Source organism: Myripristis murdjan, chromosome 23, assembly GCF_902150065.1.
Source record: "Myripristis murdjan chromosome 23, fMyrMur1.1, whole genome shotgun sequence".
In the NCBI taxonomy this organism is placed as follows: domain Eukaryota; kingdom Metazoa; phylum Chordata; class Actinopteri; order Holocentriformes; family Holocentridae; genus Myripristis; species Myripristis murdjan.
In genome coordinates this window covers 13,278,469-13,422,647 of record NC_044002.1, presented here as the reverse complement: position 1 = coordinate 13,422,647, position 144,179 = coordinate 13,278,469, and the positions used below count along the sequence as shown (strand labels likewise).

The 144,179-nt window shown below is 41.4% G+C and overlaps 5 protein-coding genes across 6 annotated transcripts; 2 read left to right on the top strand and 3 right to left on the bottom strand.

Annotated features, from left to right (window-relative positions):
- The first annotated feature begins 53,694 nt into the window (after positions 1-53,694).
- On the top strand, positions 53,695-58,893 carry tmem229a (transmembrane protein 229A). Its single transcript, XM_030045329.1, has 2 exons — positions 53,695-54,763; positions 55,716-58,893. Exons 1-2 carry the CDS (start codon positions 53,760-53,762, stop codon positions 55,720-55,722), a joined length of 1,011 nt encoding a protein of 336 aa, XP_029901189.1. The 5' UTR covers positions 53,695-53,759; the 3' UTR covers positions 55,723-58,893.
- Positions 58,894-65,598: 6,705 nt separating this feature from the next.
- LOC115355576 (hyaluronidase PH-20-like) lies at positions 65,599-72,044 on the bottom strand. The gene is made up of 9 exons (XM_030046434.1): positions 72,006-72,044; positions 70,897-71,042; positions 70,133-70,217; positions 69,736-69,902; positions 69,403-69,571; positions 68,814-69,032; positions 68,400-68,558; positions 67,287-67,376; positions 65,599-66,027 (listed from the first exon to the last, which is right to left on the bottom strand). The coding sequence occupies exons 1-9, from the start codon at positions 72,042-72,044 to the stop codon at positions 65,599-65,601; spliced, it is 1,503 nt and encodes a 500-aa protein (XP_029902294.1).
- A 10,687-nt stretch (positions 72,045-82,731) lies between these two features.
- On the top strand, positions 82,732-118,777 carry waslb (WASP like actin nucleation promoting factor b). 2 transcript variants are annotated; one of them, XM_030045685.1, is made up of 11 exons: positions 82,732-83,351; positions 97,648-97,782; positions 98,089-98,175; positions 99,027-99,123; positions 101,161-101,184; positions 108,372-108,555; positions 111,280-111,322; positions 113,064-113,217; positions 114,352-114,899; positions 115,278-115,386; positions 115,632-118,777. In XM_030045685.1, exons 1-11 carry the CDS (start codon positions 83,247-83,249, stop codon positions 115,691-115,693), a joined length of 1,548 nt encoding a protein of 515 aa, XP_029901545.1. In that variant the 5' UTR covers positions 82,732-83,246; the 3' UTR covers positions 115,694-118,777. The 2 variants fall into 2 exon arrangements, with proteins under 2 accessions (XP_029901545.1, XP_029901546.1); XM_030045686.1 differs by lacking the exon at positions 101,161-101,184 and having other exon boundaries at positions 82,733-83,351.
- Positions 118,778-125,218: 6,441 nt separating this feature from the next.
- On the bottom strand, positions 125,219-133,680 carry lmod2b (leiomodin 2 (cardiac) b). The gene is made up of 6 exons (XM_030045752.1): positions 133,405-133,680; positions 132,566-133,027; positions 131,524-131,784; positions 130,941-131,156; positions 129,377-129,838; positions 125,219-125,371 (listed from the first exon to the last, which is right to left on the bottom strand). Exons 1-6 carry the CDS (start codon positions 133,678-133,680, stop codon positions 125,345-125,347), a joined length of 1,704 nt encoding a protein of 567 aa, XP_029901612.1. The 3' UTR covers positions 125,219-125,344.
- Positions 133,681-135,478: 1,798 nt separating this feature from the next.
- Positions 135,479-143,842, bottom strand: LOC115355093 (ankyrin repeat and SOCS box protein 15). The gene is given in 13 exon segments (XM_074933706.1): positions 135,479-136,370; positions 137,287-137,440; positions 137,691-137,820; positions 137,897-138,115; positions 138,387-138,531; positions 139,079-139,239; positions 139,797-139,968; positions 140,139-140,277; positions 140,477-140,583; positions 140,703-140,867; positions 143,098-143,229; positions 143,577-143,629; positions 143,736-143,842. Coding segments are annotated over 13 exon segments (1,854 nt in total). The 3' UTR covers positions 135,479-136,200.
- Positions 143,843-144,179: the final 337 nt, after the last annotated feature.

Sequence of the window (144,179 nt, the reverse complement as noted above, 5' to 3'; positions counted from 1 at the left end):
CTGCAGACTTTCAGCTACAAGATAAGCTGCTCCGAATAAACTTTTTTCTGTCACTGCAGTGCTGATTGCTGTGAGAGTCAATGATGTGGCTGATCTGATATTTTGATACGTTTATCTGCAGAATGTACGATTTCAGAGGTGCTTTGAATGATGTTGGCAAGGGGGTGAAGTGGAGGGTGGAAGTGGAGCTTATTTGGGCTGATGTAGACATTTAGAAAGCTAAAACCAGAAATGTACAGCAGCTTCTGCTCTTAAAATATATAAGCATGGAGAGAGTGGAACTTTTACAGGGTTAAATCTGTCTGAGAGCAGGGATGTGGAAAAAGGATGTTTGTGCCTAAAATCTAGTCTCAGGCTGCAGTATGTTCTTTTTTTCCTCTTTCTTTCTCCTCTGATGCTCCCAGGCTTCTGTCTCATGCAACTGCCTTCATGTGCACACACACAGACACACACACGCACACACACTTGCACACACGCACACACACACCCTCCCTGAGCACAAATGTCAGCCAATATTTCACATTCTCTTCCCCAAAATGTCAGTGCCTTGGACAAAGCTTGTCTGCCTTGCTGGCTGTCTGCCTGCCTGCGTCCCACCTACATTTGCTGTCATTGTCTGGTATTTCAGACGCCCTGGGTCAAGGGCCAAACTTACATAATGAGGGCTCTTAAGGTGTATCATACATGCAAGCACACAAGTAAAACAAACACTGAGGGACAAATTCACAGAAGGACTGTGTGGCTTTTGCAGCTACTGAACCTGCACGGGTGACGTGCACCCCTAACAGCGCTGTCAAAGAAATCGCATCACAGAGAGCCGTCGCTATTTGCATGTATTTAAATGAGGTAATATGCATACGTTTGGCACAAAAATTGGCCCCTTTCTATGCAAATGAGCCTCCTTGCAAAAAAACAGACCAGTTCACAAAGACCAGCGCTAATAGCCACGTGTAGTTATTAGCATCTTCAGAGGGCTGGTGGTGATTGAAGTTAATTTATAAGGGGTGTCATGCCCAGACCTTCCAGTGATCACGGCAGCAGTGATTGTAGCCAGGTGATGGCATCATCATGCCAGGCGTGCTCGAGAGAAGATGTTTCGAAGGAGAGTATCGCTTTTTGATTTGACTGAGACCGACATTACTAGCAGGAACAGGATGCCAGGTCAAACAATTTTTGCCATAATTGATGAGGATCAAGGATGACATTGAGCCTTCCACCCATGCAGTACCTGATATTGTCCTGCCTAGTGTGTTCCTGGCACAAAGGCAACATTTATACTTTGCCACATGGATAATTACAGTCAGAGGCAAAACAAGGGCAAATTGTACTCAGCTGCAAAACATTGTGGGAGTGTTTGTGCTGTAATTTCATTAGCACAGTATCTTTTGTGAATTGGACCTTGAGATGGTGCAGAAAGTGATGTACAATTTGCGGTGCTATCAGTGGCTACAATCCATTCTTTGCAAATTCGCCCCTGAATGTACAAAATGTAAGGGTTATTTCCTCTTGTCATTAAGTCCACTGATGAGGTGAATCCAGCTAAAAGCCATTATCTTTTGTTGATTTCCCTTAGTAAGTCTTTGACACAGATCACAGAGGAGATGTACATAGGGAGGAGCGGAAGACTGGGGAAGGATTTTTAAGCTTTGAGACAAATTAGATATGGATTTTACAAAGGGGGCTGCAACTCAATGGCAGAAATATGTCCGCATTATTTTATACAGTCAGCTCATTTGCATGAGTCACTTTGCATTTTCACCACTGAATACAATATTGTGTGCAATGTAAAAATTCCACAAAGCAAAAAACTATCTTCTTGACTTTGGTGATACAAATTTATGTTTCTTTCATGGTGGTATGCTTCAATGTTCATTTCATTTTTTTTTTTTACATAAATACAAGTTAAATTCATACATAACAGAAAATACCTTCAAATTCATTGACAAAGCTGATGCAGAGTATCAACATTCTAATAATAATAATAAAAAAAAGACAGCATCCTTTTCTGAAGCATTCAAGAAGCATTTTGTATTTTATTGCATCAAGTCTAAAGGCAAACCTCAACGTGGCAGAACACAACCTAATTCTGCCAACACGTTTATCTGGGCCACAAACTGCCTGAGTCTGCAGTACATTACACTTGGCTCCGTCTACACTGCCACACACTGTAGGTTTTACGTCATGGGATGCTACTGCAGGACAGTTAAAGAGGACTTGTTTTATTCTGCTGCCTGCAAATGGTGAGAGATTATGTTTCCCTTCTTTACTGAAAGCTTCTGCAGCTCCACAAATGTCTGCAATCAGCCAATCAGCTGCTTGTCTCCATCTCACCCAATCAGCTGATCCTCATTTCCTCATTAGTGGATATATAGGATCTGTCCATGGAGATAAAAACCTTTAGTGAGCACTGCCATTATACACGTCACCTCCAAAGCCACATCATCACAGCTATGGTGCTATTAGAGGAAAATATAGTCCACCTATTTTTTATTTATTTATTTTTTTTTTTACCAAGAAGAAAACACTACTACTTCACTCTGAGATTAAATTGTGGCTAGATGACTGACCTCTACCATTACTACCGCAAAGAGGCGAGATTGATTGGTTGATTTATAATAGTAACTCAGGAGCCACGAGGATGCAATACAGTAGGCTATGTGCAAGAGAGCAGTCAACCATTGCCATAATCTATAGAAGAAGAGTAACTTTCAAATAGTAAAGTGCGCAGAGGAATGGGAAATTTCTTAAGTGCACAGGGCAACACGTTCTAGACAGGTATCATGTATTGGAACTATGGCACTGTGGCTGTGTTCATTTTGACCTGGGACTTCTAAAAAAAAAAAAAAAAGCTCAGACTTGTGAAAAAACTAAATTAACAGTTGTTCAAATTGGAATTACAAGTTTGAGTTCCAGTTTATTCATTTTCAGTTTGAATAAGAGCACACAAATGTATGAAAACAAGTTGCGTTTTGTAGTGGTCGACTGAAATCGACTGAAAGCAAGCTGTAAGGTAGTTTGTGTTACATTTTTGACACCACGCTGTGTGGAATTCTTAACAACTCTTGCCACTTTTTTAGGTTATCAAAATTCAGGCAACCTTTTGCACAAAATAGCCTCCTACTAAGGAACATTCCTACTTCAGATTCCAAGGTGACAGGAAGCACTACAGATCCATAGTCTGTTTCTCTGCAGTGATTTGTCAGATGATCTGAGTTTCACTTGGTGGTGTAGTCGGCCTGTCTCGTGTTACGCCTCATGGCAGCACAGAGCTGGGCAAATCCGCTTTCACATATTATTCCCCAATGGAAATTGAATGATTTTCCAAACACTGGAAAACCTTTTGTTTGTGGCTGTTTTTTTTTCACTGTCTGTAACTGTTTCCTTTAATTCTGGCTGTCTAAGGTTCATAACGTGATTACATTGTGACATTTATATTTCCTTTTTTTGTGCATGTTCTTGTTGTGCACAGGCCTCTCCTGAAAAATGAGATCTCGATCTCAGCGAGACCACCCGATTAAATAAAGGAAACTTAGTTATGTCATATTCCATTGCCCGCCTGCTGGTTTGAATTGTTTGCCTGTTTTGATAACCTGTTGCTAAATTTTTGTTTGCCTGCTGATTTGGACTGTTATTTGTGTCTCGCTACCCACCAAGAGTAAAGAATTATTTAACTTTCAAGGTGCACCTTCTAGTGGATTCATACCCTTACAGTCAACTGTGGTGAATTCAGGCGTTATGAAACAGACCCTCTTTATATTCTTTAATGCTGTAGTATATTCTGACTTTTCAATCCAAGTCAAACACACTGATGCTTCAGCTGAAATGCTTTGACCGCCGATGTTTTCTGTTATCTGGAGTTAAGGTTACGATCATTCACATTTTGAGTTGAAACTCATGAAACGAAAATAGCTGCTTTCTACCGTTACCCTTTTTCAAAGTTATTTGTGAGCGATTGTTGATGTCTCTCTTGTTTTATGTATTTTCCCTCACATGGTGATGAATAGTTATTTTTGTTCTGAGCACAGTCATAGGATTTCTTACATCTAGAGGAGTCCAAACTGTTGTGACAGAAGGAGGTGACGTCTCTAATTTTTATGGGTCCCTCTGTGCCTCTCTCTTTCTCTCTCTCTGTCGTTCTCCCCCCATTCTCTGTTTCTCATTTTCTTCCTGTCTGAACCTCTCTCTCTCTCTCTCTCTCTCTCTCTCTCCCTCTCGCCCACATCCTTTTGGTGCAGTGTGTGATGCAAATTCCCGCTCTGATTTGGACAGTGATTTCCACTCAAATATATCTCTGTTTGATTTAAATTTAGCTGAGAGGTGCACGACCCTGCCGCCGTGCCTGCAGACGCTTTTGGCTAGACGACTGGGTGCTGTCTCCCTCTTTCTCTGTATTTTGCTCTTTATTTTTTTATTTCTCTTCCACTTTCATTTCTGTATCCCCACCTGTCATTATTTGGCTCTTTAGATATTTTTTTAAAGACCTTTCTGCCCTGTTAGACAGGCAGGATGACAGAGGGTGGGACAAGGACATGCAAATGAAGGTGTAAACGGGATTCAAACCCACAATGAAACCAGTGGCACAGTGTGTGTGTGTGCGTGCGTGTCTGCTGATGCACCAATATGAACTTGTTTTCACTTCTGACCCAGTAAAATGCACTCTATATTCTCCTCTCATCCTCATCCTACCTCTCTCCTATGGAAACTCCCTCCTGAGCTGATGCCACCGCTCATCCTCTGTTTCCTCTTTCTTTGTATCTTTTGGTTTCTCTCTCTGACTCTCTTTCTCCCTGTTCATGCCAAATCGAATCTCTCACCTCTTCATCTATCATATTTTTCTTCCTATCTCCCTCTCACTCTGTTTCAGTCTCATCTTTTTTCCGCGTGCTCTCTGTCCTACTCTCTCTCTTTCTCTCTCTCTCTCTCTGTCTTTTTCATTCTCTCTGTATCTCCCTCACTCTCTGTTGAAACAGTGCTATCTAAATAGAGCCAGTTTCCCCTCCACCTCTACCTTTTACCTCTCCGTTTGAACGGATTAGTTTAATCCACACACACACACACACACACACACACACACACACACACACAGACACACACACACACACACACACGTACTTACCAAACCAGCACCACACACTCGCCCTCTCACAAACACACTGTCATGCACACACATACTGTACAGTACAGAAACACACACACACACACACACACGTTCACTCACACCCACACATTAGTCTAATCTCTTGTTCATACCTCCCAATGATTCACTCAAAATGGATCGGGATGGATCAGGGAATGAGGGACTTTCTTATTTCCTCAGTGGCAGGCCATTACAGAGAGAAACCACCTCATAGAAACACACACACACACACACACACACACACACACACACACACACACACACACACACACACACATACACACACATCAGCTCAGCAAGTCAAATGGATATCCATTTTTAATGAGGCACAGACAGCTTGACCTAGTATTGCTGGGCTCTGTGTGTGGTAGTGACGGTGTGTGTGTGTGTGTGTGTGTGTGTGTGTGTGTGTATGTGTGTGTGTCTGTCTGTGATGTGGGAGGAAGAGTCTGAGGATAAACGAGTGAATATGAATTTGCGGTCGTGCACAAGTTGCGTGTGTGTGTGTGTGTGTGTGTGTGTGTGTGTGTGTGTGTGTGTGCACGTGTGGATGTATGGAGAAGCACATTCTGAATAGCATGTGTGATCTCCAAAGCCACATTAAATTGAGTCAAGTCAACTCAAGCTTTATTTGTACTACACATTTCATACTCACAGCATTACAAAGTGGTTTATATTAGGATAGAAAAAGAACTACAACCAACAAAATATACATCTATATAAACTATATTAAAATGTAAAAATAGACACATGCATACTCACATGTATACATCATACAGCTCACACAGAAACAGGCAACAGAAAATACACACTAGTAGACACAAACATGCAGGCTGTTAACACTCCACAGTGTGAAGTCCCCTCCACTCTGTCTATACCTCCTGTCTATCTGTCTAGCTAGTTAGCCATTTAACTATCATCAGCATGCCCGTGCATACTTACACACACACACACACACACACACACACACACACACACACACACACACACAAACCCTTTCTCTGTTTCTGTGCCCTCTCTTCGACCTCAGTCAGCCTCCTCCCTCTGGGCCAAGGTCCGGTTGCTCCCCTCTCTCTGTGTCGCCCACATCCACACCAGCTGTTGAAGTGGCAGAGGAGGTCTGTCATCATCATTGGGCTGCTTCCAAAATCTAATTATGATGATTGCTTACCTATTTTAAATTCTAATCAGCATTGAAATCAGGGATCAAGATGACTCCAGTACTGATGGAAAGTGATGTGAAATCCATAATGTGGCCACCAACCCTGCCCATCATGTATGTAGCATGCATGTGTGCTGCAGCGGCCACTGCAGTACAAATGCATGCCAGGATGAACTGCAGCCTCCTGTGACCTTAAAAATGATAGGTGGAAAGAAAAAACTATATTAAAACAATGTGTATTTTTTTGTGAAGAAAATGCTTCACATCCACTGTTTAAGAATGAAATAGTTGAATATTGTCCAGATGCTTTCATGCACACGCTCATACACACATGCACTGCCATATGCGTGCGTGTGCACACATGCAACGAGTACAATCCATCCAGCTCCTACATCTATGTATGAGAAACAATGTGTTGCATTTAGATTGTGTGTCATAGCACAAGGTTATGTTGTTGTTCAGCCTCCCACACCGTGAACAAAAAAAGTGTGTGTGTGTGTGTGTGTGTGTGTGTGTGTGTGTGTGTGAGCTATGTCCCCATAGACCGCAGGAAAAATTGTGACTCACTGTTGTCATGGGGAAAAGCAGAGCAGTGACACTGGGGAGAATTACTCAAGCATGTAAAACACACACACAAACATGAACAGGTACACACTCGCACACAATTGGAACTTGCTTTATTTAAATCCACTAATTAAACTATCGCAACGACAAAGTAACCTACTTTAGAAAGCAGATAAATGTGCATATGAAGTGTAAAAAAAGTATAAAAACTTGGACCTCCCTACTGTGTAGAGGCGCACACAACACTGAAGTGAACAAGAAGGAAATATGTCGACACAAAGATAAATGAGATAAAGTGTGTGGAAAGAATGAATAATCAAAATTCTTGGTGAAAACAACATGTTATTATACTACTGCAAAAGCTGTAAAGCTACAGTGATGCAGTGTGGAGGAACCAAGCTCCTGATTAGATGTGAACTGTCAGGCAGAAACACCGCTGCATGCATGTTCAGTGTCATCGGTAGAAACCTGTTATGTTCACCTTGCCATTGGTGCCATGTGGTGGCTTACATGTTTTACAGTAACTGAAGATCTGTGGTGTTCCTCGAATTAAGTTTTATCAACTTTAGGCCAGTGAAACCCCAAAATACATTTTAGTTATTAATCTGTGAAAGGGTTATCCTATAAAGTGAAATGCTGCCAATACTCAGCTTACTAGTAAGTGGTTATAATAAGTCATTAAAGCTCTGAGAAGTTTCAAGTTATATAGTCGTGTGAAAAGTTGTCTATCAGTAGTCTGTGTCAGCATTAGGGTTCATCTAACAGTTAGCGTTTCAGTTTAAAATGGGATCAGGGTTAAGGTCTGGTTAAATTCAGGATTGGAGTTTTAATTTTCTACAGGGATGCAGCAAACATCTACTTTTTGTCAGCCGATAATTCATCCAAATGAAGTGCTACCGCATAATTTGTAGTAAAATGGCCCAAAAGTAGTCAAATTACTCAAAATGAAATGCAACTTGGCATTAGTTAGCCCTGTCACCCAAAATTTACGTTCTCAGACAGCTAAACTGCATTCTCAATTACGTTTTGAGGGAAACATATTTCGTTGTGGATTATGTTTGTTTGCAATGTGTCACAAGAACATTTGCAGTCACTTAAACCCCTCTATAACCTTAACCAAGTGGTTTCGGCAGCTATAGTAATGAAATGAAACAAACATAGTCCACAACAAAATATGTTTAGCTTTTTCAGATGACTAAGAATACAGTTAAATTGTATGGTAATGTTGCTTTTAGGAGACAGAGTTGCCGTTCAGTGAGTACTGCTAGGCTCCAGCACCCCCATGACTGTAATTAGGGTAAACGTCTTGGAAAATGATTTATGATTGATGACTGAGTTGCATCAGTAGAGAAAAGGACTCTTTATTCCTGAGATAATAAGTCACACAGTTTCCGTAGGACTCTGGTGATGCTTGGCTTATCATGTTGAGGGTTCAGAGAGGATCTCAAATAGAGGTTTTCATGAGCCATTCAGACTGTGAGAGGGTGCACATTATGTTTATACCCCAGTCTGAAGTGAGCACAGATAATAGGACCACCAACTGATAATGTAATATCTGAGAAATGATGTAATACCTTGTCAAAATAAGTCCCTCTCTGAGGACCAACAGGTAATGAAACCTGTTAATGTAATCGCATTAACCTTCCAGACGTAACATAAAACATGTTGAACCAATGTAATTAAAATATTCACTATTAGTGCAATAACTCATCAAAATTATAATGTAATATGTAAGGAATAATAACAGCATGATTGCAAAGCATTTCATTATAACTTAGCTGTTATGTATTCAGACATGATAGAGTTCAGAGTTCATCTTCTGGCGAATCATAACTGAGCATTCATTGACGTCACTTGAGTTTTTACAGTAATAAGCAATGCTATTATTGTTATTACATCATCAGGTAAATGTTACACTCTTTTTTGCAGGTTACTGTAATATGCTATTCCACTGGCCAGCAATAACAGGTTTCATTACACTCTTGAGTCTGTTTTTATTACATTTTGACGTGTTATCACATTATGGATCAGCAATTACAGTATCAGTTGCTACAAGGAAAGAGACAGAGAGAGATAGAAAGGGAGAAGGGGGACTGATGGGAGACAGAAAGCCTGCTTAGTCTGACATGAGCACAGAGAGAAAGAGCAGCAGATAAAAGAGATGCACAGAGGAGAGAGGGAGAAATAATAGCGGGAGGGAAAAGGGAGTTCATTGTCTGCTGTTTTGATGCAAATGTAGATATGAGAAGGAGAGGTGGATTGACTGAGAGAGATATGGGAAAACAGAGAGCGGGGCAGAGACGGCGCTCATGGTCAGCTGTTTTGATGTGAACATAGATAAATCCGTGTGAGGGCCGCGCCGAAAATATGCAGACAACAAAAACATTTTTCAAAAGTTTTTCTGCATTTTTGTCTATTTTGGTAAGTGCGGAATGTCCTAATTCCCAGTCCAGCGGTAACAACTCGATACTCACTTTTTCACAATTTCAGCAAAATTACCTCCACGCTTGTGTCAGCGTTGTAACTCTTTGTATATGGGACTGTGGGGACTGACCCCGCTTGCCAGCCTAGAGCCAAGTGTGAAGCATAGTGCCACACGGACATATACTGCGGGTGGGGTGTGAGGAGGGGGGTATGTGTGATGATCGTCAGAGACAAAGCACTGCAGTACAATGCAGACATAGGCTTCCCTCCATCACAGAGCTCTCATTGTGCAGCTTTGTGTGAAGTGTTTGTACTGAAAGACTAACTGCGAGCACAACGAGGGACATGGGGGTGAATGAAGGGATGAAGGGGGTCATCAGTTTGGATAGTGTATGTGTTACTTTATGCCCTGTATGTTTACCGTCTTAATATTATAACCTTATATACAGCTGAGATCCCACAGTTTCCTCTGCAGCAACTGGTGCACCTGAATTGCTTTCCTGCTGATAAACTAGCAGGTTACATGTGGTCAGGGCCATGGAGTTTTCAGCTGGGAGCTCTTCTGTGGATTTTTATTCCCTCACACAACAGCTCGATTTGTGTTATAGTGTCGCTAAAAGACACGAGGAAATAAAAGATTGGACAGAGGGGTGGGAATTGGATGTTAAAAATGAATAGAATGAATTATGGATGGAAGATGAGCTGAAAAAATGACAGCAGGTATATAAAAAAATAAATAATGTGGAACAGGGAATTGATTGTTGGCTTAATTAATGACAAGTTCACACAGAATCTGGGAATATGGACCACTTTGCAATACAAAATTATATCAAATATTAATAATGGAAAATGTCAGGGCAACACAATAGGCCCTGAGACGTAGGAGTTTCAAAAGTAATCAGCAGTATCAAGCTATATTTGATAAAATAGATATTGGAAATGCAAAATACAATGTGGGAGTAATGTGGGAGAAATATCTGATGCAGAGACACTGTGATTGATCAGTTCTGGAGGCACATTGTGATCCTTGTCTGATGCTGGGCTGAGCAATGCATGGGAGTACACTGACAGATGGAGAACAGAAATTGGAAGACAAGGAACATCAGATGCCATCATATTAATAGACAAATATCACATTTCTGCCTTCATTATGCCAGAAATACAAGTCATTGTTGCAGGTCCAAGTTAAGTCTCAAGTCTTTGCGTTAAGAGTCCAAGTTGAGTCCAAGACAAGTCTCAAGTCTCTTATGGTTGTAATGAGTGTTATATCATCTGCTGCATGCCTTTTATAATCTACTGCATGGCCATAGGAATTCAAAGCATGCACTGTGTTATCATCACTCCTTTATTTGCAAAAAGTATCAGCTCTGATTTGTTGTTTTGTATATTTAAACTTATCCGGATGTGTTTTCAGGTGCCTGATAAAGTTTCTTGTGGTCGATTCAGCAATCTTTTATTTTGATACCAACAACATTGCATTTAGTGATGCTTTTGTTTGGGCCTTGTGTGAAGCTATGATACCCAAAAGGTTATGACAAATGGCACTGCAGCTGCAGGTGAGCTTGCTGTGGTGCTGCTGCAGCTTACAGTCATCTGTGGCCGCGTGCACCGCATGCATAACGTTATGCAAGATAATAAGGGAGGGAAAAACACTCAGGCTGTGAGATATTTCCTTAATGTTAGTGCGGCAAAAAATCTTAAAAAATAAACTAAATATTGTCCAACTTCCCATCTCTGCATTATGCACTCACATTATCCTGCAGCATGTGATTCTGACACCCATACAAAATGACTCGTTTAAGTCAGACTCTGAAAGGTCTGATAATCTCATAAAAGGTATGAGCAGTTTTCAAAACTCTCCTGGCTCCTATGCAGCCCTACAGATAATACATGTAACACTGATGCCAATTATTTACATATGTGAAATCATCACATATGTAACATCATCAGGGCTCGCATGTCAACAGAAACACTACCTGAGCTCCTGTGGAATGAGTGAAAAATTTACATGGACATCCTATAGTGCTAACCCCTCAGCATGTAGCCTGAGGGGTTGAATGAGGCTGATGTCTATCGCCTCTTCTGATACATGGCAAAAAAAAAAAAAAAAAAAAAAAAGAGTTTTCCATAAGTGTTTGCTACATTTTCAACCACAAGTCAATTTTGCAGTTGCATTATGAACGTTCACGATTGCAGTTTTAGTCATCTCCCCATTCACTCCAATGAGTTTCACAAACTGAGGCTCAAAAACAAACTTCCTTGTAAAACATGAGGGCTGAATCACACAAACGATAACCTTTGGTTTGTCTCTGTACGAACATATAACCAGTTTTATCCCTAATGTAAGACAATAAGTGAGTTCAGCACAGGCAACATAGTCATCCACTAGTATGACGCAATCCCACCGGTCCAAATGACTCTGCAGTGAGATTTTAAACACAGCACGGCAGATTGTTTGCTCGAAACTCTTCAGCTCAGTATACAGTGTTTTGTAAATGCTACATTTACAAAAACTTTAATGGCGGTATTTATATCCCTACTTTCACTATTTACTGTGTAAAACATAACGAAAAGCTGAATGTGAAGGTGATGTCTTACACATTATGTGAGCGTGCACTGGATGTCTATATGTGGCTGTACAGGATGTCTGAGATGAGGAGGCTCCCAGTGAGAATTCACACTCCTCTGTAGCTGTTTCTTTAATGGTGGCGAGAAAAAAGGCGTTGATTTACGTCATCGCCAGAGTCACACGGGCAAGTTGGAACAATACTTGCAGTGTATGTGTGTGTGTTTGTGTGTTTTTGTGTTGCCTCAGTGGTGTGATTGCATGTGGGAGTGATCCAAATGGACCGGCATCCCGTGTCCCGGCATTCACACAGCCGGCAGTCCAACATACTCACCCACCTACTCAGACACACATTCACACACACACACACATGCACACACACGTGCATGCACATACACTGACACTGAAATTCAGAGAAATGTTGTGCAAGTGCAATCAACACACACACACACACACACACAACATAGAGGAAAGGAGAAAAAAAAAATACACCAACTCACATTATGTAAATTAAAGTCTCTTGTTCCTGTCCTGGTAGTACACACACACACACACACACACACACACACACACACACATGCACCAAAACAGGAAGGAAGTGAGGAGAGTTGGCACATTCAATTTAAGCTTGGCCAACCCACAACAGTTTTTCTTAAGTGACCTTCAGTCATTGCATGCATTCTCTCTCTCTCTCTCCTGTTCACTCTCTTTCTGTGTGTGTGTGTGTGTGTGTGTGTGTGTGTACTGCCTTGTGTCTGGTGAGTGTCTCAGTGTGAATGGATGAATGGAGGAGGTGGCCAGGGTCAAAGTAGGCGGAGTCTAACACACTACAGCCTTGCTCTCTCTCTCACTGCGGATCACAATGTCTCTATTTTAGATTGTATCCCTCTTCCTCTCCTTTAGCTCGCTCTTTTATATATTTGTGCATTCGTCCTTTCTTTCCTTTATTCTTATGATCTCATGTTGGCTGTCTCCCTCTCCCTGTCTCTCTCTTTCTCTCCGCATGTGTGCACGGTGGCCACTCTATTTTGGTCGGGCTTTTTACTCCCATCGGGACTACAAATGGCTCCAGTCTGCTCCAGCAGCCGTCGGCCACACAAAGAAGCGCCTGGAGCATACAAGCTCCACCAGCAGGCACACAAAAGCTTGGTTACTGTGTCAAGTGTAGTGCAGTGCATCGACTCATACAGCAATGTATAAATATCCAAATATATTTATATACCTGTTGGTTTTCTTGGACTAAGAGTGCGTGGAGGTGACTAATTCTGATCTGAACTGGAGGCGCCATGAGACAATGAGAGCAGCCCACATTATCATTCATTATATAATCACTATTCTCATATAAATTCTGTGCGTGTGCCTCTTGCCTAAGGTGTATTACAAAGTGTATCATAAATCCTGCTCTTATATGCATCCTAATTTCACTGGAGTAATCATTTTTAAGTAGAGATGAGATGAGAAAAGAATTGTGAAATATGTAGTGTAGTTTTCTATTTACTATCATTGTTGCTGCTTTTTAGGCTCAGCATTTAGTTTTGATTTAAATTTCCTGTTCTTGTTATGATAAATTGGATTATGATGACAAATGGTTGTATGCTTTTCAAGTATGGATCACAGGAAGACCAGCGGCCGACATCCGGAAACTAAGCGGGATCTAAATAAAGAATAAAGAATAGTTATTTTTGACAAAGTGCCTCGGCCAAGTGAAAAACTGGCTTTCAGAAATCTGTTACTGAATTAGAAAACTCTGTACAAAGGACCCGCCGAGCCACAAGTCCCTGCAGCTTGTGTAAGAGACATTGTTAGTGGTTTGGCTCCCTGCTACAGCGCCTGCTACATACTAGACATTTGCAGTGTGTTCACGCTAACTTAGTTTTGCTTTGGTGAGCGTAATCAATGACTTTTCAAATTTGTGTGTGGATGTGTCAGAAATCCCTAACCCTGTCTAGTGTCGACACATTTACCACCAGATTGTTTTCAGCCGGAGTAAAAGATGAAAGCAACACAGCATTTTGATGGTTTTCAAAAGAGGTTATTTTTCTATGGAGAGTCTGGAGAGGCTTTTTCGCCCGCTTCTTTTTAAGACAGAAGCTAAATATACATGTGTGAAGGACGGCAAATTGAGGAGGCATTTGATCACTAGCATACACAGGAAATCTTTCTTCAGCAAAGTTGTTGGCTAAAAAAAGAAAACAATTCATAAAAGTTTCATAATGACCTTACAGTAAGCACAAGCAAACACGGCTCTTAATTATTTTTATAAATACACATAAGCCTTTCGAAAAACATCTCAGTAATCACAATAACCTGAATTAATGCTTGCACTTGTGACTATTTTCTAAAGTCACTAATTTTACTTAAATTTACTTAACTTAAATTTGCTTGAATGTTGTACTTCACTACATTTTAAATCACAAATGATCAATGACACATTGTGGAACCTTTCACAATAAAAGCTCAGCTCTGCCTCTACTGTTCTGTTTGTCATCTTGAAATTTCCATTAAAAGGTGGTACAATGAAAATCTGCAGAAGGATGGAGGAAGCAGGGGTCATTTAGACGACAGGGTCCTCACGTCAATTAACCCTAAATTTTGCGTAATGCACCTTTTAAAAGAAACTAGTTTGAACCGCGTTGTCATCTTTCCTAACTGCACAGAAAAGATTGCACGCAACAGTTACGGTTTTGAAAAAGTAATTTTTTTTCCGAATGAACTACTTTTTACTTTTACTTAAGCAGGTATTTGCAGCAGTACTTCAACTTCTACTATTAGCACTAATGATACACTATATTACCAAAAGTATTCGCTCACCTGCCTTTACTCATACTATGAACTGAAGTGCTATCCCATTCCTAACCCATAGAGTTCAATATGATGTCGGTCCACCTTTTGCAGCTATTACAGCTTCAACTCTTCTGGGAAGACTGTCCACAAGGTTGAGGAGAGTATTTTTGACCATTCTTCCAAAAGCGCATTGGTGAGGTCACACACTGATGTTGGTCGAGAAGGCCTGGCTCTCAGTCTCCGCTCTAATTCATCCCAAAGGTGTTCTATCGGGTTCAGGTCAGGACTCTGTGCAGGCCAGTCAAGTTCATCCACACCAGACTCTGTCATCCATGTCTTTATGGACCTTGCTTTGTGCACTGGTGCACAGTCATGTTGGAAGAGGAAGGGGCCCGCTCCAAACTGTTCCCACAAGGTTGGGAGCATGGAATTGTCCAAAATGTTTTGGTATCCTGAAGCATTCAAAGTTCCTTTCACTGGAACTAAGGGGCCAAGCCCAGCTCCTGAAAAACAACCCCACACCATAATTCCTCCTCCACCAAATTTCACAGTCGGCACAATGCAGTCTGAAATGTACCGTTCTCCTGGCAACCTCCAAACCCAGACTCGTCCATCAGATTGCCAGATGGAAAAGCGTGATTCATCACTCCAGAGAACGCGTCTCCACTGCTCTAGAGGCCAGTGGTGGCGTGCTTTACACCATTGCATCCGACGCTTTGCATTGCACTTGGTGATGTGTGGCTTGGCTGCAGCTGCTCGGCCATGGAAACCCATTCCATGAAGCTCTCTGCGTACTGTACTTGGGCTAATCTGAAGGTCACATGAAGTTTGTAGCTCTGTAGCAATTGACTGTGCAGAAAGTCAGCGACCTCTTTGCACTATGCGCTTCAGCATCCGCTGACCCCTCTCCGTCACTTTACGTGGCCTACCACTTCGTGGCTGAGTTGCTGTTGTTCCCAAATGCTTCCATTTTGTTATAATAGAGCTGACAGTTGACTGTGGAATATTTAGGAGCGAGGAAATTTCACGACTGGATTTGTTGCACAGGTGGCATCCTATGACAGTTCCACGCTGGAATTCACTGAGCTCCTGAGAGCGGCCCATTCTTTCACAAATGTCTTGTTTCACAGTCTGCATGCCTGAGTGCTTGATTTTATACACCTGTGGCCAGGCCAAGTGATTAGGACACCTGATTCTGATCATTTGAATGGGTGAGCGAATACTTTTGGTAATATAGTGTACTTCTACCTGAGTGGCAGTTCGCAGTACTCTTCCCACCACTGGTTAGCATCTACCAAAAAACATCAGTTTCTTGTTGTATGTTACTGGTGACAGAAAACTGCAAAAAAAAAAAAAAAAAAAAAAAAAAATCAGCAGATACAGACGTAGCCAGATGTAGCCACACATGCCTGTGCACTTGAAACTCAACAGTGCATGCACAAAACCAGACATAAACACACACACACACACACACACACACACACTAAGACACACTCCTTACCTTGTGCATCACCTAGTAGTGTTAATTTGACTACAGTCCATTTCTCTCTCATTAGGCTCATGGAAGTATGAAGGCATATGGTGCTCCCAGATGTTCCCCAGCCTACTGTAACTCTTCAAGGTTAAAGGAAGTTGTTGTTTTTTCTTCTTTTAAAGGACTAGTTCTCCCAAATTACAAAATTAAAAAATAAATTTTCCCTCTTACTGCTCATGCAACCTATCCATCCAGATAGTTTTCATTCATTGGAACTACTTTCTGCCAAAGAAACTCAATCTGTGCACCCCAAATAAAGTTTCCATTTTCATAATGCCACATTGCATATCCCTTTTGCACAACCCATGTCTCGGTAATTTAAATGGCTTAAAAGCATTCCTTTTACTTGCCCTCCCTCCTCGTAAGAAATGAAGTTAATTTAATGGGTAAAATTAATTAAGGATGCGCAGCTGACTACTGGATTTCCCTGGTCAGTCTAATTCATGGAAAGAGTGCAGGATCCTCAGTGTTTTGCACACATAAGGGTATTTGAACAAAGGGATGTTGAAAAGAAAAAGTGTTGTTTTGCCGCGGGTTCATCTCAATTCTACAGTTAATTAGAGGAATGCTTTTCAAGATGGATGTCATCCTATTTCAAGCGTCCTCCAATCAGCCCCTGGGCTCCACTGGGTTTGTGCCAGCTTATCTTTCCGCAGAGTAGCTCTTCAAGGTAAATGCAAGTTCTTCAGACATGAAGCACTTAAAAATATTGATGCCCTGGTCTTAGTTTAATTAATGCTGGCACGAAAGCAAAGCGCATTATGGTTTTAATTGAAGCTAAGAGTGACCTTAGGACAGTTGAGTGCAAAATATTTTCTGAGGGAAGGTTTTTTTTTTTTTTTTTTTTTTTGATCCATCAACAGGAATTCCAAGAAACAGAGTTTTGAAATTAAACCTCTCAATCACAGATACACAGCTGTGACAATGAAGGCTGTAATGAGGATTTAAGGTGGCTGTGATTTTATTGAGCGTGTGTAATTGAAAGGATTTCTCCAGATTCATAAAACTACATCATATGAATGTCTAATCAAGCCAAGTTTTTGTGTCTTAGAAATTGGCACCAACCTCCCATGAGCACTTAGGTGTTAGGTATCTGTGAAACCATGACCCTCAATAATAAATGTCTTGAATTGCTCCTCCTCTGCGTATTCCTGTCATCACTACAGCTCTGTGGAATATGGAGCGGCTGCCTGCTGTTCGGCTGGCTTGTGATCAATTCCAGAATGCGCCTGACAAGCCCGGCCATGTATTTTCCTGACCCAACATCTTGGGATGAAAGACGATATTTATCATTTAGGTTATGGGCTGGAAATGTCTTGTGGAGTTTCCACACGTCTGATATGTGCATGGGCATCGGATAAACATAATTTCATATTCATATAGAGTGTGTGAGTAAGGGAGGGAGAGCAAGTATAATTCAACTTATTAAAATTAAAGGTCACTAGTCCTCTATGTCAGAGCAGCCTCCGTTGCACTTACAATATTTACTTATAGGAACATTTCAGAGATGGTTTGGTATTTACAAAGGTGATGAGGTGTGTGTGTGTGTGTGTGAGAGAGAGAGAGAGAGAGAGAGAGAGAGAGAGAGAGAGAGAGAGGAAGAGAGAGAGAGAGAGAGAGAGAGAGGAAGAGAGAGAGAGAGAGAGAGAGAGAGAGAGACTGTATTTGTCTCTTGTTAAGGTCTCTGCCTAGGAGTGAGAATGACACAAAGACACAGTGAGCAAGTGTGTTTGCGTGTGTGTGTGTGTGTGTGTGTGTGTGTGTGTGTGTGTGTGTGTGTGAAAAGGTGAAGAGAGTACAAAGAGAGAGAATGAGAGAGCATGCAGAAGTGTTTGCATTTGTGCATAGATTTAAAGTACTCTCTCAACCTCGCCATAATTACATGGAGATGTGCTCAGTCTGACTGCATTTATGAGCAACCTGTCACATTCATATCGCTGTCATTGCCATAGTAACCAAAAGGTCTCTTTTTGAATTTCATTCCTCAGAAGCTTTCACAGAGCCGTATCCAACGTCATCAGATCTGTTTAAAGACCACTAACAGAGCAGGGGAGTGTGTGTGTGCGTGTGTGTGTGTGTGTGTGTGTGTGTGTGTGTGTGTGTGAGTGAGTGTGTGCACGCGTGTATGTGTGTGTTTGTGTGTGTGCCAGTATACCTGCATGTGCGAGCATGTAAATTCATCTCCATTATTCCCTGTCACAGCAGGATAGAGAGATGAGAGGGTGAGGGAGACGGAACAAGAGAGAGAGAAGGGAGAGGGAGCAGAAAGACGGAGAAAAGAGAGAGCTGAGAGTGAGAGGAAGAAAGAGAGTCTGCACTATGGCAGAGCGCAAGCTGTTGCTAGGTGGAGCAGGCTGAGATGCTTTGAAGCAGAGATGTTTGCAACTCTGCCAGTAACACTGCAAATGTCTCTCTTTCTTGCAAAATGCATAGAGAAACAAATATAGAAAACACACGTGCAAATATGCGAACATATACAGTATAGATAAAAATGTGCTTAAATGTGCACCACACACACATACACACACACACACACACACACACACACACACACATACACATTGGCCCAGTGACTCAAACACAAATGTTGAGGTTGGAGCCCACGCAGAAGAGATGCAAGGAAACAGAAAACGATGTGAGGACATGGAAACAGGAGGAAGTCAAGGATAGAAGTAGAGCAGGCAAATAAAGGCCAGGAGGTGGTAAATTAGGTGAAATGAAAGCACAAAAGACAAAAATAAAGGCTTTGAGGGAATGAAGTCAGGAGAGTGATGGAGTGGAGAGGAGAGGAGAAAAAATGAGGCGCAATAGAAAAACAGACACAGGGAAGAGTGGAACAGAGGAGGGAGTGGAGAGCAGGATAATCACAGACAATCAGGAGAGCGGAGATGAGCGGAAGAGGAGGCGGGAAGAGAGAGAGAGATAACAACAGACAGAGGAAAGTGCTAGAAAGAGAGGAGAGAGTTATAATCAGACAACAAGAACAGAGAAGAAGAGCTAGAGAGCTCATTCTGCTCCCAACGAGAGCTGGAGGCACAGCAGCACTGCAGCACCGCCACTACTGCATCGAAGTAATTGTGGAGCAATAAGAGAAACCCATTACCCTTAAATTAATGTCACCACAAAAAAAAAAAAAAAAAAAAATAGTATGCTGTAGGAACAACTGAGTGTGCCACACACTGTAGCAGCCTGAATTATGGAAGAGTAGTTACCTTGCAGAAATGGTTTATATCCTTATTGGAGAGACATAAGGCAAAGAAGATTTAAAAAAAAAAAATAAAATAAATGCAATTGTTTTTCTTTTTTTTTTTTTCCACATGTTGCTCTTTTATTCTGTTCTGTTGTGAAATACTGACTTGTTTTGGTTTGGTTTGTTTTAAGGGGTCACAATCCAAACAGATTGAGAACCACTATTTTGGATCAGTTTTCCAGCTTGCTTTGCTCTCCAGCCACACTGACAGCCAAACAGGAGGGCAAAGCATCTCAACATTATATATCAAACGTCACTTTACATTTGAAATTTTTGCTATGGCTCACTGAGGTTGCAGCGGATAAAGATTTTTACTGTTCACAGAAACCTCTGCTGTGTGAGCAGCCGGTTTGACCTGTCACAACTGGGCCACCTCATGTTACCTCTACAATCCTGATGCACACACCTTGACTGTGTGACTTGGCAGAGTGCTCTGCTGGGAAACTGGAACAGATGATAAACCCAGCACCACGGGAAAGGAGACTACTTTGCCCTCCCTGTCCAGCTGTCCATGAGTACATTGAAACTTTGACGCTGAGAAACAAAACTTTATCCTCAGTGTCAGCCATGGAGTCATCAAAAACTATGTTGATCTCATCTAGGTATGTAATATCTTTAAGCTCTATCACTGTGCAGTTTGAGCACATTTGGTGTCATTTGTTAGCCCAGGCCTCTCTATCCCAGCAGAGTTTCTCCTGTAGTTGTAGCTGCAGCACCCAGAACATACTAACTTTGGACTCCACTAAAATGTGGCTGAAATCAACAAATCAACTGATTTACACCAAGCAAGCAGGGCTTGCACTGCTATTAGGACTACCCACTAAGCAACCTGTGACACCGTTTCCATCAGCAGAACTCGCAGAATGCATATTTCTCCTCCAGGTTAAGTGGTATCTTTGAACCCTCCTGAAATGCGGTGTTTTCTCTGACACTCTGCACCGTCTCTCATTACAGCTACACCATGAGCATAAGTCACAATCCAAAAGATGGTTATTTATTGGTAATTTACCACGCTGCATAGGTTGAAGCTACACCAAGATTAGGACTGGCCTATATCATCAAGCCTGTGTGGGTCTCAAATTAGCAGGTGACCTGTTTGCACCTCTGCTGATCGGAGCTGAAGCCGATAATTACTCAGGAGTGTTGCAGGGTTCAGAACACACGACTGAAATGCCAGTTAACCCGTTTACTCTGTGCTCAAGTCCTGGGAGGCAGTGGGCTTTCAGGTCAGTGTGACAGAGGTATGATTTGTACACTCCCATCATAAAAGAGCTACTTCTTCTGAGACAGAAGGAGGCGTGGAGCCACCATCTCCTAACAGCTGTGCCCAATAATTATGCCCAAGGATTTATGTAAATAAGTAAATTGGATGTAACAGCTCCTGAAATCCAGTAGAGTTGGTATTTTGGAATTGGATACTCATTTTGTTTAAGACATTAGATGTATGTTGTTTTGCAGTCCCGTTTGTGTGTCTGTGTCTGTGTCTGTGTCTGTGTGTGTGTGTGTGTGTGTGTGTGTGTGTGTGTGTGTGTGTGTGTGGAGGGTTGTTGTTGTGCAGTATTCAGCACAATTATTTCTAGGACAGCATATAGCAAATTTGTCTAATAGTTTAGTGATTATAATTCAGTCACTTGATAATTAAAGCCCATGTTGCTGACACTGCCACATTTTCATATTTGTTATCTGAAGCTGCTTATAATCTAGTGTTTGTTGTTTTTGCTTTGGCAATAACTGCTTTAATATTTCAGGTCTATGTAGTGAAAAGAGAGAGACAGAAGTGATACAGGGAGCGATGAAAAGAAGAAAGGATAAAGAGACTGAGACAGGCATCCAGACAGAGGCATCTGGACAACAAACAGCCTCACTAAAGGAGGACAAGGACCTCTTCCTCCCACCATCTCTGTGAGTCATCACACCCCCCCTCCCACATCTGTTTGCTGCCTGCTCCCAGAGGACACGTGCACCCTATAAAACACAGGCAGGCATACACACGCTGTTCACAGGCACACATGCAAATGCATAATGTACATGAGCACTTTCATACAAACACACAGAAGTGCATATACATGCATGGGCGTCCACCTGCGTCAACACATGAGCACACACACACAAGAGTGGGCGGACACACCTGCATGCAAATACATGTGTACACATATATGCATGTACACAGACACACAAACACACACACACACAGACAGACATATACACACACACCTACGCACTTGCTGTAGGCCAAAAGGAGTTCACCATGGCAACAGGAGAGTGGGGCAGCGGGATGTGGTCTCCGGCTGACACAGGTGTGTGAACAGATAACACTCGCATAAACACACACTCACTCAAAATCACACACACATGCAACATTCACACACGTATAGACACAGATTTGGAAGAGATAGTGTCGACTGTGACTCCAAAAAAAGTATCAGGCAGCAACATCTGAACAGTAAAAAGCCTGTGTCTCCTTTTCTTTGTTGCTGTTTGTCCTCTGTGTATTGACGAGGGTGCAAGCATGTTTGGATCTTTTTTCTCTGTCTTTAAAGGTGCATTAAGCAAGATTTCCCCATAACACAAAATGGCTATACTCCATCTGCAGGGATCTGTCTGTTGAGCTCAATGTGTGGCGAAAACATTACTGTTAAATGTTCACTACAGGCTACCATAAGCTGCGCCAGAGACCTGTTGATGTTGCAGTTCCTTTGCCAACAGAATTTAGTTTACGACTCATGTAAGAGCCATGCACACTGCGGACATGTTTACATGAAAAAATAAAAGTGAGACATGACACTGGCTGTACTTTTGGACCCGATGTCATTTAAAAGCAAGGAGAAAAAGGCCATTTTTCACCATCACTATTTCAAAATAGATATAATCACATCATCCACATAGCTGGATAGCTGGAAATGACTAATATTTATCACCAGTGTTTTTTAACTAGATTATAGTAGCTTTTGAATCTTTCAAAAGCTATATGATCATACACCACTGTCATTATACTCTCCTCTGACATTTTTGGCCATTTGTTTACCAGACCTTCAGACTGATTGCTCAAAAGCTGGCAGTGATGACTCCAACCTTGGACACCATTCAAACCAGCAAGAAAAAGGCTGCATTCTCTTAGAAATATGCCAATACCAACAGCATTCCAGGTTTAAAACAGTGAGACACCGTGCAATGTAAGAAGAAATTCATCTCACGCATGTTGACATAGTTGCTGATCTGACATTTGCTGCTGATTTGTTATTGCTGAATTTTCATTAGAACTCTTGGAACACAGATCTACCTAAACGTCCAGTGCCGGGAGGCGGTTGCATTTTTAGTTTATATTTTTTCCAAAGGATCTGTTGTAACTGTCAGCATTCCCATTGCAAAACACTCCCCCCATTTGTCAACAGAATCGAACAGATTCTGGATTCTTGTCTCCTTCCTGGTATGAATGATGTCACACACAATCAGGTTTAGATTAACGTTTTAACTGGATGTTTTGAGTTAATGACGTTCCCGATAGGCTGTCAGACAACACCCAGCCAGCAGCTTTCCAAACTAGCCCAACCGCCTGTGTCTCCATGGCTGCTGAGTGCTGAGCAAAGAATATTTATTCCCCACAACACATTGGTATGCAGTGGATCGCACAATTATTGGAGATGTAAGGCTTTAAATCCTACAAGCTTTGTACCGCTATTCATTTATTAATTTTTATTTATTAATTTAATTTATTTTGCTCTTTGTGTTGGAAATCCATATCAGTCTTCAATCACTGTACTGTGTTTTTAATAATTCCTTTATGCTCTTCTTCAGTTTGTCTTCCTGTTGCTCTGTCTCTCAATATGCAGGTATATGTATGTCCCTTTGTGTTTGCATTGTACAAGAGTTTAGGCATATGTAAGCTATTATTCAGACATTAATACCGATAAAGCGCTTATTCCAGGGGCTATGAATGTAATGAATTGCTGAGTTTCTGTAGTTCTCAGTTTCACTCAGATCACACCATCACATGTGGATGATTGAGAAAACTAAAATGCGTCCAAAATGGAAAAGAAATGCCCGTCTGTAAGAATGTGAAACTGCAGTTTTGCAGAGTTTGAAAGGCTGTTAGAGTGATAAAGGTTCTGGGCTAGAATTGCAAAAAAAAAAAAAAAAGAAAAGAAAAGAAAAGAAAGAAAAAAAGCAAGATTTAGGTGAGCTTCATCACATCATCACATCACATCCTGAGCAAAATTATATCTTTGATTCCTGACCAGCAGTCAAAAGGAGAGACCTATAGTTTGGATGTCTAACCAATGATGCAGGTACATAATTACTATGTTCCTGTGACATATATGGGTCATATTGGTTTTTCCTCAAAAAAAAAAAAAAGTGGTTTGCTCCTTGCAAGCAGACACAAAGGAAAATAATGGTCAGCAATGTGGTATGCATATAATCTGAAATTATACAATTACATTTCTTCCTGTGTGATAAGGAAATAATATTGAAAAATAAATGTTCACTGCAGTGTTCGACATCTAACCATCACTTTCCAGCCTTGCTGTTTTGCTCCAATCCGGCTTAAAGCGGAATAGCACTAAATGTTAGCACTGCAATATATTTTCCTGCACCCTAGGACAATTCAGTTTCTATTAGTGAACATTCGCAGCTGTCGCCAATAGCCAGAGAGGAGAGAGAATAGTTTGTTTCACCCCTGGATTCATAAGGTAACACTGACATAGAGCTCAGCTGAAAATGTATTAGAAAAGATAGCAAAGGTGACTAGTAGAGCACTGGGGGGGAGTCACTGTAAAAGCAGGTACATTGTCATGGTGCATTGGTTATCGCTGCCATAAAATGAAGCTCATCTGGACACTGAAGCTGCTCTTTGTGGTTTTGGATAGAAAACTGAACCTACAAAATGCCAAATGTGTGATAGCTCTAGATAAATAAAGTCGTATAAAGGGAAACTGGGCTGAAAGTAATTGTTTGCCTGGGTTGATCTTAACCCATCTTCCACATTTACAACACAGGGATTTCTTGCTGGAGCATTTTCATTCAAGGTTATATTGTTTGCTGTTTTTGATGGGATTTTAGATATGTTGAGGATAAATTTGCAAGTTACACCTAGCTGAAAAGTAGGAGTCATTTTGTGTTGATAAAAGCACCTTAACAGCTACGACAATCATTATTCATTGTCAGTGGAATGGCTCAAAGTTGTAAATCCTGATAGCATCACCGATTTGATTCTCGTACACTATCAGCTTTGGGAGAGAGGCGGTCATATTCACAAATATTGATTGAACTGTCCTTGGTAAGTGGAACGGCATCTGCGAGTTAAATTGAGTGGTGTTCCAGTGTAATGCAGACAGGGAGATTGGATATGATGATAAAGTGAATCCATTACAACCACAGAATGACTCTGAGACAGCGAGATAGAGAATTGGGTCACTGGCTAATTGGACAGAAATACATCAGCCCAGCCCACACATACACAGACACACACACACACGTACACACACACACACAAACAGGACAAATGCATGAGCAATTGCAGGCACGCTCGCACGTGCAGACTTACATAAACACGCATGCATTGAACTGACCTATGTACACTTGAATATCCGTCATTATATATGCACAAACACACATACACACACCCAAATGCAAAGCAGTTAAGCATGCAACACACCAATAACACATCGACATGCATGCACAACCCATGTCCTGCTTTGCCAGTAAAAGCATTACTCTCGTTTATCGTCCTACTGAACGCCACTGTAAAACTGCAGATTAGCATAACTGTTTAATCAATTACTTCATCACAGTGGGGTAGCCCAGACAAGGCCCAGGGATTTTCATTATGCATGACCAAGTCTGACACACACACACACACATCCAGCCCCCACGCCCATCCACCCACAAGCACACACAAGCATACATACAGTTGCTCACATGCCCAAATACATGCATGTAATATTTCTACACTCCCACACTTTGATGCACTGGCACAAGTACAGTAAGTGGATGTGGCTATAAATAGAGTTTAGCAGACATAATGATGATTCAGAATAAATTGGAGAACTGTTCACCCCTGAGCTCCTCTGTTGCAGGGTAGAGAGGAGAGGAGAAGAGAGGAGAGGAGTGGAGTGGAAGGAAGTAGGAGACGGAAGCAGGAGAGGAGAGCGGAGCATATAGGGGTGTGAGGAATTGGGGGTGGAAGATGAAAAGATACGAGGAGCCGAGAACAGAGGAAAGGGGGTAAGGAGTTGTTAATTATTTTCTCTGACGTCAGCGTGTGTCTGAGCTCCACAGACAGAAGGAGATTTGAAAGACAATTACAGCTGCGGCAAGGCAAACAATAACTCGTCGTTTTAATAATTCAAAGTGCTTTGCATTTTGCTGCATCATGCCACACAATCAGGCAGCCCAGGAAGGATGGAAAGATAGAAAGAGGAAGGGGGATGTATAGGGAAGGAAGGAAGGAAGGAAGGAAGGGAGGGAAGGAGGGAAGGAAGGAGACACACAAACACATAAACAGACACTTGTGCCTTGATGAAGGCTACATTTTCTCAGAGCGCAGAATAACACAGAGGTTTGGAGAAGAGATACTTTGATCCATCAGATTTCAGAGGATTTGAAGATTATAAGGATTGTTAGCTGGAGATGGATCGCTAAAAATGACTGCAGCGTTTGTGTGTACTCCCCTAATGTGGGCCTCTCTCTCTCTGTATCTCTCTCTCTCTCTGTCTCGTTCTCTTTCTCTATCTCTCTGTCTCTTTGCCGCTCTTTTTTCAATTCCCTTTCTCCCTCCTCACATTTTCTCCACCTGTCTCCCACTCACTCCTCCATCCCTCACTCCCTCTGTCCTCTTGCTCGAGCTCCCTTTTTCCCTCCTTCCCTCTTCACCCCTTTCCATTTAGATATAGCCTATTGATTAATCAATTCGGCAAAGAATAATATACTTTGAAGTACCAGCATTGCAGCAGCAAAATATTGATGTTTACTTCAGAGTTAAATAATGCACAATTTAATGATTGGGTGAATGAATGAAGGATGAAAAAGGGTAAGATATAAATCCCACCGGGGCACGCCCGTATAATAATGAAGTGCTCTCATGCCACTGTAAGGTGCTTTAGACAAAATCATACACCAAAAATGATGCTGTTCTGATAGTGAATCTATCTCATTAGTACAAACGATTTGAGTAAAGCTTTTATTCCAGCATGACCTACTTTAAAAAGGCGGCATATAAATGAAAAGTGGGAATCAGAGGTAAAAATAATCACTCTTTTCCCAACCCAAAATACTCTCAGGTATGAGAGTGGCCCTTCTGTGTAGAAAATCCTGACCATTAAGCAAAAATGTGCAAATTTATGTGTATATATGTGCATTCTTGCTTTTTTTTTTTGCCAGGAGAAGGGCTTTGCTGTGTAAGCACGCATTTTATTTTCTAGAAACTTACACACATTCACTGCTGGCAGCATGCCAGTACAGCCTCAGTCCTGCCTCTACAACTGGCCAAGGATAAGCTCCACCAGAGCAGATGGGGCTTAAGTGCCTTGCTCAAAGGTACATAAGTGATAGCGGGTAAGGGGATATGACATCATTATTGCTCACTTATTTTTCACCTCACCAGCAAAGGTCACAGGGAGCTGGAAATGAAATGTCTGCCCCGCTTTATTCTTCCTTTTCTCACTTTCCAGACTCGTCAATTATGCATCCTTAAAAGCTCAGAGGCAGAAGTTCAGGAATAGTAAGAATAACGTTGCTGCACCTCATTTACTTATGTATGAGAGAGAGAGGGAGAGAGAGGGAGAGAGAGAGAGAGAGAGAGAGAGGGAGAGAGAGAGGTTAGTATGAAAAGGTGAGTGATGAGAATGGAAAAGAAGCAGAGACAGCAGAGATGGGGAGTGAGAGTGAGATTTGAAAGGAAGGAGTGTTTAAAGGAGGTAAGAGGAACAGCAGATGGGGTCAGAGAGAGAGACAGAGAGAGAGGGGGAGAGAGAGAGAGAGAGAGGAAGAGAGCGAGAGAGAGAGAGAGAGGGAGAGGGAGGGAGGATGAGAGATCATAAAAGGGAAAAAGAGAATGTGTACAAAGAGTTTTTTTTTTTTTCCTCCTACCTGCTACAAACAGTAGGGGTTGACAGCACACCCTCGATGCCACTGGGATGACAAAGTGTGTGTGGATGCTTGTGTGTGTGTGTGTGTGTGTGTGCGTGTGCATCAATGAGCATCAGTAATATTCAGAGACAAGCTGGGACTGAGTGAATATCAAGTCAACATACAGATGCATTCTCTCACTCTCTCTTTTGCACTCTCCCTCTCTCTCTCTCTCTCTCTCTCTCTCTCACACACACACATACACACACACACACACACACACACACACATGCTGTGCTCCCTGTGCTCAGGGAGTCTCTGGCCTCCTCTGGGTCCCACAGACAGATGGGGCAGGAAATGTGTCACTGGGTCAAACACAGGCAGCAGCCATCTTGGCACCACCGAGCCAACTGTCACCTTCATTAACCCTGGAGGAAAACGAGCGGCTTTTTATCTGTACTTGGACAATGTTAACCGTTACCAAGGCAACCCCTTGTTTTCCTGTATTCCTGCTGGGCTGAGTATTATCAGACTGACTGACTCTCCAGCAGTAGCCAGGCAGAGTTCACCAGTTGCCATCTACACGGACAAATTATATTTCACACTCGCCCTGGCATGAAAAATGAACGATCAAAACTGATATTCAAAAGTATCCAACCTCAATATTTAATGCACTACAGAAGAATGCAATTTCGCTTGTTTTAGGATTTTTTTTTTTCTTTTTTTTTTTTCTGGGAACAAGTATAAATATGTTGAAACAAGGCACATCAGCCCCCTACTATATAGAATACACTTAATTCATGAAAATTAAGTGTATTCTATATAGTAGGGGGCTAACTGAAAAAAAAAAACTGAAAAAAAAAAAAAAGACTTGGTAGGATGACAGTTTCTGCAGTATGTAAGTTAGTTGGCCGGCCAGTGAGAGAACTCAGCTGGTGGCATAATTTTTTTGTGTTAGGATCTGACATCAGACAGTCCTGGCGGTCTCATTATGCTGATTAGATGCACAATATCTCCTGCATAGCATTTCTTGGTATATTACCTTTTGAATATCACAAGGTACGGTAGGAAATGTTGAAGTGAGCTGCACAGCGTCGCGTTACGTGGGTGGCACTTTTGAACCCTTGTTTGATTCACACTTGTCATTCTTTCATCCTTTTTATTCTTCGTTCACTCAGTATGAATACATTTTTGGCACAATTTAGCTCAGGCATTAATTATGATAAAAGAAACATCACAGTGTTCAAGTTAGTTAAAAATGGATGATTTTATTATCTTGTTGATGCCCTGGACAAAAGGATATTGTGTATGCAAGCCAGTCCAGCAGCAATCTCTCTTTTTCTCTTCAAATTTATTTTTTTTTTTATCTGTGTTTTAGTAATCCATCAGACATTTCTCCTCATACCATCCTTTGTTGTTATTTTTTTCATTTTTCCCCTCATAGTTTTAATTAAATCAATTCCTTTCCATCTCCAGTCTTCCGTCAAATGGGCTTTTCTTGTTTGACAGTACGAATAGAGTGCCAGCTCCTCTTTATCCCGTGCTATTTGCATTCTTCTTCTTCTGCATGTTTGTTTGCTGCGGTCTGCTGCTGGAGCAGTGGAACATGGGATAGCTGTCTAACCCCTGTCATCTGTGGAGATAGGCTGGATGGATGCACCCTGTGGAAATTAACGCCAGGATTATGCAAATCCAAATTGAACTGTGAAGTAAGAGGCTCGGCCCAGTGACCTCGTCATCTCACACAGGCAGCGGATGTATGCATACACACACACACACACACACCCACTCTGACAGGCATGCATGCATGCACACACACTCTCGGTCGTCCACATGCACAGGGATACACAGAAATGTATACACATGAATGTATATACACATGCACAGGCATAACCACATGGTGACACACACAAATAATGGCTTTCTTTTTGAGTGTGTGGGTGTGTGTGTGTGCATGTGTCTTTGTGAGTGTGTGTGTGTGTGTGTGTGTGTGTGTGTGTGTGTGTGTACCTTTTTGCATTTTTGTGTCCATGTGCCTCTCCTGCCGGTGTATGTGTGTGAGCTGCATTACAATTTGGTCATTAGTACTGTGGCCCAAATTAACACACACACACACACACACACACACACACACACACACACACACACACACACTCACACAGACCACTTTCTTCTTGACTACTGAGTCTTTGTGATCTGTTACCAAAAAATGCAAATATTTATCAAGTAGATTAATTCACACCAAAATAATTTAACACTGTAGACTTTAAAAAAGCCTTAAATCCTGTGGCTTTAAATCGATTTGCTTTACTTCAAACAAGTTCAGTTTGTTCATTTTAGTGTGAAATGTTTAGTGTTGTGCCCAGGAACAGTGTCACGTCTTTGTGTGACAGATTGTTCATTTGAGTGAGAGAAACGGTGAAAGAATTAGAAAGAGATTGAGAGAATGAGCAAGAAAAAAGGGAGAAAATAAGAGAATGTGATAGAGCAAAGGGGGGAAGAGGGAGGGAGAGAAATCAAAGCAACAAAAGAAAGGGAAAGCAACAGACAGCAAGGAGAGAGATGGAGGGGGAGATACAGAAGAAAGAAAGAAAGAAAGAAAGAAAGAAAGAAAGAAAGAAAGAAAGAAAGAAAGAAAGATGAGTTAAAGGACTGAAACAATCTTTTTTTCAGTTTCTCCTCTTTTTCCTCTCTCCATCCTGTCCTTCAGCACTGCGCCTGACCTCTGTGACAGATGTGTGGTGGGTAGTACACACACACACAAACACACACACATGCACGCACAAACACAGATTCGTGCTCATGGAAACGCACGCATACACACCCAAACGTGCACTAGCTCAAGCACACGCGCAGACACAGTCACACTTGAACATGCGCACAAAGATGCACATTTGTACACGTACGCACATGCACACACATCCTCATCACGTCACGCACGCACACACACTCATACACACAGTCTGCCAGATTTTAGACGCTCGTAGACTCTAATGTTTGGCATTAGCTTGGCGTTCCCCTGACATTTCACTGGAAAAGGCAACAAGGCGTGTGTGTACGTGCGTGTGTGTGTGTGTGCATCTTTGTATGTGTGTGTGTGTGTGTGTGTGTGTCAGAAACGCTTGAAAAGCATCAGGCTCAGTAGGCCTTAACAGACAGGCAGCAGCAGTGGCTGTGGGTGGTGTGTGTTGGAGAGAGAGAGAGAGAGAGAGAGAGAGCTGATAGATGTAGACTCTGAAGGGAAGAAAAGAAATAGAGAGGAAGAGAGAGACACAAATGCAAAGAGGAAAAATAAAGAGAGCGAGGGTGAATTGAAAAAAAGAAGGAAAGTGAAACCGAGATGATGTGTCGAACAGAGAGAGAGAGCTAGAGAAAGAGAGAGAAAGAGAGAGAGAGAGAGAGAGAAGTCCCTCCATGATCCCTCAGTAACAGCTTGCCACCATCACTGGATAAACCAAAAGCCTCGTCAGCCAACAAACTAACATCATGCAAATGCCATTTAATGTCGTACATATCCACCGATTTTCGACCGTGCCTGTGCCGTATAGATCTCACGAGAGCCTCACTTCCAATTTTTGGCTTTGTTGTAGTCTTATTTATTTGTGTCATACCGTGTTCGGTGTGAAACTTTGCCTCTTTCACACCTATAATGCGTTCGCTTTGGCTCAGATCAGTGGAATTGTTGATGTATTGTTGCTGAATTGTTCATTTGGTTTGGTTTCACGTAGCATTCTCTTTATTTACAAAGCACTCTTTGGCAAACTTTCTGGGTGTCTTCCATGTCTATACATAACTGTAGTTCGATCTCACATGATATCCTAAGACTTTGGGTCCTCAAAAAGCACATCACCCCCTAAAAATCAAATATCCCTCTCTATTTGTTATTGCTGGAAAGTGGCCACAGAACATGTGGGATAATGCACTCCGAAATGCACGTTTTTAGTGCTCGAGGAAAAACATTTTAAAAAGTTGCCATTCTCCTTCATCTTGCCTCATCTTGTCCCCTCTGTATATCATCTAATATATTCCTTCACTTCTCTTTTGATGAACTGCTCCCCCATCTGACTATTTTCTTCTTATTGTCAACTTTTCAGTGCAGTTTCCCTGTCAAGATGTCTCCACAGGGATTTCACTTGTGGTGGCTTGGCTCTCCGCATGTGCATCGTTCTTTCTCTGCAGTCTTCTGTAGGATTTATTCAAGAGCGTTGCTGCACACATGCACACACATGCACACACACTCTCCTCCTCTCCTGCACTCCACTCCTCTCTATCAAACCATCCTTCCTTTTCCAGTGACAGAAGGGATCATATCCTCACTCTTGGGAACATATGTAACTTAATGCGGGTCAGTGATACACAGTGAAATGTGCTACCCTACCCCCAGTCAGTCAGTCATCCTTACATGGGATGTAGTGTGTGTGTGTGTGTGTGTGTGTGTGTGTGTGTGAGAGAGAGAGAGCTAGGGAGAGAGAGAAAGATAACAAGTGAGGTAGCTTACAATTTCTATGCTTGTGTATGTTTATAGTATATGCATGCCTATGCAAGTGTCCGTGTGTGTACAGCTGTGTGTGTGCATGTGCATGCGTGCGTGCGTGCATGCATGCATGTGTGTGTGTGCGTGTGTAACCCCCACCACCCCCCATCATTAGTCATGGACACTGGATAGCCTTATTCTGCTCGTATCCCTGTCCCTTCCTTGCCCGCAGCCTGCTAACAGGGTCCTGACCTCTGCAACATTTCCTCAAACACTCACAGGCTGACAGGCATGATAATGATGATGAGGAGGATAATGATGATGAGGATGATGATGGAGGCTTCCCAGCTCACTGGCGGGTGATGCATGCAATGAGATGCAATGTCTGTATTCCTCATAATTTGATTGGGTTTCATGCCTGTTTGACATTTAGTTTGAAAACATTTAACCTTTTTTTTTTTTTTTAAATCATCCATTTCATATTGGGCCAAAAATCTTCAGTTAAAAGAAACAAAAGCAACACCTATAGCCAGTATATAAAAAAATACGCAGCCTCTGTTGTTCCTGAAGCCTGCGAGAGGTGAGTTAGGTCAGATGAAACTTTAATGAACCTCGTGGTGACCTTGGGTGTGTTTTTGTTCCTGCTAAATCACTGGTATTTTGGATTATTGTGACTTCTGTAGTTAGCTCCACCAATCAGCAGTCACAAAATACTAATGTCACGCATCAATTTTATTTCATTTTCATTTGCTTGAATGTTTAAAATTACAACTGACATTAGAAACTCATTGGTTTGTGTTTTCGGTCGCTTTCACCCCTAATTGTCCATTTGCATGGTCCGGACTCATTTTACTTTTTTAACATTACTTTTTTTTCATTTGGTTTAGTTGGCTTTCACATGCTTCTAATAACCAAGGAATATAAACCAAAGCGATGTGCTTTCTTCTTGTTGGTCAGGAAACACTTAAAAATAAAAGATTCAACATATGAGCAATCTTTAAATAAGAATAACATAACAAAACAATGAAAGCCCACTCCTCTTCTTTTTCAATACTAGGATCTGAATCCAGCGGAAAACCAGCAGCCGGTAAATATGCTAACTGAGGGCACAGGAACACGTGTAACAGTATGATACGCATTTTAAAGTTAATTACAGTAATTTTCCATTTGTCTGTGCAGCAAAGGAAAATCAAACAGTATGGGAAACTTAACAAAACAAAACATGACAGACTGATTGATTCTGATCGGTGACGATACTGGCAGAGTTGGTTAGTCTGTCAAGCTGCCATCAGGTAACTTACTGATGTTGAAGACTGGAGGTCCTACAGCAGAGTCACGATGTCAGAACTTCATTACAAGGCAAACCAACCAGGTCCAGCTATAAACCTCTTTCTGAGCCCACAGTTGTCAGTGTTGGTAAGGGGACCTTTCTCACGTCAAATGAGTGAGTTTGCTTGGAACCGACCTGAGACACCTCTTTCAAGTGGTTCGAAAATTTTGGTGCACACCATGGTTCAGATAGTGTGTCCTCACCAATCCAAACAAACCACACCAATGAGTTCAATTCAACTGGCCTGAAGATGACTGGTGTGAAAGCGCCTTTACTCACAATAGATTTCCTTTGGGGTGTGCTGAGTTTCATCATTCTATCAAAGCTTCCTGATGCTGGTTTTGGAGAACAAGACAAGCTTGGTTACTTAGCCTTGAGAGAGCCTCTACCAAAAGCTATGATGATCTCAAGCAATTTTTAATGTTTAGTTCACTAGCAAAAGACCACAGCAACAGGATACAAATTCAGAATAGTTTATTGCAAGGTGGAGAACCTGAGATGATATACTGAGGGTCCAGATGGAAGGATGAGGGATGATGGGATGAGAGGTAATGGTCGAGGGATGTCGGGATGAAGGTCGAGGCCTGAGGGGATGGAGAAGGACAATTAAAAGCATGAGGGAAGGAAAAAGGGAATGAGAGAATGGATGGATGGAGGAGTAGGATGACTGGCTGATGTAGACCGGCGGCTGGAAAACAGGAGGAACTGGTGGAAGAGAGTCTGTGCCAGGCTGATCTCACAAGATTGAGCCCCAGTGGTTCCTGAATTCAACACTGGAGAGAGGAGAAAAAAAAGAGGTTTTGGGGTTGAGAGATGCAAAAACTAAGACAAAGGGACACAGATTCAGGTGTGCTTTTTGTGCAGAAAGCATGTTCAAGACATGGTCTTTCTTCTCGAACTTAGCTAAACTTCACTTTGTCTAACACATGTAATCCAAAGTTACACTTTACATTACACTGCTGACAGGATCCCATTCAGTTTGAAACTACTCTACATATCCTGCTGACAGACATCCTGCAAACTGTAATCAAACTTTCTCACATTTTCTGTCTTAGAACCTGATTTCAACTTTTGACCCATGATGTCAGCAACAAATTAAGCTTCAATTCAAAGGACCCTGCCTCATGTAACAGCAACCTTGCCCATCTGATGGTAAACGGCTTATTAACAATGTAAAATAGATGCAGTGAAGTAAATTAAATGAAAAATGGCTACCTCTATGCAAACAGCATGCAAATACAGGCAGAGTTTACAGCCACTGCATCCTTTTAAACATTCAGCAGGACTGCTCAGCGAAGAAAGCTGATTTTCATAGTTGAACCTGGGAATAAAATACTGAGGGACATGTTCAGAGGAGATGGAGAGAGCTTGGTAGATGAAAGGAATGAAAGGAAGGGAGAGTTTGAGGAAAAGAATAAGAGGGAGAGGTAAAGACAGAAAGAAAGAGAAAGAGCAACATGGAAATAAGTAAACTGAAAGAGGCAGGAATGAATGGAGGGAGATGGCAACAAAAAGGAAGAGAGAACAAGAGAAATGATTTTAACTAGGAAACACAAGGCATAAACACTCATTCCTTAGGGATAGTAACGTTGGAGATGTGATATGCTGGTTATTTATAGAGCGAGAGACGTCCTCAGCAAATTACCTGTAAGGAAATGCATTAGGGTGCAACTCATGAACTAGTCGTTCATGTTGAACCAATCATTTTAATGGCAATCGTCCTATGGAACCAGAAGTGATGACTGGCCCCACTGGCTAAAGTATGACACATTAAAAAAGGCATTTTGTCATTTGTGAATAATGGCTTGTCAGGCAGTCATTGCATTAAAGTCAGACAACTAGTCAATTTTAATAAATGGGAACCTTCTGGGAAAAAAATACTCTTGATTTTCTTTTTTAGGTCACATGATTTTGCGCTGCTCTTCCAGCACATGAAATTAATATCTGCTAAAAGATCATATGCGCTGACAAACCCAATTTTATATACACTTAAAACGAATCCCATTCATTCATTTTGATCAAACAGGTGGTATAGGCTACATTACAGGAAGTGAGTTGCACTTCTAAACAAGGATAACCTCTCCCTGACCCAACATGTTCCATTTCCTGCAAAAACAAACACAAGGTGAATCAAACATTCAAGAAAATCCACTGGAGAGCTTCTTTTGTACCCCGGTGTTGTCAAACCGTCATGGGACCTCATTAGGAGAGAGGATTCCCCCTTTTGCAAAAAGAGCAGAGACACATCTCAATCTTCATCCCTCCATTTAAGTTTGGCATCAATATTTTAAGGTTGCTAGGTTGCTCAGTATTGTAGTTGAACACTTTACCTGATTTACATATCCAAGCCGTTGTAATGTTCATCAAAGACACTCGCTCTGCTTCATAGAGCAGTATGGAGTAAAGGTAGGTTTTCTCTTCTCTCTTGGAAAGTGGTACTGAATCACAAAGATGGATTCATCTTCAATAGGACTGAGGATTTGTTTCTGCTTAGAAGCACATCAATATACTGTGGTATTTACATGATTAGAAATTGTATGGGACATTAGGAGATTTTAATGGGGAATTAGTAGCCAGGAATTCAGCTCAACTAAGCGCTGATTGATAATGAATAAGCCTCAATAATATTCAGTAATTATCATTCCTTCACCTAAGAATATGGCTTTTGAACACTTTCTAAATAAACTGGTTGTTAAGCAACACATAACTACCAGCATGTGTGATTTTTGTTTGTGCATCGATTTTCATCTTTGAATGTGAGACAAGACAATCACAGCTGAAGAACAGATTAATCCACCTTATAATCAAGGGCATCCATGATTGGGGTGTAAATATGTATATAACACCTGGTCCTGAATGTGAATGTTTGTATGTAAATGTCTTCATCTTGACTTCTGCCACTGGGTTGAGATAATTCCACCTGTTTCCACTGTAATTTCACTTGTCTCATTTGCCATCACCTTGAAACAAGAAAAGGAGAGAGAATCCTTAAAAAATATATAATAATAATAATAATAATAACAGCTAATTTTCACTGGGGGCAGGGATTATTTCTTAACCACTTCTGTTTTCAACAACATGAAATTTGAAGACCCAACAGTGGAGCAAACTAGAGGGCATTTGGAAAGTGCAAACCTTCACCAACACACAACTTTAACTTGCCGTTACACCCAAAGACATCAATCCTATCTCTTACATGTTAAGTAAGTCTGATTTCTTGACCCTGCAGACATATAGTTTTTGGAATCAAGTCCATGTCTCTGTTAGTTTCATAGTTATGGCAAACCCAGGTCTGATTTACCACCAACTGTTTCTTGGCATGAGGCCTCATCTGTCCATCCAACTTCATGGAAACTTGTTCCTAAGTTTTGTTGATATCCTGCTGGCAGACAGACAAACTAACAGGGGAGAGTAAATATTGACCTTGGCAAAGAAAATTGCTTGCTTGTGCATGTTTTTTTTCAAGTAAATATGTAAGCATGTCATACTTGATACTTTGGTGCACAGGATATGAATATGCATGCAACCACCTGTTGCAGGCGGTGTTGATTTGACCTGCACTTCCCAGAGATCACCTGGTAATCTGGCAATACTGGCAGTGTTTTGACATGTTTTTTTTTCCTGTTTTCTGTTGATAAAGTGTTAATGTCACACACACACACCAAATCCAGCTCTATTTGCCAGTTGGACACATTCTATTCATTGTCTATGGAGAGCTGGGGATACAGCCATGCACTGCATCTTGGCTAGTTTGCAATGATTGTATGGATCTTGACTCAAATGTTTTCAGAACCATTTTGGTGAACTGTTTAGCTGGAAAATGTTATCATGTATGACCGAGCCACCATTTTTCTTGAAAATTAAGAAGCGGCCACCCTCTTGCAGTGCATCTATCCAATCAGCTGCAATCTTTACACTGGAGTAAATTGTCAAGTTGGAGAATAGAGAAGCTTGCTGTAATTGTGGACAAAGCAATCTGACCATCAACTTTGTTCTTCTCGTGCATCTTCACATTTGTTTGCCAGATTTGGTGTACGGGGGTAGACTCTGGATGTATTAATGTCTGAGTCCTGGCTGGTGTGACCTGGGGCCTATTCCATCAAGCTGGCTAACGGGATAGCCTGGCTTATTTCGATGAGTCTCGCTAATTTAAGTGGGAGTTCCGTTCCATCAAAGTGGCTTATATGAGTTGCAGCTCAATAACCATGGCAACTTAGTCAGCAGAACTAGCCTGCTCCGTGGCAGGCTTACAGCCAAGCTTAGCTCAGCTGCTGTCAGAGAATGTCCGACGGACGCAAACAGACCCCCAAATGACGGCTCCGTCACGTCTATATTGTTGCCCCGGCATCACATATTCAATTTAATTAAGTTCAAATTTAATTATGTAGCACCATGTCCGTGTTCGGAAATATAAATTCAGACTTAGCCTATTTCCCACAATGTGACCAAGCATGAATGTACGTGTTTACTTAATAAAAATAAACCTAATGAAAATCATGTGTTATCACTGTCAGTCTCCGAAATCAACCGAATAAACAATCAATTACTCAATCAAATTTTATTCATATAGCACAAGTCATACATCAAATGCAACAACAAGCGTTGAACATAAAAGGGTTGAAAAGAACATGAGGTTAAATAAAAAAAGACGTCTTATTTTATTTCCCACCCGCAATTTGCGATGACCCGCCTCTATTCTGCCCGAAGCCAATAGATTAGTTGACACAGGTGAGGGACGTTTACAAGAACACACATTTCAGTTAATCCCAATTGGATTCATGGTCATCCCACTTTTTGAATGATCCCTTTATATTTGGATTTTTACATGTAGCCTACCTATAATTTCATATGTAATGTAAATTCCTAAGTTTTGAAATCATTTAGCCTATTAACCATTAAAAAAACAACAACAAAACAAACTCAATAATCATCATTTTGTTCAAGCTGTGAAGACAAAGAATGAAAGCATTAAATACAGTCCAAACCATGGCTTTCTGTTGTGTTTAAATTTATAGGCTACTTAGCCTACTTCCTTCTCCAGTTTTTTGATTTCCATATCCCGACGGTGTCGCGCCAGTCAACAATTCTGCTTCCGGCGCCCCCCTGGCCACTAGCGGCGCCCCTCCAGCAGATGGCGCCCTAGGCAATTGCCTATACCGCCTATGCCAAAAACCGGCCCTGTTTGTGATGATTTCTCTATATTCTTCATATAGTTCCATCAGCAGTGTCTGCTCCGCCGCTGAAAATGTCGAGGCTCTCCTTTTCCCCTCCTTTTGAGACATTTGTATCTTCGTTTTGATACTCGACTGTTCTGGGCTGCTTATGTGCCCCGTGAACGCGCGCACTTGAGGCTTGTTCACACGTGGCTAGAATTAGCGCTGACTTGACGCGGCTGAATCGCGTTAGTGGAACGGGTTGAGGCTTTAGTGAAAGTTGACGCTAATTCAAGCCAGGCTATATCACGTAAGCGCAGCTTTCTTTAGCTGCTTTCATGGAATAGCCCCCTGGAGAGAAGACAGAGGGAGACACAGAACAACTGAGGCTTGGTTCTGGTAGTATATATAAATATATCTATATCTATATACAGTACAGGCCAAAAGTTTGGACACACCTTCTCATTCAATGCGTTTTCTTTATTTTCATGACTATTTACATTGTAGATTCTAACTGAAGGAATCAAAACTATGAATGAACACATGTGGAGTTATGTACTTAACAAAAAAAGGTGAAATAACTGAAAACATGTTTTATATTCTAGTTTCTTCAAAATAGCCACCCTTTGCTCTGATTACTGCTTTGCACACTCTTGGCATTCTCTCCATGAGCTTCAAGAGGTAGTCATCTGAAATGGTTTTCCAACAGTCTTGAAGGAGTTCCCAGAGGTGTTTAGCAGTTGTTGGCCCCTTTGCCTTCACTCTGCGGTCCAGCTCACCCCAAACCATCTCGATTGGGTTCAGGTCCGGTGACTGTGGAGGCCAGGTCATCTGGTGCAGCACTCCATCACTCTCCTTCTTGGCTAAATAGCCCTTACACAGCCTGGAGGTGTGTTTGGGGTCATTGTCCTGTTGAAAAATAAATGATGGTCCAACTAAACGCAAACCGGATGGGATGGCATGTCGCTGCAGGATGCTGTGGTAGCCATGCTGGTTCAGTGTGCCTTCAATTTTGAATAAATCCCCAACAGTGTCACCAGCAAAACACCCCCACACCATCCCACCTCCTCCTCCATGCTTCACAGTGGGAACCAGGCATGTGGAATCCATCCGTTCACCTTTTCTGCATCTCACAAAGACACGGCGGTTGGAACCAAAGATCTCAAATTTGGACTCATCAGACCAAAGCACAGATTTCCACTGGTCTAATGTCCATTCCTTGTGTTTCTTGGCCCAAACAAATCTCTTCTGCTTGTTGCCTCTCCTTAGCAGTGGTTTCCTAGCAGCTATTTGACCATGAAGGCCTGATTGGCGCAGTCTCCTCTTAACAGTTGTTCTAGAGATGGGTCTGCTGCTAGAACTCTGTGTGGCATTTATCTGGTCTCTGATCTGAGCTGCTGTTAACTTGCGATTTCTGAGGCTGGTGACTCGGATGAACTTGTCCTCAGAAGCAGAGGTGACTCTTGGTCTTCCTTTCCTGGGTCGGTCCTCATGTGAGCCAGTTTCGTTGTAGCGCTTGATGGTTTTTGCGACTCCACTTGGGGACACATTTAAAGTTTTAGCAATTTTCCGGACTGACTGACCTTCATTTCTTAAAGTAATGATGGCCACTCGTTTTTCTTTAGTTAGCTGATTGGTTCTTGCCATAATATGAATTTTAACAGTTGTCCAATAGGGCTGTCGGCTGTGTAGTAACCTGACTTCTGCACAACACAACTGATGGTCCCAACCCCATTGATAAAGCAAGAAATTCCACTAATTAACCCTGATAAGGCACACCTGTGAAGTGAAAACCATTTCAGGTGACTACCTCTTGAAGCTCATCGAGAGAATGCCAAGAGTGTGCAAAGCAGTAATCGGAGCAAAGGGTGGCTATTTTGAAGAAACTAGAATATAAAACATGTTTTCAGTTATTTCACCTTTTTTTGTTCAGTACATAACTCCACATGTGTTCATTCATAGTTTTGATTACTTCAGTTAGAATCTACAATGTAAACAGTCATGAAAATAAAGAAAACGCATTGAATGAGAAGGTGTGTCCAAACTTTTGGCCTGTACTGTATATCAAGATAGATAGATATACGGGTCCAGGATGTAATTGATGGGAGGAGTTGTCAAGTATGGTCCCTCTCCTGAATCTCATTAACATCCATTTTTCCTCCATTTTTCCCCAAACAAACCGCTGTGGCTGCTGGCAAAACTGTAACAACCATTACTTAATGTGCACCAGAGGATTTTTTTCCTGGGAAACAACCACCAGGCACCAATTAAGAGCAGCAAAATGTGAAATCTCTCACGAACTGGCCAGTTTGAATCACAACTATGTTATATTAGACTAATTGGCAATAGAAATAGCACAGCAGAAATATGAAAAGTCAATGAAAATAAGAATGCCCGCATTGCCACAGGACTTTTAGTCCTGCTTTTTATGAGTTCAGCTCTCCTGATGAAGTGTCAAGGTCAGAGGTCAGGTCAAGCTGAGCTCCAACAGCCAAACCACCTGCTGCTATTTCCTGCTTCCCTCCTGGCGCCACAGCTAATGGAGAACAACGTCCTACGCTGCGCTCCGCTCTCCCTGGACGCCCACACGTCCAGACACAGAGATGAACCTTCACCCATCCCACTCGTGATCTCTCGCCTATCTATCTCCCGCTCCCTTGTTCTCTTATCCTCTCACACTCTCCATTTTTCCTCTCTATTGTCTCTCCGGCTGTCACTCTCTCCCTGCCTATCTGTCTGTGCCTTTCTCTGGCTGTCTGTGTGTGACAAAGGAAAGAGACAGACAGGGTTTGTGTACACAACAGAGAGACAGACAGGCTGAAGGGAATGCGGAGACAAAAGAGATACCAAGGGCAGGAACAGAGAGAGAGAGAGAGAAGATGCCTCATCAATGATCCATATCCATATCACTACAGGGCTGATACGTAGCCCAGCTGGAGGCAGGCTGAACCAATCAGAGCATGACACACGTTTTATGGACTGTCTGTATCCCATGGCTACCACCTCCCACACCCCCCGGGACACACCGAGGATGATAAACAATGTGGATGGGACGCACACAGGCTTACAGTATACAGCATCTATGTATCTATCTCCCGATTTTATCTTCTTTCCCTCCTTCCCTCCCATGTTGGTCAACTTCTTCTTTGGTCCTTACTTTCCTGTACCTTAAAGGAGCAGTTCACCAAAAACACACACACAAAAAAATAAAGAAAGAAAGAAAAAGAAAAGAAAAAAAATGTCCCCACATACCCTGAAGTAATACATCCATCCAGGTATTTTCTGGGGCCGGATGGATATTGATGTTTATGGAGCTCAAACCATTAAAAATGTACAAAAACAATGACACGGATACCTGACATACCCTCGGGGCTGAATCTATTTCCTGCCAAAGAGCACCAGCAAAGTGTATCCGTGCACCTCCAGTTCGTATTCATCGGGGACAGACAGGTACAGTTTGTGGGTGGTATTTTGAGTGAACTATTCCTGTAAACCTGTCCTTCTGCTCTCTCTCTATCTCTCTCTGCCCCTCCCTCTCTTACCTCCGTCTCCCCCCTCTTGCACCCTAATGCTCCAGTGTAGAATAGGCTTGAGAGCCACACACTAAGATATTCACTCCACGAAACAGAAGCTTATCCTGGCCAGTGCTCTGACCCTAGGCGTGCGGAATTAAATAATGCCATCCACTGCTGCTCAGACTGTCTAGACCTGCAAGAGAGACAGGGTGATAAAGTGAGAGATAGAGAGAGAGAGGGAAAGGTCCAAACACAAACCCCGAGGCAAACGAAAGGCAGAGGCTGGCTACAGGTACGCAGAGGGCCGCTGGGATACTGGACAGTTATCTAACTCGATCCGATTTGAGCTGATTAAACATGCAGAGGGGAGGAGAGGCATATGAGCGATGACAGAGGCGAGGGAAAGATGGTGTTACAGGTGTGGACGAGGGCAAGGGAGGAAGCATGAGATATGAGAGAAAATAATTGGGTTGAACAAAGAGACATGTAATTGTGCCAGTGAGTTGACAGGAGGCAAAGACGGGAGGGGTGGAAGGGTAAAAGGAGGGGTGGAAAAAGGGAGGTAAGCGGTTATACAGGTGTGGAGGATTTGGGTAGGAGGAATTTGCAACTGTGTGACAGAGGAGGAAGACATGAGTCGAAATTTAAAACGAGGTGAAGGACGAGAGGTTATGAGAGGTGTGGCAAGCATTTCTCTCTCTCTCTCTGCTGTACCTGTGATGGAGAGATTGCTCAGTTACCGCTCCCCTCAGGGCTGAGAGGCAATTATCATAAGTTTAGCATGTTTTTAGTGCAGAAGGCACCAAGCGCACGCGGTAGAAAATGTTATTTTTCCATCCATCTGTCGAGCAAATCTTCGGGGGAACTCGTGAAATGTCACACAACATAAATTGTGAATTTCATGTGTTTCTATCAGCCGGGTTGACACAAACATGTAGGCTTCCCACATCACAAAATGCTGAGAATCCCTGCTTCACTCAATTATGTTGATAATTGCATTTCCATTTCCATTTATGACACAATTTCTAACCTTTTCTCCTCACACAAGCATTAAAAACTTTTTACAATACAATGAAAACACCATTTAGTGAATATCAGTGAAAATTCCCATTCAGCTTTTCTAATTCAACCATCAAAATTTACATAATAGTGCTGGTGGGAAACTCTCGAGTTAGTAAAATGTATTTAGTAAAAGAGCTCTGCATGTCAATGGTCACATTGCATTAGCCATCAACCAGAAATACTTAAGTATGGTATGAGGAGGGTTAAAGCAGGAGAAAAAAGAAGCTACACAGAATTTGAGAGAGGGCAGAGAAGCATGAGATGTTATGGGGCATGTGTAATTATATGAAGAAAGTGAAAGGCTGTGCAGAAAAGGGGTAAAGGATTTTTTTTTTCCTCTAGACATTACACAGGTTTTAGGAGGGTGTCAAATGGGGTAAAAGTGGAGAGAAGGTAAAATGAAGGTTAGGAAGAGGTTTAAAAGATGCTAAATGGAGAAGTTAGTGGCGGGGAGGTGATTTAAGATGACAAGGTCAAAAGGAAGGTCACCGAGGTTACTGAGGAGAGGAGAGGAGGAGATGAGAGGGGATGAGATGAAACAAGAGAGGAGGTGGAGAAGCAGGAGGGGGAGATAGGTGGGAGGGTTAGGTTGATTCAAGCACAGATTAATTATACTAGTAGATCCACTGGGGCTTAAACAGAAGAGAGTGTGAGAGAATCGGAAATGAGATGAAGCAAGATTGGGAGAGGAGAGAGGAGGACAGAAGAGAAGAGAGGAGAAGAGAAGATGAGAGAAGAGAAGAAGAGAGGAGAGAAGAGGAGAGGAAAGAAGAGAAGAGGAGAGAAGAGAAGAGGAGAGAAGAGATGAGAACAGGACAGAACAGAACAGAGCAGGAGAGAAAAGATGAGAAGAGAACAGAAGAGAGGAGATTAGAGAGGATAGGTGAAAGAGTATGATGCAAACACATGAGAACAGGGGACAGGGGTGAGGAAGGTTGAGAGCGGTTAAGTCCAACAAAGGTATTATGTTAGCAGTATTACATGAATATATTATATAATGTATTAAAAAATGTTGCTGTCAGAGTTGGAGAAGAGTTGATAAAATTATAGGGGAGGAGAGCGAGAGATGAGTGAATAAGGGATGGGAGGAAGCGAATTACAATATCAGCATGGGTCAGGAGAAGGGCAGGAAGGATTGTGAGGACAGGAGAGGGGAGGGATGATGATTGGAGAAAAGTTGTGCAAGGAATGGGGTGAGCAAGGAGAGAGAGAAAGAGGAGAGAGGAGAGAGTTTGGAAAATTATAGCAAAGACAAGACAGGAAAGGATGGAGACAGACAGATAAGTCGGGGTGTTGTGTTACCATGTGACCTGACGAGCCCTGGAGAGTTTCAGGGTGGAACAGAATTCCTAATGAAGAAAGATACTGCAAACAAGAGGCAGGACTTACACCTGGGAATACTACAAACATCCTATCGGGAAGACTGATCTTTATCCCCCCTCATCCTCCTCCTTTCACTGGCAGAGCGCAAATTACACACACATAGACACATAGACCTGGACAAAAGCATTCACACACATACACTCTCATAGGCTCAGTTTCTTATTCCTGTATTTACTGTGTGATATTTTTATAGGATTAATGTACATATTTAAACTTAATGCACATAATGAACCTTCTATTTTACAACTAGGATTAACTAGGATTTTACAAATTTCTAATGCACATATTTTTCTGTCTCCCATTTGTTTTTCTCTTTCTTATGATTTCACTTATGCTTATTTATATTCTTCACTTGAGAATTTGACCAACTGCAACTGACCTAATTTCCCCTCGGGGGTCAATAAAGTATTTCTGATTCTGATGTGTACTGAACACTGTAGCAAGCAGTCTGACATTGTGAAAAATGTATTTAAAAAAAAAAAAAAAAAAAAAGTACAAGCCAAAAACAAATAAGCATGCATAAATGTAAAGGCTTATGCACACACATACAAAAAGGAAGCCTAGACACACACACACACAGACTAGACACACAAACACATTAACCAACCCAACCCTACCATATGAGACAATACGAGAACCTAGGGCCAGCGGTCCATTCAATAATGGCTCAAATTGGAGGAAATGGATTCTGAAATTACATTTTCAGAGCTTCTCATTTTAAGTGCATGACTGGAGATTCAGATTCATTTCCTCTGGGACTCAGTCAAGCATCACATCAATCAAACATCACATAGCTTCATCTTGCAGCCATTCACAACCTGTAATGAGCCTAACAGGACAAAACTGATGAGAAAATGTTTTTTCTGTGCTATTGAGATTACACTGTCAAGCACCTAATAGGATATATCTGTATTTGTACATCTGCAGGGTGGAGCATGCACCACCCTGCAGAAGCTAAATGGTCATATTCACATTTCAGGCTTTTGGGTGGACAGTGACATACGATGAGAGCAACAGGAGGATGAGATTGGATTCTCTCTTTGCTTACATTAAAGCAACCAAAGTAACAAGTGCAAAGTCACGTTACCTACACAATAATATAAGCTCTCTTGTATGATTGGGAAATGAATAGTGTTCAAATTCCTCTTAATTTCTGTCTTGTTGAAGTCTTTTCCACTTTGGCTGGTGATCAACCATCATTCTGCGATCATTTTTTTGTTCCAACAGTATTTTACAACAAAATGTTAGATTCTGTAAATTCTGATAGTTAGGACTGCTGGCCTCTATATTATACATATGCACAGACTATGCACTAACCACTATGCACCATTATAAATGAATGTCACCCCATGCAACAATACTGTTATCATGCTTCTGTGATTAAAAAAAAAAAAGCAGCAGGTACCAAAGGGCCCGCCCAAGCCAGAGGAAACTATGCCACAGGACTGCCATCTACTGTTTAGGGTGGGAAACACAATATTGCTCATGATAGCTCATTTTGTTATCCTCTTAGATTTTGTTTCAGTGGTGAATCACCATCCCCTGTTCCCGGCAATATCACTTTTGATACTCTTACCTCTTTTTGACGTGTTCCTCTTCTCTGCGTGTGCCACCTTGTGCATCTTTGTGCAACTTTGTACTTTCCATGTGGCACAAGCTTGATTTTGTTCCTTATTTTAACATATGTGTATGATATATCAGTGTTGTGCTGCTGGTGACTGTTAAATTGCTTTATTAGGCATTAATGATGGAATTTGTTTTCCTTTAATTATTGTTATGGTTTACTGTAGAATGATTAACAACAAGTCACATGGAATCCTTATTGGTATAATAGGTGCAGTGAGGTCTTAGACTAGCAATATATGTGAAGTTCTAGTTTTCTGGAGTAAGAAGTCATTGGTTCTGTTCCAATTTTTATTGTGCCCAAGTTATACAGTTATATATCTACATATTTGGGGTAAAATCCCCAAAACACATTAAAATGTACAGAACATTCTTGGGGAGATAGACAGAGCAAGATGGCTGACTGTATGATATAAACTCAAGGTCTAACCAGATGTTTCAGTGAAGGTCATGTTCACGTGCCAAAATTTCCAAGGTCCTCTGCAGAGGGAAAAAAAGAGATGAACAGCAGGGAGGAAATATAGATGAAGAAATGTAAGACAAAAGCAAGTTTAGTAATAATTATAACGCATGGCGTGATCCAAATCAATTTCCTCACAACGCATAATAAATCTACAGGGATTTGTCTCGTTAGCACTGAATGAATGCAAATCTCATACCTGAAAACACAGACACCATGGCTTAGGTGATTAATGCTCATGTCCTGGGAGATTTGTGGTCCTCAGTAGCAGGTAGAGCCTGAAACTAATGTGACCAGAACTTCTATATACATGTTTAGTTCTCTTAAGGTGCTTAGAGCATCAACATTTCTCTTGTACAGTTTATTTAAAAAACGTATTTTATGAGAAGATTGCAAGGCTGATCAACTCGGCGAGACAACAGAGACTGACTTCACTTCTTTTCATTTCATTTCACTTCTTTGAAGATTTGCCTCAGCACTAAGTGCTCCAGTGGAGCACTCATCACTGAGACGAATCTTAGCACAAATTTGTATAATTTTAACATTGGTTTCATCAGTTACACGGTATAATTACAAAAGTGATAGCACATAATTCAAAACAGCCAATCTATGAGTCAATGTTGAGTTCCTCTGTGTCTATCGCTGACTCAGATTTGACTCAGTGCTGAGTGGGGTTATACAGCGCAGCCTGTGGGTATTTCTGAAGGCTTTACTGGGCAGAAACATAGCGAATGATGCCAAAGTCAAAGATTATCTTCGAGGAGACGCATTCTTCTGTCTGATTCAGCTCTGCTGGGTCTGTCTTAGTGCTGAGTGGGCCCAAACACATCCAGTGTATGTGGCAGTTCAAAAAAATACAGAATTTTCTGCATGAAACCAAAATAAACTGTTTAGACTGTTTAGATTTCTTATAAAACCATAGACTTCTGTACCAACAATTAAGACAAGGGGATTTATAATGTCATATAATACTAGTAAAATAATGCTTGTGCTCAAAACTGCATTTTTTGCCAGGAACTACAGTATTTTCTCTCTTATTTTATAGATTTTTCTCCTGCAGTTCTGATGCATTTGACAGTATCCAGCGAAAAGAGGTGGAGAGACAGGAAACACAGGAGATGACTACATGCAGCAAAGGTTGTGGCCCAGAATTAAACCCATGTGGGTGCAATATGTGAGCCTCAGTCCATTTACCACACACTCTTCACTTCCTGTTCCTTCTTATTCAGTCTTTCTCATGGCTGACTGAGTTGAGTTTAGGGAACACACATTGGTTGTTCATACAGACCCGGAGAGGTGAACCGCGGTGACTGACCTCAAACCCTGAAGTCAAGCCTAAAATGCACCATCTTCACCAACTTTGTGTCTAAAGCATGAAAGCGATCAATATTTAAATGTGTTAGTCATGCAATGTGTAGCATTTACTAAACAGAATAAACATGTTGTGATGTACCTCCAGTGAAGGGTTGCAACCAGATGACACAGAATATTAAAAACCATGGAAAAAAGAGAGGAAATTTTAAGGACAATAACTGTTTAACGGGTTAAGGAGGCATTCAGGGGCCTCCAAGCAAGAGAGGTGAGGTGAAACTAAATCAGGTTCCGGGGGCTCAGTCTCACATCTGGACAGCAGGCCCAGAATTCCCAGACTATTCAGCCACGACCGTTCAACAACTGTGCTGGTTATGGGTCAGTGCTGAGTGGGTTTAAGCAGTGGCCCATTCTGTGCTGTGGCGATTCTGATGGTTTTAAACCTTGCAGAGACACTGTTATCTCTGTGGCCCAGACAGACCACTGATATTTCTGTTTCTGCACACACACACACACACACACACACACACACACAAACACACACACACACACACACACACACACACACACGCACACACACACACCGACACACAGATACATAGAAACACACATATTCTAAAAGTGCCACAGTTCACACACTTGCAGTACAAATTCACACCAGTGGCGCATCTGGGGGCTGGCATGGGCTGACACTTACCACCTTAAAAAAGGTCTTGCCACCTCAGCTGCCACCCCACTTTTAGGCAATTAAAAAAAAGCAGCAATAACAGAATTGTTGATGGTTTCTGCAGTAATCACACATGCACTGACATCAGAACTGAAACATGTGATTGGAATGGAATTTACAACTTCCGTGTGTTGCTTAAGTGCTCATAAAGTGCTAACAGGTAAGTGAGTACCATTAAGAATGGATATGGCATGTACAGAGAGTAACACAAAGAGCATGTTGTGGTACACACAGAGAAATGATGTTTCTAAAATGGTTCTTCAAAAGACTGTGTGATTCCATGAAAAACCATAATGGAACTTAATGGGTATCTGAAGCACGTCTTGGAATCTTTGGATAACCATTTAAAAACGTTTCTTTAAACAACTGTGGTCTAAAATGTTGTTTGTGAAATGAGAAATGGTTCTCTTAAAGTACCACCATGAAGAAGTATTTTGGTTCCAGTTGACAGCTTGTTTTTTTTTTTTTTTTTTTTTTTTTTTTATGTTCAAGAAATAAGAATTAGCTGCTATTTCCATGTACCCTCTCTATTTTCTCCTTTTTGAAGTAACGGTTGCTGGCCCACTAATAATTTTTCTATGGCTCTGTGAGACACCTTTGAACCATTTAAAGAAACGGTTCTTTATCAAACTGTGGTCTGAAAGGTTCTTTGTGGATCAACTGCACCACCACTGATAGGAGATCACTGCAACTAGAGGTAAAACCCGTCCAATGACTCTCCAATGCCAGCCAACCCACCATGGAGAAAATCTACACAGACCGGTGCTGGAAGAAGGCCAGGAGCATCATGAGGGATCCCACCCATCCCGCTCACAGACTGTCTGTCCCTGTCCCATCAGGAGGAAGCCTACTCAGCATCCAGGCCGAGACCAGACCTGACTCAAAAACAGTTATTTCCCTGAAACCATCAGGCTGATCAATTCTGCCACAAGATAAATCACATCCATGAAGTGTCTTGTACTGCACTCTGCACTTGAGCCACCTCACTGTAATTGATGTCATTGCACCATGGTCACTTTAGTTATCGTCCACCAAGAGACACTTACCACTGTTTCTGCTGTTACTGTGTACATTTAAAATTCTTTGTTTTATATTTTGTACATTTAACAACCTTTTGGCTTTTAAAGTTGTTTGCCTTATATGGTTGTTTTTGATCTAGTCTTGATTTTATATTTATTGTTATTTTTACCTGGACTTCTTCTATGTTGTCTTATTTATTTGGTTTTCTTAACTGTGCTGTGTCTGGAGTTACCGTAATTTAGTTCCCCCTTACACCTGTGTACTGACGAATGACAATAAAGAATTTTGAACAAGAACACTGAGAGCTTCGGCAACACAAATAATCTTGTCATATCGTCAGTTCATGTCAGTCCCATTTTAATGATACAACGAATCCTTTCATGTCTGCTCTGTCTGTCTGCTCTGCTCATTCTAAAATGATTTAGTCATTCAGTCAATTCAGTTTCTATGGATTCAGTGTATCAGATGTCTGTTCCGTTTGACTGATTTCAGGGCCAAATTAAAGACTTCCTTGCACTACCAGACAAAGACAAGATGAAAACTGCTTTCAAAAGACAGAGCCACACCATAGATGCTGTTGTAAAATTAATATATCAGTGTCACAAACTCTGGGACAAAAGTACATGAAACAGAAGACACACATTAGAGGCAAACCCTAGTAATCCCTTATCTGCATCAAATCTGTGTTATATTCTGCCTTGGCATAATAACAATAACACTTAAAAGAATTATGTGGGTACACTTTAGTGATTCTATTGCTATTTAAGACATTTAAGGTATAGTAGCAGCTCTTGGTCCTGGTCTGACTCATTGGACCTCTAATCTAAGTAAACTAATTTACATCCAAGCTGTCCCCCTCACCCTTCCCTTTCCACTTTTGCTCCAGTCTCATCAGCACCGCTCTGTGGTTGTCTAGGCACATTGTAAGCCTCTTTTGCCCCAGCACGTGAAGTCCTGTTGTCCTTGTACCAGTCTGACAGCACGTAATGTAAGCTTTCAGTATGCCTGACCCTTTGTAGTAAAGTAAGCAAGACAAATGGCATTCAGTGTTGAATCTATATTATACTAAGAGTGATGTGTATCTACTCTGTTGTATGTCTCACTGTATGACACCCTGTTGTTTTTGTATCTAAAGTCCAAATGTAGGTATGTAAAGCCTGTTTAATCTTTTCCATTTTAAGAGACTTTATATCTTTAATTCCTTACTACACTTCAGTGCTTTGTGGTCCATGCATCTTTTTACTCAGCAGTAGGGGAGAGTGGGGTAATTTGTGCCAAGGGGCAAGAAGTTCCACCCCTGTTATCTAGAAAACCATAGAAGAAGTTGGTCATGTGACCACATATTTTTGAAGAGGCATCCATTTCACTCATCCTGCAAAGAAGGGAGACACATGGCTTGAGAGGAAAGCACATTTCAGTTCAAAAAACATTTTTTTGCCCTCCAAAGTAAAATTTCCATGATCAAGATTTTTTGATTGCTGTGTTTGAACAATTATAGAAAACTTTGAAAACAGGTCACACAGGTTTTAGTACTTTAGTAAGCTACACCATGAGTCTATACAGTTAGCATGATGTTAGCTCAAAACAGCTGGGCGATGCATTTTTTTCCAAAATGGTGGGCTTGGGGTAAGTTGTGCCAAAGGGCCTTGGGGTAAATTGTGCCAGTAGCACAACTTGTGATTATATACTATATATTACTTTATTGTATTTTACTGTTATTGTACATTGTCTTCTTACCTTTGATCATTAAAACTATTCAGATTCAGATGAAGATAATTTTCAGGTGCTCCTTTTGGACTTTTTATTTTGTTCTGGGTATGTGTTCATGTGGCGCTATGCCCTGTTATAGAAAAGTGGCCTGTGATCTTGTTAAAATAATAAATAAATGTTAAATAAATAATTTTGAATTGAATTTGTATTGCTTTTATATAGCATTACCATTTGTAAGATTAAAATGATCTGTTTTACTTCAATTATCAATGGCACAATTTACCCCAGTGTATTTTCTCTAATGGCACAATTTACCCCGCACCGGGGGCAAGTTGTGCCACAAAACCACTTTTTTTTCGAAAGCTATATTTCTCAAACAGTTTATATAAGATCCAAAGTGATTGTTCCCAGGGATGCACAACAACCTAAACTATATGTGCATATTTTAGTTGGAGGCATTACTGTAACCCCCTCGCTTTAAAGGCACTTAAAGTAAAAATTGGCACTATTTACCCCACTCTTCCCTATGCGTAGTACTAGTTGCTCTCAAGACAAAAAAAAAAAAAAAATGCTACAGTTGCAGAGTGGAAGCCAGTCATCTGCAAGAGCAAACAGTCAGCAATTATGGCATAATGACCCACCATGATTGGCCCAGCAACTGCTTCAGCAAAACCATACAATCCATCAAGGACTAAATGTCCCAGGATCTGGAAGAGTAAAATGTCCAACAGAATGTGTGAATTGATATAAAAGAGTTACACTTAGATCTATGCAATATTCACTTTCTAGATAAACTTTCAGTCTAACAGACCTTCACCAGAGCACACATAATTCAATGAATGGACAAACAGGTAGAGAAAACCGATCCCATTCTAATCATCGGCAGTATGCAATACAGAATGAATGGCAATTAATGTTAAAACTAAACATTCAGGTACTTACTTTAGGAGTATTTTATATGTTATACTAAAGCCAAAGAGAGACATTACTGAAAAAAGTCAGCTGTTCACATTGTGGGGCATAGGAAATATTGCTGTTACCTTGGAAACAATAAGGGAAAGCCTAAGTTGAAACTACACAGGAGGGAGGGTAGCCCCAAGACTGGTGCTTTGTGATAGACTGGTAGGGAGCAAGCAGTTTGAAAAACAAGGGATGAAAATCTATCAGTTTATCTACCTATCTATCTATCAAGGCTTCTAGGGTTTAATTATGATGTACTGATATAGCACTGATGGGGTAGCCTATTAGACATACAATTTTAAGGTGTCTTGTAAACGTGCTGTGTTGATTATACATTAATGCTAAGAAAGATGACTGACTCTTATCTGTGTAAATCTTCAGTCAACTTGGTTTGCTTGTGCTCCAGGCTGTGATGCCCAGGAGCATCAATGACCTGGATAAGGACCCCACAGGGGGTTAAATAGCCTACGTGGGACTGAAGAAGCCTCTTGGATGAGGTGAAACATTTTCAAGGATCTACAACCAAGTCCAGTTGCCCTTGATACAACCCTCTGGATGTCTGGTTACTTCACTACAAATCTTCTATATGAGTCTAATCAAGACTTAAATGGGCCTATTATGAAAAGCAGGATAGTGTGCTGTAATTACCATTAATAGTTCTTAATTAAACTAACGTCAGGACGTCATAAGGGGGCGGGAGCTCAATTAATAAATACGTCAGAGCTGAAACGTCCTGTCTCCTCCACCGCTATCCCGCCTCCTCTTTCATGTCTGTCCATGCTGCCTTCAAGTGCTGTTGGAAACATTGTAAATGTAACAGCATTCAGTCGTCAAGTGCATTTTACCTTTAAAAGCAGAGTATGGAGAATGCTGTGAACTAACAAGAATAAACTGCTGAAGGCTATTTAAGATTGCATAAAGGAAATGGCATTTGTAAGTGCATGTTATTAAAATGCATCTTACATGTTAACATTGTATTTACACTGAGATCAAGTGAGGCGACAGCCTGGCTTACTGGTGCTGCATTAAAATGCTGCCACAATTATGACAAATTGCCTAGGGATGTGGTATGTGGCTAGGAAAATTAAAAATGAGTACTGTCATGCTGTTCTGTTGGTAGTGTTGTTGGCATGTTCCTTTAATTTACGTTTAATGCCATGCAGGCCTATACAAGCCTACACAAGGCAATTTTGTTAAAACACGTCTGCACATTTCTCCTGCATATTTCTCCTCTCCTCCACAACCGCTCTATGAAAAAAAGTAGATCTGTCTGCTACTTGGCTCTTACACAGCAAATGAAATAGAATCAATTTCTGCCGTTATTTTGAATTAAGGCAATTGAACACGACAAATCATATTTGGATTTCGAAAATTGGAGCTTTTGAGGAGCTCTTGAAGGCAGCAGCGTTCGCGCTGCCAGGTGCAGGAGGATACAGAGATCACTGCAGCCGCAGCCTGCTTCTCTGCGCGGCCGCGGTGGAAAGCTGCCAACAGCATGTATAAAACGGACTTGGCAGCTGAATCTCTCCAGACAGAGTGACCGATCATGGCCAGCCGGTGGAGAGACGGCTCTCACATCCACACGGGAGATCACGCCAGCGGGCTAAAGACTCCGGGAATGCACCGGCAACAAAAACCGTCCAGAGAGACCGAGGACACGGCGGAATCGGCGCGGGAGCTACCGCGATGGATGCGGCTTTATTTCTACGGGATGCACGGAGTGACGCTGGATGTCCTGCTCTCAGCGGTGCAGGGGGTTCTGCATGACCGGGACCCCAAACTGGTGGGCTTTTCCTCTCCGTACCTTTGCATCATGCATTCACTAACCCACTTCGCGTTGGAGAAGATCTACTCACAGAAGAGGTGTTTCCGAGGTCGGCCTGTGGTTTTTCATCTCGTTTTCTATCCGTCCGTCTACATTGGGCTGCAGATCCTGATCGGGAACGTCAACACTTTGACCGAGCAGGTGAGAGTGGTTTCAGGGACGCAGCTTGCGGTGCACTATATCCTAGCTCTCTATTTCGCCCAGGTGTTTCACAGGGGGCTGTCGCGGCTGCAGTACCATCCCTCCGGGCCCGCTGACCCCCAAATCAACCCCCTGCAGGAGGACAGCGATCCCCGGGGGCGTCCTTGCGGTCTCCCCGGCCTGGTGCGGTTCCTGTTTTTCGGCATGCACGGCTTTCTCGACGAGGTGGTTTTCACGTCGTTATTCAACCTGGTGGAGAAGTCAGACCGGACACTCAGTGGCCACACGTCCCTGTGGTCTTTCCTGATGTATGGGAGCTGCAGTTTCGTGGTGGAGAAGCTCTACCTCCACTTGCACTTCAGGAGAGGCTGGGGGACGTGGCGGCGGCTCCCCATCTACATCTGCTTCATTTACGCGTGGGAGCTGTGCTGGGGCCTGGGCCTCCGGCAGTTCAACGCCTGCTCCTGGGACTATTCCCACTATCCCCACAACTTCATGGGACTCATCACCCTCCTCTACCTGCCCGGATGGATGTGCTTGAGTCTGTATCAGGACGTGCTGTCCAATGTCCTGCTGAAAATCAAGTGCGCCAAAGATGAAAATGATTTGACTGGGGAGACTGGAGATCACCGGGGCGCTGAGGTCAATGGACAGCCGGAGTCCAGAAAAAAGCAGATTTAATTTTTTTTTTTTTTTTTTTTTTTTTTTAAGTCAAATTTGTTGAATTATTTAGCAAAAAAAAAAAAAAAAATAGCAACAGTTATTTACAAAACACGCAACAGGCATATGATTATTATTTTTGTGGAGAATTATGGAGAGGACACAATAAATAATTTAGATCAAGTTAATAACACAAAAGGCAAGGGTTGTTTCTAGCATTACACCAGAACAAGAAGTGAAATCATAAGAGGGCTTTTATTGTGACTATCAAAAGTGTGTTTTTTGATTCACACTGTCACATAGTAAAGTGTCTTCCTCTGGAACATTGGGTAGCTGTATGAACAGCTTTTTATCAACAATTCTCTATCTTTTTGCTAATCTGAAGCCTATTAGGCTGGACCTGGTCTACCAAATGTGACTTACATTGTCTTTGTTTATTGCCTGATTAGGTCCCAAAATGAATTAATGGTTTAGGATTCAATAGTCAGTGGCTTAGGCCTTCTGTTTGTCAGTGGAGTCAATTTAAAGACGTTTAAGACCCCCTTATATGGAAGCAAAGCTGTTTTAGAGAGAAGATGATTTGGGGAAATCAAGCTCTGGTATTTACCAGGCTAATGAGAAGTGCAAATCCTGGTTCAGGTTAGCCTTGCAAATCGAATAATGGTTCATTAGGCACTAGGGGTCTGTTTCAGTTGCCCTAGCTCAAGATAGTGTTAGTGTTTTTCCAAAGAGATCGAAGTATTCACAGCAGCTCTGACTTGAGGAGAGCACAGTGTTGTCAGGAGATATTGAGTAAGGGGCTATAACACATGCACAGTTAAAATTCTCTGCACTCCAGTTTGGGCTCTGGTGTCAACACTGTCCTCTCTTTTACAGTTTGTAGGTTATAAACTTTCCCATGCCCAGGTGACTTGAATGCAGTGAATGACCCTCATCTGAGTCTCCAGCTCTACAAAGCCTGATAGTTATGGGTCCAGGACTACAAAGAGACAAACAGAACTAACACAGACCCTGATTCTATACCTAACCTGCCTGGTTTTTAGGTCATATCAGTTATCCTACTGCCATTTTTATATGTCTGGTGTAAAATATCATATTGTGATTTTAGAAGTGTGAACATGATTCACATTTTTAATGAACTCCGTGGCAGGCTAATCATTATATATGTTACATGCATTGTGGCACGTCTAGTTTGTCTTTTACATATGCATTGGCATGCTTTTACCGTAGCTCATATCTGCATGTTAATCAAAGAGAGAAAATACCAAAAAGGAAGGTTTTTGTTCCAAAAGGTGATATATCCATTTCCAAAAAATGTTGCTGCCTGAAATGCAGAAGTCAGTATTTTTAAGGTAACTAATCTTATTTTGTGGGCTTTTTCCATGCTGGCAATTAATGTGTCAGAGTAAAACTTTTTTTTTTCTTCTAATGGTTGATTACATTTTGGAGCAAACTCCCCATTTTCACTCAAGCACTTATTTATATTATTATAATGACATTTGAATATTGCATGGTCACTATGAAGAGCAGACAATAACCCAGTAACATGTGTAGCAAGAGACAGCCTCTAGCAGAATGGATATGACAAGCCAAGTGAGATTTTACTGTGAATCTTTTATGAACCAAACTTTACTGTGCTGGAGTGCCTTCCTGTTCAAACTGAGGCAGCTGGACTCAAAGAAACCAAGGCTCTGTGTCCACCAGGTTCCTCTATTTATTTAGTGCTGCTGATATGCTTGTGGGAAGTGGTCAGCAAGCCTGCCTTTGTTACATCTGACTATTAAAACAAATGTGAACCTGTGAAGCACAGCAGTCTTTTGCTAAAAGTGATTTCATCAGCATCAGACATCGGCATTATAAACAAGGAGACTGGGAATCCAACACTGTAGGTACCTGGTGGACACACCGCCTAGCTGATGTGGTTGTTCTTATGAACGGATTTGCCTAGTGCTAGACTAAAAACACTGTCATAAAATAACCTATGTTTGTAGAAATTCAAAACAGTTTGCAAAATATTACATTTAAAGTGTTTATCAAAGGCTTATAATATACACAAACTGCTGCGTCCAACGCCAACAAACCTAAAATGTGTTTAGATATGATAAAATAGTCGGATACCGCTCCTGTCCCATCTGCAAGAGGGTTTCAAGTTTCTTCAGTGGTAGAGAATAGATGGGCTTCCAGCATCTGGTTTCTGAACGTTTAAGAGAGAGTAGAGAAACTAAATTCACCACAAAACACCAAATCCTAGAAACTGTCCTGGCTGTTTTACTCCTAATACGCAATGAAGAGGTTTGGTGTAGGATGGTAATCTGGGGAGGAGGGAGGGCAGGCGTTAGTCACATTTTGTGGATATAAAGCACTGAGATTCAGGAGAAAGCACTTTTGTCATTACTGTCTTTATCTTACTGTGAGGGTGTGAAGTCCCGTGTTTCAAGTCTAGTTCCGTCATATTCATTTCTAAAGCACTTTCCTCTGAGCAGGTGTATCATAAAGTGCTGGGGCCTATCTTGTTAAAAGTGTACTATAAATAAATAATGGACAGGCATCCTTCCCAGAGTGTGCTGTGCATCAAGCCTCTCAGAAGTGTCTACAGAAACAGCAGGGAAGCTCTTGCCCACTGGGCCGTTCTGGCTGAAAGAAAGCTTAATTAAACTTAATCCCTGAATCAAGTCCCTGATAATGCTTAATTTGAAGTGCGTTGCTGGGTATCAAAAGTGCATTACAAGCGCATTACAGCGGCAGAGGGAATAGCTATTAGCAAGACATTGCCCTAGAAAATGTACAACCCCTAAAAATTTTTACATACTATGTGTATAGCATAATATTTCATGCTGGAACACTCTGATCGGGCTCATAATGTGTTTTTAATATGTTTCCTACTTGTGTTCATCTCTACGGGGCCAAAGCATGGCAACCAATTTGAATACCTTTCACTGTGACTATATGAATTCTTGTAAAGTTTGTCTGCTCTGCTAGCCTCTCTGAAAGGTAACAAACTGTCATTTGGAGTGAGGTTGTAAAAGAGACAACTAAGGGACAAAAAATAGCATCCTACCCAGGGTAACTGGCGTCACTGTTGAAGTTGGATTTTAATTATTACGTAGGATCTACAGGTCATCAGTGATGTAATCAGGTGAGCTCAGCACTTAGAACTTATGTGAATGCCACTAAAACGGTAAATGTTGTGCTTTATTTCTGATTTGCTTAACACACAGTCGAGTGTATTTGAATGACCTTGAAATGCATGTTCTGCTATTGTGAGACGTGAGGATACGTTGTAAGGGTTAAAAAAAAAATGCTGCACTTTTAGTGCAGGGCAAAGTAATTTTTTTTTTTTTTTTTTTTTTTTATCCAAGTTGACATAATAAATCTACTGTTATGTACAGTAGGCACAGCATTTACTGATTGAGTTTCATAAATTGCTTGATAGTTTGTGGACATCATATTGGTACCATACTGATCTCTGTTACACATTGATTTTAAGATATCAAAAGATAACAGAAACATTAAAAAAAAAAAAAAATGGATGCTTGTTTTGAGAATTCACATTTTTTCTTAGTCTATGGTGTGATTGTCTTTAGAAAACACATTTGGCACAAATGTTACAAAGAAACTCATTCTCCTTAATGAACTCCATGCACTGTATTTTTATTAGACAAAGCAAAGAATCAAGAAATTGTTTCAAAATGTCAGAATCATAAATATCCAACCTCCCTAATCCTACCTGTAGTAGGTGTATTTTATTTCCAGCTGGTTCTACAAACTTGGCAGCTAATATTGAGGTATGTCTCAGTCAGCACTTGAATTCTGAACCATGTCTACATGTCCAACTTTGAACTTTTTACAACCTGAGGATTTTCAATGCCTGCATAACTGTGATTTAATCATACTTCACTTTTGTGCTGTGCTACTCACCAACAAAAAGACAGAACTGCTTCTCACAGGGTATGAAAGAACTAATTCTAATTTAAGTCAAAAATGCATTGGGCGACTTAATTGCAACTGGATGTATTGGATGTATGTATGACTTACATGTTCATTAAACCTGAAAGATTCCTTTGACAAAACTGTCCATCCTCCATTTTTTTTTTTTTTTTTTGGTTCACATATAGGTCAGTTATCTAACTAAATTGTGTCCAAGTATTTCTGTGACATGCTTTCATCATGCAACCAACCAGGCAAGACCAGGGAAAAGCTATGATCTCAAATTTGTTTCACATAATAAATCAACCTCATTAACAACACGCAGATGAATAGTGGCAGAAGGGGAGCAGACAGGGTAAACAAGGCCTTTCAAACTCGGAGGCAGCTGAGAGATGGATTGTGCAATTAGAGGGCACAACTCAGTCACTGGAGTTTGTTTCCATACTGTGTACACTGAGTGCATGCTTTTACATTTACTGCCTTTTGGTTTTTGCCACTGTCAAAACTCACTCCTGTGACTGCCAACAACAACAAAGGATGTGACCCAATTTCAGTATCAATCATTTTAGGGAACACTTATTTTGGACAAGTGAGACCTGTGATCGTGAATCAGCGTTCCTATATTTAAGAAATATGGTTGTAGAGCTCTTTACGCAAGACCTTATCTTGTGCACTGTCCCATAAAACGTATGCTTCACCTCACATTCAAAGTCCACATGCACAGATGACTGGTCAAACATGAAGGGTAATACACTTGTAATATATTGCCTGTAGTATCCGCCTTATCTCAAACAGGCAACTTCCTGCTGCACACTCAAACATTCTCTGTGCTCTCTCCTCTACCCTCATCCTTGTCCTGTAAAGATAGTTGTCATGATAAATGAAACAGGCTTCAAAACAAGATATCAGATTGCAAGACAAAATTGCCAGTGTTATGGGGGGAGCCAAGTATGTTCAACTAAATCCTGCACTTTGTTCACTTAAATGTTGACTTTGCTACCTCCGAAGCTCATTTTGATGTTTGAATACGACCTTTAATGTGTGTGTGAGTCCTAAAATGAGCTTGTAATTTCCTCCTTTGAGTCTGTGAGGTTTGCTCTAATTTTCCAGCGGTCTGAAATTCGTACTGTTGCAGTGTATACATGGGTAAGTTGTCAAGGCAACATGCACGTGTGTGTGTTTCTGTGTGGGTCTGTAGCTGCACCAAAAGCATGTCAGTGCAGAGTATTCTCTCTCTCTCTCTCACTCTCTCTGCAAATGAGCTGTAGTTGCATGATGCACTTCAGTTTCTGTTGCCATAGTGACAAACAAATCTAACAAATCATGTAGCAATGTTATTAAGAAACTGTTCGCCAGTAAATTAATCAATCAACAATCAACTGGTGATTTGGCTAAGATGCTAATTCGGAAATGCAATGTCAAAATATCCTCGTTCTCACTGTTTTTCTGTCTCTGTTTCTGTGCTGTCCCAGACAGAGGCTGGACTGGCCCCTTAGAGATCATTTTTATTCCCTACTCCACTCGCCCCCAGACACACTAACACACATTTATGCACACACATTGACGCATAGGAAACACTCAGAGAACATGACTAATACAACAGTGACCTGTCGTATCTGCTGACAAGGCCCTGATGAGACAAACATGCCCTAACGACCTCTGGCAAACCCAAACACCGGCAGCCAACTGCTCAATGTAATAAACTGTCCAAAAGTGTAATAACATTGCATTATTACATCACCATGTGTCTGTTAATTGGCTTCAACGTCCTTCCACCACCTGAAAAATATGAAGGCTGCATATATTTATCTCTCTTCCTACAATTAGATTATCTATAAAGCCCTGTTGCAGGAATGGGATGTTGACCAGTCCCTTAACTTATTACATATAAGAGTCAGCTTATTTTATGTTTAATGTGAGCTGGTACTCCTGTAAATGGCCTTGAAGGCATCAGTGAGTTTGCTAGTAATAATACAATCATAAGTAACCAGCTGAGTTATTTCATCATGATGTCATTATTGCATGATGGGTTAACAATATGTCATAGCCCATAAGAAGTAATGTTTTGCAATAATGAGCAGTGTAATGTTACTACACTGTTCAACAGTTTATTACATTGAGAGGTTTTTCACATTTTCAACCTTTTTTACAGAGACATTTTAAGTGCATTCTGCCAAGTTATTCATTCTTTATTGCTATCCAGCAGTTATTATATTTTCAGTTGTTACCATAGATTATAGAAACCAGTGTTGAAAAAGCAATGGGCTGATCAGTGTTACTGGCATCTTACACCCGACCATGTACATACCTGAGTCTGCTTTATTCTCATCAGCTGCCGGTGTGCTGTGCTTGTAGAAATTATTTTTGCATGTCTTATAAATATAAAGATAATCCTCAGGGAACATCCCTGGTATGTGAGGTAACTTTCTTATCAAATACTGTGTATCATTCCAGAGGATCAGTTTCAATTAAAATCATGTGCACCGTCAGGATGTGCACAATGTGTGAATGGGTTATAGGCTTTTTAGCTGATAATCGTATTATTATTAGCCCCTGTGATTTATGCAACAGTAATGCAGCAGTAGTGTGTGAGTGTCTGTGTGCGTGTGTGTTCATTTTAATTGGGGTGGGAGGTGCATGGGGTGGTGTGTGCTGAAGTGTCCACTTGTTGTTACACTTCATCTAGCAGAGGATTGCCTTACACACTTCCAGGAATAGCATTGTCATGGAGCAGCACTTGTGATCGAGGCTTAGGGGATCCACAGGAGCTGTTAGCATTCAAAGTCACTCTGCCCCTCACTCAGCTCACGGCAGTGTGTCTACACACGGAGGAGGACAGCACGTGTTATCTGTGTATGTGTGAGTGGTATGTACATTATAAATGCAAGTATGAATTTATGTGAATGAATGCACACCTGCCTGCGTGTGTGTTTGTGTGTGTATGTGTGTGTGTGTGTGTGTGTGTGTGTGTGTGTGTGTGGTGGTGCAGATTCAAATTGCTCAAAAAGGCTTTAGATTCAACAATGGCCTCACATCGAGTTGAGAGCCCCCCACAGTGAAAGAATGCGTGACCTTAAAGTACATTAGTACCATTCAGACTTATATGCCTACAGCCCCAGAGCAAGAAAAAATAAAAACAGTTTAACTGATTTTGTGGGATTTGCAAGGTTCATAAACCATCAAAACACCTAAAAACCCTTTTCAAAATATATAGCTTGCAAAACCCAGAATACTTTAGTGATTTTTCCCCAAGAAATAGACTGCAATCTATCCAAGTTTCAACCAGTAAAACAACTTTAAGCTTATGTAAAGTTATTATGTGCAATTTCTACAACTTTAAAATATTATATAGAATCATAAGCTGACCGTCTATTACAGATTCAAATCTTAAGAAATCAAAACTTATATGTTTATAGAACAAGGACTCAGCAATCAAGTAATATTTGGGTGGGACCTCCCATTTTTTTTTTTTTTTTTTTTTTATAAATAGGTGCCTTCCTGTCATTTGTTAGTTTTTGTCAACACAGTCAGACACAATAAAAAACTAATTACTCATATTTATTCAGTCTTATATAGATTTAGATCTTTTAAATTATTGTGTCTAATATTCACTTTATTCATTTTGTATACTATTTCACATGTACTACTTTTAAAACTGTTGCATCATGTGGTTTTTATCATCAGCATTAAGCATACAAATTAACAGTTTTGGACATAGAAAACACATTTTTGACACAGATCTGATGGTGGTGGCAGTGGCCTAATTACAACAAACAGTTCCAGCCTTTTCACCACTCAACTCAAGGCTTCCTTGCTTCACAACTTTAACCATTTGCAACAACTAATACCAAAACAAGGGGTGCAAAACTATGCTCTAATTCACTAGACTCGACGATACCATTTGCTCTTCAGACCGCAAACATCAATTTTGCATTGTCATGGTACTGGCAGTGGTATTAGTGCTCAATCAATATGGGCTTTTCAGTGGCCAAAGCTGATGCCAATATTTAGAAAGCAGAGAGACCGATGGCCAGTACATAATGCATTTATGATGGTTTGTTGTTGTTGTTGTTGTTGCTGTGGAGTTTTACAGTTGGATCCTTTTTGATGAACTCCCTGTGGAGGCTGAATATTGTGTCGGTCGGAATGGTTCTCTTATTTTTTATTATTGTGCCCTGTTTGTCAGTCATCATTCATGGATCATTGTGGTCGAAAACCTGAGCAACCTGGGTTCGTGTTTGACTGTAAGTTGTTTGTGTTTCTGTTTTACAGTGTCACATTTCAGCTCAAACTGTTTTGTCTGGTGTATAAGACAACATTTCTTTTGAAGCCTGCCTCACAGAGTCAAGTTTCTTTGATTCTTCAGCAGGTCGACTGCTTGTTGTTTGCATTAAATTCTTGCATGAGACAGTCGTGGAAGAGCAGGGTTTTCTTGATGGAGGAGTTTTTGACTCTGCTTCCGTGTACCATCTGTTTTCTCTCGTCACCATCACTTATTCAGTTTGTTCTTATCTTTTCTTATCTCTTGCAGTTTATTTTTCAAAGCATTCATCTCTCACAAGAATCTTGCTCTTGTTTTTTTTCTTGACTTTTCCCACACTGTGAGCTAGCTCCTGTATGTTTGGATCAAATGGTCTGTCTGAGGGAGTTTCTGGGCGTTCTGGACCCTTTCTCTTATGCTTTGACTCTTACTGTCTACATTTCAATGCCTTTCTCTTACTCCTTTTCCCCCTTTCATTCAAATCACTGATAGTTTTCATCTTCCCATACTGAAAGCTGCTGCCTAACCATAACAATATATTGTAGGCTATATGGAATTGTATAAAATGATTCTGAAATGGTGCAACAAAATTCATTTATGGTTTTAGTCACTGGGGACACATACAGTAAATAATATTGTAGGCCTATGTGTAAAAGAAATAAACGGGAAATTATGCATATTATAAATAGAGGACAATAAAGAGGTTAATAGAACATTACAAACCATATTACTTCTTATTGTGATTATAGATTACTAGTAATCTATATCATTCATTTTCAGCTTTCCTTTGCTGGGCGTGTTTTCGCCGCAGTTTCAAGAATCAGTGTGCTGAGTTTCAAAAAACAATTACTGAATCCTGTTTTCTGGAGTGTCTGTTACTGAGAATTTGCGAGTATTCAAAAGTTGAACTTTATGTTTTTTATCTCCAGAATGTGGTATATTTGAAAGCAACTATTCATTCACTCTAATCCTCTCTGCATGATGACAAGCCAGTACAACAGGGAAACATCAGTGCTGCTGCTCTCTGTCCCTCCTTTTATTTACATACATAGTCAAATCATGTACACACACCAGCGGCAACAATATTGAAATCTCTCATTGAAATAGTACAGACTTGTTAGTGTCTTCTCAGAGTTTGTTCTGGGATGATAGTGGTACATGATCATACAGTGTATAGTTTCCTCATGATATTAAAGGCCCAAACCCCAGTCTCAGTCTAGTGCCCCCTGCTGTCCTGACAATATGTAGAGGACCATGTCGGAAATAAATGTTTTCACTTTTACATGTCATCACTTGGATTTCTATCTATCTATCTATCTATCTATCTATCTATCTATCTATCTATCCATCTATCTATCTATGTGACTGATGAACATGGCTTTTATATCTGTACATGTCACATATCCAGATTTTGGCCTTGCAAATGCCAGCAAGAACATGGATTAACAATACGTACAGAATGAATTATTTTTCTTTACGTCTGAGAGAAATTATCTTCATTTCACTCTAAAGCTGTCTAACTTTCAGGTCATGGCTTTTAGATAGTCCTTAACACTGGCCTTAAACACTGGCCAAAAATGTAAAATATGCATTGAACCAAGCTCTCTGAAGACATTTTTCTTGATCCTCCTGTGCCACACAACTCATCCCTTTTCCATCTATTTTGAAAACGAAACTGGCATCTGTGCTCAGTTATAAATGCAAAGAAAAGACTGAAGGTGGAAGCACAGGTCCTCCACTGAAAGTTAAACACTGTTGAATGTCATTCATCCAAACCTCAGAAATCTGTAGCTCCAATGAGACAGGCCCATAACTTCTCTTATCATTATGGGTCCTGCCTAACAGTCATAACCTCATTTTGTTCAGGTCTGCATTCGGATGTTTGTGTCTTTGACAGCATGTGTGCAAAATTCACTAAAAGTTTGTCCAACCTTGTGGCAGCCCGAGCTGGGGAGGTCACACCTGTTTCTGGGCATCACTATGCAGCATGATGCATGAGTAGTCATGGTATGCCACAGTCAATTAAGCCTATAGGCGAAAATCTCATCAGCAGTTTATATTGATTCTAAATGAGCTGAGTCTTCCTGAGTGCTTCCAGTCTTGCTGATGATCAGTACCTTACCTCAGCACACTCTAATCTAATAAAAACACAATTAATTGGTGATGGAGTGTTTCAGAAAATCTGTGTCTTTCCTCTCCTTCAAGAATAACCATCAAAGTGTCCTAAAGCAAGGCACATGTAGCTCAATTGATCCATGGAGATACTCAGGTCCTCATTCACTTAGGCTGCATTGTGGACGTAATCTGCAGACTCTTGTGCCTAATTTGCTTGAGATGAAAGATTTCATCTTCATCACTAAGAAATGTGGAGCAAGCAAGCCCTTGGAAAGAGCACTACACACTAACAGCCCCCGTTATCATCTGGAAGAAGGCGATAATGGGCAGCTCGCATGTGTGAATGCATGTATTAAGTGGGAAGAAGGTGCATTTAAAAAAAAAAAAAAAAAAAAAAAAACAGCACCTGTGCTCAGTTGAAGACCCTCCTTGAAAGTCTCGTTACAAGCCCAGCCCTCAGGTTCGTTTTAACATCTCCTTTACAAGACTGGCCTGTTGCATATCATCCAGCATGGCTTTATTCAGCGTCTTGGTCTTTTTGTACAGCCCTTGCTTCACACGAAATATCAGGTCCTTGGCTAGCTCTCTGTAGTTCCTGGGTGTACAGGTGAGGCCTCTGTAGCACTGACAAGTAAAGCTCCTGCTGAACATCTTCAGGTCTGCGAAGGAAGGTCTGCCGACAACCAGGTAGCGGTTCCGGATATGCCGAATTTGGAAATTACCAGGACTGAGATGGAGGTAGTGGTTTGAGTCTGAGTTTTTTCGGACGCAGCGCCCGTTGCCTTGACACAGGAGGTTGCTGCAGAGCTGGGCGGCTGCTGTGACGTTGGTGATATACGGGTTGAGAGTGAAGGTGAGGTAGGATGAGAGGGCTTCACAAGAGGCCTGAGGAGCAGAGAGGAGAAGGGTTAATAAAAACAAAGGATGAGGAACTTATTCAAAAGTAAATGTGTGGTCTATGTGTTTCAAACAATTCACTAAAACACGACTCCACCGTATTGGTTCAGTAGTGGCTCAGTAGTGGTCAGCTTTTAATGCATTTTCTATGAATCTACTTCCTTGTAACACCTGTTAATGTAAACCAATCACTAACAGCACGACACACCTAAATCAACACATCGATACCAAAGAGATGAGAACCCAGCAACACTTATTTTGAAAAATGGGTGATGAGGTGGCTGCATCATTGTTGTGAACAAAACCTTCAACATGTGCTATTGGTATTCTTGCTGCATAGTTTGCAACCTTTCAAGTGCCAAAGAACTGTCTAGTCTCATGATGTATGTCTCGTCCGAGAAGAAGCCTGCCAGAAGGCTTGGCACACCGGGCTGTTTGAGCCCCTAACAGCAGAAACACTCTCTGGGCAAGCTTAACAATTTCATTAACCCATAACTTGCTGTAATTTTATCAATAAGTAATGCATCTTCTCATCCACATGAAAAAAAAAGACAGCTAGTAGAATAGCACCTTGCATTTTGTTGTTTGTTGGTGTATTTTTCTGATTATCCCAGATAACTGGTCAAATATAGACAAAGTGATGCAATGCCGTGCAACCACAAGACATGTTGTATGTTGAGTACACTGCACCGCTACCAATCATAGACACCAATAACCCACAGCTGAATGATCATGCTTTCAATTTGTTGATACACCTATATGTCCAACTTAAACTGAAAGCAAAAAGTTCCCTCTGGTTTTCTTGGTGTTACTGAATATCATGTTGGGAAATAAATGAAATCACTAACTCTAATCGAGGTAAATGAGCAGGTTGATGGAAAGTGTCCACATTACATTACATTTTACAAAAAGAAGACATTTAACACTGCGAAAGTGTCTGAGGGTGGAATGTTACATTAAGTTCATTGTGTTTGCACAACAAAGTCTCCATCAGAACATGTTCAACAATGAAACCCACAATCATCAAGCCAACCGTGGCTTTCCTGGCATAGATAAACTAAAGTCACTGCAGTGCCAAGCAACACAATCCATCAGTGCCTCAGTCATCAAGATATTGTCAGTCAGTCACAGGGACCAGCAGACTCCAATTATGTCTAAATAAGCTCTTTGTCTATGTCCTGCTACCTGCCATTGGTACAGTGTTGTGTTATTCAGCAGTCCAGTGGAGGTCTGCAGTGTGAGGTTACCTTGTCATTGTAGTCAGCACTGGCCCCCCATAGCACAGCGCCAGACACTCCCACTGCTGCACTCTCCCCTATGGTGCTGACCAGGTCCCTCTGGACACATACACAAATGAATATTCGTTAATGCACACACACAAACACACACACAGTTGACAGACACATGCATATAGTATACACAAGTGCAGGTTTGTATAAAGAGACACACAAAACCAATAATGCATTTGCACAGACAGGTACCACTATGAGTTATAATAGTTCACATGAATCGATGCAGGTTAGGTAATTGGCAATATCAAGTAAAGTAAGCTACATAACTGACAAGATCTCAGTTTTCACAGAACAGATGCAATGGAGCAGTAACTTGATCTTGCCAAATAGTGAGTCTGCACTGATGTATGAAAACTGTACTATAACTCATTTATAATTGTTTATTAATGTTTACAACCAAAGTAATAACCTAATAATAAACAATTCATTATTGTAAAGTGGTACCCACAGATATAAACCAAACAAGTGGCATTCATAAAAACATGCAAATGGAAATGACAAGCAATGTACAAGCGTGCACACACACACACACACACACACACGAACAAACAAATAAACATGCAAACTGCACAGACTCTGCCACATGTATTCTTTAGACACGTCGTAGGGGGTGAGGAGAGAGGGTAAGGATTATTTCCTCAAATGAATGTTACCACCGAGAGACGAGGATATTCTTACACAAAGAAACCAAACTCCTCTTGGGTTGGACCTCGGGGTAGAAAACCTGAGGTGAGGTGAGATGAAGAAGTAACCTAAGATGAACCTAATCTGGTCAAGTGGATGCCTATTCGTCAGTGCATGGTTACAAAAAGCATAAATCTTTCTGTGAGTAAGGTCACTGAGAGTTGCTCATGTTTGTTATTTATTTAATGACACCTAACCGATTCTATTGCCATGCTGCATGCTACTTTGCAATCTAGTCTTGTATGCAGCACAGTACCATAAACAGAAGCTTGAAACCAGCTGATTGCAGGTATATGTATTATTTCTTAGACTAAATAAGTGGTATTATGATAAGACTACTTTTTAATAAAAATTCAAACCAACACATAAGCCCTCTTTGTTCACCTGGCTGAGGAAGCGTCTGTTCTGATCGATGAAGACAGGTCGAGTGTAAATGAACACCGGTGCATTGGCAGTTTGTCTGGGCAGGGACGACACCCTCAGAGCCTCCTGGACACGGTTTCTCACCATTAGCACAGCGTTGTAACTGTCTCCCAAAGACGCCTGGAGCAGTGGAAGGGTGCAGGAAAAAGATCGAAATCCACAGCTTGAAAAATTGTATTATGCCTGTTGTGTTCACTGTATGTCAAAAAAAGGTTTTTGTCAGTCCTATAGTGGTAACACATGTGTTGGACTTAATATTTTGGATATCTTGGACTTGAACTTGATACTTTAAACAAGAATGTCTCCTTCCTTAAGTGAGTTCTCACCCCCAAATGTAATATATTGTAAACAAGGTGGTTGAACATCCCCACCTACCTGCAGGTACACAGAGGGGTAGAGGGCAGTGCTGGATTCCCACAGCCAGAGCAGCTCATCGTTCTGCCTTCTCACCTCCTTTGAGCAGTGGCCTGTGTAGCCGGGCTCCAGCCAGCCATAGTTGTAGCAGTTAGGAAACAGGTAGAAGCCCCAGAGGTAGTTGGGTCTCATAGCTCTGCCCAGTGCCAACACTGCTGACATGAAGCTCCTGGCTGCCATCTAACATGGAAAGAAAGAAAGAAAGAAAGAAAGAAAGAAAGAAAGAAAGAAAGAAAGTTACATGCTACTCTGGGCAGGATGAGTGAATGGAAGGAATGAGGGTGCTATATTTGAAATAACACAAAACAGGTGAAGGAAGAAAACAGACCAGAGACACGTGAGGAAAGAGGGTCAGTAGGCGGGGAAAAACAACTGACAACTACAGCAAAAAGATGGTTTAAAGCAGAAAGGAAGAAAGAGGGGAAACAGGAGGAACTGAGACAGGACAGGGTGGGGGGAAGGGAAGAGAAGCATCACCCCTTTAATCAATATTTCACAGTTGTCACTGGCTAATTAATTTGTTTCCTCAATATTCACAGTTCGTTCTTACCTGGAACTGTTGCTTGGCTTTTGATATGGCTTGCTGTGATGTGAGCGTGTGGTCCCTCTGCATGGCATGGGCCACAGACAAGATCTGGTAGATTCTCTTGGTGCCCCAGTTTCTTTCCCACAGGGGGCGCCACTCTTCCCAGTCTATTACAGCAAGACCTCGGCTGGTCCTGGAGGAGAGGAAGAGGAGAAAGAGGACAGCGGGATGAGGGGGTTGATAATGACACAACATGGATGAAGAAGAAGTTAAAGGTCAGTGTCAAAGATCTCATGCCAAAGAGGGAAAAAAATAAGATGATGAATAAAGACACCAGTCAGTTTTCAGGGAACTAACCTAGATGGGATGTAGTAGTTAATATCGGCTCTGGCCTTGTTCATACTGGCTTTCAGGTTGCCTCTCTGAGGTATGCCACCATGAAGCTGTTTCCTGCCTGCATGCCTTACATGTGGGTAAAGACCTAACCGGTCTGTGTAGAACAGAGACAGGAACTGGCCTGGAACCTACAGACGAACCAAGTTAATAAGTTCATCATACTGAGAATTACACTTAGATGAACACATTAAGGAAAAAAAAGGAAGACTTCTTACTCCTCCAAACTGTAACTGTATGACTATATGAAACTGAGTAATCATGGGGACCCCTTGCTTATGTCACCTTGTCTGTTGTCACTAAATTTCACCAATAAAAAAAAAAAAAAAAAGAAACTGAGTAATCATGTTTTTCACTTTACCTTAGCAGGTGTGGCCACTCCTTTGAAGGGTGAGGTGTCAAGTGAGATGTTGTACCTCTTACACACCAGATCAGGGATGTTCCAGCTGACGATAAAAGGCTGGTGCTCAAACAGTGGGTCTGTGGTGTGGGGGGGAGGAGGGCGTGGAAGTAGTCTGGGCTGGAAAGGGGTGGTTGTTTTGGGAGGAGATGAAAATGTTCTGGGAAGAGTAGTAGGCAAGGTTTTGGTAAGTGGAGATGGTGATTTTTTGGAGATTGAAGACAGTGACACTGTAGGAAAAGGAGATGTTGAGACAGGAGAGGAGAGCTTGCGGTTATGTTTACGAAGGACGGCAAAGTGAGCGGGAGAAGTTCTAGATACACTGGAAGACGGGAAGCTTTTGGGAAGAGGGGGTATTGAGGTTGAGTTAGAGGGAGGAAAAGATGAGGTTGTTGTAAAAGGAGGTGGCGAAGTTTTGTGAGCATGAGTGAGAGGTATGTTGGTGCATTTAAGAGGTCTGGCAGGGCGAGGAGGAACAGACTTAGGTGGAAGAGGTGACAGTGAGGTTTTAGAGAGAGCAGAAGGGGAGTTTCTGTGCAGGAAGGTTTGTGTGGTTTTGAGGAAATTGCAGGGAAAGGGTGGCAATTTACAGGGACGAGGGGAAATGGTCTTTTGAAGAGGGCGTTTAAGAGCGCAAGGAGGTGGGAAAGGTTTAGGGGGGCGAGGAGGAGGGAGATGTCTGTGGCGACAATGGATTGAATGAGGACGTAAGGGGGCTGGTTTACCAAGACGAAGGGGAACGGATTTTGTAGATGTGGGGAGATCCGTGGGTGATGTTTTGGGGAGCAGTGACACTGATGTTTTGGAGGTAGCTGAAAGCAGTTTTGAGGGGTATAAGGTTGTCATCGAACTTACTGAAGAAGATGTTGGGCTGATGTCAGTAAGGGAGGTGTAGGTTGAGGTTTGCATGTAGGTGGATGATTTTAGAGTAAGAGTAGTAGTAAAAGCGGTGGGATTGGTAGTTACATGGTTAAAGGCTGATATTGTCACATTGTTGACAGATGCTGCACTCAGGATCGGAAGCAAAAGAATAGACCAGAGATACAAGATGATGGTTGAGAAGAGAGACAGAGTCAGATGGGGAAGGAGGGATGGGGCGATTGAAAGAAGCAGCAGCACACAGTTTCTGCTCTTCTGTGTAATTGAAACCATCCTTTCACCTGGCTGAAGAGACACAGAATGAATAAGAAAAAAGCTTGTCAAATCAATATTCTTCCATTCCCTCATGTGCTAATGCTACTTGTTCACTTGTTGTGCATATATAGTATTTGCAAACATGACACATCCCTTCACTGGCGAGGCAGGATGTTTGCATGAGGTGATCCATGAGAAATAGCATTTTACACGTAAGATATTCAGATTACGATCTTGAATGAACATGTCTGGGGTATCCAAATTGGTAGAGGTAACTGATGAGCCGAGATTGTTGAAATTCAACGTCTACCGGTCTTGGGAAGTCATTTCTCTATGTCTGACTCATTTAGTTACTTTACTTTTACTTATATTAAATACACAATCCAAGCATCTCAAGCCCTTTTAGTGAAGCTGTTGCATCATTAGGACCAGCCTCTGTGTTGGACACCATTATATAGAAACTCTGCCATGAGGAGGAGGAACATAATTTCACAGGTTTTTCATCATGCTGCCCAGCTGTCATGCCTGACCTGAAATCCTCGCTCTCCACAATCCCACAAGACTCTGTTCTAGTTTTTCCAGCTCTAACATGAATCATGAGTTTTTCTCTGATGACTCCAACACAGTCCCACCAACTCTCATGCAATCTGTCAAACCTGGCATGATTTCACTTCCCCGTTCTCTCACTCCCTCCCCTTACCTTGCCAACCGTAAACCACAAACTAGAGCTCAGAACCATGATGTGGACTCATGTCTTCCATCTTGCCAATCCTAAGTCAAGATGAGTCTTCCTTGCCAACCATAGACCACAAACACATTGAGAAATCCTGACATGAATAATTTAACACCTGTGAACTCTGTCAACCTTAAACCGACACATTGGACCTCTTACCAACCTCAGCTACATGCTATATGGCTAACCTAAATCCTCAGACCCAATGTATAGATTAAGTAAAAAGATGCAGTACCGTACCTGGACATCACTTAAGCAGAACCACTTCACCACAAGATCCTTGATGTGATGATTAGTGGCTGGATGAATGCCAAAACACAACCAAAGGGAGCAAAAAGAGCTCTCGAGAAGAGAGGGTGAGAGTAAGAATATTCTCACAGAAACAACATTATCCAGTCTCGGGTGGGAGATGAGTCCAGAGGGAGAAAGGAGAGGAGAAGAGAGGAGAAGAAAGCGGTGCAGGGGGCAGAGCTGTGTACAAGGATGCACCCTGTCCTCTGTTGTTTTTTTCCCTGAAAAATGTCTTGTTATGATCACCCCGTGCCAAGTTTGACTTGGAGCAGAGGGGCAAGGCACACTTGGGTGTGAGGTTATGGAGCGTCCACTGTCTGCATAGTGTAGTACAATGTTTGGGTAGGGCATTGGTGTGGCAATCAGACTGTTTTTAGATGGTGATCATGGTGGTGCATGTGGACTAAGGACTGGGCTTTTTTTCTGGTAATGCAGCTAGGCAAGATGGACCGGGCATTTATTTGTTCTGAATCATTTTTATCACTAATTGATGTTATAACTGCATTATCAAATCAAATCATTATATTTTGTAATTACAAAATGTCACAATATGCTTTACACAGATATTGAGAATAAAAAATAAATAAGGCAAGTAGACAAAATCATAATAAAGTATTTAAAAAGATATATATAAAGAACTAAAATAAGTATGACATATAATAGAAAACAGAAAAAACTGGGTAGGTAGAGGTTTTTGTGTGTGTGTGTGTGTGTGTTAAAGAACAAAATGTTATCTGGTAAGCCTCCTCCATGGAGGACTCAGCCAGCTGGGTAACCTGTTCTGTGACCAGTTGGGAGAGGATGTTTCATGCACTGGTTAGGTCACTGGTGAACAGGAGCAAGGCTGCTAGACAGAGGCAGGCGTCTGAGTAAAACCTCTCTGGGTGATACCGGGACCGAGTCAAGTTAGGCAAGCTGCTTAATAAATATTTTGTACAAGGTTCAGCAAACAGAGCTTGTCACACCAAAGTGTGACAGCCCAAAATCTAGCTACAGTAAATAACATCTGAGGCTGGGGTGGCTGTTAAAGCAGTGGACTTGGTGTATGGGAATACTTTCAGACATAATCGAGTGTTAACGGTCACAGAGCAGGGTTTACATAAGTTAACTTTTTCATTCCAAAATGACCCATAATCTGAAATTAATCTTTTAATACTGGAGATGCATCTTCTTACATATAACTATTTTTGTAAGGAAAAGACTTGAGATAGCTAACACTGTCGATGGCTTTACATAATGGGTTATTACTGTGAGGGTTAAGGGTTCAATATGTACTAGGTTGACAGAAAAAAATGTAAAAAAAAAAAAAAAAAAAAAGGCTTTAGATCAAACTATTAACCATAACCATTAAGAAAGAAAAATTAAAAATACCATATTATTCTCATATGAGAGGCTTTTGTTGCAAAACCCATCAAGTGTGTGCAACACTTTCCTGGCTATGTGTGACAACATCCAGTATTCCTGTCTAGATTCCTCCAGGCTCCACAGTGTCCGGGTGGTTAGAGGTTACAGGATTGACTCCTACAGTACCCACTTTGACTGCCATATTTATTTTTCTTGAACAAGATGCTGAACCCAATACTTGCTCTCTCAACATAACTCACTCTGGATAAGTGTAAATGCAAAGGTAAGCTCAGCTAAATGTCAATAGTCTAGCACCCTAAACCCTTACATACTTTCCAAGCAAGCAAAACAGTTTGACACATAATTGGCAAGAGAGCAGTTACATAATAAGCATAATCCACTTCTCTCTGTATGAGTGGGGAAAAAAATCGCAGTGAGAAAAAGGTCCTATATCTGTGACACACACACACACTCACACACACACATCTTGATACAAAAAGCTGTGACTCTTCGACAGCTTGTCAACAAACATTAGCTGACACATTTGTGTGTTTCAGAGAGTTAAAAAGGTCAAAGGTCACCATGCTCATGCTTTTATCTGTCTGTGAGCTAAAGAACTCCAGATGGCCAAGACATTGTACTGACCACACATATAAACCTAATGTATAAACACTAAATATCGCACATTATAGTTTCAAGTAACAGAAAAGGGCGCTGGCTTTCCAGCTTTCAAAAGTGAAGTGTACTCTTAATGCTTTTACCCTTAGCTGGTACTGAATATAGACTTTGTACCTGTGCTTTCCTTGTGTGAATGTGTGTGTGTGTGTGTTCATATGTGTGTCCAACAAATATCATATACCATTTGCTGGTGGTCGGCTCACGGATTAGTGCGAGTGCGAACATGGGACAGTAACTTTTGACCTAAGGACGGTGTTGTGGGTTGAGGCCAGTGGCTGCCAGGGGCTGCCAGGGGCCATGGAGGCTGGTGGGGGGTTGATAGTGTTGTGGGTGTGACCAGGAGTGGGTGGGTGATGGCCTCAGATCACATTTTTGGCATAGAGAAAAGTGAGTGGGTAGGTGATTACTATTGTGGCTCCTAGGGGATCCATGGTCACCACTGAAATCAGAGGTAAATACAGAAGTACAGAGAGCACGTTTTTGAAAACACCATAAGTAACATTACTATATGGCCATGTTTCAGCTACAGAGCTTTTTTCTGCAAGAAGAGGTCATAGCATAATTTTACCTTCACTGTAGGAAGACTGGCTAATACTCTCTAGGCAAGTGTGTCCAATGCAAGTGACTTTTAACTAGTAGATGAATGTCACTCTCCCTACTCTCAACAATTACTAGAACAATTTTGGTGAACGACTGAGTTTACCAGTTTATGTTAATGATTTCTAAGAGGCGATATCCTCTCATTTCTTCTCTATACTGTTTATGCTGTAATATTCTTAAAATAATCTGATGTAATTTTCAGGTGCAGCCACAAGATGGCAGTTGTCACATTTTACAAATTTTACATAATATTGCCTCTGTATGTTCTTTTCTTTTTGCCTGTGACATCAGCATGTTCCTGAGACATGAAGGTATGGAGAAAGGAAATCTGCATGAATAAGTCTCTGTGGGCCAGATGAGATAAGAAGTGTTTACATTAGGTTATTTTAGATTTTTTTTTTTTTTTTTTTTTTTTAGATTTTGAGACAAAATCTTAAAACGCAGCCTACTGGCAACTACTTTACTGCCTGTGAATTCATTTGTTAAGTAGATGGGACAATAATAGAGGGTCAGCCACTAATTAGCTACTAAATAGTTGGGGTGAAAATGAGAATCAACTGTCTTTGACTGATTTCCCATTTACTGCTGAGTGACTTCCCTTTGATGCTTGCCTCCAATGGGCCAGGAGCCACTGGCTCAGACTGGGGCTCTGGACAACCTCCATCCTCCTGGTCATTTTGAAACGATGTGGGAGATTCTGGAAGGGAGACATCCTTCACCTCAAGAGACCCTTCAGTGGTAAAAGTGCAACTGTGAGCCACGCAGGGCCAAGAGTATGTAGGCTTTCAAGCACACACTACACTAGGTGGCAGCCTCTGTAGTCTTGGCTCTCCATGACACATGATTGCCGATCCCTACTTTGAAGTATGGTGAGAGGGTTTTTTTGACTGGAACAGTCCAGAAACAGTGGGTGTATTGACACATTTTAGCCAGTAGATGGCAAGCCCCTTACCAGGACTCAACATTATGTTTCCATTTTGTTTTTAGCTCATCATAGTTGATGCACCATAACAGAGATCAGCCTGTTAAAAAAGAAAAACAAAAAAGAGCAATGTTGAGAAATATAGGGCAGAAATTATCTGAATGCATGTCATTCAAGCTTGAATGTATGAAAAGCTGACTGATTTCATAGCACCTTATTCTTACCCCAGGTCTTATGTATTTTCCTGTCATCCTGCAATTGATGGATTGGCACGTTGCTGTCAAGTGGGGGATCAGACCTCAGGTTGTCCATCTATGGTTCAAGCAGTGACATATCAGCAAAGTCAGATTTTCATACCTTCCTTAGATTGAGTATGTGATCAGTTACACCACATGCACCTCTGTAAAAGAAGACCCTACCACCAAGACATAGTACACATCTATAGAGTTCAGTACTTGATTTCAAAATATGCATGCTGTCACTGTTTACTCCTTCAGGCAATGTAACATGAAATGGTTATGCATTCTCCATCATCAGAACGGGGAAACATTTAAATAACTACTCTAAGAGTTAGGCAAAAACAGTTACCCACTGTTGTTTTGATCCATAGTCTCCCATAGTGTAACACAGCTTGACTGTATGCAGGCAACACTGTGGCATAACAAAGGACAGGTATATATATATATATATATATATATATATATATATATATATATATATATATAGTTTTGGGCCATAAGTGGGAATTCAAACAGAATGCTAGGGAGTGTTTGCTGGCCAGTGGGTTGATTACAATGCTAGTAACAGAAAGGTTAATTTAATGCTGCCATCTTGTGGTCAAACTGGAAAGATAGCATTGGTTTCAACAGATTCAGTTCTATTTATAGTGGTTTTAACAGCAATAATCTCTCTCTCTCTCTCTCTCTCTCTCTCTCTCTCTCTCTCTCTCTCTCTCTCTCTCTATCTATCTATCTATCTATCTATCTATCCATCTACATACTTTACCATGCATACCATCCCATTGATTGTATGAGTGTGTGTTTGTGTCTGTCAGTGTGAGAGAGAGAGAGACAGTTGCCCAGGCAACTTGAACCTGCATCAAACGAAGAAAACAAAAAAGTTGAAAGTCATCCCAAATTCCCTCTATTGCTGATTCATCCAAACCAGGAGACTAACAGTTATGTAACATCCTTTGAGGTTCTTCTGCAGCTGAGTGTTGGTACCTTCATGCTAACATATGATAATGTAGTATGTCTGATCAGGGCTGATCATTCTCTCATAACCTACTGATTGCTGTATTTGTAACAAACTGACTGTGTGTGTGTGTGTGTGTGTGTGTGTGTGTGCGCGTGCGCGTGCGTGCGTGCGTGCGTGTGTGTGTGTGTGTGTGTACTCCTGTTAATCAAGCAAGTTGAGCAAGTGCCAGACTGATTACATAAAGAGCCAAAATGTTAAAGGACCATACAGTGATTTTGAATGTCAGCCCCATTTGCTTAGATTTTTTGGGTTGAAACACCCACCTTGTAATGTTCTGCCTCTGCGGTTAACGAAGTCATTAACATTCATAAACCATGGAACGATAATTGCCTGTGTAAAACAAACGTTTCCCCAGGGACTATTTTCCAGCTTAGGGGCACGTTTCTGCCTGATTTCAAGTCATCAAAACACAACAGTGCTGCTGCTTTTAGGAAAACTAATGTGGACAACTTTATTACAGAGTTCGAAAATACAACTATTTGCTTTGGGAAAAGATGGGCAGAAACATGAAGTAAATACATTTTGTAGATATGCTTAACATGCAAAATCACCAGTATGATCTTTTAAGTTAGCAAAGTGAAGTTATTGTTATAGTTATTTTTCCTTTTCAGGGAAAGCAGTGGTGCCTGGTGCCTTTTCCACAGTTAAAAGATGAACAAGGGAGTCTTCTGTGTAAACAATATGCATTCAACTACGGCAGTATTTTTATTTTTTTTTTTTACCTTCAAAGATGTTGAGAAAGTCTGCTCCACACACAACATTATGGCCAGGATTTGATGTCTTTGCTCTCCCAGTCTCAACAGTGTGTGACATGGTGTCTGGGTGAGCAGAATGGAAGAGCAACGTGGAACAGTAAGCAATCCCTCCCTCTCTACACAACATTATGCACTACATTCCCTCTTTGTTTGTAGCATACACGAATGTCCTTGTGCACTTGTTGGAAAACCATGTGATAGGTGTTTTTTGCTGTTGTACAGGGACCCACTTTGCTCACTAGTGCTACTAGTGGCTGAAAACTCAGCTGTGAAGTGATCATAACAGCAAAGAGCATTTTTGGTGATATTCTGACTTCATACTATGGTTACAATCTGACATAAAAATGATTCCCTTTAAATAGGGTGCATACAGTATATGCAAATAAAAACAGGAGAAATCAGCAGCATTGTGTGAAGCATACTAGCCCTGGGAATTATCAGCACATTCAGCCGATACTTGTATCCAGAAGGATTTATAGTAAGTGAGCAGGTATTGACTCACTGTCTTTGCACATTGTACAGGGAAGTAGCAGGGAATAAACTTGTGACATTCAAACTACAGCTCTTTTAGCTTCCAAGTCAAAATGTCAGCCTCACTACACTGCATCTCCACATTATTTGCCTGTTTAAATGTTCAGGCAACACCATTGAGGTATTCCAAATTGTAGAGCATGCATGCTGAAGAAATTGGGAAAGGCCAGCCTTATCAAATATTCATATCCAGGCCTGTGGGGGATGTCTTCTTCCTGAATCCAGAATATCATATCCATGTCCTTTTCCCTTCTACACTTGTAACCTCAATTTTCTGTTGCAGTGGAAAGTGGGTCAAGTAATGTTTCACAAGGGCAGCCCCAGAAGTTGAGTGCACTAACACAGATAACCTCAATTGCACATCCGTGTTCAACCTCTTAACTCTACTTTATTCTGTCCATATGGGCCCATACACATTCACATTCACACGTGTGCAAACGTACACAAATCGTTTACATACACACACACACACACACACACACACACACACACACACACACGGCAATATACGCACATAAATATACTTAAGTATATGCATATGTATGACAAAAGAAACTCATGCTCACACAGTCTGTCTCTCTCATACACCAACACACACACACACACACACACACACACACACACACACACACACACACACACTTAGGAGATGCTTCCCAGCAATGCTCAGAGGCTGTTGAGAAAGCAGTGTTAGGTGTCTTACACAAGCAGCAGTGTGCTCTTAATTCAGTTCTGTGATATTGTCAGTTGTGCATACCAGGCAGTATGAGGTGTCAGTATCATGGTGTTTGTATGAAAAGGGCATATTCATGCACATGCATGCATATTTACTTACTCACTTACTTTATTAAGGCTTTTGGTAAATTTGGGAGCATGCTTGTGGTAGGTTTAAATGTGGGGACATTTTAACACGCTACACCAACCGCAGGATGACGCAGTATGAAATCCCTGGAGACATTTCCAACCTGGTTTCAGAAACCTAAACACACCAACTCTTTATTTTTTACCTTTAGAAACAAGCAAATCCACCTTTTGTCAAAGTAAGGTGAGCAAAACTGTGGTTTCTGTTGCCCTTAACATTGTTTGTTGAGGTAATCATCAGTTTCATAATTGTCATCATAGTCACCCACTTCCTCATGGCTTTTTTCATTTTCATCATCAGCATCATCAAACACCAGGTACATTCTGTGGAAAAGAACAGTGGATGGGAAGTGTTCCCACCAACAGGCCACCATATAAGAGACAACCTTTAAACCCTGTTTTGTTTTGTTTTTTTAAGTATAATTTTATGTTTTTTTTTTTTTTTTTTTTTTTCCATTTTCTTATCTATTCATTCATTTCCTTATTTTGAGGGGATCCAAGAACTGCCCATATGTTATAGCTGTTTCATGTCAAAACAATAAAATATTAACATGAAATTCAAAAGAGAGAGAGAGAGAGAGACAGAGAGAGAGAGAGAGAGAGAGAGAGAGAGAGAGAGAGAGAGAGAGAGAGAGAGAGAGAGAGAGAGAGAGAGAGAGAGAGGCCAAAGATCTAGTCAGTTGTTTTTTGCCATATATTTAGCTGTAGGGCATTTCTCTCTTTCTCTACATGTCGGTCTCTCAGATTTGCTGTCTTGCTCACTCTCTGCCACTCTCTCTCCAGCTCAGAGTCAGAATCTGTATTCTCTGTTGCCCACTCTCTCTAACTCTCTGCTTCCCCACCCCCACCCACCTCTCTGGATTGCCAATCTGTTCAGTTCCCTGCAAGGTAGAGAAGAACAGTAATCCTAACATAACTGAGCTGGGATAAGTCATTACACCTCCACACAACTGCAGATCAGGGAGCTGGCTCAATCAGGTGATGTGCAGAGTTTCCTGAGGTGTTTCCCTCCCTGCTGGTCGAGTATTTCAAGTCTGACAGGACCTTAAACTCTCTGCTGAACGAGTGCAAGGAGTCAGGCCCAAATGAGCACAAGGAACCCGAAAAAACAATGCAAAACACTTGGTTGACTTTGTTTTCAGATTACATCTTTGATTTGTTCCAAAAAAAAAAAAAAAAAAAAAACATACAAAAGATTACATTTGAGGGTGAATTATTGAAATTCATCGCTATACTTGGAAGGCACCTCATGGCATTTCCTTATTTTTCCCATAAAGGCAACAAATGCAGTCTGTCGCTGCAAGGTGCCTTTTATGGAGACACTACAACCCTACTTATCAACTGTGTTTAATAATTCATAGGACTGTAGATATCTTTCTCACTGTGACATCTATCGTCAGAGCTTTTGAAACAAGTACACTTGAAACCAAGAATAGAATCTAAAAGGATTTCAGGCTGTAAAATGTTAGCTGGTACACACTGCACTTAGACTGGTCGCTGTAAATCATAGGATGGGCAAAGCAGATTTTCCATGTCCAAAGTGGGTTAAACTGTTCAAGAACATAACGCTGATATACCTAAAATTTAGACAAGCAAATAAATTGCCTATCCATATTCATCAGCTTTCAAACTGCTGCCTGAAGCAGCTTTACAGGGGAAGAAATGACAAGCATGTATGGACTATTATTCTTTTATTATGAAATGCTGTTTTCAGTGTGTCATTTACAACAGGTGCCACCAGTGACATTTTCTGCCATCATTGCTGTCAGGTTTCTAGACAAGTCAAATGGAAACTTTCTCTACCCTCAAACTGACCTGACCAGAGAGGAGGAATGGCCTGAAGCTCTGATGCACACACACACACACACACACACACACACACACACACACACACACACACACACACACACACACACACACATCAGCTACACATTTATTGTACATGCACTTGCATACTCAGTTACATGCACACACATACTCCCACAGACACACACACAGACACATGCACACACACACACACAGACACACACACACAGGAATCTCTGTGATGAGGACCCAAGCAAAACAATGAAGGCCTTTTGTCATTATCAGAAACAAGTATTGTGTAAGAGGGGGAAGGGAGACTGAGAAATGTTTTTCTATGAGAGTCCAGAAGAATCCCCTCTATGTTGCAAAATGACTGACAGCTTGGCTATAGCTCGGCGAAATTTGTGCTTGAATAATTTAACATGAGAAAACATCTAGGTTATTAGAAAAGTATGCAGTGGTTAGTCAATTGACAGACTCACTGAACTCTTGATATATTGACTGACAGAATGTGTCAGTCATGAATTCTGAATGCAGTTTGAAGTTGTTAATGGCTTGTTTACATGCCAAGTATCTGAATGCACCAGCATAACACACATCCATAATTTCACTTATAAAGTTTGTGGAAGACGCATGGCTCTTATTTTCCATGTAAACCAACATGTGAATAGATGACACCTAAAATTTATACAATAAAATAATTCAGGATTGTGTTTGTTATCTACCACTCTGCACACAACACTGTGTATTAGACTGATTGAGCATATTGCATGCATCTAGGCTATTACACACCCCCTCAGGCACGGTATTAAAATATGTATGAAACATGTATGCTGCCCTTGTTCATGGCGGCTTAGGCTCTTTTAATTGCTCAGTGCTGTTTAATTGGATTTTAAGAGTGGAATAGGGGTCTTACTCAACAGTTTGAAATAGTTCAATATTTTTACTGCAGGGACAAAAGGTGTGACAATTTGTTTTCTGAGGCAAAATACCAATGATTCTGAAAAAAAAGACCTGAAATGGACACTCCACGGCAATTTCAGACATGTCTTGAGCACACCATTTCTCCCTAGGGCTGTGTATAGTAACTGGAGCAGCCTTAATTTTACTTGACTTTATTTATGAAAGCTATTTATAGTGTATTACAATAAAAGGGCCCTTACATCATCCCAGAAGCTTTTGCAATTAAGGGGGGGTGGGGGTAATTCCAGGTCTTTCTCAGAAAATGTTTACCCACATGGAAATTGAAGGGTCCACAATAACAACTAGGGCAACAGGGTGGACTAGTGGTCTAATTACCTGGGTTCATGTTCTGTGTCTGTAAACACCCATCCTGCTTCTTGATTAGACACTGAACATCCGCTCTGACCTCTTTGGGGGAGGGTCAACAGCATCAATTATCACATTATTATTATAAGAAGAAGAAAAACAAATGTACTTTGGATCTTTTCATGAGAATCAGCTTGAACCCAAAATACCCACTGAATTTGAATCTTGATTGCATTTCCTCTCAGTTCGTTTTCCCTCATGGGTACAGAGAATTATAACATCATCTTGGCAACTTGCACCTTTTTTTTCCTTATCTCCTCCCCATTCTGCTCTCGCACACATTCCTGTCATAAAAGCCACGGGCGGACAGGGTCGTACCATCTGCAGAGATATAGGTGTGCGAAGTAATGCAATCTGGCAAACAATCACTGCTCATCAGTCATTTATACCGATATAATTTCATGCAGAAGTCGCAAAGCAAGACACTGTGGTTGTTATTTCTGTCACGGTTCCCTCGCTGATTTTTTGAGAGCGCACAGAGAAACGAGCGCCCCTCTGATCCCGACGGATTGGACTCTTCCGCACACTGCCATGTTGGATGGAACTGGCTCCGTGCTCTCTGGCGGCCGGACTTCCCAGGAAAGTTTTACCCTTTTCCGTCTTCACACCGTCGCTGCAATTTTGAAGTTATTTTAAACCGGATCGGGACGTCACGTTGTATTCTTAAACCCTACACTTATTTTGACAGCCCAGCCTTGCAGACCCCCGGCTTAAACCGAACCGGTGTGAGGGGTCGGCGGAAGGCCACGGATGACCGAGGGATTGTTTATATATCTTTTTTGGATTTCATAACGAGTTAGAGTCTGTGCATACTTTTTACATTGATCACCAATAATGAGTGGACACCCGCCGCAACGGCGGCAAGCAAATGTTGGTTCGCTGCTGTTGACACCGCATGAGAATGACTGCCTTTTCAACCACCTTGGCAGGAAATGCATCGTAAGTTTTTTTTTTTTTTTTTTTTTTTTTTTTTTCCACCAAATTGTTGTGAGATAGCTGGCTACGGGGGGGAAAGAGCTAACTTGCACGGCGTTTCCTGCCCCATAAAGACACATGAATTGTAACGTTGTGTTTGTGGGCCGTGTGTTGTGGTGTCGATGGTATTCAAAACAACCGTTTGTCTTCACTGGAAACAGTTGAGACTGCCAAAGCGAAGATGTTGGTTTGTTTTGACAGCCGGGGCGACACGGGAGGACAGGGACTGGGAGATTTTGGGTGATATATCCTGTTTAGGAGGGTGACATTTGGGCAGTAGTAAGTTTTAGTCGAGCCCGAGGCCTCCGCTGGAACGCCTTAAGTGCTCGACACACCTGAATTCACCCAGGGAAAACCTGAATTTCCGCTGTCAGTTAGCTTAACCACACTCAGCCCAACTCGGCTGTTTGTGCAGCGGAGAGTTTTCGGCCAGGGCTTTGGAGCTGCTAAATCCATCAACAGAAAGCAGGGCAAAGGAATGATTTTGCACTGGCATTACATAATACAGCCTGAACCTTGGTTGTTTTCGGAAGTGTGTGTCCAAAGAGAACAGTTTGTCGATCAGGCTTGGCTTAAGACAGTGCTGACTAGCTAAAAGCCCCCCCACCCTCAGCCCCAATACCCTTCAAGAATGAGGGAGAAGTGCCAGTCACTAAATGTGATGGGAATGCATGGTGGTAGCCCTCTGTACCTGTGCAACTGCAGTCCTGATGAGCATTGCAATGCACGACTCAATAATATGTGGTCGCCCGATATTACGTAAGACGTTTAGCATTCAGTTGACTCATTTTTGTATCCTCCTCGTGTACTAGGTCATAGTTAGGCCTATACCCAACACATCTTAGTCATGGGACATTGATTTGAAGCAAGGCATTTGCAGCTGCACCCATGATATCCTACAACATACCAAACTGCTTTTTTTCCTCCTCCTTGTGTTTGGAGTTTTTTTTTTTTTTTTTTTTTTTTTTTTATCAAGCAGCCCCACTATTTGGTACATCTGACAATTTGCCAACTACTTTAATCATTTAACCAGGCAATTCTGATATCAGAAGAGCACAGAAGCTCTGAACAATGGCTGGTTTCCTGCCAAAGTGGCCGGCAGAGTAGAGTTAACTTGCCAGCTCCAGTCAAAATGTGCTAGCGTTTGGCTGGTGGCTAGTGTTAACTTCCTAGTACCCAGCATATGATTTGACCCAGATTGTGACTTCTTGTTGAGTGAATCAGGGCATTAGTCTGAACATCAAACAGCATGCATCTTGGGGGCATTGTTTGTTGTTATTTATTTTTATTTTTTGTTTGTTTTCCTTTTTATTTATTTTTTTTTTAAGCAATGGCAGCTACTCAGATTGTCCCAAGTGTTGCTTCAGTAGTGCTTCAGTGGCACAGGAACATTCTCACCAGCTAACATGTAAAGATTATGACCCTGTTGTCATGTTGTTGGCGCATTGCCCATCTACATCATCCAAAAATCCTAAATACACTGCAACTTTTAAGGCGGTGATACATTTGGCAACTTGTTTCACAGTGCAGATGGATGATATTGCTTTCAGCAGTGGTGAGTGTAGCCAAATCAGAAAAAAACAAAACAGCTTGGCAAAAATTTGCCATTGTCCTTAAATGTTGATCATATTTCCCAGCTGCTTTGCCTCGTAATGCTTACTGTGTATTATAGCCTTTGGGGATTGCCAGAGAAAGGCCACAAAGTGAGACACGGGTCAAAGATCCATTCAAATTTTTCTCTGGCAAGAAAATTTCCTCATCTGGCTGAAAATGGCGAGGCAGTACCTTGGCCACAGTTGTTTTCTATCTTTGCCTCATTGTTGCCCTGTGTATTATTGCCCTTGGTTTGCAAGAAGTCAGGGACAAATAGCTAACAGATGTCACCCAGTGATATCAGTCAGACTTTTGCACTTTCACCTGTTGTTTACTGCCTTCATAGGCAGGGCGTGATCTAAATTTGAAGTGACAGATTATTAAATTGAAGGTTGTTTATGCATGAATGGTGCATTTAATTCAAGTTTGATCTTTGGATATGGGTCAGTCAGAGATGCAGTGTGTTTCAATACTGTGCCACCCGCCTGTCATATTGTTTGAAGAGTGGGTGGGTGGTGCTTTGTGCTTTCTGTAGTATAACACTTCACCTGTAGTGTGGACTTTCACACAGCCAATACTCGTGTTACTTCCCCATAGCAATCACTGTTTCTTTGTGTTGTGGTCAGTAAAGTTGCTTGATGTTAAGAACTGAGAAACTCTTCTTCCTCTTTTGCTTCACTGGTGCTTACCTGCCTCCAATCAGGCCGTGACGTCCCTTCTCAGATTTTTAATGTGTGAGGTGTCTGTGTCAGTGCATGTGTAATGTGGAAAGGCCACATTTCGTGTTCCATGACACAACACATAAGGACTTGTGGTCGTCATGGTGGTGAGACTGTGCTTCCTGCTTTTTACAAACACATACTCACACTTACTGGTTTCTGAGGTGTGTCTTGACTTCATGCACCTGTTTAAACACCCAATGACGACGCTCCTCAGGAATTTCAGGTAATCGTGTCACTCAGCATGTGACACAGGAACATTCCTTGCAGTCTTAAACTGTGTGTGTGTGCATGAGTGTCCAAGTGTGCCTTTGAATGCAAAGAGATTTTGGGAGAGAAAGACAGACTGTATGTGAGTTTGTGTGCGAGACAAGGAGAGAGGGAGATTGAAAGAGACAAGACATTGTGATTCTCCCTGACCAATCTAATTAGAATGCCCGTCAGTGATTTAGGGGGTTGACTGAGTGGTTGTGTTTTATGTAATATAGTTATTATGCAGAAAATGTAGGAATCACCAAGTCATTCTTACTGTCTTGTTTCCATGGTACACAGCCTAATTACTCTTATGTACTCTAGCTGTAGAAGGCCGGTTTGTATACTTGGTAGTTGTTGAAATTAGAAAATATCTGTTCCTCCATTTCTCTGCTTTGAGATCGTATGGAGCAAGATGTTTTGTGCAGGAGTGATACACACAGCAGAGTTGACGTGATGCAGTGTCTAAAGAGTTGCCCTTTGGTTGGTTGTGTTAATTGCAGAGGGACATTTTAATGCCAGGAAACTTAAGTTTTAAAATTGATGTCTCATTGTTGCCTGTTACTTGGACCATTGGTCATCTGCATTAGATCCAGACAATTTCACCGCTGAGGCAAGTGTTCATTCAGTGCAACAATGGATGAAATATCATCCCAGCACCACCTCTCTGTAATGCGAACCTGAATTCTGACATTCAGATTCTGTTGTTGATTTGTGAGATAAGATGGCACTTGAGTCCTGTATGTCCACCAGCTGCATTTAGCATCAGAAAGTGTATTAAAATACAAATGACAAATGTGAAAACAGTTATGGAGTACACATTTTGATTTCCGATCATTTGGCCAGAGTGTGTTTTTGCTGTAAGGATGCAGCTTTCCTAATGAGAGTGTAACCCTGCAAAAAAAAGTGAATCATTCTTTACTGTAGGAATCATGCACAAGCGTTTCAAGCTATGCTTCAATTTTCTGAAACATACACACATGCACACTTAGAGGGAAACACACACACGCACACACAGTGGTCTTACTCATTGGTTTTACTCATTGGTATTCCTTCTGCTGTTTTCACCATCAGCAACACTGTCTGACTGGGCAAAAGGTGGAAGGGATCCAATTCGCTGTGTGTGTGTATGTGTGTGTGTGTGCGCACAGACTGCCTGATCAGCAGTCCTGTCCTACAGGAAGTCCCGTGGTCGACCTCCTCCGGTGATTTGTGCTGGAGAAGTGGAACATGACTCCTCTTTTTCTTTTCCTCCCCTTCCCCCCCCCCCCTTTTTTGGTCCTCTCCCCTCCCTTCCTTTCTACTTTTGTAAATCCCACCTTAATGCTTTTATCTCACCTTTCCCCTCCTTCCCTACCTTTCCTTGTCATTTGTCCTTTCCTCTTTCCCTTCTTTATCTCCTCCCTAATCTTACCTCTCCTCCCTCCCTCCTTGCATCCTCTGTACTCTTTCCCACCTTTCTCCTCTCCTGCATTACATTTCTTCCTTCTTGTTTCATCCTTTCTTCTCCTTCACTTCCCTCTTACCAATCTTTCTCATCTTTCTTTCCTTCCCACTTACACCCCGTCCTTCCTTACACTGCCCTCTTTTCGCTCCCTTCTTCTTAGGGCAGTCTAGAGAAAAGGTGATATGATACACATGATACACATTTAAATTAAATGGGGCAAGGTGGACCCAGGTGAGCAGTATCAGCAAACAGAGCCATGCCTTCTCAGCTCCTTGGACTCGTTAACCAATCGCAGCAAACTCCAGTCGTCTTATGACTGACTGCTGAGTGGACAGAGACGTCGACACAGACTCCTAAACATTTACCTGAAAGAATGCACAAAAGATAGGTTAATCTGAAACATTTTGCTTAGCATTGTGATCACAACTATGAACTGTTTCATTTCCCTCAGATTCAGGAAACACAGTTATTTTATTGGACTTATGCACTTTAATGCTGTTTTCAGTGTACTAGCTCTCAAAGTATCATCATTGAGAAAGCTTTGTTTTCTGTTGCGGACTTACCCAATCTTATTGCGGTCCTTTTAACTAAGGACCGCAAGAAGATTCAGACAATAAATAACGACAGCTTTATTTATTTTGGTCGCAGCTACAACCCTAAGGCAAACGTTGCTCAGAATCTGTACTTGTTTATCATCAGTTGGTTTAAAACCAAAGAATCTCCAAATGACAGATGGGCTCTTACTTCATCACTTTAACTCTTGTTTTTATCACATGGATGCATGTTGTACGTTCAAAGGCTGTACTTGGTCATGTGTAATGGAAGTGTGTGGTATACCACACTGAGACTTTCAGGAGAACTGAAAATATGGCAAACATTTCAGTATTGCTTTATTACATTATGGTTAATCATGCATAATACTGTGATATGATTATCTGTAGTATGCAGCTGAAAATTATTTGATTTAAAAGATTCTGTTTTGAAACAAGGTCATCTCTGGTGCTATTCATCTCCAAATGTATGGGTCCCGTTTTTATAAATGATGTGCAGTTTTTTTTTCTCCATGATTTCATAGTGTAGTTCATAGTGTAAGATAGTAAATTGGGTAGGAATAGACATTCAGTTTGATGTCAAACATAAAATTGGAGAAAATTATTGTAATTTATTGTTATCATTAAGACATTTTTATTATAATTTTTAACTATGATGTGGATTTGAGCAATCTTGTGTTAGCTTTTATGCTAGATATAGTCTTTGTGTAACCTGCACAAATTTGTAATTTCCCCCCTTCTCATTTTATCATCTCTTGTCATCAGTGTCATGTTACTGCATCGCTTTGCACTGTTCCTCTCTCTCTTTGTCATGTTTCACCGCCTCCCAGAGTTGCATACAGTACAGTCTATCTCTGGATCAATATGGCATTTCCTGGTCCTCTTGCCCTAGGTGTGGGTGTGAGTCTGTGAGGCAGAAAGGGAGCGAGATTGCATATGTGAGTGTGCAGTTTGTGTATGAGAAAGTTGATTAATTCTAGCTCAGGTCAGTACAGTGCTGTAGTAGATCTATGGGGTGGGGGGAATTGTTTCAGAGCAAGTGCATAGGAGAAAGTGCATTTGTAAGGCAGCGTGTGTCTGTGGCTGAGCGAGTGTCGGGTTTTGATGACGCCATAGACAGAGCTCCCACTCCCTGCAGCCTTTGTCCCTGTCAGGAACAATCAGAGCTGCACGGCCAGATGAAACTGTAGGGCCTCAGAGCCTGGGCACCATTACAGTTTTTAAAGAGAAAATTGACCACAAAGCAGAGTTTGCATATTTCCTCTGATCTTTTGATATTTCACTTGTAAAAAAGGAACAACTCCGCCAATGCTAGAATCCAAACAAGTAAAGAGCTGTCATGAGACTCTGTATAAACATGAGTTAAAATGTTTTCTACTTTCACTGCTGCAAGACAAATTCTCTCTCTGAGGATGTTGAAAGTCTTGGATGGGAATCACACAAACACACACTTGATGGGGTTAAGTGTGTGTGTGTGTGTGTGTGTGTGTGTGTGTGTGTGCGTGTGTGTGTGTGTGTGTGTGTGTGTGTGCGTGTGCGTGTGCGTGTGCGTGTGCGTGTGCGTGTGCGTGTGCGTGTGTGCGCGCAGTTCCGTTCCAAACCATGTATTGTTAGGTAATCTGTGAGGAAAATCAATTAATTAATAATCTCTATTGCCTGTGTCTATATCTGTAGCCCAGAGAAGCAACACCATGATGTGAATACAAGCCACTTTTCCAGAGCTGTTCCTTTGACAATGATTGGGAGCCTGACTTTTTGGACTATTTAAACCTGAATAAACTTTAGGCTAACTCACCATTGAGCTACACAATTGCAGCTAAGATGAAAAATCACCGTTATTTTGGAACGCTGGAGTGTGTGTCTTTATAAATTTGAGAGGAGTGTATGAATTATGTTTCTATTCACACTATGAAGTCACAAAATGATTCACAGCCCGGTCACTCCCATAATGAAACTGGGCTGTCCATGTGTCAGTCCCAGACTGTGTTTTATATGGTGAAGTGTTAGTCATGCAACTTGGCTACTTTAGCCACTACTACTAGCCTTTCAGCCAAGCTCTTGAAGCCCTGGGGCTGTGTGACCCATTTAACTATATATAAGTCCCTGTATGAACCTCAGAGAGCTTTGCTGGATTCAGTTAATGACTAATCATCTCTGATATATCAGGATGATCAGTGGTCAGATTGTTAAGATAGTAATGGTGATAAAGAACCACTGTGCAATGCAGCACTACTCGAAAACCCTTTCTAAAATTAATCTTAAGCCAGTACTCTCTAATGAGAAACTAAGGCAAACTTTAAATTAAACTGCATTGATTATTTTTTTCCACTTTTTCCCCCTCTGCATTCATTGTGCTGTAGTGGCTGTCCGGCATTGAAATGGTGGTTCTAGTGCTGAAACTGTGAAAACAGCTTCACTAACATGTAGATCTATTAGGCTTTATGACTTGCAAAAAGTGTTGGGCCGGTATTAGGAACAAGGAGTCAGCCATAGCCAGATATTTCCCAACATTTACCATATTGGTGTTCTGCCTTTGATCTGTATGTTAATGGCTGTGAACCTGGACCCCTCAGCGTGAGGAATGCCCTGCAGCTACCTGTAAAACCTGAGGAGAGCTTGCTTTCTGCTCTGATCCTAGACGTCTCTGCTGTGTACTACAGAAGGCTTCCTGTGCCTGTATCTGTGTGCATGCATATAGATGGGTGCATGTCTGTGTGTGCTCCCTGCTAGGCTGAGCCAGATAGTCTAGTGTAGTTCTTTGCCCGAAACCATGCTGCTTTGCTTGTAATGACCGGACACTACCAAATATAGTTCACTGACAATGTTGCCATTTAACCCTCTGAACCAGAGTTTTAACAGCCTTGGATCCCCCCAAAAATGTCCTTCTCCTAGCATAGTACCTTTTTGCTTTGCCATGCAGAAATACTTTTTCTGTTGTGGAATTTATTTTATGGTGCTCAGCAGTAAGTTGTCAGCTAAATGTAAAATGTACCCAAGGCTAAAAGAACTGCTTAAAACTAATCAACTAAAAACACCTCTTTGCCGTGTGACATTCCTAACATTGTAAGGGCAGATTGAAATGGAAGCCATACTACCACTCCCCTTATTACTCTAAAATGACCTGAAGCTATAGACCAAAAGCCATCCACATAGCAAGTCACAATGGTTGAATTCAAGAAATAGTTTGCTAAAATACAGTCAACTATGTTATAAGTTTTCAAGGTGTCGCCAATTTTTCACATTAAACACGTGGCATGCAGCCTCTGTTTTCTCTGATGCTCATGGTGCCAGATTGATATCATTAAGTGAGAATCATAGTTTTATGATGACACCATTTACTTCGTCTGACAGCGTAGTTTCACCAGCACATGCTTTGTAGCACTCATGCTGCCTGTGCTAGCTTTTCTCTTTTCCATGAAGAGGTGTGGTGCCTTAAGGCACAGGCTGATTTAGGCGTGATCCCAATAAATGCTTGTACAGAACACAGAACAACTGAACTGTCATGACAGGCCAACTGTTAACATACAGCTACAGGTAATATGCATGTGATGTGTTCAGTGAAAGCATGACTTGAATTTTGGCTTTTAAATGGGGAAGAAAGGGGCATTTTTGCAGTGATTAACACGTGTAAGGTGGGATACTTTCCCAAAAGGAAACTGGAGCACAGGGACATTAAATTGGGACAAAGAAAGCGCGCCCCGAGGAATGCTTAGGGAAATGTCGGCTTTGTTTAGACTACCTTCTGTACTGGCTCTGAGAACTTTTAAATAGACTTCAGCATAATTCTTATTCCTGCATGTGCTTCCTCATTTTTTTCAGTGTCAGTGTTTCCCAAAGCAAATGTCATATCAAGGTGGTAGTAGTGGAATAACCTGCACATTGGAATATATAATGCGTACAATGCCTTGATGAAAGTAGTTATTAGGCCTTGAAATGGGCCTAGTTAATTATTCAGTCACATGATAATTCAATAATTATGATTTAATTACTGTTTCTGTTCATTGCTGATCCCTGATGTATTCATCCAATCACTCAATCCTAGTAGATGGCAAATCCCAATGTAACACGTTATTGTCCATTTTTCAGCCAGATGCATTTTCACAATAGAACAGGGCTTCCAGAAAACAGATACCTGTTAATATCTCATTGGTTTTCTGTAACAAAAGGCTGGTAGAGTAGAGAAACTTGAAACTTGACTAGAAAAGCTTGTGACTGATGTTAATTCCCCTCTTGGCTGTAGGACGTGGAATTTTACAGGTATAAATGGAGGGTGTCAGAGAGCCAGCTCTTCCACAGAGATGACAGGGCTTCAGTATTATGACTGTCCTGACCTTCTGGCTGCTCTTAGGGTTTGACTGAACAAGGCCACAGTCATCACATACAGTCAGGTGTTTGGCAGGGTCTCAGATTGTGTGAAGAGATTACTAAGATCTGCATTTTATAATTACTTGGCCCTAATACAAGGATATGCAGAAGGTTAAAGTCCTTCCAAGAAAGCAAAATAAGGAAATAAGGAAAGAAAAATAAGCAACTAGTATTTTTCTTTGCAGTTCTTAGCACAGGACCTTCCTGCTTTCCCATGGTGTGCACACCTGTACTCTCCTGCTCTGTCCAGTGACTGAAGTGGACAGGGATGCACAGCAACAGCAAGTGAATTGCAAAAGAACAGAACAGAGTAACGTAACATTTAATCGGGTTATATAATTTGAACAGTGTTAACTTCATTAGCAATGTTGGATTAAGTATTTTTGTTTGTATTTTTAAACTCAGCAGTTTTTGAAACTTACCCTGGTGCCATGTTAGGTAACACGCACAATGTAGCCAACTGCTTACATAGCTAACATCAAGACATGTAGACGACTGACAGGAAAAAAAAAAAAAAAAATCTGACTTTTTCTCAGTCCCTGCCCATCCAAACCCTGCGTCATCTGCATCAGATGCTGACGATGCTGAGACTGGCCCAGTCAGTGACTGTTCTCAGGTACAGTCGCCGCAGCCTGACTTGGTCAGTATACAGTCATTGCAAGATGATAGTGAAGTGAAGCTAATTGAGTCTCCCGTGCCCACAGCTCCCCTGCCTGCAAGACAGATTAAATCAGCTTGGCTGCAGGAGTTTCTCTGGTTATGTTATGACAAGGGGGAAATGCAGTGCCCCTTTTGCAGTATTCATGTTTCTGTATATTATTTTTCTGCTGTTATTATTATGTATAAGAAAGAGTAGAAGTGCCCCCATAGCTCACTTGGTAGAGCCACTTACCACTTATCAGGGCCGAGTCCTTATCGCAGCAGCCTGGGTTCAAATCTGAGCCCAGGCCCTTTGCAGGGTGTTATCCCCTCTCTCTCCTCTGCCTTTCCTGTCTCTCTCTACTGTCACTATCAACTAAAGCAGAAATGCCAAAAAATAATATTAAAATATTCTGGATCTAAGAACGAGTGAATCCAAAACACTTTTTTTTGGTTCTCCTCATAACTTGAAGCCTGGAGGGCTCTTAGGCTGCACAAGCAGTTTGCCAAGATGTCTGTTATATATTCAGTACAGAGCTGGGGAAAACCCACCTTCAGGAAAGCCCACCAATATCTGATAAGCTAAGATGCTGTAGATGCAATGCTTTTCGAGGAAGTTGGCTTTTGGTCCAACTTAATGCGTGCTGTGTGACAGAACATTATCAGTTAACACATTATCAGCATACACTCACACACTGCCGTTCATTAATGTGTTTGTGTCATGCACATAAATCACTACACAAATCACTGCAAAAATTCATCCTCCTGTTGTCTAACCTAACCTTTTGATATATACTCTCCTCATGCTTTCACCGCTGCCCTATTTAATGAGGACACAGTCCCTCCATAGCCAGACACTTGGCAGGAGCTGAGACTGCATGAGGAGATTGCTTAATAGAACAGTTCACCCTGCAAAGAAAATTCTGTCATTATGTGTTGAGCCCCGTGTCACTCGAAACCCCTTTGAAGTTCATACAGCGACCAACCCCCCTCCCCCCGCAGCTCCGTAGCCTTTTTCCTGAGAATGAGTTTTATGTTATTTCCATGAGTGATACACCAGACAAGAGCTCATGTCAAAATCTGCCAGAAGAATTTATGAACGATGTTTTTTCATTATTGTAAATCACAGTAATGGTTATGCTTTGAACAGCACCTAAATGCTTAATTTGTGAAGTGTTTGTATGCAATGAACATTACTAAAATAAACCTGTTTAAATGTATAGATAACTAGACTATTACTTCTACTGTCAGAGAAATATTACTTCTGCTATCAGTGAAACTAAACAGCAAATGATTCGACACCACAGCAAGAAGTTAAATCCTTCTCAGCAACAAAACTTTGTGTAAACATTAACAAATAAACAGAAACTATATGTGTTACAAGTATTTGAACATATAGGCTACATTTGAATAATGACACTTGAGTTACAGGTGCAACATCAGCCTGTGGCCTTCAAGAAGGAAACAAAACACCTCAACAAAATGTTCATTTCAGATTAGAGGAAGTGTATGAAATGCACTGCTGTAATAAATATAGTGGTATTATATGCACTATATGTATTGATTTACTTTCCTGCAAGCATGACTGTGACTTCAGGCTGAAGTGTTGCAGGATTTAAACTTACGCACACCAAGGCTTCATGAGATTGAGAAGAAATGAGTCAGACAGTGAGGGTTTCATTTTCAGTATTTAAGTTTTGACATGGTTTCTCAGTGTCGACTCTTGTTACATCTTTGCTTGTACTAATAGCACATTATTGAAGTGTCAGTGGCTGCTGTCAGTGCTGTCACACAGATGAGACTGTCATTAAGAGCTTGTGTGTGTGTGTTTGTTTATGTATCACTGCCACAGTAAATACACTATATTACCAAATGTATTCGCTCACCTGCCTTTACTCATACTATGAACTGAAGTGCCATCCCATTCCTAACCCATAGAGTTCAATATGATGTCGGTCCACCTTTTGCAGCTATTACAGCTTCAACTCTTCTGGGAAGACTGTCCACAAGGTTGAGGAGAGTGTTTATAGGAATTTTTGACCATTCTTCCAAAAGCGCATTGGTGAGGTCACACACTGATGTTGGTCGAGAAGGCCTGGCTCTCAGTCTCCGCTCTAATTCATCCCAAAGGTGTTCTATCGGGTTCAGGTCAGGACTCTGTGCAGGCCAGTCAAGTTCATCCACACCAGACTCTGTCATCCATGTCTTTATGGACCTTGCTTTGTGCACTGGTGCACAGTCATGTTGGAAGAGGAAGGGGCCCGCTCCAAACTGTTCCCACAAGGTTGGGAGCATGGAATTGTCCAAAATGTTTTGGTATCCTGAAGCATTCAAAGTTCCTTTCACTGGAACTAAGGGGCCAAGCCCAGCTCCTGAAAAACAACCCCACACCATAATTCCTCCTCCACCAAATTTCACAGTCGGCACAATGCAGTCTGAAATGTACCGTTCTCCTGGCAACCTCCAAACCCAGACTCGTCCATCAGATTGCCAGATGGAAAAGCGTGATTCATCACTCCAGAGAACGCGTCTCCACTGCTCTAGAGGCCAGTGGCGGCGTGCTTTACACCATTGCATCCGACGCTTTGCATTGCACTTGGTGATGTGTGGCTTGGCTGCAGCTGCTCGGCCATGGAAACCCATTCCATGAAGCTCTCTGCGTACTGTACTTGGGCTAATCTGAAGGTCACATGAAGTTTGTAGCTCTGTAGCAATTGACTGTGCAGAAAGTCGGCGACCTCTTTGCACTATGCGCTTCAGCATCCGCTGACCCCTCTCCGTCACTTTACGTGGCCTACCACTTCGTGGCTGAGTTGCTGTTGTTCCCAAACGCTTCCATTTTGTTATAATAGAGCTGACAGTTGACTGTGGAATATTTAGGAGCAAGGAAATTTCACGACTGGATTTGTTGCACAGGTGGCATCCTATGACAGTTCCACGCTGGAATTCACTGAGCTCCTGAGAGCGGCCCATTCTTTCACAAATGTCTTGTTTCACAGTCTGCATGCCTGAGTGCTTGATTTTATACACCTGTGGCCAGGCCAAGTGATTAGGACACCTGATTCTGATCATTTGAATGGGTGAGCGAATACTTTTGGTAATATAGTGTATATCAACTGTAAACAGTGGAATATTATACACTGCCGAACATCCAAGTGTCACTATCAGTCACTGATGTCACACCGGGTCAGCTGTCTCGTAGAGCAGAGATATTGTGCTTCCACGCTGCTTCAAGTCACATGAGGACATGACGACTTTGGCTCTGTTACTGACATAACGTCTCTGTTGTCTCCCTGACGGCCCCCACTCATTCACTTTAGCCTGAGAGAGCAGATGTGTCCCTTCTTGTAGTCGTATTTCCATGCTCCTTGTCAGACTGTTGCCATTGACTCGTTCATTGCTGACATCTTAGTTGTTTAGTCCCAGAGTGTCACCGCCACCCAGTGCGGTTTCTGGTAAGGCGCTGACGTGTCCACTGTGATAAACATTAGGGGTGCACCACTTGTGTTTTTTGGCAAATCTTGATCTTTTTTTTTTTTTTTTTTTTTTTTTTAAATAAAGCCTGACTGATACCAATCCAAAACCCATTATCTTTAGTTTATCATAATATCCTTTAAACATTAAAAAATGTATAAAACAAAGATTTGGTTGTCCTCGTACACAGCCGAGCACAGTAATGTAATTCACTCACGTTGAAACAAAACATGTTTTTTCCAAATCAAACTTAAGTGCTAGGTTGTAACTATAACTGCATGAAGGTATCACTCACTTGCTGGTTGATTGATGCATCCCTAATAAACATATTTTAATGCTGAAATTAGATCCTATTCACCAAAGTATCAGGAAAAAGTGGAGCTATAGAGGCAGTATCAGATGCCTCAGAAATGGAACTGCTACTGGAAAAACCTGACTACTCGGGCCTGAAAGATGACGACAACTGTGATGTTATTAACCTTGTGATGTTGCTGGCATCCACCGCTGGCAGTCTTTTTACACTGTCATTCCCCTGTTGGAACATAAACCTTCACCCCAACTTCTTAGTTCATCTGAATTTTGAAGCAGGCGCTCTTTGGGAATTTGCCCGCATTTGGCTCCTTTCATTGTTCCCATTATCATTAAATGTCTCAGTGCCTGCCACCGAAAAGCACTCATCATTATGCTACAGTCACCGTGCTTTGTGGGTGGGATGTTGTTAGCTGCATGATGAGCTGTGCCCAGTTTACACCTCTGTCTCTGAACTCAGCTGACGCTCACTTGCTCTTGATGGCACACAAGCATTGCCATCTGTGGGACGTTACATAGACAAATCATATCCGAGTGATTGAATTGACCGCAGCTGACTCCAATCAAGTTGTGGAGAACTCGGTCTGTAGTGACTTGAATACTTATAACATTCTCATCTCAGCTGTGTGTTGGATGCCGTGATTTGATGGAAGTTGTATGGTCCATGTCGGGAAATCAGCCGGCACACATCACCAGCTGAGGTAAAGTAGCTCACCCCAAAGAGCTAGAGAGGGAGAGCGGTCACTATAACCACCTCTAACTCACCCTAAACTAGTTGAGTTTTGTTAGTAATCACAATGACAGTGTCAGCATCGTACTTATCATTTTCATTTAAGGGCTTGTATTTGGTTGGATTCATAGAATTCATCTGTTGATTGTGTTTGACTCTCTCTCTCTCTCTGTCTGTCCAGACGCTGTCCTCAGCGGTGGTCCAAGTGTTCACAGCAGAGAGAAACTCTGGATGGAGCAAGAAGTGCTGTGGAGTGGCTTGTCTAGTCAAAGACAACCCCCAGCGATCCTACTTCATCAGGGTCTTTGACATTAAGGTGAGTACATGCAAACCAACAAGCAATTTCAGCATCAATTCTGAATATTGATGAATGTATCTTTGTGGTACATTATTACTGGTATTAGCACGATACCAGAATGCCTGGCTCATATTTAATTTAATTTAATTTATTATTTCTTTCATTTATATTCACAGTAGTGTAAGATTGTTGTTACTTTTTCTGTATACATCCCTGTGAGATCCATATCACAAAGCTGTCTTTTCTAATAATTGATACCTAATAGATACATTTTCCATTCAGCTTTTCTCTTTTTATTTTTATTTTATTTTATTTTTTACACAGGAGGGTAAGACGATGTTTGAACAGGAGCTGTACAACAACTTCGCAATCAACCTCTCCAGAGCCTACTTCATCACATTTGCTGGGGATGTGAGTGGCCCGCTCTACTGCTTTTAACCTTTCCCTTTGCTCTCTGATCATTAGTGTTCCAGGTTATGGCCTTAACAGCTATCAAATATTATAATATTTTTGCTTGTTTTGTTTTCATGATTTGAAGCTAGTATGGATCATGCAGAGTGGAGAGAAAAGACAGAATGTGAGCATAATTTAAGAAACTGTTGGGGTTAGAGTCCAATGTGAAGGAGGACATAAATGCTTTGAATGCGCTGCATACTTACCTCTGATCATGTTTGAAGCTTTTCTTTGTTATTCATGTGCCGAGTGAGTCTGAGCTCCAGGATCCATAAAAAACTTTTTCACCCCTGTGCAGCTTCAAAACTACATGTTGTGAATATGAAGTCCTTGAAATCTTACTTTTTCCAGTGTGAGGTTTCTAATCTTGCAGCCATAATGATACTGTCAACCATCTGTTCTTATGCGGAATAGATGGAGTTTTTGCAACCCTGGCTTTGTGTTGTATCTAAGGTATTTCACATGACCAGGGCCTTTTATTTGTGGAGCAAACATCTTAGCTGTTTAGCACCTTAGCTTTGCTGTGGGTCCAGTGGCTCAGACTCCAGCAGACCATGAGGTATGAGGGACTACTGATTGTAGTGATAACGATAGAGAACCAGGCAATCAATGGCAAGTTTGGGTTATATTTGTTTGGCACATGGAGTAAAATGAAGTTACAAAGTTACTCATGAAGTGCACTACCATATTTCATGAAATCCGGACCATCTGTTCATTGTTTTGCTGTGCTAATTTGCTATTGTGTGCGTGTGTGTGTGTGTGTGTGTGTGTGCGTGTGTGTGTGTGTGTGTGTGTGTGTGTGTGTACAGGCATGCCAGGTGGGTCTGAACTTCGCCAGTGAGGAGGAGGCCAAGCGTTTCCGTGCCCATGTAACAGAGCTACTGGGAAGAAGAATGAGAAAAACCGGTACATATTTATTGATTATTTAGCAAGATATTACATACTTTCCAAACTCGCTGCAAAAACGGACAGGTTTAGCTTTTTTTTTTTTTTTATTCACTGTTTAAACATTTTGATGCTTGCTTCAAGGCATCTCAAGTCAGATCAGATTATCACAGTGCAACTGAAATGTTTTTTGGATAGCTGTAAAATTATCTGTCCATTTGGCAAGATTTTTGGCTTAATTAGCTTGACAAAATCTGAACACAAGATCTGATGGCTCGCTAAATTTGTCATGTTTCTGCAGTGATCAGCCACCCAGAACCAGGCAAAAAAGGTCTGAATTTGGCTGCTTGGTTTTATGTTGATGTGCAAGCCATGCTTTAAAAGATGAGTCCACTTCGGGCTTGACTTTAAAGTCCATTTGAACCATTGCTAAATATTCTATTGTTATTATTATCACATTATTAAAAAAAAATGCTCATACTGGAAACTGTTAAGGCTACTTTTTGCCTGGGTCTGTTCTCTGTACCCTCCTTGATTCCACCTTTGTTGAACTACAAGCTGTTTCTCAATGTTCTTAAAGCTGTCCATACCCAATAACAGTTTCGAACCTGTCATCTCTCTGTCTGCAAATAATAAAATTCCTTCAGCTCCAGCCATTCATCTTAAAACTAAAAGATGATACAGACAAAAGTTAAACCAAAATGGTGGTCGCATATTTGAGATATCATCAAAATCCTCTAAGCTTTTGTGTTGTGAAATTCTGTCAGATAGACTATTGTTAGTTTTTAATTTAATCTGTACATCTGTGCTACTGTCATGGAAAAGTCCCCACCTGCATGATTTGTTAGTCCATCATGCCACCCCTCTGACTGGGATTTGCAAAACTTTGGGCACTTAAGCATTTTCAAAATTACACTGACTGGCCCAAGGGGGGCACTGCAATTTCAGGTTAAAACAAGCCTGTCTTAAGGGGTACTGCATATTTTGTGGGGGAAAATAAGTTTCGTTTTGGCTTGCCTTTCTTGAATTAAACATTCAGTAGCTGGTGGTAAGTGAGCTTCATCACCGTTAGGCTGGTAACAGCTGTTAAAAATTCATTTAAATATATATATATTTTATTATCATTAGAAAGTGTTCTTAGGCAGATACATGGTTCTTATCCAGCACCAACATTTTTGGTTTGTTTCGCACAGCGTAATTGGAACCAAAGCTCTCAAAATTTTGTCCTGCAGTATACATCTGACTGTAGGGAAAATGAGCTCTGAATGTCTGTACACGTCTCTGTTCATCTGAACTGAGTCTTGTTTCTGCACACCTGTGCAAATACAAACCTCTAACTCCTAAATGCCACTCAACCCTCAGACTTTCATCATTATCTTTGTTTGGTTAAAACCGTGTATCTATTCTTCTTCTGTGGTCATTTCCTGACCTGATTGCGTTGTTATCTTCCATCTTTCTCTCTCCAGCCCTCTGCATTGGGTGCCTAATCTTAGCTATAAGACTGCTACTCTTTGACCCTCAGCCAAAGGAAAACTCAAGCCATCAGTACATGTAGTGTGTGTGTATCTGTGTGGTTGTGTTTTTGTCTGTTGGCTCTGCAGAGTAACTTTCCTTTAATTAACCAGCTGTGTGCTACCCTTAAATCTAACCCTCACCCTCTGCTACAATGAATGTTCAGTGTTATAAGGAACATAAACAATACTACGAGAGGGAGGGAGGGGCATGTGCATTGCCCTCTTGGTAGAAGATAGTGTTTTGTACCTCTGAATGTGCATTCGCCTGCAGTATTATTAGCAGCCATGGTATGTATGTGTGTATGAGCGTGTGACTTTAGTCTGTTCAACACACTAACAGATTACCTCGCTTGCCAGTTACTCCAAATACCCTCCATGTCTGTGCAGCGCTTGCACAATCCTGCCGAGCCCTGCGCTTCAAAATCAGACTCTCTTCTCCTTGCACACCTGTGAACTGACACACTCACGTCCGCGCTTCTCACTAACACATGCATCTCACAGCCGAGCACAGTAATGTAATGATTTCACTTGTCTGTGTTCACAGAGAAGAGACGTGACCCTCCAAATGGTATGTTATTCAGTATTTATCATATTCTATAGCTGCAGTAATAAACAGATTAGTGTCAGTTGGTATTTTCAAATAATTTTTGTGTTTTTTTTGTTTGTTTGTTTTGTTGTTTTTTTCCTCCAATCTGCTTAGTATACCAGATGGGTGGGGTTTATCACATCAGGATAATTCAGATTAAGTCTGGTTAGTTGTCAACCACAGAGAAGCATTCTAAATTGATCAAAATACTTTCCTGTAATTGCGGAAAGTTTCTGGCATGTACTCTGTGGGGCAAACACCAACCATCTGGTACTTGTAAATAGTATAATGAACACTAAAGAACCTGATTATAGAAAGAAGTATTAAATTGATTCTATTTAAAAAAAAATAAAAAATTCTTGACAGCTGTTGAGGAACTTATGCAATTGCATTTTAGGGTGACATATTGTTCATATGAACAGTGTTGCTTATCCTCTTCACTGATGGTGTTGATAAAGCGTTTAGCCTGCAATTCTGAATCAAAGCCATGGGCTTAATCTGTAGAAAGGGAAACCATATGATGTTTAATCCTGATTAAGCTTCTAATGGGTTGACATAAATGTGTCTTGCTCTCTCTCAGTATCTTTATCATGTTCCCTCATATAGAATCCTTCTGAACCACGTATTCAGGGTTATGCCACCCTCCCTGGTGCCCCCTGCCTTGCCTATACTATACCCATTAAGGCGATTAGAAATGAATTTAGGATGGAACAGTGTGGAAAAAGAAACCTGGCAGCTCCGCTTTGCTAAATTCCTCACACATACACATTTCTTTGAGCAGGTCTTAGAAGTAGTACTTATGTTTCTCTGACCTCGTAGAGGTAAGGTTAAGATATGATTAACATAGAAAAGTTATTGTAAAAAATTGTACAGACACACATTTAAAACAAACATTTAAAGAAGCATTGCCATTTAAGGTGCACACAAAAATGTCAATATTGACATGCAAAATAATAAACATGAAGACGCCTTCCCTTTCACAAACCCTCACTCATGCCTCACTTGGTACTCTGTTGTTGTTGTTGTTGTTGATGTTTTTTTGTCAATCAGTTGTCATTTAGTTGGTACTACAATCCTGCCTCCCAGCACTGGGATACAGACTGAAGCCAAATTGTTTTTAGTGGTGATGGTGATTTACAGCTAATTTTGGTGTTTGGCTGATGGATGATGCAATTAAATATAGTTTTGGATTCAGAAACAAGTAGCACAAGCATTTTTGGTTATCACCCCCAAATGTTGACCTCAAACAAATAATTATTCATTTCAGACTGCAAGCTCGCCTTGGTTGTGGTCCCAAATGACACATTCTTCACTGTTTTGCAGTCACTTGCAATCTGCAGAAACTGCAGAAAATGCAGTAAGGCCTGTGACAACAAAAATGTTGACGCACCAACAGGAAGACAGACTTTTAGTGTTTTTTTAGTGTTTTAGTGTTTTTTAAGATGCACCGAGAATGTAAAAATTGCATCATATGGCTAACATTCTTTTACCGGGATTTTTTGAGTAGGTATGTGAGTGCCCAGGTTCCTCATTTCCCTCCCTATCCCCATCTTGTTTGGCTTTTCTGTGTCATAGTGCTTTCCTAGCACTAATGCTCCGGCTGGAACCAAATGCTCTTTAGAGATCATCCATGATCTAATGGTATAGGAACATAGAGTAAATGTCATCTGTTTAAATGTAGATCAGTACCACGTTTTCACTGTATGAAACTTTACAGAGTTCCAGTCTTTTACTGAACAGCCTAAACTTAGACTGTTGGTTTGGGATTATTTGACAAAAACACGTGAGTGATTCTTCTACCTATGGCAAAATGAAATCAAGTCAACACACAGATTCTGGGATGTTACATGTGGTTCTTGGTTTTTGTTTTAGCTGTATTATTCGAGTTCCTATTGCAGCCTGAGATGGATCTAGTATTGACTTATTGGTGCTGGTGCATCCGTTGATAAAATGTGATAAAGTTTCTATTTCATGTTTGTATGACTCATCTATGCTACAGAACACAGGCACGGTTAATGCTACTGTTAGGGTTTAGATTCCCAATGAGTCTAGAATTAAATGGGTAATATAATATAATATAATGTACGCACTCATGGTCATAGAAGCTTTGGATAAAAGCTTACATCTATTGACACTTGTTTGTTACATTATAGTTATTTATTGGTAATGTCACTTAATGTCACGTTTCACACACTACTGTGCACTTCAACGGCTGAAACCATAATTCATATGCGAAGTGAAATAGTATCTACATGGATGGATGGAGCAGTTTGAAAAAGGAAAGCTGGTAAAAACTCAAATACTTTGCTTTCAAACACACACACACACACACACACACACACAGTGTTCATAAGCATTTATTTAAGTAGGTGCATTTGAGTCTTCTTATAGTAGGACCTCAGAGGTATCAGTTATAAACAGTTAAGGAAGAGCAGGCAGAAAATTACACATGCAGGGAAGGGAATTACCAAAGTCATAACTGTTCTCTACTTTATATTGCCACTGAGTAATATTGCGTTGATCAGGTATTAAGCAATATCACATTCATGGTCACGCTGTTATACTGAATATCAGCATGGCTGTGATTCAGTCATAGAGACAGCTGTGCTGATATTCAGCGTAACAGCACAACCTGGAGTGTGATATTTCTTTTATACAACAGTTACACAGACATCATTCATGAAGTAATGGTAATAAGACACAAATAAATTAACGGTTGTTACTGAACATTACTAAAGTGGAGTGACACTGCACATAATAGTAAAACAACAGTTATACTGTAAATCAGCACTCAAGGAATGCATCTTGTCCAATCAGATTGCCTCACCAGAACTAACTGTTGTATAATAGATATTATAGATATTGAATAAAAGATATTTAAGAGGTTTTTAACATACAGTTGTTGCACACTAGGGGTATAGTGACACAGAATTCTTAAGTTATTTGAGTAGTGTAAGAAATTGGACCAAAAGCCACTAAATGCTTATGATATACTGAACGAGATGCAGTAACATAACACTGATACAGTTTCCTAGATGCTGATACAAGAGAATGTTGCGTGCTTTTATTGTGACATCAGTAAATTAAACTGGAGTGTTGGTCTATGAACTACATGCCCTTTCCCAGCTCTCAATATGGCCTGTTGACTCTAAACAGATGGGTTGCATTTCTGGATGTATACACAAACACTCCGAGGTTTTGTATACTACATAAGACATACGGCCTAAGTTTTGACTCGGTACCCATTTTTCTGAGTGTGTGTGTGCGTGAACCAGTTTTGGACTGACAGATGGCGTGATTTGACCCAGCTGGCTTATTAATAATTACGTCTCTGCATGTGCACCCATGTAGAGCTTTCGACTAGACGGGCAGCGCGTTTTGTCTGCAGGCATTTAGCTGATGCACTTTACAGCATGGGCATGTCAGTGTTTTGCATTGGGTCACATGCCATGTTGTCATTTTAGATGCTCACTTGAACCAACAGGTATTTCAGTGCCATTTAATTATATACCATTCTGGGGCTGGGTCTATGTACAGCAGAGGATTTAGCTGTCATTGTCTATACATTTTCTTTTTTTAGTGCTAGTGTTGTCCTGTTGAAAGCTACTATATGTATCTTTGTTGCTGTCTCAGTCTTTTCCCGTCTGTCCCCTTGTGTTTATCTCTCACTTTCCATTACGGCAACATATGCCTTCTCCATATATCAGCTCTAGTGCTGTGCTCTTATCTCCTTTTGTTCTGCCCTTTGCCCTTTCCTGTTCACTCCAGCTCATCTCTTACTCTGCCCTGCCCTCTAAATTCTGCTCTTCATCTCCTCACCATTTCTTCCTCCAATCTATCTATCACTCTCTCCTCTCTCTCTGTCTATCACCCTGCAGACAGATTCATCATGTTTTACAAACCCCATAGATTAACATAGGATTAAGCGTGCATGGGTTTTAATGGTTACGTAAAATCCAGCAATGGAATAATTTGCTGGGATTAGATCCGGCGGGGCTGCATGTTTTGGAGAAAAGGGGAGGAGATAGTAGTCTAGGTGGGTGGAGATTCAAAGACATGGACACAATCCAAGCATGATAATCTATCAGGGCACCCTATTGAGATGGAAAGACAGCTATTCAAAGTGATTGCAAAAGAGAGATAAATACTCAGACCATCGTACCAACAGACACAGCAGACAAAACAGAGAGAGCAAGTGAGAGGAATCCAGCAAAACTGAGGCAGCAGTGGAAGGAAAGCAAGAAGAAGAGTCAACTTAAAGTGCTTCCTGGCTCTTTTCCCTTCCCATGGCCTGACTGGATATCTGCCTCCACACCTCTGACAACTTGACCCCACTGCGCCAGATATCAAATGCTGAGCACTATAGACTGTTGAATGGAGTTCATCAAAATTTGATTTATTTACAACATTTGGATTGTGCTTTTCCTGTTCTTATGGACAAGATGAAGGCAGTAGTTGCCCTTTAGGTCCTGTTTGGCAATCAGCCTTTTCCTGTTGGGCACAAGAACCTCTTTGGATGTGGTATCTCCACCACAGTCAGAATCATTTGCACACAACCGTGGATTTCTTTCCCAGCTGAAACGGAATCTCTTGGATTTGTCTAGCGTTGGAATCAGCTTGGTTTTCACTCAGAAATCTCCATGAAAATCTTTTCATTTGAACCAGGATTTTGTTCACCCTGATTGTGACGCATACTCCTTTATTCACCCACTCCATCTTGCCCATGCCTGGTCAGCATCTATGATGATGTTCTGTACCACCTTCCTGTCTGCTCCCTCTGAGGAGTTGGGATGTGAGGGCGGAGGGGGTGGATCAGCAGTTGGAGGAGGCGGCGTGGGCCCAGGTGGCTGTCTGTCCTCCCTGCACTGTCTGGTTCTTCCCCAGGAGGACCTTTACCCACCTTTCATCGACTCTACTTCTCGGCTGTCCCTTTGCCCAGAAAACAGAGCTTGCAGTGTGGTAGGGAAAATGCTCCTTGATGTAAATAAAGCCACTTGTGGAGCAAGAGATGGAGGAGGTGTATGGGACCGGGTGAGAAGGCAACGCAGCCGATCAGCCTCACCTTCACCCAGCAAAACTCCCAAAAGTCCCTGTAGGGAATATCTCAAGGGTATGTATAGCCGAGGAACTGGTGGAAAACCCCTTGTCACTAAAAACGTATGAAGGCCATTGCAGTCATGAAAACACTGAATTTTGAGCAATGTCCTGAGTGTGATGCATTTGTTGTTGTTGTTGTTGTTTCCAAAAGCAAATCTCACAGGGGTGCATGTTTTTGAACCTTAAAACCCAGGTAGTTTTGTTAAATTGGTCTTTAAGAAAAACATCAGCATGAAATCAAGATTATTACCAATGAACAAGGTGCAGGCGAATAACATCCACAAATGCAAGACTTCAGTCTGAAACTCTGACCACCAGACTTCAGCATCAGGCCAACCGCTCGTTACTGATTTAATTTCTGTGTGTTTTTCCACGTTGGCTGCATGCGTATAGTGAAGTTGCCATTAGCGTTGGCTGTATGTAACGGCTTGTTTTATCGCAGTTGGCATCACCATGTGTGGTTGTACCCGCTGGGGTTCCTGTGTCCAGGCTATTCCAATTTCACAGCTTGAAAAAATATCAGAAACAGAAAAAGCTTTACATGAATTTAAGAAGTAAGCAGCATTCTGTATAAATAATAGATAATTAAATTTGCAGATGCCTCTGGTATCTGCTGCTGAACATTTCTGATGGCTGTTTGAATATTTTTGTAGTAGAAACTAGTACTCTTTGATGTGTTGACAGTGAAAGCTAAGCTAAATAGTGATGGCATCTCATTATCCTCTATCATAATTCCTGTTTTCAGCAGGTGTGCTTTCCAAATGGTCATTAAGTAGTCTTGATGTATATTTGTGTATTTGTGTGCCCTACACCATCTGTTTTAAATAGCTGACAGTTTTGAACACCATGATTTTAAAATGAGATATTAGCCATGTGGAAAAGTGGCAGCTGCATCAAAATTAATAATAGTCTAAAATTAAGACCAGAAGTATTTCTGAGGAATGCTAAGTTACTAAACTGGTAAGTGTGTTTTCACACCTGCCTCGTTTAGTCTAATTGAATCAAACTCTGGTGTGTTTTTCCTCTCAGTGCAGTTTGTTTAGGCAGGTGTGAAACCAGCAATCATACAACGGGACCAAGACTCTCTTGAGAAGTCGGTCTCAGCATGGTTAAAAACCAGTTCTGGAGTGTTTTGCATGCGGTGTGAACACGAACCAGTTCTGGAAGCTCAGCTGTGCATTGTGGACTTGTAATTAATAACAGAAAGAAGCGACTCGGTAGCATTAGCAGCATAGGAACACAAGGAAGCAAAGGTTGACATGGAGCAACATGGAAATGAATGTTTTTTTTTTTGTTTTTGTTTTTGTTTTTCTCCCAAATGATCACTGTAACAATGAAGAAATGTCAAAACTGCTGACTGACCCTGACCAATGAGCAGGCTGACAGCTGCCACATGGTTTTTGTTGATATGATTTGGTTTGTTTGAATTCTTTGCAGTGTGAAATTGAACCAATCCAAATGAACAGTGCAACAAAGTATCAACTATTCCACTGATTTGAACCACAGCAAACAGACTACAGATGTGAAAACGTCCTAAATGGGCCAGTTGACAGAGGGGACATGAGTCTCTAATAATGCCACATACCTGAAGCCTTGTTTCACAAGTCTCAGGAATCCTAATACAATTCCCAATCACCATCTGAGCCAAACAATAAAACCTCTAATGGCCATTAAGTGGTGCATTAGCTACATAATTGAAAGAACATTGATTATCTGAAGGAACCACATTCTTACTCTGTGTGGCTATTAATGAATTGACAACTATATGCTCCCCAGACACACATACACCATAAATTTAGACACAACCAGGGATACAGTGTTAATTTATTTGCTGAATTTTAAAACACTAAGCATATTAAACAATGACATCATAATTACGTTACAGACTCATTGCCATCATGGACTCGTGGCAGGCTCAGCAATAAAACACGCAAATGTTCTTTTCTCTCGGGATCTGGCAGAAACAAACCTACAACCAATTTAAGGTTTCTCTAGTTTCAGAAAATGCTTTAGTCTATACATTGCATGCTTGTTTGAGAAGATCTAATTTTCATCTTTTTGCAACTGTCAAGGACCCACGTTGCCCATGGCCACCGTCGACATCAAGAACCCAGAGATCAACAATGTTCAGCGTTACCATAACAACTCTCAGGTCAACAACATTGTGCACTCCTCCTTCCCAAAGAAAGAGAAGAAGGGGAAGGCAAAGAAGAAGAGGTTGACCAAGGCAGACATCGGCACACCAAGCAACTTCCAGTGAGTCACCAGGCAGTAGCCGGGTTTGGTTCAGCTCAGATGATGGATAAACTTTATCCTCATGGGGGAATATCTTTACAGTTGAAAGTACAAAGTACAAGTACAAAAATGCCATATTTACATTAGCATTGACATCAGTGATCATACCACAGTTAGACAATCATCAGCATCATCACCATCATTTTTAGTTCAGTTCAGAGAGTCATTTATTGTCTCATGAGGGAAATTTGTTTTGTGCGTAAACTTGTACACAAGTTTTACATGCAATAAAAGAAATATAATGAAAACACAATGATATAAAAAGCACATAATCCATGATACGCTGCAGCTAATTTGGCTCTTGCTAAACTCACTGGGTATTTGGGCTAAAGTCTCTAGTGTGGCAAACCTTGTCTAAGCTTTACCAACTAACCCAAACTGAAAGTGACATGGGAGATCAACTTATAGCCAAGTCCATTTTATTTTGTATAGCCCACTGTCAGAAATTAGACATTTGCCTCAAGGGGCTTCACAGCAGTATAACATACTGTATCCTTAGACCCTCACACAAGATAAGGGAAAACTCCCTTAAAAAAAAAAACTTGAATGGGAGGAAAAAGAGTAAGAAACCTAAGGGAGGGCAGCAGAGACTTAAAGTGTCTCTATAGCTGCTTCCTGCAATGGCACATTTGTGGCCCAGGGCAGCCGACTGTCAGAGTGATGCAACCTAGGTGCTGTTTGCAGCTAAAAACAACACCAACACAGCGTCTACTGTATGGACAGACACCAGGTAATAGGTTCAGAAATAGCTCGGTATAATAGCCATTGAGTCATTAATGCACAATGCTGCTTACACATAATGTACAAGCATCAGCCTATCACCATCACCATCATTTACTTACTCTATCTCCTGTCATTTCAGGAAGTGAATGACTCCATTGATGGAGGATGGAGAAATCAATAAATATTAATTGATTAAATATGAATTCAGAGAAAAATGTGAGGGGAAGACAACATATCATTGCCCACTGCCTCCCTTGTTAGACCTGACTAAATCGGAGATTAAAATCGATGAGATTTTGTAATGGGTTCACTCTATGTGTGCACCTAATATGACATACTGACCTTTGGTCCACAAGCATCATCAGCGCTGATAAATCTGTGTGAAATATTAACTAGGGATGGCGAAAATGGAAAATTTTCTTGGTCGACCACCGGGCCTCATCAGTCGGTTTATTTCGGTTAACCGAGAATATTATTTGATTGTCTGTAAACCTTAAAAGAATAACCGCAACAAACAACAGTTTCAGACATTTTTATTAAGTGTCTGAATATCATAAGCGGTCACGGAGAAATCGTTATGTAAAGTAGGCATGCTGAATCCTGTCGGTGCCGACATCGCCGGGTTAAATAACATACTTCTGTGTTTGTTTCTATCATAACAAAACGCCAACATTTGTAATAACGTTAGGTCACTAAACCATCCCAAACCAACCGGTAAATCAAACTGTCAGTGGTTTACTCGCTCTGATGTTTACATTCAACGTCCGCGAGATCTCTTTTTCTTCACGCCCTTTCTATGCTTTCTGGCACACTCGACTCGCGAGACCTCCTTAGGAGTGAACGTCTCGCGAGCATATGCTCGCGAGGGGCAGGTGTGTGGCGTGCACACTGGGTAATGTAGTATAGCCAAATCGCAAGGAGAGAAATAGAACAAGACGGTTCTATGAGCTCACGAGAAATCCCAGTACGCTGTAAAAACTCCCGGTACGCTACAGGCTAAAACTGAGAAGTGCCAGTACTCCGTACCGGTGCGTACCAGCCCACTTAAAGCATCATAATTCTGTTCGAAGTGAACAAACGCACGTCACATTCCAGGCTGACTCAACTTCTTTTTAACCAACAAGATTATTCGGTTAAAGTTCAAACGGTCAACAACCGGTCAAACGGCCACCGGTTAGCATCCCTAATATTAACCCAGGCTATTTCTTATTCATAATCTAATCCTATGGAATATGTGCCATGATTGATAATGTGAGGATAATCTAGGCTATGCTTTCAGGAATGGGGTCAATGGTCGCATGGGTGCTGTGTGGTCTGATAGTGTGGGGGATGGGTTAGAATCACAGGTGCCATCATGGCACTTAGCATACAGCAAACTAACCATCACCCATCACTCTGCCCATGCAGAGTGTTTGGACAGTAGGAACAGCCAAATATGTAAAAGTAGTCATTGCTAAAGCGTGAAAATACAAAAAAAAAAAAAAAAAAAACAATGTCAAGATTTGTCAAGATTAAAATTGGTCTTTCACAAGTAAAATAACTTGCAAAATTAGATTTTAAAGATCCTCAGATAGCATAATAGAATTTCATACAAAGTGTCTGAAATAGAAGAAATTTGAAATACGTTGGTGATGCATTGATGTGAAGGATTTGCTCCCACTACACATAATCTGGACCCTTAAGCTTGTCTCATTTTTTTCCCAATCTCTCACTCACACATACACAACAAAACACTCAAAGGTACACACACACACACACACACACACTAAAACCAAATGCAATCATACTTTCTGGGTATTTACATGGTCATCTTTGTGATCGAGTGTGATATACCGTAGTAAATGCTGTGTTCATCCCCATGGATCTCAACTCATGTTCTCATCTTGGCTCTGTTTTTTGGCTCTCCTCACCTCTTTCACTGACTATCATGTGCTCTCTTTCTTGCCGTCCCCTCCTTTGCAGGCATATCGGACACGTAGGATGGGATCCGAATACAGGCTTTGATGTAAGTATTAACAAAACTGTGTGTGCTGGACTGCACGTGTGGGAGTGTGTGACTGTGCACGTGCCATGCACCTTGGTGCATCCTTAAAATTTGGCCCAGGGTTTGTGTTTTCTGTTTGTCTGTCAGATGTCCTTCCCGGGGAGAGATTTTACAAATTCAGCATCAGCTCTGAAATATTAAGCCCTGCTGTGTAATGAAGTCATCATCGGTGTTACACAAGGAGATTTCTGCGGGGAAGGGAATGAACCTGTATCTGCATAATCCATGGACTCATTCCCCCCCCAAAAAGCATTGTCAGTAATTATGCTGGATGTTGGATGATGAGTATGAGATCATGCGGGTCAGAGGACTCAGCTGACTCTGTCTCAAAATGAAAAAAAATAAATTCAAATGATTTGGTTTTATAGGTTATTGCTTTCAAAGATTTGTATATTTTTGAATGGGGGGCATTTTACCCACCTGTCCAACCTTCAGACTTTATCTGAAGCACAAATCAGCGAATGCAATTGCAACATTTCTACCAAAAGCTCCCCTAAAAAACCCCAGGCAGCTGCCAGCATGAGTCAATAAACAAGTGAACTGCTAAATTTATGAACAAGTGAATTAAAGAGAGAGAGATGTATATGTAATCAATCATAGAAGTCCTGCTGTTAATGATACACGTCTGCTGCAGGTCTGCTACAAGCATTTTGTATAAACTTGGAGAACACACACTGTGTGGTCATGGGACAATGGGCAGCACCGCAGTAACGTTGATCTCTGAATCATAAGAGTGCATCAGGAAAAAAAAACTGTTTGATCTGCTGTGTTTTGGGTGGGAAGAGATTAGAATGTATTAGACCTAAAGATCAGAATCACTTCATCTACCAAGTACAATAACTGTGCCGGAATTTGGGCACTGGTGTTCGGTCATGTTGACAGACAACAGAGAAGGTAAGGACTGCCAGACAGGCTGAAAGAACAATAAGATCTCCCATACAGGAGACAGCTGAATAGATTTTTTTTTTGTGGTTTTGTTGGGTTTTGCTATATCATCTCTGCTGGCAGCAACACACAATATGAAACACAAAAATGTTGGTTTGATGAAGGGCCTTATGTGACAGATAATGATTTAAGCCCTTGCCAGACTTGTTTTGGCCTATGCTGGAATTTGGGTTAATGAGGCCTTAATTTTCTTCCTGAGTGCCAACTTGATAATATTACCATTGCTCCACCAGGTGGCAGTATGAGAGCTGGGTAGAGCATTGTGGTCCATTTTGCATTTTTCCTAAAGGGATAGCCCAGACTGTTTGAAATAGTAGCATTACTAATGCAATGTAAAAAAAAAAGCATCAAAACATTACTTCTCACAGTCTACACATTGATACCATTGGTTTGACTAAAACATCTACTAGAACAGACATTGTGTGGGTATTGAAAAAATAAGGAGATTCTAGTTGAAATATTATCTTGAAAGGTGCCATGTCTGTTTTGATATGATTATATATTCCTAATATAAACTATATAACACATGGGGTGTGTGCTTTCTGTTTCCAGCTCTTTCTTATCTGTTGTTTCTCTTTTAGTTTCTCTCTCACTCCCTCTGCATTCATGCATAGCTTAATTGGAAAAACAAGTTGTATTGTCAGGGTTAGGGTGGTGAGTTACTGTTGGTGCACCCATTCTTATCATGCATGCTTCTGTTGGCATTTTGAATAGAGGCATCCACAAAATGACACGTCTCTATATTTTCCCCCTGCAGCTGAATAACTTGGACCCAGAGTTGAAGAACCTGTTTGATATGTGTGGCATCTCTGAGGCTCAGCTCAAAGACAAGGAGACATCTAAGGTCATCTACGACTTCATCGAGAAGAAAGGAGGAGTGGAGGCTGTCAAAAACGAGCTACGAAGACAAGGTAAGGCAGACTGAAAAAAATAGTGAAAGTGAGTTTGGGGATTTACCAGACTCCGGTAGCCAAACAAATGAATCCAGATGAAATTTGAGATTTTCAGAATTATTTTTTTTAATCCCCAGCTAGAGCAACATGTGATTAGGAAGGTGACCCCTCCTTTGCTTAGAAGTGCCACTCTCACAGTAAATACGTTTGTTTTCATTTGGATGGCGTTTTTCCACTGTAAGATGGTTCAAATGCTGTTGCACAAACCCCAATCCTAGCAAAGTAGTCAGAGGTAAATCCTTTCGAGGGCCCTGTCTTTAGTTTGTCTTTGTTAGGCATATTTGCATTGACAGGAAGAAATAAAGATGTGGGTGTGCTCTGCTCATGACAAGTCCCTGTATTGTTAAACTTGACACTTAATACATTTTGTCATTTTTTTGTTTTGTGGAAATTGGAATTGTTATGAGAAATTGTTATGTTTAATACGTGACTGCCAGTTTAAGATCAGCGTGTGATTGGTAAATCTAATTAGCGTGGTTGTATTTTCAGGTCCACCCAGGTGTAGTGGTAGGTTTCTACGCATGACTCTGGTGTGACAGTTCATTACTGAATTTACACAGAATATTAATTTGACCTGACAGTTAATTGTTGGTGTATGCGTTTTGTTTGTTGTGTAAGTAAGTTGTTTGGTACCTGTTGACTTCCTAAAGAAACTGGTGAAATGTTTTTATTCACTATTCCTGACATTTCTTACAGATATTTATTCTTTCTGCTGCTGTCCAAGTGTTGTGCTTTAAAGTAGCATCTTAACACAGAAATGAGTCTTGAGATGCTCAATTGAAAACAGCCACAGGATTTTGCAGCTGATCCTAACTGCATGGTGTGATACCACCAAGAGCTAGAGAACTGCAGAGCATTTTGGATGGAAGCATGGTGTGAATTCCCTCAAGTGACCATCCAGATCTTGCAAGCTGCGTCGTCTTTATCAGACACATTTGGAGACGTTGAGATGTGAAAATATGGCAGCTTATGAAATCTGGATGCTCTTACAAGGCTGTGGTGTGAACTGTACATGTTGCATAATAATGATTACTAGTATGCCTTTTATTTATTTTTTTTTTAATTTATGTGTTTACTTTCTCTCTCTTCCAGCCCCTCCACCCCCTCCATCCAGAGGAGGGCCCCCTCCTCCACCCCCACACCATGGCTCAGCCCCGCCTCCTCCACCTCCTGCCCGGGGCCGGGGCGCACCCCCTCCACCTCCCCCCTCCAGAGCCCCCACCTCAGCGCCTCCACCTCCTCCCCCGTCCCGGCCAGGGGTGTCCGCTCCCCCACCTCCCCCACCCAGCCGAGGCTCCCTTCCTCCTCCCCCTCCCCCATCCCATGCCTCTATGCCCGTGGCTCCTCCCCCACCGCCTCCTCCTCCCGCCTCCTCAACTCCATCCGGGACCGGGGTGCCGCCACCTCCCCCTCCTCCACCCCCACCTCCCGGTCCTCCTCCCCCTGCTCCTCCCCCACTCCCGGAGGCTAACGGAGGGGACAGCGGGCTGCCTTCACCCATGGGGGGCAAGTCGTTGCTGCTGAGTCAGATCAGAGAGGGCACCCAGCTGAAGAAGGTGGACCAGAGAGAGAGACCAGTGTCGTCCACCGGCAGAGACGCTCTCCTGGACCAAATCAGACAAGGCATTCAGCTTAAATCGGTGAGAAATCTCTCTAGTAATGCATTTTTTGCATTGAACATAGATTTAAGAAAGATCTCTCTGTTGCATATCGGACTATGAAAGCATCCTCTTTTGTCTGTGGGACTTTGAGCATACAGCCTGTTGCACGTATTGTCCAAGATGCTGGTGGCTCCTCCTGCTGTACATGCACAAAGATCTAGCAATTAACATTTGAAATCTTTGGAAAAGACTTGCAACAAATATTTTAATTTATCCCCATTAATGCCTAACCGCCGCTGTAATTAGTGAATTTAATTTGATCAGCTTAAATTGTGTTAAAATCTGCAACCTCTGATGTTCAGCTGAAATATTAGTACATCCCTAACGTTAACTTTGCTGATGCTTTCCTTCCCCCAGAGGGAAGATACTCCAGACTCAACTCCTCCCACCCCGGCTCCCTCATCAGGCATTGTGGGGGCTCTGATAGAGGTGATGCAGAAGAGGAGTAAGGCCATTCACTCCTCAGGTACACAAACACACACACACACACACACACACACACACACACACCAGAAAATACAGGTACAATGCAGGTTGTCTACCACAAAAAAGCAAAAATAATTTTTTTTAAGGCATTCTGGAAAATAGATTTAATTCATCATGGCTGGAACTGATGCTTGACATTTCATATTTTAGCATTCTATTACTGCTAAATGCATACCTAACAGCTTTATGAATTGTTCTGTGTGAATGTCTTATTCTCTCCCATAGACGAGGATGATGACGATGATGAGGACGAAGACTTTGAGGATGATGATGAATGGGACGACTAGCGATTTTCCTCCACCTGACCTCCCCCCAGATGATTATGACACTAAATTGTTCCTGTCTTTCTAAAAGCAAAAAAAGAAAAAAAATCTTTAATTTCAAATTATAAATGTAAATGTTCTGTCGATTTGCTGTATATTTTTGTTGCCTTTATGCTTTTTTATTAATCTGTGCAATACCTCATTTAATCTGTAAATGTTTGTCATTCTCATACCTTACTGTAAAGTTTGTTGTCCCTTCCTCCTGTCACATTCTCGCTGCCTGTCGGTATCTTTTTTTTCCTCCTTCTCTCTCTAGTGATACCAGAATGTCACGCCTCACTTTTAAACTTGTTTTCTTTTTCTTTCGATCCCATCTGTCTCAGTGTCTCCCCCTTCGCCCGTGTCTTCGTCTTTTCCATATTTATCACCTCTATCTTTCCATCACTCTAGCATTACTCTCACCTTTTGCCTTTCTCTCGCACTCTCACTCCCTCCCTCACTCTTTCTCTCTCATGTCGTCTTGCTCTCACATATTCCCTTTTCCCAGATTAACATGTGCAATTTTACATCAAGTTGTCTGTCAAACCATAGAGTCGAATGTGTGTTTTTTTTTTTTTTTTTTCCTTCCTTTTGGTCAGTGATTGAACAGAGGGCTCCGAAAACAAGTTGCCAGAAATCCTTCATCTTGTCATCATTGTTAGTCAGAGGGGGGGGGGGAAATCAAATTATTTTCATACCCTATCGCTCTCTAGTTTATTTTTACTTATTCAAATGATCCTAGTTTAGCACTCTCTTATTTTCTTACAACAAAGAAGAAAAAAAGAAAGAAAGAGCTCTTTTTGGACTATTTAGCTTCATTTGCTGTTAACTGTAAATTTGCTCCAGAGTTTGAGTCTTGTTATATTTTTGCACAAATTGAAAGAGGAGACTCGCTGCATGACTACAGGACAGTTTCAGGTCTGTATCATTATGGATCATGCATATGCTTTAAATAATGACGCAGAATACACTTAAGCAGTACGCATTTTTAACCGTTGTACACCACACCACACCACACTACACACACATGCACATACAGAGGTAGCCCACAACATTATGGATGGCTATCTGTTGTGAATTTTAGTTCTTTTTTTTAATCATTGTCACACTACAGATTCAAAGGAAATCATGCATTTGTTTTTGTTTTTTTTCCTTTTATCTTCTTTTTTTTTACAGTAGCAACCGGAGTAAAAATACCTGTTTGTTTGAATCAGGTCATTCAGCATGTAAAGCTTGAGGAATAAAGACATTTTACTTTTACAGACCTTACACTCATTATGGGTCCAGATACTAAGTTACTGTACAGAAACAGTGGAGCTGAATTAGCGTTTATCTGCTATAGACACTAACTGCTAACACAGTGGTATAGAGAGAAACACATTTGATTCATAACATTTATTTGGACTAGAAACAATACCTTGTTGACTAAGCATAATTAATGAGGTATACTATAGAAACAGTTTATATACAGAATTAAATTGGTCTATAATTCTCTACAGAGTCCAAATAAATGTATGTAGACATAAATTTCAATCAGACCTGGGTCAGCTAGTGTTTACCAACAGTTATTAGCATTTGTATTAGTACAAGGTGGTTTGCCACACAGGACAGTACAATGAGTGCCAGTAGATTTAAGCAGCCACAGGAAAGCAGTAATATCTGGTTAGTACACTTTCCTGTGATTGATAGCTGTTCTAGCACTGATGTGGGAAACCCAAAACCTCGCTGCTAAATCCAAATTAAACCAAACTCTAGATGTTGTGTGCAACTGCAACTTGACCCAGGTTTGATCCCAACATTATGGCCTAATGTGTGCTCTCTACACTCGAGTGTTGCCCACTAACAGAATCCATACAGAGTAGCTCATATATTTGATCTACCTTTTAAGACATCAGTGCTGCTCTTTTCAGGTCCATAGACAAACTCTGGCGATTGCAGGTTTCAATATGGCAGCCACAGTAGACTTTATGCTCAGCAGTAACAACAGGGTTGCACCTCCTGTCAAGTCATCGCAGTAATATTTAGCTGGAAACTTTTTAAAGCTTCGCCACAGCAACGTTCTGATGCAGGGCAAATGCTTTAGAGCATTAAGAAATGTATGGGAAAACCCATCTATTGTGTTCTATGACCTTCGCAAAATCTGTGCCAGCTGGTTTGTAAAATTTTTGGCCTCTCACCAAGGCATTGCTATCAGGGCAGCATTGATATGATGTAACCAAGGAGCGCCAGGGCGAAGCAAATCTCTGGACATACGGCAGCCATAATGCAACCTTCCGCCAATGGCTCTGACTCTTTAGTAGCCTAATAAATCTGTACCTCTATTTCATGTTTGGCTTCAAGGTATATGTTATCCGGTGTGGTCACACTTTGCTAAATTAAACAAGTGGACTCGTGAGAATAGCATTTTGCAGGACCAATGGCTTGGTCCAAAGAATACTCTGATCTCAGTGCTGGTCCTACAACCTCTCAACTCAAGCAATTTTGTTAATCAAACTTGGTCCAATAGTATTGGTGAAGATCTGGTTCAAAGATCTAACATGGCATTGGTGAAAATGTTCCTTACTTGTCCATCAAATGCCCCTAAACACAGCTTGCTTGCAATGTTAGTTTTCATCATTGACACTAACTGCTCCTTGCTATGAAGAGCTAACGAACAACCTTGGATTGAGCGGTCGGCATTCTTCACTGGCCTGAATGAGGGATGCTGATATTGCCTGCATAATATTCTTTGGGTCTATTGAGGTGCCAACTTCTTTTCCTTCACACCATGACAAGTACCGAATTCAGTAAATCAGTATGAAACTCAAAATGTCTCTTGTGGTTGTTAGCCAGTCGGGGAAAAGAGGAGTGTTGCTGTCTTCAGGAGACGAATTGCCACTTGCTAGATGTTAGAACTCATCTTTTCTCAAACACCAGGATACTCTGGGGAAACCTAGCCATGTTTTCGCTGATGTTAGTTTCTGTAGGTAACTCAGTTAATAAGATGTTATGGACACCAAGCCTTCCCATTGAGGCTGGACAGAATAATGAACTCTTACATTGTACACTCAAATAAAAGGTTGATATTTACATAACCTGGTATTTGGGTCTCTTTTTACCATTGCAATTAATATGTTGTGTTCTGGCTGTGTACATCAAGTGTGAGCTACAAGATATCAAGGATGAAACATTTTTCGTCTTCCCACGTTTTATTTTCAGAATTCATATTTTTCATGTGAGACAACTGGGATTTAATTTTTGTGCCTTGTGAAATTCCCCATATTTGGAGCATGTTACTGTCTCCATCGTTTAAAGGTCTAGGTCTTTTTCTGGTTTCCAGCGTTGATGATGAACTCTTCGGCATATAATGTATGAAATCATTAAGGGGTCACAGCTTTCACTTCATATGAGTCACTTGTCCATTTCATTACAAAGCAGGTGGTCTGGATAGTCTGTACATTGTGTATGGTGTTAATTTGGTCCAGGGGTGTGTTTAAAGTGCCTTCTGGACATGTATAGTTTGATGAGTGGATGCTGGTACGTGTGTTACACACACATCCACAAATAGGCTCATGTCCTTCACATGAGATGCAGAGTGTAACTTGTGATCAGGTGTCTGCCTGCTTTAACAAACTGTCCCTGAGGCAAAATGATCACTTTCTGTGTGTGTGTGTGTGTGTGACTGGAGTAGAAATGTCTACTTTTTAGCAGCTATCTCCAAAGGCCCACATTAGGTTTTGTCCGTCCAGTGTAGTCCTGTTGAAATTGTGTACCACTTTTACAAGGATGAGAAAACAATAAAAATGTGTGAATGTGAGTGTGTATGTTTGTCCTTATATGTGAAACCAATCATCATTTTTGTGTGAGAATGGGACTTGGAGTGTGTGTGTATATGTGTATAAGTATGACAAATAGCATCTGCATTTGTTTGTCCGTGTGTGTGTGTGTGTGTGTGTTTTTGAGGAGTGATGCTTCATCACCTGCAACTTTCAGGCAGCCAGACAGGGACTTGAGCCGATCTGGTAACAGCTGAGCGCAGGATTATCGCATCCTGTACTGCTACCATTCCAGCCGGCCTGCCAGGTAGATATAGTGAGTGAGTAAGCATAAGTACAGCCAGTAAATTCCCTGGATCCATCTTTTTGTGTGTCACAGATAGCGATAGGAGTGTCGCTGTGTCCATTTACCAGTGTGTGCAGGAGCAATAAAATCTGAGAGAGCAAGAAGTTAAAAAATTCAGTGTATCATCTATCCATGCTGTTTAGGAGAGTGCCAGGACGGACTACAGCCAATCAGGAGACCAAGCAAATTACTACCATCTCATCTTCTCCAAGGTAGTCACAAACTCAGTAGAATCATATTTTGCTAATGATTAAGCTTATTTCCATATGAAGTTAATAAAAACATGAGTCAATGGGAAATGCAGTAGGAATAGAACAAGCCCATAGGGTTTACCAGGAATAGTAAAAGAATAGTAAAAGCAGATAATTAATAAAGTAGTTATTTTTGGCAGTGACCGTGATTGTGGGGACATTTGCCTCTAGTTCCACCGATAAAACACAGATATTTTTGGTACAAGAGGTTATTTAAAGCCTCGACCCAGTAATTAACTGCATGTGCACTAATACACAAATGGAAATGGACATAATAGACTTCTTAACTCCATGCTTTGCTGTTTATTTTTAGCTGACGTCCACATAATCTGACACCACTGTGACTCCCTTCTCTCTGCTGCCTATAAAGAGGATTAGACCAGGTATGGCACTTTCCACTAGTGTGGCAGCACCACTTGGACAGTGCCTCCATGGAGACCATACACATACATACACACTCACACACATTTATACAGATGGCATCATGAACATTTTTTTTTCTCTGACACCAAGAATATAAAACAGTTCCATCTTAGAAATAATGGGGGGAGAAAAAACATTTTTATGGGTCACTTTACAAAAAAATTGTATATTAGCATGTGCATACTCCAAAAATAACACTCTTGCAAGTCTGGAAAGCATGTTATGATCTGCACATGATCTCTCTGTACTGGGACAAGTGAGTCACCAGATGTCATTTACCTAATGAAATAAAATGAAGTCTCACCTATCTTTATCATTTTCACAGGGTAAACCAGGGTAATAATGTCTATTTCCTTGCAAAATGTATATAATTTGAATATCAACATATTATGTACACAAGAAGTATGCTTATGTAAACAGATTTCCTTAAAAACAGGCTACAGTTTGTCACATCACCAAGCGTCAGTGGTGATATGACTGATAATAATACATTTCTTGCCGCTGGTTAGCTATTTTCTTATTGTGTCAGATGATGGTGTTACATTTTCTTACTTCTTACTTCTTACTTCACATATTTCAAGTATTTCTTTTTTTTTTTTTTTCAAACTAATGGATTTCCCTCCATTGCTATCCACACCAGCATGAAGTTATGACCCGAGCTCATTAACTAATGCTTGAATTGATCTACATGTGAGCGTCTAATATAAAGAATCATCACTCCTTTATTCCATCTTTATATTTATTAAGAGTGTATTATTGCAAAACTGACACCGTGTGATAAAGAATGACACAAAGCCTAAATCAGGGATACAGTCAGAGAATTCACATTTCCTGCACACGTGTTGGGATTAAGCTGAAGGATATATGGAATTTTCAAACTAAAACATTAGTGTACAGTGTCACATAATTACCTCAATACCATAGCTAACATGTCTTTGTGGGTAACCTGGTTTAGGCTCTCACTGTCTTCATAATATAATCCATTATTCCTGTAAAGCTACAATATTCATCCAAAAGAGAAATGCTAAGAAAAGAAAAAAAATAAAATAAAATAAAAGTAGTGAGATTTTGAAAGTATTTAGAGCAAAGAAGAGGAGAAATCTGGAAGAAGAAAAAAAATAAATTAGGAGAAAAAATAGCACTCCAACCTGCAGTTGAACCATAACTGGCATGGATAAAAGGATGGAAAAAGACAATACACCCCAGCACCACTGCTTGGTTAAATTACCAGGGGAACCGCTGGTAATGAAAATGAGGATGAGGGTGATACTGATATGTAGGCTACTTTCCTGGTTATTTTCACAGGGAGAGAATATCGCTGAAACTTTTGCATGATGTCAAGGATGATGATGCAAATATCATTGATTATACATGGTAAATATCACAACAGCAGTGAGTTAAAGATAAAATAACAGCAGGGCACATTGTTCTCTCGAGCCCCACTCTGGGAATATGAAGTTTCTGTGGTGCATTATGTGCTATGCTATTGTAGATTTTTTTGTTCTTCGGCACTCCCATCTCTTTACCTTCTCTTTTATGTGTATTGATGCTGAATTCAAACCCTTGACATCAAGTAAATGGTATGCGGTTCAGCCTGCTGATCACCCACGACACCCAGTAAATCCATCAAAGCATCAGTTGCAATTGGTGGTTCAGTCATTTGACGTGCAGATTTATGTCCATGGTGATCAGTGGATTCCCTTCAGTTCAGTAAACATCACTGACTAGTTCACTGTAACTCAGATAGTCACTAATGTTCAGAAAGGGAGGCAAATCAGGGGAATAGCTCATTTGCTTTTAGTGGTTTGGTAATGTCAGCCATGCCAGCACCCTAAGGGCTCGGTAGAAGCAGATAACACAAGAATTTATCTGATTTTAAAGCCACACTACTGTGCTTCATCAAAGTCAAACCATGTACTTTCCTGAATCCGGAACAGCTCACTGAGTGCACCGAATATTATAAGTACCTCCTCTGACCAGATGAATCCAGGTGAAAGCCAAGATCCCTGACCGATTTCACCGAATAAATCCTTTTCACTCATGAAAGGGAGATGTAAAAGAAGGGAAGCAGGGAAAATGAGTTAAAACCTGGAGATAACTCACACAGGGATTATGATTATGACAGAAGGTATTAAATTTTAGTATCAGGGCAGTGGTCTTAAAATTTGTACACTCAGCTTGCATATTTGCTCTGAATCTATACGTCATAATCCATGGATGCTTTTTATCAGATTCTTTATATTATAGATTAAATTGGAACAATCTCATGAAGTGGGATATGGGACTGGGTCTCATTTTAATAAGTATGTTTGGCTGCCAGAAAATGGGACGAATCATGACTCCTACGGCCTACAAAAGATGTACAGCATGTCTGCCATCTTCTATCACTCCCATGACTGTGTATATCATTTTTTGGTGACTACTGCTAAACTTTCACAGAGATTATGAATTTTGAAAAAACTGCAATGATGAAAATGCACTCTAATAGTAAGTCAACTAGATGATAGTTCACTGATCAGCATTAGTGCTGGCTTACAAGTTATATTCTAAACCCTGAAGTACTCTGCATTGCATAGATGCCTCTGCAGATAGATGGGCAGATAATGACAAAGTGCTGTGCAAAAGGAATGAATGGTGTTTAGTGAGGTACTTTAGTTGGCAAAGCCACTAAGCATGCTGAAAATAAGCTCCATCCAAATGTAAGGCCTGAACCACTGTCTGGTGTTCAGCACCAGGAAACGTTTTGACCATTAATCTCGGACAGTTAGATCTGTTTAAGGTTGGATTTCCTCTTCCATGTTCTTCTGACACGCAAGATTTCAACCGCATAAAACACTCAGAGGTTAAGTTAATATTTGCAGAACCTTTTTCCCCCTTTTCCCCCTGGGACTCAGTCAAAGTTAGCGCTGCTATTGCTGCTGATGCCGTTGCCGCTGCTGAAAACCCTGCCGTGTGGTCTCTGAACAGCTGCACTGTGGATTTAGGAGTCAGGGAGCTCATCCAAGACACACAAACACACACAGGGCCGGGATTAGAGCGAGCGATAATAATATCTCGCATCTCACGTCTCTCACTCTCTCGATCTCTCCGTCTTTCACTCCAGCGCTCGCTCTCTCATCTGTCATCCCCCCTCTCGCTTTCTCTCGCTCTGTTCTTATCATCCACCTCTCTCTCTTTCTCTGTCTATCTCTCTGATTTAACACCTCCCTCTCTGTCTCTCACTGTCCCTCTCTCCCTTATCGGTCATCTCAATCACTTGTTCCCTCTGTCTCTTGCTCACGTCACCATCTCTCTCCACCAAGCATTCCCATCTTGCAATTGGCTAAATCCTTTGGCTCTTGGGTCTCGTCCATCCAAAGCAATCTCCTGACCCCAGCTAAGTTCAGAATAGTTTTTGGACAGGACCTACTGTACTTTATGGATGATGACCGTGCAGCTAAAGCGAGGTTTAGGATGATCACAGGAAGGCCCTTGTTTTTCTGTGCTGCTCAAAAAAGCATCAGATCCGATGGGATTTTCCGAGGACTGTTATGATATCCTCGTCAATGTCATGCATTAAATGTGGTAATGTTGCAAGAGAAATTCTTCAAGGAATTAAAGCTACGCTAGGCAGCTTAACACACTGGCGACTCCAAATGGCAGTGAGATGAAACATTGAGCTTTTTCACAAATATGGCTGGCGTGCCTCTGATTTGTTTTACTGTAGGAGAGTTGGTTGTTGGTTCTCACCGTTGCCAAATGCTAAGAATGCAACCCACAGGTGAAGTCACCTTTACCATAACCCATAATACAGTGCAGTTGCTGTAATGGACAATCATTCATTCTTTACCTGATGAGGATCCATTTGAATACAACCATTGTCTCTAGCCTTGCACCTAGTGTATGTGTTGTGCATATAATTACTGTCTCTCTAGATGACTGCATTACCTTAAAAAATGTAACTGGAGTGAGGGTCACAGCCCAGAAAGTACTGTTAGTCTTGCTTAAAGGTTTATGATCGCTTTGAAACAAAAAAGCACAAGAGAGGAGCAGAATCTTTCATATGTGAGTGAATGAATTTTCCGTGATTCAATTTCTGTGGACAGAAAGAAGCCCAAACCCAACACCAGATTTTCAGGAACAGGACAGTCTTCTCTATCCCCATCTTGTGATCCAAGCTGATAGGACAGGTGTGTTACAAATCTTGCTTTGTGTAAGTATCCCACAGTGTTTTATTTTACTGTATAGTGACATACCATAGCTGGGGTTTCTTAAAGACATGGTAGTAGTGAATGCTTTTTGCCTTCACTTCATACGTTGTGAAATGTTCGATCACAGTGTGGAGACTCTTGTGCAGACAGATATTTTTTTATCAACAGTGAATTGACCTGCAGATAACCTAACAGCAACAGCTCAGTACTGTCATATTGAACTGTGTGCAGTATGCAGTAACAGATAACAGTGAATAAATGTGATTACTTTGACAGATATTGTTGTAAACACCAAAAGGCTATATTTAGGAATTAACTCAATATTCAACTAACAACAAAAAAATATTTACAATTTTACAAGAAAATAGTCAGTTAGAAAACATTACATAGGTAAACAATTTAGACAAGTCATCCAAGCTGAAAATAGAAATACCTTTATCTCAAATATGCATAAATACATAAAAAAAAGATTTTTCTTGAAATGTAAAGGTACTATTGCAGTGCAAATTTCCAGTATTTTTTCATGAGTAAAAATTCAGTTATTTTCTCCTCAGTAATCCCAACATGTTTTCACCTTGTGCTTTCAATCGTTGTTGGTCGAGCCTTCATCCAATTTTTCAAATTCCCAATTTCCATGACAAGAAACGGACCTGTGAGTTCATCCTCTTCCATTATCGGAGATGATGTGGGAGTTCCACCTGGAAAATGGCCAGCATGTCAGTTTTAAGAGCAGTTTTTAACAATATGCTCAGGTATTTGTATAATTCTGTCAGGAAACATATGAAAAGAAAGGAGTGACAGAGCTGGAATCTGACCCATGTTGTCATCTAGGTCCACTACTGTTCCATATCACCAAAATCAAGGAGTGTGCCTTTAAACTGCGATGTCTGAAACGCCTGTGGCAGTAAGCCTCACAGGGCAGCTGACCGCCTATAAGTTAGTGCTGTTGCTGTGGCTATTTGTCAAAGCAGTTGTGATAAATGATAGTTTCTATTTCACATACAATACAAAATGCTCACTAACATGTTTTTATAGCTAGTGGAAGATTTAAACTTATTTTGTATTAAACCTTTTTAATTTAGATGTTGCATATTGTTACTTTTATCTTCTCTGTTGAAAGTGGGATTAATCCTTTGAAGATGTAACAATATTTAAAATGCCATATCTTAGCAGTAAAGTTAGTTGATTAATTCTAGTATTTAGACATCCATTTTATTCTTCATTGTTGTATTTCCATTGCTGTACATAGTGTGCTGTTTCGTCTTTTGGCTTGGCTGTCTGGGCTCTGTAAAAATCTAATTTGCTGAGACACTCGGTGTTGACAAAGTGTGTTGTGCAATGTCAAATTTATTTATTGTCCTTCATCACTGTTTACAGCCTCAAAGGGCTTTACAGGCCCGCAGTTCATAGAATACCAAATTAGTCATCTCTAGCTATTTCAAAAGGGGCAGAGGGATTTGTTAGGGGATGCCACTGAGTCCATTACTGTTTCACCTTGCTACTGGCTAATATCTTGCTTTCTTCATTTATAAAAAACATGAATTTTCTCAGAGCCACAGTTGTAGGCTCGTTCCAAAAGCTTTTGTTTTATGCTGATGATATCCTCCTTTTGTTACAGAACCAACTATACCAATACTTCAATAATTCAAGGTTATTAGACATAATAGAGGTTTCCATGAAAACATTTGGATACAAGTCAAGTTATGCAGAACATATACTTAATGGATGAGGTATTCCTTTAAAATATAGTTTATGTTCATTCAGTTCATTTTGTTCATCACTGGCTGTTTACATACACACAACAGTGTACCTACTTCCAATACAGCAACTGAGGCATTATTCTGATGTAGTCGTTCCATAATTTGACACCTTCCCTCTATCTTTGTTTATTACAGTGCAAGCTACACTTCCCTTTCTCCTCCATATAGCACAAAAAGCTGTGCACTTCATGAAATGCAACTAAGGTGTACACACGTCCTGCAAATAAAATCACTTTATGTATTATCACTGCACAGGTTTGAATGAAAACCTGCAGACTCTCGGCTCTCCATGGCACATGGTTGCCTCCCTCTGGTCGAACCAGATCTTCACCTATAATAAATTCTTCATTTTTCATCCTACTTGGTGTCTGTGTTTGCATTTGGGTCAAGCCAAAACCTCATCATAACATATATGACACTACAGTCGTGTTTACTTAGACATACTGCATAATCATATTAATGTAATCAACACATTCAGAGCATGGTATTTATATGGGCTCTGCCTGACATTTCTGCCTTAGTCTCATTATGATGGCATTTTTTATGTGCATATAAATGTGATCAGGGCTGTTTATGATTTCCCAAGTGGTGACAACAAATTAAGAGTTTATAAGTAGGCTTGTGTTGTTGATTGTGTGTTGTTGGTGTGTGCTGTGGTAACATCATATCTCTGTCTTTATCAAAGCTCCAGTGCACCGTTTCTATAAATACCTGCACTAAGTGGCTGGAATTTCACAGCTAGGAGACCCCACCATCTGAGGGCAGCGCTGATTTTCCATTGTAACAGCACAACAAGCGGTGTTTAAGTATTGGTTCAGGTGGGTTTTTGTCTCTCTTGGCAATAAAGCAAATGGTATGCACTCAGAAATTTTAAAAAATAAAGTCAAAGCTCAATACGAGATCTGATTTTCCATGTTTTCCTGGTTTCAGTGCTTTCTGTTAATGCATTTCATAAAATATGCCATGCCAAAAGAATAAAAAATATATATAAATCATGCAAGCCCTTGCTTTGCGCTGGAGAAGTTTACTCTCATGCACCGCTGTTTCTATGCATCAAAACAGGTGTGCTAACTTAGTTAATGTGGAGCGATTTTTCCATCAACACTTGTTTTCCTCTCTCCCCTTGCTGCTGTTTGATTGTCTCATTGTCTCTGTCTTTTGTTCTCTCTCTTTCTATGTCTGTTTCATTCTGTCTTTACTTTTATCCTCCTCCGCAGGATGAGGGGTACTTGACTCAACTGAGTGCTTGGCTGACATTTGCATTGCTTGCACCTATTGGCTTCTCTCTCTCTCTCTCTCCCTGTTTCGCTCTCTCTTGCTGTGAAAGCATTGCAGTCATGCCACAGTGCTGGGTGTTGGTAAGCAGCCTTTTGCCTGCCTTTCCCACTCTAGAGACAGAACATACCATGTCTGCCGCAGAGATGACTCAGACACCATTGACTCTAGGTCATCCTCGCTAAATTAAACTCGCTCCTTGTTCAGCTCGGCAGCAGAAATCCCTGTGCAGGGACTGTGGAGTTTGTTTAATGTTTAGTTTTAGTGATGTCTGTCTAGAAACTTCTAAGCAAGAGTAATGCAGTCTTCTCACTTCACAATGAGAATTTTGTGGTTTTGCTTGTAATTCAGTATTATTTACTATTGCTGGTATGTAAGTAGATAGGAAATTGACTTGCAGTGGGCTCTCTGCATTTAAATTCAATACGCTAGACTGTGCCTTTGTCTGCCAAATGACCAAAAATATGCAATTAGCAGTGTTAAGTTGAAAAAAAGAGTGCTTATTATTTGTCACTGATTTCAAAGTAACATTATTATTTATAATTCCACGAGTACACTAAAAATATTTTTCCATCACACTCGCCAACAAAAATTGTCATTTTTCCTCAATCAGTGATACATCACCAAATGAGCATAAACCTTTGCTGGAACCATTTCCTTTTTTACTTTTTTGCACTTTGAATATGTTTTTTTTTTTTTTTTCTTTTTTCAATCACAGTTTAAAAAAAAAAATCTTTTTTTGTGGCTCGATGCCTTCAGCAAATCTGGAGTGGACAGGCAAAATATAGCGTGTCAAGCACAGGGATGACTCAAACACCATCAGCTCTACAGGATAACTCTAGCACTAAATGAACTGTGACCTACATGTATGTCAACAGTATAACACACTTGGCTACTTTTGTCATCCTCAAGATATTCAGTCATCAGATGTATTAGGTGGGAAACAGTGGTGTTGTGTAAAGTATGCACAGGTGTACAGAGTATACCCACCTTTTTTTCTGGAAATGTACAGTATACCCGCATATCAGCCCAATAACCAGTTAAATATATAGGGGAGTATACCCACTTCCTCCTCAGTAGTCTTCCTCCTACTTGGTAGTATACCTATTTTATTACTTATCACCACAGCCATGGTAGGAAATGGATAGGATCAACTAGTTTAACTACTAAACTGGTCAAATGGAAACAAAATAAAACCAAACATAATTTTTGAGGTCCTATTTTAGTCTAAAATGTCTAGCTGTCTGGTTGGCAAAACGGCATCAAGCATTTTGACATCAATCGAATCAACCCCTACCCTCTTTCAGGATTTGTTTTATTGCATAACAAGCAGGTGGTTCTCTTATCACCTCAGTTACATGAGAGGTTTTTCCTGACGAGGTGCCAACAAAGAGAAACTACAGATCCAGCTCTCAATATTATGGCGACCGCACAGTGTGTGTTGACATGATCGCAGTCGATCGCAAACCTTCTCACTCTCTCTCTCTGATATACACACAAATACCCATAAACACTGATATTTTTCTCTTTCTCTCACCTGTAAACCAATATAACCACATTTCTAGGTATTCTTGTACCCCCTAACCATCTTGGTGGTCCAGTATGCTTTAGTAAATCTTATATTCACCATCATTATTTTCAAGTCATGGTTTCATTCCTCTCACTCACCCGTCTCAGGTTGCGGATGCTGCTGGTCCGGATGGACTCCATCAGCTGGTCGTGGGCTGACCTCAGTGGCGTGGAGGGCCTGCTGCCGTCCTCCCCTCTCTTCTCCGCCGACACGGGCCTCAGCGCGTTCTTCAGCTCCTTCAGGATGCTGCTCGTCTCCTCCTTCTCTCTCCTCTCCTTTGCTCTCCCCTTCTTCCCTTTCTTCCCCTTCATCTTCACCTCCCTCTTGCTGCCCTCCTCGTGCGCCCTGATCACCTCCGCGATCATCCTGGTGGGCTTCTTCTTCTCCCGTGTTGGGGGAGGCAGCGGAGGCGGTGGGGGAGGAGGAGGCGGGGGAGGAGGTGGAGGAGGAGGGGGAGCAGGGGGGGTTTGTTTTTTCACAGGGTCATGTCGGGGGAGCTTGGGTGAGGACCAAGGGGAGGCTCTGGGTGAGCTGTAAGGCGATGAGCTGGGTGTTCCCTTCTAGAAAGAGGAAAAGAGGGAAATGGATAATCACAATTACTTTTTCTGCTATAAAATTTAATGAACTGAAATTTTCATGAAACAATATAACCAGTGCCACACTTCTGTTGGGGATACATACCATCATTATGACATTACCTACTGGAAATCCGACAGACTACATAAAACACAACATTGAGAAGCGGAACCCTGTGCCCACAACCTTTCCACTGACCTTTCCCCATCCTGCTAAATTTTAATTTTAGTTAAAAAAAAAAAAAAAAAAAAACCCTGCTGAGGTTACTGATTCTCAAGCACAGCTAGAGTCCATGTAATCTATCTACAGGTACCAGGTTTTAATAAAAAACTCAATTTCCATCTTAAATCATGTTATTTTTTCCAGCGGCCCCAAAATTCAAATTTAATGACCTGTTGTGCAAGAATGTGGGGCCAGGCTCATCTGGCTGCTTCAAGGTGAGATACCTCAGAGAGGGTTAGACATTTTCAGCTCCTAAGAAGGTTTTCAGTTTAGAGGAGGCGAATTATGATCGGCGCGCTCCCCATGAAGGGCCATCATTCTTACCGAGAAGCTTCTTGCCCAGGTCATGTGTACAAAATAGCATGACTCGGCTGTGGGGTCGTGTAAAGTAACCCCATCTGAGAGGCGACCACATTGTCGTCTGTTTAAATTCACTTCTCACAGTGTTGCCTCATGATGGCAGCGCCGCGGGACACAAAATGAACTTGTTCCCCTCGCTTTGGAGGGTGTGCCTTCATTTTAAAGTCACAGTGAAACAGCATTTTGAGAGCTTCTTGTTTTCTTAATCTTAATCTTAATATATTTATCACAATTTATCTACTGACTATTTGATTATTTTAATTATTTGACCTTATTACCTTATTACTCTTCCTCCCTGCAGCACCTTTTGCTTTTATGCGTCCTTCCTAATGTTGTATAATCAGCTGTTTTAAATTGCTTTACTTTGTTTGCCATTTTTAAAGCACTTCGTAACATTGTTTTAAAAATTGCTACGTAAATAAAGTTATCATCATCATCATCATCATCATCATCATTGTCACTGTGATCCTGTCATCTTCGCCCCGGAACAAACATTATACATACCAGAGCAGTGGTGCGAAGGTAAACGGCAGCTCCCTCCGGCGCCCCCTGTTGGCCCTGCTGCTGCCTCTGTTCCTGCAGCCGCTTCTGTCTCTGGCGGTCCTGGTTCCTGGTAAGGATCCCAGTCATGCTCATTCTGGGACCAGGGAGGTTGAACTGGTAACCCAGCTTGATCAAGGTGTAGTTTTCCCGCAGAATCTTCACCATCTCCATTTCCACCTGAGGAGGGGAGGCAATATTACACCAACACCGATATCACACCAGTATTAGACAGGCACGCTGACACCTAAACAGGATGTGGTGATGGGTGGGACTGATAGGGAAATGATGATAGTGAAAAGTGAAATGTTGAGAATGAGGATCATGAGGAATAAATGTGTATGTATTTCTGTGTGTATGTGTAGATGAAGTTTTATTAAACATGGAGACCAAAAAGTGTCTTTCTGGTTGGTCAACTCAGCATAACAAGAGTGATCTTGTGTTTTGATGAATATGCATCCTGGGATAAAAATAATTTTATTAAAATTTAAGACACAAAGACACATTAATGCCTTGTCCCAAACACATTAAGACAGTGATTACCAACCTGTCCTCCACACATGTGTCTCTGGTTGTGGAAGCGGAGCTCAGTCAGGGTGTTGTTTCCTGGAAGTGCTTGAACCAGAGCCATTACTCCCTTCCCCGTCACGTAGTTGGACTCGATGTTCAGACTGGTGATGGACGAGTTCTCCCGCAGCATCTTAGCGATGGCCAGCGCCACGGGGTCATCAGCTCGGGTGTTCGCCAGGCTGAAGACCCGCACGTGTGTGTTGGACCTCAGCGCTTCGGCAAATCGGATCAGAGTTTCCTAGGAGGTGAGTCATGCTTGTATTTACATTTTATAAAATATTTCTAAAAACCTTTAAGTCAGCATGAGAGTGTTTCTCAGTCTTCTTGGCTCATGACCCTTTAAAACAAACCAGTGCCTACTCATGACCCCCTGTTACAAACTGCATAATTCTGCAGTTTATATGTTCTGCTCAGGGACACTTTCGCAGGGAAGATGTTTGCTAACATGCGTGCTTGAACCCAAGTTTTCCATTTGAGGCGCATTCATCCCACAAGCTATGTTGACCCTTTACATAATGCTATAACTAGCACCTATTTTATTTATGGTAACTTGAAACCCTCCAGTCTTCCAGTGGACGTTGAGTTAGTTACACAATGAAGAACAGAGCAAAGGTTATTCCACTCAGAAAGCCTCTTCTCCTCTATCTCAGCAAAATTACCAAAGCTGACTGAATAGTCACCATGTTGCCCTTTGTCTAGTAACAAGAGGTGCTTGCACTAAATGTTCAACTATGGCCTCCATAACAAAACCACGATCAGTTGACCCACAGTTTTAAAAATAAGCCGGGCATAGGATCAACAGTTACTCAACAGTTACGAAGCAGGCGGCAAGCTGGGACTCAAAATGGCTGGAAGAGGAAACTGCAGTGATGAAACGCTGCCATACTTCCTCAACGCTGCTTTGAGGAAATAACTTGTGAAACTTTAAGAAACAGGGGGTTTTTTTAAGCGTTTTTTCCATGAGCTCTCTCTGGATTGGTTATCGAGGATGGCCACTGTATGTGCAGCTGTAGGCCTACCTGCGAGATGTCATCAATGTTGTTGAGGTTGACCTCTGTGAGCTCAGGATCGTTGTTCAGGGCCCGCTCGAGAGCTTCGTCGACCACGGTGGGGTTGCCGTTGGCGTTGGGGTCGGCAGGTGGAGGGGGAGGAGTCAGTCTCATAGGCTCCACCCTCTGAGGTTTGAGAAGCTTTGGGGTGTCGCTTCTTGGACCAAAGTCTTTTGGCGGTTCAGGTTTTGTTTTATCATGTTGGAGTTCCTCTTCCTCCTCCTCCTCCTCGTCCTCCTCCTCGTCATCCTCCTCTGTCACTGCTTCTTCCTCACTCTCTTCCTCTTCTTCCTCTTCTTCTTCCTCCTCCTCCTCTTCCTCCTCCTCCTTTAATTTTGTGCTCTCTTTCTTTTCCTTTTCGCTTTCCTCATCTTTTTCATCCTCTGCTTCGCTATTTCTCTCTGTCACACACTCCTCTTCTTGTTCCTCATCCTAGACAAAGTTTAAAAGTTAAAAGTTGAAATTCATCTTTTCATTATTTTCACTTGCATAGTTGTCGGTCAGTTAATTTTATTATGTAAAAATCACATTACTTTGCATGTAAATTCAAGATCGGTATGTTTCCTTATATTGTAAAATAATCTAGGAAGTTTTAAGACATTCATACAGGTTAATTTGTGCTTTGAGGCACGAATTAACCTTATGTGATTTAAATATTTTATGTGATTTAAATATTTTAATTACTCCTTTTTAGTATTTTAAGTGACCCATCCTGTGCTGATTCAGTTGACACAAATGAAAACAAGCTAACCTCGCCTCAGGCACGTTTTACAAATGCCAAGTAAATCTAATTAAAGTGCATCACTGACCGGTTTGGGGCTGCCTCCAGCGATCTCGTCCTCTAGCAGTTTCCGTGTCTCATTTTCCCAATACTTCATGAGGGCCTCCCTGCTGAAGGTGCCCGTCGGCGTTTTGTCTGTCTGGTCTCTCTGTCTGAGTCCAATAGGCACGTTGGCATCAGGATCAATGTCTGCCAGCTCCTTCTCCAGCTCAGCCAGCTCCTCGGGACTGAGGGAGGCCAAAAGCTCGTCCTCGTCGACGTCCTCATACTTGCTCAGCTCTCGACGGTACCCGAAACAGCTCATGACCTCAAGGTTAAGTCACTATCAGTCCAGTTAAAATCAGTTCAAACTACCACAAAGGAAACAAAAGCTTTTGAATACAGTTAATACAAGTTTGCACAGACCCTGGTGGGAAGATGGGGTCTGGGGAAAAAGGTTTCAACAAAAGTCCTCTGTGAATGGGATCCACCCCTGGGCTGTTGGAGATCCAAGGACATAAGGGTTTGTGGAGGAGACAGAGCCCGATCGAGGCGTTTCTTTGTTGGGAAGGTGTCTGGTCGCACTGGCCTCTATCTCTTCAGTCCTGCTCCAGTCGAAAGGTGCTTCTGATGAGAGCCCACACCAGTCTGAACCGGATCTGTCCTGGCTGGCTGACTCCTGGTTGTGTTCCTGAGCAGGAGAGCGTGTGTATCACTGCCCGTCTCCTCTCCCCTCTAATCTCTCCAGCTGCTGTTTAGGCCTTAAGAGAGGGATCAGAGGGGATCGCAAACAAAGTGTGGACCCCATGATGCAACGTCTTTTTTTGGGAGGCGCTGCTCTGACAGTCAGAGCCACAAAAAGCCTGTGAGCTCAGAGAGCGTGGCCCTCCGACGTAGCAGTCTGTCACCACGGCCTGAGTGGCATTGTTCATGGCCAAAAAAAGAGCAACTGGATTCAAGAGACACACACAACGAGAAAAATACACAGAGATGAGGATTCTGTCTCTGAGCAGCAACGTGGCCTAGTGTCCCAGAGCTCACATGTCAAAGGCCCAATCCCTGCAACAGCAAATGTGTTCATTAGCAGTCATGTGTCCTTGAGGAAGACACTCATTGTCAGTTGCTTTAGATAAAAGTGAAAGAACAGATGGACACAGAAGACAGACAGAAAAAAGTAGACCTTATTGGTTACTTAATGATGAGGTAGTAAGTAACTAATACATCATTTAGTAGTTAATTAACTAGCAAACCATGGTGTAAAGTGTAATTACACAGTCTCTTTTCAGTCCCTAGGTGTTTGATTAGTATTTTTTAGTATTCAAAAGATTTACATGTCCCACATAAATAGTTCAGGTTCTACTTGGAAACTGTTCTTACTCTTGTTGTTTATTTGTGAGAGTTTGGGATCATCGTCACCCTCACCCACTTCAACTCCCCCTCTCTCTCTTTGTCCCTCACACACTTTTGTAGAATTATTCAGCGTATGCGGTAAATGTACTCTTATAAAAACACATGCGCAAACTGCCTCTCTCTCACCCACACATATCATTTCATATCATGCACTACATAATGTGTTTACTGTCACATAGAGGACATAATGTGAGAACAGGAATGAAGTGGATGTATAAGGGGATTTCATGCAGCTCTTATGTCCTGTCTGTCCTGATATGCTGCTGATTGTACAGTTATACTCAAACCCAGCACAGAATAGTCGTGTTAAAATACATAAAACACACACATTATTGTATTTATTGTAATTTACTGTGATGTGTCTTTACCAGTTTGTGAAGCTGAGGGCAAATGTCCATATCTGTGGACAATAAATATTATTACAGTATTTTGATGTTTTCCTTTTTATCTTTTATTCTTTATTCTTTTATTCCAGAATTTCCCTGGTTGGGATCAATAAAGTATATCTATCTATCTATCTATCTATCTATCTAATTATCATTATTAATAAGAATTATTATTTATGATATATGTGTAATATAGTGTGAGCTGCTTGGTTGAAGCAGGAGCCTGTGAGTCCTATAGATATTACCAACACAGGTCACAAAACTTTAGAAAACAAACTTGTTTAAAGTAACTTTGTTTATTAGAAAACACAAAAAAATATCCTCACAAATCTATTTTACACCTTTAACTTTACATGATAATACTGTTGTCCCTGACCTATCATATGTCCTCTTGTTTATCGTAGATACAGTACACACTGAAAGCCGGGGCTTATGGGGACTAATGTGGTAGCAGGTTACAAATGCATTCCTAGTTTGTAGATTCCTCTTGAATGGTGAACCAAACATAACCATTTATCCTGCGGTCATCTAGTTATCCATGCAGTGTTAAGTTATTTTGATGATGTCACATTTTTAATATTTGGTCATCATTGCAGTCAAAACAATAATATCCTAAGAAGTCACAGCAATGAGTTAACAGCAATGCAGCAGCAGGAACACAAACTATTTTGCTGTTTTTGTCCAAGCTATACAATACAGTATATTGTATCTTTTGGCAGGATGGTCCTATTTCATACCTGACCAGCCTAGTTTTAATTAAAAAAGAAGATGAAACTGAAAACTAAATTTAAAAAAAGAGACATTCCAACTGGCTGGGTGTGAAAGCGATGTTTTTTCTTTTGCAGAAGCCTAATGGAAATTTTCTGCATTCCCAGGAGGAGAGCGAGCATTGGGTCCAACACACTGTGGGCTAAGGTATTATTCTGTTTTTCCGACTAATCTATAGCCCATTCTTCTAGAGAGCACACTTTCCCTTTGGCTCGTGTTTAAAACGCAGTAATGCTTTTTAAAAATAATTTTTCAATCACACAAGAGTGAATAAAAGGTGCTCATGTGGAGAAGCGGTCGCTGTAGAGGTCGTACTCTCTGTAGGTCAGGTAGTGCTTCAGTCCTGGAGGGAAGGGGAGAGCAGCCACGGACTCCGGGTTATTCAACATCCTGGTGCTCATGTGACCTCTGATCACCAATCGACACAAGTGCTGCAGAGAACGAGGCTGGCCTGGGGACACACAAACACACCAATAACTTTTATATAATTTTTTTTTTTTTTTTTTTTAAAGGAAAACCATTTTATGGGGAGTCTTTTATTCCCTTACTTTGAGTACCTCTTTGTATTCATCTCTCTCCCTCTTCATTCTAACACTTCATTCTTTATCATTTTAAAAAACGTTCACTACAAAAGTTTGTTCTTTGTTGAGAGTATTCAATCAATTGAAGAGCAAAAACTTAAGTATACTAAATCTTCATACTTTAGTTGCAATTTTTCATTTCCTGAACAATTCCTTTTTCACATAATTCCTAGCCATCGAGTTTGTATGGACTATTTTGATACCATGACGCCTTGTCACGTAAACTACTAATACTTTCATAGTCAATCACATGCAGTGCCTCCATATTTGTGGGTATGAAAAATGTTATGAAATGTGCATTCATGGAAGACAGAATGACAGCTGATCAAATGGAGAGCTAGGCGGCTGAGATCATATTCAAATAAATTGTTAACTAATAAGGTCCTAATGTCATCACCACAGTTGGATTACTGCAAGCTTAAAGAACTGATTTCCTTATGTTGTACTGTTGCAGGATGGCTATGCACTAAGTGTACAAAATATTCAGGTCACTGACTCTGTTTATGACGTACACTGATGAGGTGAATCCAGGTAGAAGCCTTTGTCCCCTGGTTGATTTCCCACTGACGAGTTAGAGAAGAATTTTGAAACTTCGACAAAGCTGAGATGTGAATAAATGTGGTTGCGGCTCGATATCAGGAACATGTCCCTTATATTATGTACTTTCAGTATATGTGTGAATGTGTCACAGAGCGCTGCTGTAAATAAGCATGCTTGGCAAACCTCCACAGATACACTGAAGGGGAAAAAGCACCAACACTTCCAGAGCAGCGGGTGTTGATTTACCCAGTATATCACAGATTTCCGACCACTCTGGCCTCCTCTCCAGGATGCGTTGGAGGTTCGGACAGAGGCTGACATGGCTGACGTAGTCCAGCAGCATCCTCACCACGCTGCCCACCAGATGCACCAGCCAAGACACAGACACAAACTCACAGAACTGAAGGCAGGAGAGACGGACATCAACAGAGTCAGTGAGTGACCAGGAGAGTGAATTATTTCTTGACTTGGCTGTTAGATTTACTGATTCTCTGACTTAAAAGTAGTGTCTGTGCAAGTTGCAAGACATGTTTTTAACATTCATCTCACCCCTAAAATCCAACACACATGACTGGCGACTTTTATAACCGTATAGCAGATTTAGATAGATATTATGTGTCTGTAGTGGGAATATATAGGCCTTTTCTTACAGAGATGACATCTGGTTGGCAGTAAAATTGGTAGGCCTGGTTATGCAGATCAGCCCAGGTACTATCCATTTCTTCACTGTTGCCATGGCAACACTGGAAACACCTACCAGAGAGGATGTTGTTGAGATAAAATGTTATAATCTGGCACCGTTTTTGTAGCCAAAACACCATTCTGTACCTGTTCAGTCTAAGCGCTTCAACATTTTTACAAAGTGTGCTTCGTTAAAATATTCCAGTGCTCTTTCCGCCTCTGGTGGCTTTAGACCTACTTGTGAGCGTCATATCCGCTGTTGAGCAACATTCGCAGCATGACGTGGTCCCTCAGGCTGTACTGCAGCGCCGTGGGGAACACTGTGTTACTGATCACCCTGAAGTAGCAGTTCACCTCCGCTCCATGGGACAGCAACAAATGCACCAAATCATACCTGGAGACACAGCCAAAAAGAATAGAATGAAGATTGCGTCTTGATATAATCTTTTTTTTTATCGCATTAAAGGTGCTCTATGTAAAAATTGCCAAGAAATGTGGTTGAGTATTGTTGGCTTATTTTAAGTTTCTTAGCTAAGTCAAAACTTCAACCCTTAATTTTGCATAGTGCTAACCAACATCATGACACGATGATGTTCATTATGAAAGGGATATATACAACTTATATGCCGCATACTGTCAGCATGTCAGCTACACACACCACACACCTCTCAGCTCGTATGGCAACCAGGATGCACCGTAGTGGGTCCAGGTCAGTTCGAGCTCCAGCTGCTAGCAGCATCTCAGCAGAGGTCACGTCGCCATTAGACACAGCAAAGAACAGAGGAGTCTTCCTTAGGTCCCCATAGTTCTCTGCAGCAAGATTTTTACAAGGTTTGGACAAGTAGCCTCAAAGCAGTTTACAAAACATATCATACATGTAAATTATTATTGCACAGCTGGACAAAAAAGGTGAATGTTCACATCCTTACTAGGAAACATGACACTGATGCCTCACTGCTATTCAGCACATGAGAAAGCAAACAAAGTGCATTCATTAGTTAACATGTCATATCCCCTGTGTCCATGCTGTCATCTGCACATTTACACTGGTGTGGCAGCATGTGCATGTGTACTTTTGTGTGTGCGTGTGCATGCGTGCTTATATGTGCTGGGTGTGCACAAGGGAATGCATGTGCATGTTTGTATTCTTAGGTGCCCCATCTGCCTTACAGATGTGGCTGTCCATTGTGGCTCAGCAATAAGACGGAGGTACTTTTAGGGGCTCTATTCCCACCAGGACCACCCATCCTAAAAATACATGCACTCATGGTGCTGCAGCACATTTTGAACCAAGCCCCCCACCAACATGCTTTTTGTTCTGGTGTGTGCATTATGTGGCAGCCCAGCTGTGACCCACCTGAGATGTGTATGCCCAGCAGGGCATTGACATCGAAGCCTCTTTGGATGAGCAACTCCAAACACACAGTATGTCCCCCGTCGGCTGCTGAATGGATGGGACTGTGGCCTGAGAGACGGATAGCTCTTTTAGTGGTGATGGGGATCAGAGTCCTCAGGGCTCTGGAGAGAGAGAGAGAGAGAGAGAGAGAGAGAGAGAGAGAGAGAGAGAGCGAGAGAGAGAGAAACAGAGAGAAATGCCAGAGGAAGAAAACAAGAGAGAGAATGAAATATTTGGTTGATTGTGGCTTGAGTTCCAGTATTATTCAACGACTTGCAAATGTGCCAGAGAGATAAACAGATGGCTCTCTTTGTAGAAAGCATTACTACAGGGATCACTGCCTGCAGGGCTCTGTCATGAAGAGAAACGTGATTTTCTTCTTGTGTTGTCAACTTGGCTGCAAAATAGAGAGAAAAGACTGCTGTTTTTCTTTGTTTCTTTGTTTGTTTCTTACTTTCCTCATTATATTCAATGAAGATTCCATTCCCCTTCACAGCACAGCATACTGGGTGAAATTCAATTAACTCTAGGGGAGCGTCACTTTTAAATAGACACATTCGTAAAGCTTTTGGTATGAGAAGATTGTCATACACAGCCTGTCCAGATAATTGAGAATGGGAAGACTATCAGAATTGCACTTTCTCTTTGAAGCGAAGCCACATCAAACCAGTCAACTCACAGGAAGTGTCCCTCATAGGCAGCTCTGTGTATGGGCAGCTGGTAGGCATAGCTGGCTATGTTAGGATTGGCTCCATGCTGTAGAAGCAGCTCGATACAGTCAAGGTCTCCTGATCCTGCAGCATCATACAGGACTGTGTCTCCATTGCTGGCCTGGGCATTCACATCGCCACCTGGTGGAGCAGAGAGCATACAACACTGGGCTGAACTGTTGCTTGATATTACTTAAATAATTCAGCTTCATGAGAAGGTATTAACTTTAGATAGGTAGAAAGATGCTAAACAAAAATTCCATAAGCATTACTGAAATTAAATTTTGTATTACAGCATTTTAACATTGTACCATGCTGTATGAGTATATCAAGAGCCTCAGGATGACTGTATTCAGCTGCAATGCCCAGAGGCGTCACTCCATGAGCGTCTCTAGCAGTCACTTTGCCTCCATGCCGAAGCAGCAGCATCAGAATGGCTGGACAGCCCACCTGGTGGGTAGAGGAAGAAAAGAAGGGAAGAGTAAATGAATGACAGACAGGAAGGAAGCAAGGGATGGAGGATGGAATTGAGGGAAGGGACTATCAACTGACCCAAAACAAAGTGATTCAGTGAGAAATTTAGCCTGGGTGTCAACCTTTAATTCAAAGTCACTCATGCTTTAGTCAGTACTGACAGTGTGCCGTTCACCTTTGCAGCTTCATGGGTGGCCGTCCACTTGGTGAGACACACCTGCTCTACGAAGGCTCCTCCCATGATGAGGGTGAATACCATTTCATAGGATCTCTGTCTCACGGCTGCAAAATGTAGAAAACACAAATCATCTCTGGTAAAGGACACGCTTTTAATGAGGGGAATAAGTAATGTCTGCACTGTGCTGAGTGTGTGTGTGTGTGATAGGGGGAGTGTGTGTCACCGAGCAGCAGCGGAGACTCGTTCTTGCTGTTGGTGTTGTGTGGTGAGGCTCCGTGCTGCAGCAGGACCTTGACATTTTCTACAAGGCCAGCCTCAGCTGCCAGAGTCAGAGCTGTCTCTCCATCTTCAGCCTGCTCCTCCAGGGTCAGATCACTGGATGTCGACGCTGATGGATACACACACACACACACACACACACACACACAAACACACACCAACGTAAAGTAATGATCATATACAGCCCCATTTTACGGCTACTTTTCCAGGGTTGTTTCTCTCCCTGTTGGTGCTGGAACACATGGTCCAAAAGTGCAAAACAGAAGGGCTACCTACTATTTTATAACAGATGAAGTGAATCCAGGTGAAAGCCTTTATCCCTTATTGATTTCCTTTAATATAGCTATCATAAAGGAGATGCAAAGAGAAGCAGGTGAGTTAAAGAGGGATTTTTTGTTGTGCATACAATATACAGTACAGGCCAAAAGTTTGGACACACCTTCTCATTCAATGTGTTTTCTTTATTTTCATGACTATTTACATTGTAGATTCTAACTGAAGGAATCAAAACTATGAATGAACACATGTGGAGTTATGTACTTAACAAAAAAAAGGTGAAATAACTGAAAACATGTTTTATATTCTAGTTTCTTCAAAATAGCCACCCTTTGCTCTGATTACTGCTTTGCACACTCTTGGCATTCTCTCCATGAGCTTCAAGAGGTAGTCACCTGAAATGGTTTTCCAACAGTCTTGAAGGAGTTCCCAGAGGTGTTTAGCACTTGTTGGCCCCTTTGCCTTCACTCTGCGGTCCAGCTCACCCCAAACCATCTCCATTGGGTTCAGGTCCGGTGACTGTGGAGGCCAGGTCATCTGCCGCAGCACTCCATCACTCTCCTTCTTGGTCAAATAGCCCTTACAAAGCCTGGAGGTGTGTTTGGGCTCATTGTCCTGTTGAAAAATAAATGATGGTCCAACTAAACGCAAACCAGATGTGATGGCATGTCGCTGCAGGATGCTGTGGTAGTCATGCTGGTTCAGTGTGCCTTCAATTTTGAATAAATCCCCAACAGTGTCACCAACAAAACACCCCCACACCATCACACCTCCTCCTCCATGCTTCACAGTGGGAACCAGGCATGTGGAATCCATCCGTTCACCTTTTCTGCGTCTCACAAAGACACGGCGGTTGGAACCAAAGATCTCAAATTTGGACTCATCAGACCAAAGCACAGATTTCCACTGGTCTAATGTCCATTCCTTGTGTTTCTTGGCCCAAACAAATCTCTTCTGCTTGTTGCCTCTCCTTAGCAGTGGTTTCCTAGCAGCTATTTGACCATGAAGGCCTGATTGGCGCAGTCTCCTCTTAACAGTTGTTCTAGAGATGGGTCTGCTGCTAGAACTCTGTGTGGCATTTATCTGGTCTCTGATCTGAGCTGCTGTTAATTTGCGATTTCTGAGGCTGGTGACTCGGATGAACTTGTCCTCAGAAGCAGAGGTGACTCTTGGTCTTCCTTTCCTGAGTCGGTCCTCATGTGTGCCAGTTTCGTTGTAACACTTGATGGTTTTTGCGACTCCACTTGGGGACACATTTAAAGTTTTTGCAATTTTCCGGACTGACTGACCTTCATTTCTTAAAGTAATGATGGCCACTCGTTTTTCTTTAGTTAGCTGGTTGGTTCTTGCCATAATATGAATTTTAACAGTTGTCCAATAGGGCTGTCGGATGTGTAGTAACCTGACTTCTGCACAACACAACTGATGGTCCCAACCCCATTGATAAAGCAAGAAATTCCACTAATTAACCCTGATAAGGCACACCTGTGAAGTGAAAACCATTTCAGGTGACTACCTCTTGAAGCTCATCGAGAGAATGCCAAGAGTGTGCAAAGCAGTAATCAGAGCAAAGGGTGGCTATTTTGAAGAAACTAGAATATAAAACATGTTTTCAGTTATTTCACCTTTTTTTGTTAAGTACATAACTCTACATGTGTTCATTCATAGTTTTGATTCCTTCAGTGAGAATCTACAATGTAAATAGTCATGAAAATAAAGAAAACGCATTGAATGAGAAGGTGTGTCCAAACTTTTGGCCTGTACTGTATGTATAAATATATGCACATCCCTAACCCTAACAGATGAACAAGGAGAGTGTAAAGCGTAGCAGTGTGCTCTACGGAACAACAAAATCAACCCACCACAGTAGCACTATTTGCTGACTTCAGTGAATGTAGCGGTTACATTTGTTTTTGCAGTATACAAACTGTTGATTGTGATGAATCAGGCCCTGCTAACTGGCGTTTGATCACCACTCACGATTTCACACGACTCAGTGAGCCTGTTCAAAATCAGCCTGTCGGTTGTATTGAAGCCAGTCTGGTGCATTGCTGAGCTCTCACCCTGCAGCACCAGATCCAGCACTTCCTTGCAGGGCTGCACAGCCACGACGTGAAGAGGCAGCCTGCCCCCGCTGTCTCTCTGTCTGAAGGCAGACACGCAACCGGAGAGCTTCTGCAGTGCACACACATCACCTGGGGAGAGGAGCAACCGAAAGACATACATACACAGTGGGAAACACATAAGCACATGTGGGAATGTACATGCACACCAGTGGGTTCATGTGCATATAGAGAGATGGGTAATATATACTATGTGCCGTCATATGCATACACACACACACATATATACCAAATTCAAGCACACAGCTGAGGCAATTGTGTGAATTTATTTGTCTCTGCCCTGCACAATTTTACACAATGTTTTCCTTATTTGCTTAAATTGTAATCCAAATCACAACATGCACTCATTTGCATATGTATTTGTTTCTTTTTTAAGCAATAATAAATATGAAAAGATTGGGTTACATTAAGACCCCTACCTTTCTCAATGGCTTCTATTATCTTCAAAAAATCTTCACTATTTGGTGCCTTCCTAAGGAACAGAAGGTGAACATGGGGTCTGATCAAAAGCTTTTACTTTAAAATCAAACTTCATTAATTGAAATGTTGATTCAATTGATATCTCTTTTTTTATATACCTGTTTTTTTGCATTGAACATGGCAGCTTGTGGGAATCCTGAATACTCTCTCGAATGGCATACTCGATAAGTTCCTCATCTATACCTTCGAGATCAATGTCGCCCATTCCTATGGAGGCAACAAAAATAAAATAAATGTCAAGAATGTGTTTATAGTGGCTTTGTAAACATGGAGCCTCTTACACCTGAATAACTTGTTATAATGCAAGAGAGTCAGGCTTGAAATCAACTTTCATGCGCTAATAACCTCGAACATGCTTGATATAGTCACATCTGTCTGTAGTTTGTACTTCCTCCAGTGCTTCGGGCGTGCAACTCTTGTGTTTTTCTTTGAACTGGCATAGCGTCACTGCTCTTCATGCTCAATACTGCATGCCATGTATATTAGCATGAACCGGTGTATATCTGAGATTATGTCAAACATGCATGATATAGTTGCATATC

Bases quoted from the DNA above. Each gene is read 5' to 3' on its own strand.
- tmem229a (XM_030045329.1), top strand. From the start codon at position 53,760: ATGGCCAGCCGGTGGAGAGACGGCTCTCACATCCACACGGGAGATCAC.
- LOC115355576 (XM_030046434.1), bottom strand. From the start codon at position 72,044: ATGGTTCTGAGCTCTAGTTTGTGGTTTACGGTTGGCAAG. The intron at 71,043-72,005 runs GTAAGGGGAGGG...TACTGACATCAG, and splicing joins TGTGGTTTACGGTTGGCAAG to CCCAACATCTTCTTCAGTAA. The intron at 69,903-70,132 runs GTAAAGTGAAAA...GTTCGTCTGTAG, and splicing joins GAGTGGCCACACCTGCTAAG to GTTCCAGGCCAGTTCCTGTC.
- waslb (XM_030045685.1), top strand. From the start codon at position 83,247: ATGAGTGGACACCCGCCGCAACGGCGGCAAGCAAATGTTGGTTCGCTG. The intron at 83,352-97,647 runs GTAAGTTTTTTT...CTGTCTGTCCAG, and splicing joins ACCTTGGCAGGAAATGCATC to ACGCTGTCCTCAGCGGTGGT. The intron at 113,218-114,351 runs GTAAGGCAGACT...TCTCTCTTCCAG, and splicing joins AAACGAGCTACGAAGACAAG to CCCCTCCACCCCCTCCATCC.
- lmod2b (XM_030045752.1), bottom strand. From the start codon at position 133,680: ATGAGCTGTTTCGGGTACCGTCGAGAGCTGAGCAAGTATGAGGACGTC. The intron at 131,785-132,565 runs GTAGGCCTACAG...CTCACCTCCTAG, and splicing joins ACATTGATGACATCTCGCAG to GAAACTCTGATCCGATTTGC. The intron at 129,839-130,940 runs GTATGTATAATG...TCCTCTTTCTAG, and splicing joins ACCTTCGCACCACTGCTCTG to AAGGGAACACCCAGCTCATC.